The sequence below is a fragment of the Mustela putorius genome, unplaced genomic scaffold (assembly GCF_011764305.1).
Source record: "Mustela putorius furo isolate JIRA1106 unplaced genomic scaffold, ASM1176430v1.1 tig00000224_pilon_pilon_pilon, whole genome shotgun sequence".
Classification (NCBI taxonomy): domain Eukaryota; kingdom Metazoa; phylum Chordata; class Mammalia; order Carnivora; family Mustelidae; genus Mustela; species Mustela putorius.
This window is the reverse complement of record NW_025421321.1, coordinates 33659092-33803270: the sequence shown is the minus strand read 5'-3', so window position 1 is coordinate 33803270 and position 144179 is coordinate 33659092. Positions and strand designations below refer to the sequence as shown.

The window sequence follows — 144179 nt, the reverse complement described above, 5'->3', positions numbered from 1 at the left end:
TATTTTTATGAGAGTTCCCTTGTATGTAACAAGTTGTTTTCCTCTTGCTGCTTTAAAGATGTCTTGTCTTTAATTTTTGACATTTTAATTATAATGTTTCTCTACAGACCCATCTATGGCTGCCTGTAAGAGAATCACTTCAGATGTAAGGACACAAAGATGGAAAGTGAAAGGATGGAAAAATACATTCTATGCTAAGGAAACCAGAGGAGGGCTGTATAACTATACTTACGTCAGACAAAACAGACTTGAAATAGACTACAATAAGAGACAAAGAAGCACAAGTAGGCAGAGAGGCAGGCAGAGAGAGAGGGGGAAACAGGTTCCCTGCTGAGTAGAGAGCCTGATGCGGGGCTCGATCCCTGCAGATCCCTTGATCCCTGAGATCATGACCTGAGGCTCTCTCTGTCAAATAGGCTTAACCCACTGAGCTACACAGGCACCCCTAGTGTGAGGCTTTAATAGCCCACTTTCATCAGTGGATAATTCACCCAGGCGGAAAATCAATATGGAAACAGTAGCCTTAAATGACACATTATGCCAAATGCACCTAACAGATACATATATAGAACATTCCATCCAAAACAACAGAATACACATTATTCTCAAGTGCACAGAACATATCTCTAGGATAATCATGTTAGGATAATCATTAAGCCCAAAATAGGGCTTAATAAATTTCAGAACAGTGAAATTTAGCACAATCATATTTTCTAATCAGTGGCATGAAACTGGAAATCAATGACAAGAAAACTGGAAAATTCACAAAGATGTGGAGATTTAAAAACGTGCTATGAAACAACCAGAGTCAAAGAAAAAAAAAAAGAAATTAAAAAATACCTTGAGAGAAATGAAAATGGAAACACAACATGCCAAAGCTACTAAGACTGAATCAGGAAGAAAGAGAAAACATGAATAGATTGATTACTAGCAAAGAGACTGAATCAGTAATCACAAACCCACCAACAAACAAAAGTCCAGGACCAGAGACAGCCTCACTGGTGACTTCTACCAAAATTTAAAGAATACATACCAATCCTTCTCAAACTCTTCCAAAGAACAGAAGAGAAGGGAACACCTCCGAACTCATTTTATGAGCTTGATACAAAAATCCAACAAGGACAGCACAAGAAAAGAAAATTATAGGACAGTATCCTTGGTGAATACAGATGCAAAAATTTTCAACAAAATATAACAAACTAAATTCAGCAAAACATTAGCTCATTAACCGTGATAAAAAGTAGAATTTATTCCAGGTATGTAAGGGTGGTTCAGTATCCAGAAATCAATCAACAGGACATACCACATTAGCAACATGAAGGATAAAAATCATATGATCATCTCAATAGATGCAGAAAGAGCATTTGACAAAATTCAACATCCATTTACAAAATGAAAAGCAATCTACTGAATGGGAGAAAATACGAATCATATCTGATAAAAATCATATCTGACCCTGATAACGGGTCCTTTTAGTTCCTTCTTTAGCAAGTTCCATTGAGGCCAAATCCTTTTCTTTAAGAGAAGGAAGAAAGAGATTGGGGCAGGGGAAGGAGGTAGAGAGAAGGACTCTTAAGCAGGTTCCATGCCCAACATGGAGCCTGACTCGGGGCTCAGTCCCATGACCCCAAGATCCTGACCTGAGCTGAAATCAAGAGTTGGGTGCTAACTTGAGCCAGCCAGGCGCCCCAAGGCCATATCTTCTTGCATCTTCCCAAAGACACAGGGTAGCAGTTGTCTAAGATTAGCATCTGTTTCTTATAGAACATAATGTTCAGAGAGAGGCGCTGCCCTGAGTCTTGAGGGCGGGTCTCCTCTCCTTCAGATTCTCTTCTCTTTCCATTGCCTTGTTGGTATTCACATGGAGAGCCCTCTCTCTGGGCTCAGCCCTGGCCATCAGACACGGTAAATGCAGCATCCTTAGCCTTCCCCTTAGGTGCTGGCAGCTCCCTCTGTGAATCACAGTCTGCTTAGCTCAGGTGTCCGTGTCTGCTAAGCATTCCCTGGGATATTTCTGAACCAGCCGACGTTGTTTCTTCCGCTCTGCTCTTGGGCTCTCTGATGAGGCTGGGAAATCCAGGGTAGCTTGCAGACCTCTGAGCCGCCCCTCCCAGCCCCCTTCCCTTCTCTCCCCACCGAGGACACTTCTTCTAGCAAGTCAACATCGGAAGATGAAGATGCATGCCTTTAGCCATTCTTCTTTCACCATGTTGCATGCTGGAATTTACAGTCATTGTTGCTTTGGAGAAAGGCAGAGGAGGGGGAGGAAACTAGGCTGTGTCTTCCTGCCTGCCCAGGTGGAAGATCATCACTGACAAAGGGACTGAGTGAAACAAAACTATTTCTTCCCCTTCCGGGGCCTGGCTGCCCCATTCTGGTTCAGAGTGGCCAACACAAACGGTGTGAAATCCAAGACTGTTCTTCTGAACGCATCCCAGTGGACAGTGTGGTTAGTGAGAATTCTGCCTGGATTTTGGCTCACGGCCCCAGTGTGGTCAGAAGGCTGTTGCCCGATTTCACGTTTGTGTGGCATTTCTGGGAGTCCTGGGGGATGCTGCAAGAGGGTATCAGGTGTGTCTGGTCTGCTTCTGCACTCACCTGGGGGCCTTTGGCATTCACATCTGTGGCCTGATGCAAAAACCATCCCACGTTTCTCCTTTTTTTGTCAAGCCTGGGTAATAACTACCTCTGTCTCATGCTTGCCATGCTCCATTAGTAACTATGGTTGCCTTTTGAGTGTCTTCCAAAAAAGCCTTCCCCAGCCAAGGGAGAGAAAATGGATCATGTCTGCCCAGCTCTGAAAGCTGACATTGTAGGCCATCACAAAACCATCCTGTGCCGTGAGCAGCGAAGGAGAAAGGGCAAGAAAAAGAAACACACGGGACCCCAGGCTGCGGTCCTGTTCTGAGTCTACCTTCTGGGGCCAGGAAGTTGTGGTAGGGCTCCTGCGTGCTGCTTTTGAATGAATGTCTTTGCCTCCTTGCTGGCTCGATGTGACAAGCAGAAGTTACTTTGAAGATGCCTCGCCCCGACAGAGCCCAGATATTTACATAGTGGCCTTTCATTCTGTGAACAGAGTGTGTGCCTCTGCAAATATTTTCAGCCTCCCTGCATGCCTGTGGGCCCCTAAGTGCCATTCACCAGCTTTTCAGCTTGTCTTGCAGGCAGCAAGCCTGGGAGGGAGGCCTGACTCAGAGCGCCAGGGGCCCGGCTGTCGGCCGCCGCCACCTCCTACTGCTGCAGACCCGGACGGGAAGGAAGCAGTGGGTTTTACAGCTGGTGTTTTAGGTTTAGAAAAAAAAGAGAGAGAGAGGAGAATTTTTTTTAAAACTACCTCGCACATGTAAAAGGACACTAAACGTCAGTACATATGCGGTATTTGGGCATGAGAGAAATTGCAGGTTTTGTATGATTCATCGTTCCTCTTGCTGACAGTGAAGGAGGTTTGTGCTCAGCCTCTGGTATTCGGGGAGCTTGTTCCGAATGCTCTGGTAAGAGCAGGAAGGCTCAGGTACGTTGCCCCTTCCTCAGAAGGATGGTCGTGTCTGGGTTATGTGAAGGCAAAATGCTTCCATCTCCTCTCCTAGGACTTTGCACAAAGATTCTCATTTTCCCATCAAAAACGGGGTCGGTGGCTTCATGGATGCAGGGGACCAGGGCATGGAGAGAGGAGGAAGCCATACTTCCTGAGTCTGACATGAGCCTAGAAATATGCAGTGACCAATCGAGATGGGAGGGTCCCACTCAGGGCTGCGTCCCAGCAGGTGCCTTGGGCTCCCTGGAGGTGGCGTGAGCCAGCAGTCCAGAACACGCAGTCTTTCTAGGATTAGGCTTTTGCAAGTTCCCAAAACATGGAGCGCTGCTTCTAGGCTGACACATACCTTGGCAGGGGTAATGGGGCTTCTGCCCGGAGCCGGGAGTCCCCGGGGTCAGGCTGACCTCCAGGCTGCAGCTGGGCCTGGAGGAGAGGCCGCACGTAGGTGGGGCTGCCTCTCGTGCCAGATGCATTCCCCGGGCAGCACCGGGGCCACAAGAAGCAGGCTGACCCAGGGACCAAGTGCACAGTTAGGGCAGACAGGGAGAGTTTGGTGGCCATCACCCAGACTGGCCTGCCCCAGGCTCCCCACGCCCCATCCACACGTTCCTTGTGGGGCGGGCATATTGCAAGTTCCACAGTCTCCGCATGAAAGAGCAGCACTGGACCTCTGAAACACAAAGCTTCGTTTTTCCAAAGCTGCATCAGACTCAAGTTTGGCAACACAGAGCACGGAGTCCAAAAATTATGACAATTCTATCAAGTTCTGTTTTGTGACTTGGGAGGAAGGTTCAAGAGTATTTCCCTTATAATAAATTTACTAAGGTTAAGCTCTACATTTGTTGTGTGGAGTTTTCTGCACATGTAATTGATTTTTCTTAATCATCTGATTGTCAAGTAAAAGTCCTCTGCAGATAAATGAGCAATCGAGTGACACCTAAAATCTAATATCAGTCCCCAAATCTGCTGTTCTTAACAATAGCCCCCATAGGCCTGTGGTCATTGCCCTGCTGAATGCAGCCCATGTTCCCCTGACCCCAGCAGTCCCAGAACTTGGCAGAGATGTGTACTTCCCAGGACTGTCCGTGTGACCTCCCCTCCGCCACCACTCACACTGCCCTTGCAGTTAGGTCTGGGCTCCTGCCTCGTTCCGGCTAGTGGGTTAGGAGTACAAGTGACGGACAGGGACATTCAAGAGTCAGCGTGTTCTTCGCCTATGTTCTACTTCTCTTCCTCTCCCCAGCACCGTACCCCACCCCCTGGGCTGTCATGGAGGCCACCCACTGTGGTGGTAAGCCACAAGAGGAAAGCACACTGGGACACTGAGTCATTCCAGGGAGAACAGCTGACACCAGGAGTGGCCCAAGTCAGGGAGTAAATGAGTAAGGACAAAATAAATCTTGGTATTAAGCCAGTATAATTTGAGGTTTATTTGTTACCACCAAAGGCGTCCTGACTGATACTGAGATAGCAGCAGCTTATATACAAAACATCAACCTCATGAGACAAAAAGTCAGCTTCACTCTAGTAAACGGAAGGCAAAAGGGTGACAAAAAGGCAGCCAGCACCCTCTCCCCCAGGCCCAGAAGTGGCTTCAGGAGCTCCTCAAGCCTTCACTGGAACTAGAGAAGAGGCAGAGCTCTGTTAATCAGAGTGTGTTGAGCCACTAGGGAGCGACGGAGGGAGTGGTGCAGACCACACAGAAGAGCGCGCTCCGGCCCCCTCCCACCATATTTACCGTGTTTCCTCGAGCAAGCCACTCCAGCTTGGGATTTCAGCCCGTGACTCCTTAAGTGAGCCAGGCCTGAAGGGGCTCCACCTGCCTGGGGTGGCAGGCCCAACCCATGAGCCTTACATTTCTTGGCTGCCCCAAGTGGAGTGTGATGAGATGGTGGCTGGAGAGAGGAACCTCTGCTCTCCACAGTCTTCTTTTCATTCAGAAACCTCCCTGGGGCCCTGGGGCGCTGCTGATGTCTGTCACTATCAAACCTAAGGTTTATATAGGGGATGACCCAAAGTCCAGAGCCTGATGGCTTCCTGGTTGCCATCCCCAGTACCCTGGAGATGACAGAAGTGTTGTCTCTGAGTCAGTGACCTGTTGAGTGACCCCAACTGTCCTTGCCTGTCATCTCGCTCTTGTGATCAAAAGCACAATGCTGGGGGCGCCTGGGTGGGTCAGTGGGTTAAAGCCTCTGCCTTCAACTCAGGTCATGATCCCAGGGTCCTGGGATGGAGCCCCGCATTGGGCTCTCTGCTCAGCGGGGAGCCTGCTTCCTCCTCTCTCAGCCTGCTTCTCTGCCTACTTGTGATCTCTCTGTCAAATAAATAAATAAAATCTTAAAAAAAAAAAAAAAAGCACAACATTGCTCACACACATTTGCAGAGCCATTTGCCTGAAGATGCTTGTTGCAACATTGTTACTGATGGCAAAAATTCAAGAAAGTCCAAAAAAACAAAACCAAAAAAACTCTAGAAAGTCCTAAATGTCCCTAAGGAGTGGACTGGTTAAGTTCCTATATATCTATACTGTGAACTACTCTGCAGCAATTTAAAAGCCAGGCAGTCCTTTATGTACGGACGTTAAAGCCAAGACACGTTAAATGAAGAAAACAGGTGCAGATAGTGTGGATAGCTCACAACCCTTTGTATATACATATGTAGACACACAAACAGGTACACATCTGTGTGTGTATTGTATGTAGCTGGAAGGCAGTACAAGAAGCCAGTAATGACTATACCTGGGGTGGGGTCTGATGGGACAGAATTAAATCACCATAAATTCTCCACTACCACCTGTTATCGTATTTTCCTTTGAGTTTTTTAATCAAAGAAGAAAAATAAAACACTGCTGTTAGAACGCCAATCCTAGATTTCAAGTCAAACTTTGCTATCTCACCGCTATGTGATTTCGGGCAAGCCTCAGTTTCTTTATCCACAAAATGGGTTAGCACTGGGGCCTCCCTCTTTGGACTATTAAGAGGATTAAATGAGATAATACATAAGAGTTTAGCACAGGGCCTGGCACCCATTAAGCATTCTTGGCATCCATTCATGGCACCCATTAAACTATTTTTGATAAAGCCCAAAGCTCACTGTCCATTTGACCACAGAGCTCAGATATTTGACACAATCATTAAGACCATTCCTTGAAGAGTGAGTGTCGGTATCAGTTTTAATATTTTATCACCTGGCAGCATCTTGTGGAACACACTCCAGAGCCTCTTCCTGTGCCCTGCCCAGCCTGCTATTAACAGTCCCCAAAGCCTTCTTAAAAAGTGTGCCTCTCCATATGGTTTCCCAAAACTCCTACTCAGTAGACAGGCCTGATATATAGCTGGTGAACATCCTTTTCTCCTTGAGCTTTTATGGAGGATGTGAGGGCAAAGGCTCCTCTTACCAAATGAGAGAGAAAAGACTCTTGAAGCCATTATGTGTCTGACACCAATTCAATTACCCGATCTGTGCCCTTTGCAGCTAAGCACTTCCTAAACTTCATTAGTGCCGCAGGACGGCTGCCGGCTGACGTCCAAGCCTTGACTGAGAGTCATACAGAGGAGAGGACAAACGCCATTGTGGAGGCTAGCTGCAGCACCCCTGCTTCCTGAGCTAGGGAGACCTGGAGCCTCAGGGGCTGAGTGGAGGGTGCAAGTGAGGTTGTGCGGCCCAGTGCTGACCTACCCCAGCCTGACTCCCATCACCCAGAGTTTCAAGTGATCTTCAAAACAAAACCTGGAGGGGCGCCTGGCTGGCTCAGTCAGGGGAGCGTGAGACTCTGGATCCCAGGGTTGGGACTCTGAGCCCCATGCTGGGTGTAGAGATTACTTAAAAAACCAAAACCAAAATACAAAACAAAACCAAGGGGAGCCTGGGTGGCTCAGTGGGTTAAAGCCTCTGCCTTCAGCTCAGGTCATGATCCCAGGGTCCTGGGTTCGAGCCCAGCATTGGGCTCTCTGCTCAGCAGGGAGCCTGCTTCCCCTTCTCTCTGCCTGCCTTTCTGCCTACTTGTGATCTCTCTCTCTGTTAAATAAATAAAATCTTTTTTTTTTAAAGATTTTATTTATTAATCAGAGAGAGAGAGAGAGAGAGCGAGCACAGGCAGACAGAATGGCAGGCAGAGGCAGAGGGAGAAGCAGGCTCCCTGACGAGCAAGGAGCCCGATGTGGGACTTGATCCCAGGACGCTGGGATCATGACCTGAGCCTAAGGCAGCTGCTTAACCAACTGAGCCACCCAGGCGTCCCAAATAAATAAAATCTTTAAAAAATATAATATCCCTTGTAATAAACTGGTAAATGAATAGAAAAGGAGAATGAAGGAAAAAAGGAGGGGCAAAGAAGGATGCAAACTGAAGGAGAGCTGAAAGAGAAACTTTGTTTCCATCCCCAGTTACTCAAAGAAAGTCAGGAGGTGCAAAAACAGACAAATGACCTTCTGTTCAACCAGTTATTGCTTCTAGAAAGGACCGGCTATGATAGAGGATACATATTCTCTGAAGTATAAAACAGACAAGGAAACTAACACTAAGACCAAGAGAGGTCAAGGAGACAATGTTAAGGACAAGAGGTTAAAGACAAAATCAGTTTTCATTTTTTTAGTTCATTTTTTAGTGTTTTTTTTTAAAGTATAATCTACCCCCAACATGGGGCTCAAACTTATGATGCCATGATAGTCACGTGTTCCACCAAGTGAGCCACCAGGTACCCCAAAACCACTTTTTTCATCTCAACTAAGTGATCCTTACCAGTCCTGCTAGCTCCCAGAAAAAATATATATACCTGTGTCTGTTCTACAGTCATAATAAATTCAGCATCTTTCACAATGAACAGAAGGAGTCTGCTGCAGACCTTTTTCATTGCACAAAACTGAAAATGAATGAATATTTTTTGTGTTAATCATATAACACACAAAACAATAAAGATTCTTTTGATTATTTGTCAGAGAGAGCACATGAGCACAAGCAGGGGGAGCAGCAGGCCGAGGGAGAAGCAGGCTCCTCGCTCAGCGAGGAGCCCGATGCCAAACTCCATCCCAGGACCCTGGGAACACGACCCGAGCCCAAGGCAGACCCTCAACCCACTAAGCCACCCAGGTTTCCCACACACACACACAACTACAGAACATGGGTTGTGTCGTCTACACTGGCTCACTCCTTCTAAGGCAAATAACTCTAGAGTCTATCCCACTGTACCCACCCAGCTCAGCCTCGCCTACCATAAATATTGGTTCCCTTGTCTATCTAACCAAAGGTTATAAGAGACTTAAGCAAAGGTTACACCATGACTTATGCATCCATGAGGCAACAATCAGTGATTTGTTCACCAAGAGTAGTAAGGAGACCGCAGAGAGAGTGATTTCTTCAAAGTTGTGATCCTGGAACAAGCGAAGGGTCTTGGAAGCCTTGGTTGGTACAAAGGGAGGGAGCTTTTTGCCTTTGAGAAAACCACTGGGCTTCAGTCAAGAGCAACTTGGCATTATCCCTGACAGAAAGGAGACCAAAGGCCCTTCCCCTCTCTGGCACCTATGAATTACTAGGTACATCTAGAGCCATAAAGGAAAGGGAGGACTTCCACCTCTTGAAATATGACTGAGAGGGAACTCCATGCCACCATGGGGAATAGGAGCTTGAAATCCTATTTAATTAGGGGGACAAAGTAATTGTGATTTCTTTTTTTTTGTATCACAAGTTGGGAACTAAAAGTCTATCAACTCCATCAGGCACCTGGCTGACTCAGTTAGTAGAGCATGCAAGTCTTGATCTGGGGTTTTAAGTTTAAGCCCCATGTTGGGTGTAGAGATTACCTAAACATAATATTTATATATATATATATATATATATATATATATATATATTCTCACCAACTACGTTTGTATCTCTGGTACCTAGCACAGAGCTTAGCGTATAGTAGATGCTCAATAAATATAGAATGAATGAATGACCAATCCAGAGGCCTTGTAAGATCTTCCTTCAGTCATCAAATGAAAACTCAATTTTCATTAAGTTCTATTATTTTCAAAGGCAGAGAGTGGGCTCTTACCATTTAGAAAATTGTTCATGCCCATTAGAAAGCAGAAGATCTCCCTTATACCACGTGTCACTCCCCTGCTCAATTCCTCTAGTGGCTTTCTAGCTCACTCTAAATAAAATCCAAAGTTCTTCCTCTGACCATCACACAGTCCTAAAATAACTGGTCCGCACTATCTCTGTGACCTCATCTTCTCCTACCCTCCCCCTCTTTTTACTCCCTTTAAGATACACTGGCTTCCTTGTTGTTCCTCAAACGTGTTCCTGTCTCAGGACTTTCATACTTGCTGTTCTCTTCACCTGAAATAGTCTGGCCTGAGATCTCTTCAGGGTTTCATCTTTGCTTACCTCAGGTCTCTGTTCAAATGTCGTCTCTTTAGAAAAGCCTTACTAGTTTACCTTATTTAAAATTTCATCCCTTCTTATTTATAATAGCCAAATTATAGAAACCACCCAAGGGTTCATTGATAGATGAATAGATAAAGAAGATATGGTATATGTATATACCGTGGAATATTACACAGCCCTAAAAAGATGAGAGATCTTGACAGTTGCAACAACGTGGATGGATCTAGAAGGTATAATGCTAAATGAACTAAGTCAGAGAAAGACAAATACCATACAATTTCACTCATACATGGAATTTAAGAAACAAAGCAAATGAACAAAGAGAAAAAAGAGACAAACCAAAAAACAGACTCTTAACTCTAGAGAACAAACTTACCAAAGGGGTGGTGGGAGGGGGAAGGGTGAGATAGGTGAGGGGGATTAAGAGGACACTTATCGTGATGAGCACTGAGTAATATATGGAGCTGTTGAATCACTATATTGTACACTGGAAACTAATACAACACTGTATGCTAACTATACTGGAATTAAGAAAAAAACAAAAACCAGAATACCACCAGACCTGATCAGAAAGAGTTAAGTAGTACTCAAATGAAATTTGTTAGACCATGTTTCTATTAATCAACAAGAAACCCTGTTAAGGGAAAATTACAAAAATAATAATAAATAAAATAGTGTCTCCTCGAGGCATCTGGGTGGCTCAGTCTTTGAGCATCTGCCTTCAGCTCAGGTCATTATTCCAGGGTCCTAGGATTAAGCTCCACGTCGGGCTCCCTGCTCAGGTGTAGTCTGCTTCTCCCTCTGCCTCTGCCCCTCTCCCTTGCTCCTGCTCTCTCTGTCTCTCTCTCAAATAATAACTAAATAAAAATCTTAAAAAAAAAAAATAGCATCTCCTCTCAGTCTGCCCATTCTACACTCTGTGCTTACACTACTTTATTTCTCTTCATAGCCCTTACATGACATATAGGAGGACAGTTTGTCCTTTATGTCCTATACTTGCTCATAGTCTGTTGCCCCATTAAAACAATAAGAAAAGATCATATTCATTCCTCAATTACCAATCAGTCCCCAATACCTTGAACAGTACCTGGCACACAGTAGGAACTCAAGAACTATTTGTTGAATAAATGGGAGATTCTAACCAACAGATTTCACTGCCTAGGCCATCATACCCGCTAGGCATTCTCTGGAAGATGTGATTGGCATGAATGTCACAGACAGAACTGTTGGAGCTGGTGGAATTCTTGAGAGCATGGACTTAGGGCTGGATGTGGGCTCCTGACACTGCACGGCCTGGGACTTTCCACTGCCATAAGGAAGCTGCCCTAAGGAGGGAGACCCCCAGCCCAGGGCTCTGGTGTCTTCTCCAATATCACTGGGCCCAGGGCAAGAGGGAAATCCCATAGACAGTAAGCTATTCTGAGAAAACACATTTGGGAAACCCTGGATTGAGATCTCCTTTCTTCTCGGGGCCACAGGTAAGCTTCTGTGCACTGTGATTCTCCAAGTTAGGGTGATCAGAGATCACATTTCTCGAACTTTTTTTCAATCCCTTTTCCAGAGAACACTTTTGTGGGCTGTGTGTTCCCAGGGGTTCATCTTAGAAAACACTGGCTTCGTGCTTTCTTCCCGGCTCAAGTGCCTTCTGCAGAGGTGTGTGGGAAGCTGCCAGAAAGCTGGTTGCTTTGGTTACCTAAAGAACCCAGAGAAGGGCCTTTCTTCTCCACGAAGCCACACGCTCACCAGCTCCTTCCATCTCCTGCAGGAGGGCGGAAGCGCAGCCCTGTCTACATCCTTCTACCTGAACCCACTACCTCCAGCATCTTCCTCCAGGGGTCCCGTCCACCCACCTCCCTCCTCACTCCCTGCGGGGAGGGCTTCCTCCCTCCTGGAGCCCCAGGTCACTTGCAGGGGTGGGGGATTGGGGGGTTTGGGGGGAGGAATAACCCTTCTCAGGGCCCAGGGGCAGCCCCCTGCAGAGAGTCATTTAAATGGTCAGTGCCTATTGTAAAGGAGGTGGGGGGGGGGGTTGTTCCAGATAAATACTGGATTTACTTTATTGGATTGTTCCAACAAAATAATGGATTGGATTATGGATTGTTCCAATAAAATAATGGTACATGCTGTGGACATGTTCACATACATCTGCAGAGAGAAAGAGAAAGCTGTGGAGTGATGGTGGTTTTCTCTGGATAGTGGGATTGGGGGTGGTTGTTTTGTTTTTTTGGTTTTTTCTTGCTTGCTTAGCTGAATTTCTTTTCTTTTCTTTCTTTCTTTCTTTTTTTTTTCCTTTTTTATAATAGGCTCCATGCCCAGCGTGGAGCCCAATGCCAGGCTCAAACTCAAGACCCTGTGATCAAGACCTGAGCTGAAATCAAGAGTCCCACACCTAACCAAGTGAGCCACCAGGGTGCCCCTGCTTAGCTGTATTAATAAATTTTCTTCTTCTACAGGCTTTTAAAAAGAAGAGCTCATGTAGGTGTCACAGAATCTGCAGCCGTCATTCGGTTCCTCGCTAGCTGTGTGACCTCAGAGCACTTGACCTCTCGGTTTCCTCGTCTCTCAGTTGCCCACCTCGTTCCTCCTCAGAGATTGTCCGGGAACCACTCGGGCTCCACAATTAGATTGCAAGCAGCTGGAGAGCAAGCGCGGGTCTCCTGGCGGCCGCACCTCCTCTGCCTCTTCCCGGCAGCCCTTGCGCAGGGCCTTGCACCCGGCAGCGGGCAGCAGCGTTAGTTAGCTCATATTACCGCAGGTGCTAGATGAATTGTCTCAGGGACTGAGCCTGGAGCCAAACACATTCATCCTTGTCCTCGCTCCAATTCCCAGCGGCTGGGATGGAGCCCAAGGCGCCGGAGACCAGTAAATCTGCTCTTTGGGCCCCACCCATTTCTCCACCAAGCAGATATGGGAGTGGGGAGCCAAGACAGGCTGGAAGGTGATGGGGTGGAGGGAGGATCCCCCTCCCGTTTTCCACCCACCTCGACCCCGAGCTGGTCTGTCTGCAGGAGTGAGCGCAGCGCCCCAAGAGCTGAGTCCTGGAGAAGGGCTGGCTGACTTCCCAAAGCCTCCCGGCCCAAAAGGTGTGCGAGTGGGCTTTAGGCAGTGATTTCTGCAGAAGGAAGGGATGAGGTCCTGACCAGGGGCACAGGCAGCAGGTAAGAGCCATGGCTGTGGAGTGATGGTGGTTTTCTCTGAGCCTGGATAAATCACTTCGCTGCTCTGAGCCTCGCTTTCCTTGTCACTAAAAAGAGCAATAGCACCTATATTTTAGATGATCATGACAGTCATTTGAGATTAAGCATGTACGATCTAACAATATAGCAAGCACACCTATGGACCTCGGGGTACCTTTAGATAGTTCGAAGGTCTAATTAAGTAGCCCCCAAGTGGCTCAAAGTATAGGGCTGACTTAATGCCTGCGCCCCTTCCCTAACGCATTTAGGGAATTTATCACGGATGTAACTCACTTAGAGCTCACTCCAGTTCTGATGTGGGTGGGCGCCATCTTTTCCCTCCTCCTATGCAGCCTTGAGTGGATTTATTAAGCCAAAGCAGCTCATGGTGCATCTTTTGTGGGCCAGGCGTCTGCTAGGTGCTTCCTATCCCTTTTACAGAGAGGACCTCTGCTCTGGGAGAGCCCAAGAAACTCCTCCAAAGTCTGCTCCTGTCCCCCGTTTTGTTTCGCAGACTCTGGAATTTTCCATCTCATTCCTTTTGATGCCATTTGTAGCGAAGGCTTCCTCATGCATCTTGGGAAGGAATGTGCTAAATGGTACTATATACAAACCCGCTTCTCCCACATATTAGCCACACTAAGTGCCACGCCTTTCCATAATTCTGAGACATTCTTCTCAAGATATTTGTGGCCCAGGGAGGGAGCCGGGGCGGCCTTCTTGCAGCTGTGCTCCTCTAGGTTGGAAACTGACAGAGACTCACTGGAGCTGGGTGCTGACTGAGAGGGAAGTGTTTCTATCCAACCTTGCGGAGGACTTAGACCCTCCCAAGGGTTCAAAAAATGCAGCATCAAAATGGGAGGGGAGAAGACTGGATTCACCAGGTGCGGAACCAATATTTTCAGAAACGAGATGGTTTGGTGACAGACGTTCAAGAAATACAGCTGGAAGGAGAAACTCAGCAGTTGGGATGCCCTGGAGTTTCACATTTGACCTTTGGCTTCCACCTGAGATTAAAGGACAGAAAACTTTTTCAAAGTCATTTTCTATTTGGGGCACCTGGGTGGCCAAGTCGGTGAAGCGTCTACCTTCGGCTCAGGTCATGATCCCAGGGTCCAGGGATCAAGCCCCACATATCTCTCTCCTCTCTCAAATAAATACATAAATAATCTTTTTTTAAAAAGTCATTTTCTACTTATGTATCTAGGTCAAGTTCTTTGGTAGAAGTCTACCGACTATGTCCTCTTATTGTGATTTATGCCAGTGGTTTAGAACATTTTTGTATGACAAACATTTTATAAACTCTCAACAGCCCAAATAAAATTCAAGGATGACATAAACTATCTACACACAAGGTAATGTAATTAACGTAATACCCTAACTCTAACACAGGTTTTTTGTTTTTTTTTTAACCTGCTGACACTGTCCTATATGCTACAGGGCAGGTCACCTCTGCCAAGTGAGAGGCCAAGTGGTGCAGATGACCTCCAGAAAAGGAATCAGAATAATGCTCTCAAAAAAGAACAGACCTAGAGAATAAATTTTAGAGTGTAATTCTTACAACCTAGATTTCTTATCATTGTGCTATTTAAAAAATAGAATATGTATATAGATGGCAATATTATAACAATATTTTTAAATTTTGTAAAACAATGAAATTCAATGAGACCCCTGTATTTCATGAGTCTGTTATTTCAATCTGGCTCAAGTCTGTTGGAAGAAATCTCAAATCCTTGTTGCAGATTTTCAGTTAGTTTCATTGCACAGTAACTGGCCAACACTGAAACCCTTTTTAGGAGAATCTGTAGTTAGAAATGCTTAATGCCTTGAGCTGGCTCACACCTGCAGAGTGTGAGTAAATAACACAGTAATTTCCAGAGATGATCTTTCTTCCTTTTAAGCTTGATTCTCTCTGTGGAATGGTCTTCTAAATTACTGGTCTCTTCAAGTAACTTCTTAGACCTTTTTTTCAGGATTATGATGTTCTAAGTATGGCTTACATTTACATTTGTAATAAGTTTCGTCTGGAAGAACATTCAACAGCCATGTGGGACAGGAGATATGTTTTCGTTGTATGGGACTAATCCAAATTTTGCAGGGCACCTAGCTTCTATTCCCTTCCCAATGTCAATGGGAGGTGTCAACCAAAAAGTACACCAACTAATTTCCAATATGTCCCCTCTGGGGTATCACAGCTCCTGTTGATTACCCCAAGCTTCCATGACCACATCCCAGATGTGGGTCACTACCACCCAAGACTACACTGACAAGAACCCACTTTGGATGCACAGACTCATATGTTCCTGCCACCAATTGGTGTTTGGGGCACAAGATAGGGTTATCTCTACCACCACTAACACTTCTATGCAATGTTCACTAATCCTAACTCAACGAAACCTTCAAATGGTATTAACAAGGTAACAACTGTTGAGAGTTCATTGTGTGTCAGACCCTAGGCTTTAGGTTTACTGTTTCAACCAAACTTCATGATAACCCTATGAGGTAGACACTATTAGTAGTCACATTTTACAGAGGAGAGTTTGGGTAACTTGGCCAAAGTGACCAACATGTGAATGGCAGGATCAGAATATGAACTCTAGCTCTGACTCTATTTGCTGTACTATTTCTCTAGAACTTGCTTCTCTGAATTCAAGTAAAAGAAGGAAATGGAAGAAACCATGCTTTTATAAAAAGTTGTATACGTTTATACCCAGTTTTTCCAGAGTCAGTATACATTCATCATAGCCCCCTATACCACTTGTTTTATAGTCTTGTGCCTTTGGAGTTGGAGAAGAGGAATGGCTGTTTGGAATCTTGCCTTTGGCCCTGAAAGATATCCCATCAGGAAAGAAAGACTGAGCTAAGTTTCCCATAGTCAGAATGGCAAATAGGTTTCATCTCAAGTGTCAGTTGATTGGTCATGGCTGCCTAGGGTTGAGAAGAATTTTTAAGGTAAGTTGGCGATGTTATTGTCAGTTAATAATAGCTGTCCAGGCTAGGGAGGCAGCATGTGGTAGCCTCCATATTAGGAACATATTATCCTTATTTCCCTAGGTAGGAACCTGTACACTTCAGAACAGTTTTCAAAAGTGGGAATAAAACTGAAAAGGAAGTTTTGATGGAATTCTAAATAACCAGAAAACCCCAGTTCCTCAGAATGCCTTTTCATGTAGCCATAGAAACTAGGAAGTAGAAAGGAACTTCAAGGTTATTTGGACTTGTCCTTCAATAGATGAATGAATAAAGAAGAGGTGGTGTATATACACAGTGGAATATTCCTCGGTAGTAAAAAAGGAATGAAATCTTGCCATTTGCAACAATGTAGATAGAGCTAGAAAGTATAATGCTAAGTGAAATAAGTCAGTCAGAGAAAGACAAATACCATATGTTTCATTTATATGTGGAATTTAAGAAACAAAACAGATGAACAAAGTGGGGAAAAAGACAAACCAAGAAACAGACTCTGCACTATGAAGAACTGATGGTGACCAGAGGGGAGATGGGTGGGGAATTCGATGGGAATCGAGATGTGGGAAACAGATGATGGGGAATTCGAGTTCACTTCTACAGAGTAATGTCTGAAAGTGTTGGATCACTACATTATACACCTAAAACCAAAACTAATGTAACACTATGCTAACTACACTAGGCTTTTTAAAACTAGAACATTTAGGGGCGCCTGGATGGCTCAGTGGGTTAAATCTCTGTCTTCTGCTTGGACCATGGTCTCAGGGCCCTGGGATCGGGTGGGGCCTTGCATCGGTCTCTCTGCTCAAAGGGGAGCTTGCTTCCCCCTCTCTCTGCCTGCCTCTCTGCCTGCTTGTGATCTCTCTGTTAAATAAACAAAATCTTTAAAAAAAAAAAATTCAAAAAGAGATTATCTGGATTTATTTGCTTCAGAAACATTTATCAAAAATAGGAATGGGGGGGCACCTGGGTGGCTCAGTGGGTTAAAGCCTCTGCCTTCGGCTCAGGTCATGATCCCAGGGTCCTGGGATCGAGCCCCACATTGGGCTATCTGCTCAGCGGGGATCCTGCTTCTCCCTCTCTCTCTGCCTGCCTCTCTGCCTACTTGTGATCTCTCTCTGTCAAATAAATAAATAAAATCTTAAAAAGAAATAGGAATAGAAACAAGAAGGAATTTCTGGTGGTGAATTCTAAGTTCACCAGAAAACTCAGTTCCTCAGAATATTCCATTCATGGACTTGTAGAACCTAAGGTGAGGAAGGACATTTAAGATAATTTAGGCCTGTGGTTCTCAAATTTGGCTTACAGTAGAATCACCCGGGGAACTTTTGAAAAATTTTTGTCTAGGTTCTGATTTAATTGGTCTGGGGATAGGCTCAGGAATTGACATATTCTTAAAATTCCCCTCCTTGTTCTAATGCTCAGCCTGGACTGAAAACTACAGATTTGGTCAAAACCCCTCATTTTACAGATGAGGAAATGGAGGCTTCAAGAAGCCTCGTGGTTTTCCTGGGGACACACAGCTGGGAGAGAGCAGATTCTGCTCTGCGACCTCGGCCTCTGGCCTGGGCATGGGGTGGAACCCCTGGGTCCTTGATGCTGCAGAGCCCATGTCAGTCTCACAATCTGTGTCCTGTTGGCCATTTTCCCTACAGCTGATGCTCAAGCAGAGCATGACCACACACCTTAAGACAGCCACAGTGTTGCGGCCTCTAACCCCTGCTCCTGGCATTCCCAAAACAAACTCCAGGCTCCTCCTGTGGGGGGCTCTACTGCATACCTGAGTTGTTGTTGTTTTAGGATTTTATCTATTTATTGGAAAGAGAGAGAACAAATGGGGAGCGGGAAGGGCTAGGCTCCCCTCCAAGAAGGGAGCCCAACCCTAGGGCTTGATCCCACAACCCTGAGATCATGACCAGAGCCAAAGGCAGACGCCTAACAGACTGAGCCACCCCACTGTTCCACATAGATGGTTTTTCATGCCACTTGCTCTATGCCACATTGTATTACTTGCTTGCCTGTAGTGTCCCTTCATGGCACTAAAAGCAATACTAAGAAAGCAACAAATCACTATCCCCAAAGTAACTTTAAAAATGTAGAGGAAGAGAATGAGGAGTGGGTTAAATTTATGGAATGTCTCCTATGTGCAGAGTACCTTACTTATTTATTTATCCTCTCAACAACAGGAAGGGAAATGTTATTATCCCATTTTACAGATCAGGAATGGAGGATCTGAGAGGTTAGGTCACTTGCCCAAGGTCACACAGCTCATGGATGGGAGCCAGGATTCAAGCCAGTTCTCACTACTGCCCTCTGTAGCCTCCTCCAGTAGCATGGTGTGTTCTTGTCCCTTTGAAGGGTATACGGCCCCACAGATGGCTTATTAGTTGCCAGGAGAAAATGGTAAGGATGCAGTGGAGAAACCTGACCACGCAGTGACCGGCTGATCAAGATGAACATTAGCAGATGGACATCAGCCAACATCACTTCTATTGTCTTCTGTCTGGGGCGGCATCACTTGAACCTACTTGTGAGGAACCCAAATTGACAAACAGTCTATAAAATAATTAGCCTCTGTTCTTCAAACATTTCAGTGTCATAACAGGGAGAGGACGGCCAAGGAATGGTTCCAGAGTAAAGAAAACAAAAGGGACACGACCTCTTAAAGCTGTCTGTGGTGCTGGATTTGATTCTTCCCCAGAGTGGGGGAAATGCTCAGAGGACCTACCCCGCCAACTGACAAATTTGGAATGTAGGATGTACAACAGAAAGAAATATTGTAACAGTATCAAATTTCTTGAATCCCAAAAGTATTGTGGCTGTGTAAGAGAATATCCTGTTTATCGGATATACAGGTATTAAGAGATAAAGGGGCATGGTGTCTTGGCTACTCTCAAATGGCTCAGAAAAAAATAAATATTGCTGTGGTATTCTTTCCAGCAGCCGGCAGAGCACTAAGCCTGTGGCAGATAGTGAATTAAAAATCTTTGTTTTTATGTGATTAAATGATCTCCCAGTTTCCTGACATCAAGGAAAATACTTTTCAAAGAGGCTTTCTTGGCTTCTAACACTTCTGCTTGATTTCAGAGACGGCACAGATAAAACTGTGATCCTCACCCCACCCCCCCACTCCCCACTGGGCCCTCAGCAACTCTAAGGGGAAAAGCCTACTCTGAATCTGTCTTGCTGGGTTCTCCTTTGTATATACCTCCATATTTCCAGAAAATGTATTTAGGATATTCTTACTTTTAACCATATTCATGGGGTGAAAAAGACGAACTCAGGAGACTATGGCTGAGTCCACTCTGCTCTTCTGACTGGCCGCCATTGTGAGAATCCTCAGTCAGATTCCTGCTCTACAAGATGGCGAGGACTGAGTGTTTCTCTTGAAGAAGAAACCTGTCTTTCGTTTGGCAAATACTGAGCTGGCCTCTGCTGGGTGTGGTATACCGAGGACTTATCCTGGACATTTGAGGGAATAAACACAGTATGGGCTCCTGAACAAAATGTATGGAAACTCCATCCAGGGTCCTGCGAGGTACTAGTTTCATGAAGATGGAATGGCGTCCCAGTCATTCGGCAGGATGTGCCTGTATTAGTCAGGGTCCCCGCGGCAAACAGCACAAACTGCCCTGGATGGTTTAAGTGGAAAAGAAGACTCATGACCAAGAGATCCTCAGGAGCTCACAGAAGCCCTAGGAAAGCCAGAGTCCGGTTACAGACCATCCAGGAGGGAGCGGGGCCTTCATCAGTGCCTCTGCCACCTCCCCTTCTGGCAGAGCCCCTGTTGCCCACATCGGACAACGGGCACAAGATTCCTGCCTGCCGGCGCCCCAAAGGCCCAGGCCTGTGCTGCCCCGTGGCCAGATAGGACTTCTCCAGAGCTCCTGCTCTCCAAGCCAGAGCAAGCGTCGATGGGCAGATCTGTGCTGGAAGAAAGGCTGGGGTGGTGACAGCGACTTCTGTCTTGAGGAGGCAGCACTGACAATGTAGGAAAGTCCCTCAATGTGGGAAGAGTTCAAAAGATGCTTGGTGGCCTCGGGCCTCACGGCCAGCGTGGAGCAGCAAACCCTGGGGAAGCTCCCAGTTGCTAGATTCTGTCTGCTGTCCTTGTGCTTTCCGTCACCATCTTCCTCATCCTCTTCTCCGCTGCTCTCCATCATTCTAAGGCTTATTCAGATATGAAGACAAAAAAAAAAAAAGGTGAAAGCCTCAAATCTTAGTTCTAAAGTGAACCTTAAGGAAGAGATTGGAATCGTAACTATTTCATGCCCCTTGAAACCTACGGTCTCAGATGAGGAGAAGGGACCACAGCTACCCTGTCTATGCTATTGGTGGGGTCCAGGATCCTCTGGGATGGGCTCTGCATGGTGTGAATGTGGGATGGCTAGAGAGAAAAGGAGGGGAGGATGGAGAGAGAGACTTTGCCCTGAATAAAGCTCACTCTGGCCTTCCTGCAGGACTTCTCCAAGACTTTCATACGCCACAAGGAAGATTTCTTTCCCTAACTCCTTGGACTACAGAGAACACGTGGGTTGCAAGGCATCTTGCTGGGACTTGGGTTTCACAGAATACCCTTGGGAAAATGCTCCATTACCCCACGTTGCCTTAGAACCTCACAGAACGTTTCTTCAGATTCAAAACTCTTGGAGCATTCCATGCAAATACAAGTGATCTTAAATGTCAATGGTTTCGGACCAATTTTAGGGCTACTTTAAAAAGGGAAGGGGAGGTTGCACCTGGGTAGCTCAGTGCATTAAGTGTCTGCCTTTGGCTCAGGTCATGATCCTGGGGTCCTGTGTGGTGTTCTCTGCTCAGCTGGGAGTCTGCTTCTCCTTCTGCCCCACCCCTGGTTTGTGCTCTCACACTCACTCTCTCAAATAAATAAATAAAATCTTTACCAAACGTTGGCGGCTGGGGGGTGAAGGGTAGGGGAGAAGCACTCTACAGAGCTGAATCTCTTTCAAATTCTCGGCTGTCTCTGCCACCATTGCATTTAGGAAACACAGCTTGTGATCTTTAAACAAGGGGACCCCTGACCCTACACTCAAGCTGATGGCTAAATAACTATAATTCACACAGAGTATAATAATGTTATCCAGTGTGGGGGGGGTGGGGGGAGGTATTTCCTGCAAAATCAATGTAATTTCAAATGTGCTTATTTTGCACCAGCTGAAACTAACATTGTCATGAGTTGATTTTGTTATTTTTTTGTTTCATTTTCTGGTTCACTGTCAAGTTCAACTTCAAGTTAATTTCATACATGTACACGTGCAGAATTTGCAAAAACTTTGGTTCCCAAGTAGGCTGGCCCACAAGCCCTTCTCCAGAACAGCTGCACAAGGCTGACAACTTTCCACTGCATTTGGCTTAGAAATCCTCAGCATACTTTACAAGGAGAGAATGTAGCAGCCTCTAAAAATGCCCACCGATCCTACTTTTTAAAGTCATTAAGATATTGAAAAACCCCATCTATGAGGTGTGACACACAGTACTGGTCCCAAGGAATCTAGTCCTTGATACACTAAAGGCACTGAATTGTAAAGGTTGCCAGGTACCCTCCTCTTTACCCTAAAATAGTATCTGATGGAGATGCCTTCACTTGGAATGGGTTGGTTTTTTTTTTTTTTTTTTAATAGTTTATTTATTTGACAGACAGAGATCACAAGTAGGCAGAGAGGCAGGCAGAGAGAGCAGGGTAGAAGGTTGGGGGGAAGCAGGCTCCAGCTGAACAGAGAGGCTGACTCTGGGGCTTGATCCCAGGACCTTGAGATCATGAACTGAGCCGAAGGCAGAGGCTTAACCCACAGAGCCACCAGGTGCCCCGGAATGGGTTTTGATTAACATTCAAGAGATCATATCACACTGTTATCAGTATATTCACCTCTTTTAAACCAGTTTTTTTTTTTTTTTGAAGTGATGATTTTCAACGAGTTCGTAAAACCTATTTAATCCTATTATGAAAACCTATAGTAAATGGACAATGTGAACAGCCTTAGGTTAAACTTGCTAGAGACAGTTACAAAGAATTTATAGGCCTTGATAGTTCTAAACATCCGGAAATGTAAGAGGAATCTGTTTCCAGGGCCTCTTCAGCCCCAGCCAGACACTCCCTACTCTTGGTATTCTGGTTCGTATGAAAGCATTTAATCCAGGTCCTAACCCTCAACCATCCCCTGAGTATGTGAATTACAGATTCTTGCACATCTGAAGTACTTTCTTGCGGCTTTTTTTGGTCTTGCTTTGTTTTGTTTATCCTACACAACTTCCTTCCTTCCTGCCCTTTGCTCCCCGGGGGGTTTGAGAGAGAGGCTAACCACTAATCCTGTGCTCCCGCAGTGATGACGGGAGACCCAGATCCAGGCCCCTCCCTCTGCTCCTAGCCAAAGGGGGACAGAAGCAAACAATGGCCACTTCCAGCAACACTGCTCTTCTCAGTACAGAAGGAGATCCGGGGAACATCCTTGAATTCACTGCTGCTAAGTGGCCCCCAGCCGCTCGGCTTGGGCGCAGAGCTACCACCCCTGGCGCATTCTAGCCTCTCTAGCCGGCCTTCCCGTGGGCCGGGCCCCTTGACAACGCTTGGTGGGAAGAGCTTGCTCGTGTTCTCGCCACTCTCCACGCATTCCACACAGGCAAGTTCTTACCAGACTGAGCCATTCAAAGGTTTCCGCTCCCCAAGTGTTCTTTTCAAGGGCCATTGGGAATCCAGGGGCCACTGCAAACCTTAATAACTGACATTCTTTCCATTTCTCCCCTTCCTGTCGTGAGCAGAGGGTTTGAGACCTCTCCTGATGAATTTGTCAAGTTCTGATAGAAATTCAGAGCCCTGGACCAGGATGTACACCCTCTGGGCAAAATTTCTGCCTACTGAGAAAAAATGTTTTTTTTAAACCCCAAACTTGATAAATCCTCAGAGGGTGACAAGCTCCTCTGGACGTCAGTGCCTGTGCCCAGCGGACTGCTCGCTCGTTCACTCCCAGGGTTACCACTTGATTCTCTTCCTGGAGTTGGTTTGCTAGAAACAGAAGAGCAAAGCTCTTACAGCGCACTTCATATCAAAGCACTTCTCTAATGGCCCTTGGGATGTCAACCGCTCCAGGATGAGGGCACTCTACTCATCTGCCTGAGTTAAATTAAGGCACACAAAAGACAAGTGCTTTTCCCAAGGCCTCTGAGTGAGGGGGTCGGGAGGGGAGGCGAGAAGAGTCATGATGGGGTCGGAAGCTGATCAAGGCCTTGAAAGGGAGGCAGACAGACACAGATGGCCACGCAGAGCCATGGTGGGGTGCTGAAGCCAGAGATGCTCGAGTTAGACTCTGCCTCTACGACTTCCTAGCTTCACGTCCTTGTCCTGGTTAGTTTTCTTCCGCGGTCTGTTTTCTCATCTAGGAAGTGCGGGTAACAACTCCGGACCTGAATGATATTGAGCACCAGCCCTCGGTGCCCAGCACAGCCTTCTGTTGTGTCCTCACTGGTACTGTTTCTAGGGGCCTCCTGCCATTACTGGGGGGCCTGAGGACCCCTATTGGCTTGGCTCACGGAAAATCAAGGCAAAGTGAGAGCTGGATACACACCGGTTCAAGATGCATTCTTCTCTAAAAGGCATTACACCAAGGCCGGAAAACGCTCTCCTTTTCCAAAAGGGGTTTGAAACAAAAGCCCTCTCAAACGGATGAGACTGGCAACACTTTGGAGAGTAATAAAGGAAGCCGGCCGATTTTCTCCAGGCACAAGGGAAGGAGAGAGGGAAGGGAAGAGAGAAAAACAGAGGGAGAAACCAGGAGTCCACGGGCCCCTAGTAGTTGAGTTCTAGGTAGAAAGCATTGGGCTTCATTCTCTAAGAAAACGATTAAGAGGAACCTTTGGGAAAACATGCGCAGATTTCTATGGTTTCTGGTTTCTGATTTAGGTTTTTCCAAATGCAAAGGAGCTCTTCTTAGCGTGTCACCTCAGTGTCCGAAAGTGGGGCCGGGTATCTTTATCCCCCCGCCCCCACTCCCGTTGAGAGCCGCTGGCCTGAGTGCTGCCCCAAACACATGGAGGGTCCAAGGCGGCGGGGCCGGGGGGCGGGGGTGGCAGGGGGTGGTAAAGCACCTCGGAGACTCGGAATTCTCTTGGTCGAAATGAAAATAGTTTACACCGATATTGTCACAAATCCAAGATATCTGGGGCAAATGGTTTCCTCATTTCTCCTCAATAAATCAGTGTGGAGATTCTTGGCAAGCTCTGCTCCTCACAAGGGTGGGCAGCTCTGAGTCCAGCCAGGGCCTTAGCTCCTCCTCCTCCTCTCCAAACCTCGACCTGCCTTTTGCAGACGGAGTTCTCCCCTCCCTGCATCTGCCTCACAGCTGATTATTTTAGCAGACAAGCTCGGAGCCTGAAGAAAACAGGACCTCTTCTTTCAAGTAGTAACTGTACTGAAACTTTGTGGGAAAAGTCCCTCCTTGGGTCCCAGCCTCTGAATGCCATCAGCTAGTGGAGGGAGCAGCCATTTGGTTTCATTTGCTCAAAGGTTTTCCGGTCTCAGTGTTTCGACGGCGGGGCTGGGGGCTCCATAAATCAAAACCTCTTCAGACTCTTAAACATGGGCATTTCATCCTACAAATCCTTTCCCTCACAGATTTGTTCAAAGGACCCACAAATGCAACAAAACAAACTTCCATTTAGAACGCTCTAGGAAGTCTTTTTTGTTATTCTGAAAACACCTGGAGAGAGTTTTTTTTTTTGTTTGTTTGTTTTTTTGGCTACTACCACAAATCTTGGCTTCTTTTGAATGGTAGAAGCAGAAAAAGGGGTTCAAAGTATAAAAGAGCGCTACATATTTGGGATGGGAAAGAGAAACATAATTTTCAGCCAACTCTTTTCTGAGATTGGTAGAATTAACCAAAACCAAACATGACATTGTCACATGATTTTTAAAAGAAAAGTCGCTTATAGTCAGAAACAGTGTTCCTAATATCACTCCCACCTGTTTGAGAAAAGGCAAATGGTAAACACTGACACCTCCCCCACTTCCAAATCCACATTATGAAACAGCATTCTGCTTTAGGGGACCTTGTGATTTTCAGTCAGTTTTTGTGTGGTTAAGAAATGTATTTATAGCAGTCATTAAAATAACAATTGGTCATTATGAACAGTTAAACACCTCCACTTTGGGACAAATTTCAGATCAACATTTGGAACAGATGAGGCTCCCAAATATTCGATATGCATCTTAGCTAACCGTGCTGTCACAGGTGGTACTTGAAAAGGCTGCAGGATATTTGTTGTGCGCTCTGGAGTGAAACGGACAATTTAAGAGAAGCCTTCGTGGCGAACTCGGTAGGAATAAGATACACGCAAACAGCAAGAAAACGCACCCAGCATTAGCTACAGCCTCTCCAGCTAGAGCACTCTAGAGCCTACTGGTATGGGCTGTTGAAGACGTAGGTTCAGAAGAGAAAAGTAACTTCCTACTCACCCAGAGGCTCCACACAACTCCTTAGAGAGGGTTCCCACTCTGAAAATCAGCCACCTCCTTACCTGCAGCGGGTTATTGTCCCCCCCACCCCCTGCGTGCACTCACCTGCAGCATTTTCATATAAATGGCCCGCCCCCTCCCTCCTCTCCTCCTCACTCGAATCTCTGACTAAATTCATCCTTGCCTGAAAAAGCAAATGTAAGCTTCTGCGTCTCTCTAGCATCTAGAAACTACAATAATAAAATGCCACAAACTTCCAAATTTTGGAACTGGGTTTATACTCTCAAAAAATCAAAACTTATATATCCGCGGGCACGGGCTCCAAGTTGCATCAGGAGGTTCGCTTGTAAGTTAGTTGCATGGAACCTGAAACAGATTATTTCCTCTCCCTACATCTGGTAGCTGGGTGACTACAGACCATTTTACAATCCGTCAAAGGGCTGAATTGTAGCACTAGCTGTACTAGCTTGAGTTCAGGGAGCTGGGAAGCATGCAAGTCAGATTGAGGAGAAAATATCTCAGGACAATTCTGAAATAAGCAGTTTGCTCTGGTTATTTCGCTGTTTCCAAGCACCCAGTTCCCATGTATAGGGCCTCTAAAAAGTAATACACTAATAACTCCACATTCCTTGGAGTCTGTTTTCTTCAAGGCAAGTTGGGCCAAACTTACAGACTTTCCCTTGCCTTAAATCACAAAGAGCTGGTAAGCTTCACTGGGTGTCAGTTTGAGTCCCCGCGCTTCCTTTTAATTCACACATATGTGTAAATGGCTAATGGGGCTGTAACCTTCCCACAAGAATTTGCATTTTGAGTAAAGGCTCTTATCGGCCAGCAGGATTGGGGATCGCGGACAGAGGATCTGTTTGGGGGAGGGGATGGAGGCCGGCACAACCGGCCACCCAGCTCTGCTCAGAGGTGGCGTTCAGGGCCTCTTCCCGTCTCACTTCAGAACCTATTCGCTAAAAGCTCCAAGAGGCGTCAGGAGAGTGGGGCAAGGGCAGGCCAGTGTGTGCCCTGGGGAGTGGCTCATTCCTTGGGCTGCTTATTCTGTTAAGATCCTACAGCAGCAGAGTGAGAGCTTTGAGGGGAATGTAGGACCACTGGCTGAGCCGGAAAACAGGCCAATTCTCAGCCCCAAACCTGGTGGGCCCAGAGGGCAGGAACCTGCATTTGTTTTAAACACTCCCTGTGATTCTAACCTACCTATCAAAAGAGACATGAAGGGGCAAGTAATTTGACTATTTTTGAAATTTAGGTAATTTTGCTCCATCTACATAATTTCTTGTAGGATACTTTATATATTAAATTCCACATAAAGCTCTAAAAAACAAACAAGCAAAATGGCCTTTTAAATTGATCATCAAGGTCTTTTGAATTATACCCAGTCATCATATTGTTAGCTTCCAAACCTACATTTCTTTCGACAGTTTTTTTTTTTTTTTTAAGATTTATTTATTTGACAGAGATCACAAGTAGGCAGAGAGTCAGGCAAAGAGGAAGGGAAGCAGGCTCCCTGCTGAGCCCGATGCGATGTGTGGATGCGGGGCTCAATCTCACGATCCCCCGGATCATGACCTGAGCGGAAGGCAGAGACTTTAACCCACTGAGCCACCCAGGCACCCCTCTTTCAACAGTTCTTAAAATTTAATGCCAGAAGCTTTAGATCTAAGAAAGAAAACACATATGTGGAGATAGACTGAAGATTTTGAATCAAGGGGTCAAATGTATGTTATCAACTTACTTTTGACATTTGAACCTTACTTAAATTCCAAATTTTTACTTTTCAAATATCAAGTTGGTAGGAGATATGAAAATGTTTTAAGAGCAGTTGACAGAAGTAATCCTCACTCAGGAAATCCTTAGATTTGGTTACCTAAGATAAGACAGGCCTTGCAATTTTCTTGTGCCATATGCCTAGAGAAAACATCCCAACCCCTGCATACAACATCAAGGCTCAACAAAAAGATCAACTTAATATTGCGGCAGGTCTTAACTTTGGTTTCCTGAACTAATTGCTTAAAATGTCAACCTTTATTTGATATTAATATCTTTGCATTCAAATATTTACAATTACTTTTTTAGTCCCTAGGAACTCTTAATACCTGAGAGTTGGGGCCCTCTTTTCCAAACCCATAATCAAGGAAGAGCAAAGCAGCTCAGTAAAGTCTCCTTTTTACTGACCTTTAAGAAAAAGCATTCATCAGGCAAAAGCTCAACCTAATGCTAAATGGCAAAGGCCGTGTTGTAGGGAGTCTACCTTGGGCTTAAGAACCATAGTTTATTACTCTTTTAACTGCTTTCTGCACTTCTTAAACCCAAACCTTTCAATTGGTGCACGCAAGCATAGTTAAAATACTAAGTCTTCTCTTTCAAGGAAAAATATTTGCAGCGTCCTTTCCAGTCTTTTTCCTCTTCTGGGTGGGGAGGAACTGAAGGTAGAGAGGAAGCAGAACAGGAACTGTTCTGCCAAAGAGAGTAATCATTTCAATTCCCCCTGCCCAGTTAGGTATCTTGCATCTGCACACAACACAAAATGAGACACTTAGAACAGGTACAAAGCATTGTTTGTTTTTGTCACTGCCATAGTGCAGATGACTTAAACAAAAGTAACTATAGTGTAATAGCTTCCTTCTCCCTAACTTCAGATGTTCAACAATACAGGGCAAGATGCTTTAGGAGGGTTTTAAAGTATTAAGTCTAATGCAAAAAATCAATGTGAATTTATACAACAGCTGCTTTACTGACAATCCCAACACAACTTTTTCTGTTCTATAGCTAAGGTTACTTGCAATAGAGTGGTTAAAGTCAGAAATTTGGTCTTTACAAAGTATTCAAGCTTTTAATAGGTCAAGGAATTTGAGCTGGTGGAAAAAAGGGACCCTACAAATATCCCAGGTACTATGGATACTGGCCAATTAGTCCAAGATTAGATTACATGTTAAATATTGAGCTAAAATGAATCCTTGAGAAAATGGTTCACTTTCGTTCGGTACTCTCTTGGGTGGTTCTAAAATTAGCACAGTTCCACACTCAACTGTACAGTGGTCAAAGTTTATGGATGAAGAAAACCAATGGAGACCATTGAAACCTTCATCCCATCAACAAGGAGCAGTGCCCAGTATCTTCCGTCTTGTAACACATGGAGATAGTTGTCCCATTATACTGGCAACTAAGAAGAGGTTGGAGAAGACACCAGAGGCAAACTTCACGACATCCTGGTGTAACATGGCCATGAAGGGAGTAATGAGATTCAAGCAAGCAAGTTCATGAAGAAGGATACACAAGAATCCTATCTACTCCTCAGCCCCATCCTCAAAGGTTAGTATGAAAACAAGGAAAAGTCAGTTTAATACACAGGCCCCTTACATATAGATCTGTCTAGCATTCCTAATCCTGCAAAAGCCATCTTAAATCTTCCAGGAAACAAAACAATCCACTTGAGGGGAAAGAACCCTCTAATACAGCTGTGTAATTTACTCTGTTTTCTAGTTTTTGTTTTACTTATGTATTTAAAATCATACCAGAATAAAGAGGTTTTTTGGTCAAATAATAGAACAATACTGAGCTGAAGCTCGCCTAACATTTTGTGTTGTATGCAGATGAAGTTGTCAATCCCTCTTGCATTAGCGAAAGTGAAAATATGAACAAAAATAAGAAAATGAAACTAGAGAGAAAAACAATAGGTAAAACCAAGACAAAATTCAAATTTACTTTCAAAAATCTGATTTTATTTTCTGAATCAAAAAGAAGTGTATTCACGTTAGATGTAGAATGTTTAACTTTCCATTGATCTCTCTCAAAACACCTTCCTGATATTGTTAACAGTGCTTAGAACTATAAAAAGTCAACATCCAATACCATGCTTTAAAGAAAAAAGTTTAAATGTAGGATTTATTTCTAAGGAACCCTTCTCAAGGTCAAGGCATTGGCAATTCTAATTTAAAAGGAATTTTAATCATTATTGGAAATTTGAGTGACAATTGTTTTCAAGAGCTAAAACTCAGATCGCTTTTAAAACAGAAAAAATTTTAATATCTGAGGGACTCCTACCTGGCAACTCCAATTAAACATTATTTTCTACTACCCCCCAATAACTAAATGAATCATTTTACCTTAGAATAGGAAAATTAGAAAATGGAATTTTAAAATTATTATATATATATATATATATATACCATTTGAATGGTCGTGTCTGCTAGCAGAATCATGAAATTAAAACCAAATTCTATATTCAAGGGACAAAAGATAACTGCTCTTTCCTTGTTCTAAGAGTCTATCCTATTCCTTGTTGTTTTCTACCCCCATAGATTAAAATCATGACCAAAGGCCAAGAGTTAATCCATTTACTGGAAATGAACAGCTGGTAGGTACTGGCCCTACATTTGTGTCCTTTATCTAGTCCAGGACTCAAAGTCTAGGGGGATTTATATGAACATGATTTTAGGAACACTTGAGAATTCTAAAATGACTGACATCCATGTCCCTCAAATCTAGTACATGTTATTCATAGGCTATTCAAGTGTACTGAAGCATGTCCAGCATGCAGGCAAACTTCTTTTACTTGTTTCAAATTGAGGTAAAACAGACAAAAAAATACTTAATATTAACAGAAGCTACATAATTAAAACTAACCTTTTGTTGCTTATTTCATAAAAATTGATTTTTAAGTTTTCTCACAGAAAAGAGACTCTATAAAGCCAATAATTTCTCCAATTTCAGTCACCTAAAAATTAAGCTTCTTCGTTCAAAGCCATTATTACTAAAGAATATTTTGAAATGAAGGAAAACATTTCTCCCCAGAATCTGCATTTTGTACTTAGCGTGATACAATTTATTACTTTATTTTTCAAATTTAGAAAGAAGTCTGAGTACTAGTTGATATTTTTCAGACACAAAGCAATACCGACGGGATTTATAAATATGATTTTCTGACAGATGGGAAAGTTTGCTAACATTTACAAAATATCAACAACTCTTCTTTCAAGCATAAGATGACTGAGACTTATTGTTATGATTACTTTTTCAGTACAAATATGAATTTAAATCTTGATTTTTTTTTTGGCCAACATTTTAAGTAGTCAAATTTTATTCTACTTCCAGGTTTCAAATTAAAATAATAATAAAAAAGCAATGAAAATTACCCAACTGGCAACAAGTCCCATATTTCAATGTTATTTTTAACCCAACAATTATAACCTACTGCCAGTAATTATTCCTATGTATCTACCTATTCTTACTAAAGAAGCACTGGTCAGATATATCAAAGCGTAACTGCAAGAATGGTACTTGGCACTGGATTACCTTAATGCTTCTGGTATAAAAAGAAGCACTCTTAAGCACTTTTTTCATCTGTAATCTGAATTTCCAAAAGCATTTTTAAACTGTTAATTTTGTACTGATAGATTCTAGGGAGTTTATTCCCAACTAACATGGTTGATTTAAAAACAAAACAAAACAAATAAATCCCTAAGCCACATGGTAATGGAGTATTACACTTGCTTTTTATATCATGGAAACAGTTCTAGGCAGAGCAAAAGTAGATAAAAACCTGCCAAATCAAAGTACTGTAAATAAATTTCATCTTACACACCTCAGAGCAGAAAAGCTCAAAAAATCAAAATTGTAAAATCAAAAGACCACTCCCTGCCCCCACGCAAAAACCCACCAAAAACACTTGAATTCTGAGTCTAACGTTCCCCTAAAATGTTAATTCCAGAAGCTTTAAGTTACTTTAACTGTGCAGTGACTGTTGAAAGCACCACACCAGGGAGGAAGTGCTGTAAAAGGGGTCAGCAGCCGCTCACCCGCCCCTCACCACCCCCACCCCAATAATATGTAAAAGCCCCTGTAAAGTTTTTTCTTATGCTAATAAAGGCATACCACCTAGCGTGCTAAAGACTAAAACTAGCAGCATTAGAGCAGTAAAGTGAAAATAGGAAGCCGACAGGAATGATCTAAATGCCTACTTAGAAGAAACAAAGCAGCAGACAGGACCCTTTGCCCTCTCATCGTGTTTGTAGGGAAGTGGCTGAATTAAACAGATTTACCCACATTAACAAAAAATTAACAAAGCTTCCCCAAGACACCAGAATAAAACCTGACCTTTCCAGTCAAAGGGCACAGAGAGGACTCTTCCATGTCCTGGAGTTGAATGAGTTCAAAGACTGGCAATAAAGGCAAAAAGAAAGCATTAGGGGTGTGATGTGAACAAGCTCTGGAGTTAGTTTATCGAACAGTCACACCAAGTTTCTCCAGCACACGAACACCCTTTTCTTGGTATTCTTGTCGGGTCATCCAGAAGTTGTCTTTGTCCTTCATGATATCTGCTAGAACAGCACCACCCAGGAACACCATATGCTTTCTGCGCGGTGGGTCTTCGATGCGGATCTTAAATTTCTTAAAGGAGAAAAAGACAAGATCGTAAAATGTCACAAGTGCATCATGCTTTCTGCTTCATGAAGATGACTGTCTCATATATTCTGCTGCTGAATTCCCACAAGTCCTGTGATGTAAGCAGGATGGCTTGACTTTTTATCTGAAGTAGACATTTTTGGTAATTTGCCCAAAGCTCACACCAAGGAGATCACACAGACCATCCCAGTGTGCTGATTTACACCTGTTCTCCCATCTCTATTAACAACACCCCTTGTCACTCTCAAAATGGTCTTGATATGAACAATAAATCGCACAATCAGCCTACTGAGAGCCCAAGTACCAGAGTCCTGATTGTGGCAGGTTTCTTCACCTCCTGGGGATGACCACATGAGAAAATCACTTAGATGTTAAGTCAAGATTTTGGATAAGAGGACTTCTATGGTTTCCTCAAGGTCTAATGCCTCTATGATTGCTGTCCCATGTAAGAGTAAGATTGGAATTCTTTTCTTATAAGCAAAGTTCAGTTTTTATTGTCTCAAATTCAAATGAAATGTTCTCAAAATAAACAAGGCCAAATATGGTCAAATAAACCGTTGGAGATGCTGGGGAAAAAATGAACACAGTAACCAAAATTAGATAAGTGGAATAAGTTTTACACTCTGCAGCCACTATTGATTGTCTAATAGAAGACACACCTCCATGTGTGATCATTCCATGCCTGAAAGAAAAACCTTAAAATGTCATAGATCAATTTACTGTGTCACAAATCCTGCAAAAGGACTCAAAGTCACTATGTCACTTTAGATTGCCCCCACGTCACATAACTGAATTGTAGGATCAGGTATAAACACCAGTTTACTTACTTAAAAAAAAAAATAGTCCTGGCTTTGTTGCAATAAAACTTTATTTATACAAACAGGCAGTATGATACAGGCCGGAAGGTCAGCCGCCCTGGCTCTAAGGGAAAGCTGGTTAGTCCCTGAAGGCGCTGCCGTCCCTGCAGCTCTGTCCCTGCAGCTCTGAGGGGGCGCTGTAGTTCTCTCACACCACCTGGTCTGGTCACACCAATTCTGGTTCTTCACTGCTGCTTCTCTCTCTCTCCTCCTTGCAACTCCCAAGTTGAAACTCATTCTTTTTTTTTTTCCTTAAGATATTTATTTATTTATTTGTCAGAGAGAGAGAGAGAGAGAGAGAGAGAGAGAGCGCGTGTGAGCCAGAACATAAGCAGGGGAGCAGCAGCCAGGAAGAGAAGCAGGCTTCCCGCGGAGCAGGGAGCTGGATGCCGGACTCGATCCCAAGACCCTGGGATCATGACCTGAGTCAAAGGCAGTCGCTTAGCCAACTGAGCCACGTCCCTTGAAACTGATTCTGTCAGACCATTCCAGCCACCACTCCTCTTTGCCAAGTCACCTATAGGAGTCCCGATTTATTTCCCCTCATGCCCGCTCTTCCTGTGCGTGTGTGTGCTCTCCCCACCACTTCCTGGTCTCCTCTGTGACTTCATCCTTCTCTCCCTCTCACTTCATGAGGCACAGCACGGACTCGGGGGACCACCTCTCTACTCTGTAGCTGCCCCCAAGCAACTGAACATGACAGGTGAGAAACTGCCTGTCTTGGCTGAACTGCATCACTTCCTTCGTTTGAGCTCCTTAGCACAGCCTGGCAAGCCCACAGCACGTGTCTTCTCTCTTCTACTCTTCAAGAACACAATTTCATACCTCCTCCATCTCATGAACTTCCACCACCACCTCCCTCCCTCCCAGCCCGCCACCTTGTCCTTCTACAGCCTTCTTTCTTCCTCCCTTCCCCACACCAGATGTAGTGATCCCTTAAAAACAAGTCAGATCCTACCACTTCTCTGCTCAAAACCCTCCCAAGGCTTTCAGTTTCACTAGGAGTAAAGCTAAACCCTTCACCATGGCTGATGAGACCTGCATCCAACCACCTTTCTGACCTCACCAAGCAGGCCTCCCCTTTACTCACTCTGCCCCAGCCATACCTGCACATTCCTGACAACCCAGGGCTTTTATTTTGTGTGGGGGGGAGGTGGGAAGGAGTAAAATTTTATTTATTTTTTTGACAGGTAGAGAGAAAGCAAACAAGCACATAAGCAGAGGGAGAAGCAGGCAGAAGGAGAGGGAAAAGCAGACTCCCCACTGAGTGAGGAGCCTAAAACAGGCCTCAATCCCAAGACCCGGGGATCATGACCTGAACCGAAAGCAGACATTTAACCAATAGAGCCACCCAGACGCCTCAACCCAGGGCTTTTGTACTTGCCATTCCTGCCTCGAAGATTCTTCCCACAGATGGTTACATGGCTCACAGGCTCACTCTATCCAGGTCTCTGCTCAGAAGATCTCTGAGGAGATCAGAGTCTTTCCGGGACCACACTACATGAAGGAGCGTGCCACCTTCCCAGTCACTACCACTTTCTAGCCCCTCACCTTACCTTCCTTTTCTTCATAGTGCTTATTACTACTGACACATTCACAGAATAAAAGTGGGGACCTGGTTTTTATTTACTACTGTTTTGTTTGTTCCAGCAGCTAGACAAGTGTTTGGCATCCAGAAGGAGGTCAAGAAATATTTGCTGAGTAAGGAAATAATCACCTGAGATTAATTTTAAATTATATGTATGACAAAAAAAAAAATCAAATAAGCAAAGTACTTAGACAATATGGTTCCTTTTGAGTCTTTTAATTTATTTAATATATGTGAGTCCACACTCCATTTTCACAATTTAGTGACAGATGAAAATGTGACATTAGTATCTCTGATATATATAGTCCTCTGTAATATGTAATCTCATTATCTACAACAGCTGATCAAGGTTGTTGGGACAAAGCTCAGAGATTAACCTGGAATTAAATGACCCTGGCTGAGTGCATAGTATATATAGTGTACTTTGCACACTCCAGTGTTGGTAGAAAAAAAAAACAATGCCGAATTACCATCACCTATTACCTTCTAGTTTGTAAATTACTTTCTATTCTATACATTGACAACTACCAATTAAAGTCTGTTTCAAGAGCAAGGACAGCTGATGGGGATGCAAAATATTTGCTACATTATGTTTTACAATCTTTTTAGGGAAGTAAGACGTATACAAGAAATAGCCAGAAAAATAATCCAGAATCAGAAATTTGAGACAGTCCAAGAGTAGCAATGAAGGCTGGTTACATATCCGAAAAGTTAGCTAAAAAGAACCCCCAAACCCCAAGAGGCATTTCTCTCTCCATAACACAGCAGTCGCCCCTTATCTGTGGTTTCAGTTACCCATGGTCTGGCAGCAGAAGATGGCCCAGCCAACATAGCACTGCATGACGAGGCCTGCGTGACTCCTGTCACCTTATCTCGTCACAAAGGCATTTTATCCTCACATCACCACAAGAGTGAGTATAGTACAATAGGATATTTTAACAGAGACCACACTCATATAACTTTTTTCCAGTGTATTGTTGTAACTGTCCTATTTTACTGTTGCTGTTGTTGTTGTTAATCTCTTCTGGGGCCTAATCTATGAATTAAACTTCATCATAAGTGCTCTTGTATGGGGGGAATCAGTATTATCTGCGGTTTAGGCATCTACTGGGAGCCTTTGAACATATCCCCACAGAAAAGGGCTGGGGGAAGGAATACTATATGGCAGGTTCTTCCTGTGCCCTTAGAAGCACCTAGGCTCCAGGTTGTCTGTTACAGAGGAACCAGAACATGTGGCCTGGGACCTCACTGCCTCCAGCCACTGACCACAGAGGTGACCAGGCAGTACAACCATTCTGAAACAGAGCTTACCTTGAACCATTTACTTCTATCTCTTCAAGGCTGCATGTGACTTCATTAAAAATTTGTTTAGGAAGACTTCTTGCTCCCTCTGGTGGTTGTCAAGATTCACAAGCTACTTTATAGGGTTTTAAAAAGTATGTTAACAGCTGGATTATTGACTGATACTTACAGAAAGTTTTTCCACATCTCCCTTTAAAACTCGTTCTAAGTAAAGCTGTTTAAGTTCTCGTTCCAACCGTGATGGCAGCCCAGGGTACATAGTAGACCCTCCAGAAAGCACAATGTGCTTATAGAATTCAGATCTAGAAAGACACAAAAGGTATCATTTGGGGTTTCAGATGAGAAAAACAGTCTTTCAGCATTCCTTTTATATCTGTCAGTTTCAAGCGATTGCTGGGAGAATTAAATAAAATTCAACATGGATCGCAAGGTTTGTTATTAATGCTGTTATTAGATAACAAACGTTTGTTATTAATGCTGTTATTAGATAACAAACCCTCTCTACATGTAAAATACTTATTTTATTATAATTTTAATGAGAATGCTTCTAAAGCACATGACACATTGTCCTGCAAATATAATTGAGACTTAAAAAAAAAAAAGATTTTTATTTTTCTATTGAGAGAGAGAGAGCAAGCTGGGCATGGGGGAAGAAGGAGAGGGACAAGCAGACTCTGCACTGACCTCAGGGCCTGATGTGGGGCTCGATCTCATGACCCTGAAATCATAACCTGAGCTGAAATCAGAAGAATCAGATGCCCAACTGACTGAACCACTCAGGCACCCCTGCAACTGGGCATTTAACAAGGACCAGAGTTAACATCACAAACTTCCATGATTTGGACTATGTATGTCATCACAGTGCTTCTCGAAGTTTACCATAACTAACCATTTTCTACTATGATTTCAGTTGTTTCCCAATTTTTCCATTTGCCTTTTGTTCTTTTTCCCTTTTGTTCCTTTGCCTTGGAACTAGGTGCTGTTATGTTAGGTGAGACTGGCGAGTTTCCTTGTTAGAGCAGCCTTCTCTTTCTTTAAATATGCTACCGGTTATGATACCAGATAGTCAAATCTAAAATAACTGCATCCAGGGCACCTGGGTGGCTCAGTGGGTTGAGCCGCTGCCTTCAGCTCAGGTCATGATCTCAGGGTCCTGGGATCGAGTCCCACATCGGGCTCTCTGCTCACCAGGGAGCCTGCTTCCCTCTCTCTCTGCCTGCCTCTCCGTCTACTTGTGATTTCTGTCAAATAAATAAATAAAATCTTTAAAAATAAATAAATAAATAAAATAGCTGCCTCTATAATAAGAGTAACATAACTAAGTGAGGGTCTGAGGAACTCTTCTAGTGAAGTTCAGGAGCTGAGCCACAGCTATTTTGGCCTCATCCATCCTGGCTTCCAACGGCTCAGCCTATCATGACCCCGGGGAGCTTACAGAAGCGTGTGGCTTTTACACCCACTTGCAGAGCTCCGCACACAAGTGTAGCACATGCAGTTGAGCTATGGCTCCACATGGTCCGCTCCCACGAGCATTTACAGGTACACCTTCAACATGCAGAACACACGGAGCTGAGCTGTGCTACTTCCCAATGCTAGCTCTGTTGTAAGGTCCTGAACTGGACTCCAGTTTCTTTGGGAATGCCAACACTTCAATCACCACCAATAGGTATATGTTTTGAGTCCAATTTTACTATTAATGATCATTAAGTCGAGGGACAAAAGCATCTACCTAATCCCCACTAAGAGAGGTTTAGATTTTTGATCATCTCACATTAAGTTTATAGCTTGTTATAAGCAGTTGGCTTGCTATTTTTATTACTTTTCATTATTACCCTGCTCCTCCGCCATCCCACAAAAATTAGTTTGATGGTTATTTAACTCAGGGTTAAACACACAAGTAAGCAAACATTTGCTTTTTACAAAATGCTTCTGAGTGAATTCCTCCATAACCTGGATGTACAGGAGGGCTGTTCAACTATGACTCAAACTCTAGATGCAATGAAAGGTTATCAACTTATTTAATAAGTAAATAAAAATTTTTGGATAGCCAAAAAACACAAGAGACAAATGGAAAATCAGAAAAAGTACCTGCAATAAATATCACGGAGCTATAATATAAAAAGAGCTTTTAACAAACTGAGGGGGAAAATTACAAAAATTCTACAGAAGCAAAAGCCATGAACAGATAATTCACCAGAAAAAGACAGAAACAGCCCTAAACATAGAAAAATATGTTTAACTTCTCTCTTAAGTAAAATACAAATTGAAACTACACTGAAATATCATCTCACTCATCAGACTGGCATAAAAGTTAAAAAGTTGCCAGGGCGCCTGGGTGGCTCAGTGGGTTAAGCCGCTGCCTTCGGCTCAGGTCATGATCCCAGAGTCTTGGGATCGAGCCCCGCATTGGGCTCTCTGCTCAGCAGGAAGCCTGCTTCTCCCTCTCTCTCTGCCTGCTTCTCTACCTACTTGTGATCTGTCTATCAAGTTAATTAAAAAAAAAAAAAAAAAGTTGCCAAACTATGACCAAGCTGTGGGGACACACAGGTGCCCTCATCTATTACTGGTGGGAAGAAGAAGGGTCCTAACATCCAGACAGGGGAACTGAGCAGTAACAAAACTATATGCATTTACTTACCCTCAGACCCAACAATTCCCTTTAGAAATGTTTTCAAATTATATATGCCCAACAGTACAAAAATATACTGTACAAAAGGTTATTAACTGCAGCATTATTTGTCTACAAAAATACTGGCATCTACCTACATAACCCAGATTCACCAAATGTTATGTATACACTGAGGAAAAAAGGACAATCTCTAGGAATGGTCGGGATTGTTTAGGATATATTAAGTGAAGGAAGTGAAGTGCAAAAAAGCATTTATACTAAGCTACGTTTTGTATAAGAACAAATAAGAAACACAGAAAGGATAAAGCCAAGCTAATGAGATCATTTACCTGTAAGAGGGAGGAAGACTAGGGTAGAGATCAAGGGGCTGGGAGAGTAATACTTCAAAATATGCTTTTTTTTTTTTTTTAAAGATTTTATTTATTCATTTGACACAGAGAGATCACAAGTAGGCAGAGAGGCAGGCAGAGAGAGAGAGAGGAGGAAGCAGGCTCCCCGCGGAGCAGAGAACCCAATGCGGGACTTGATCCCAGGACCCTGAGATCATGACCCGAGCCGAAGGCAGCGGCTCAACCCACTGAGCCACCCAGGCGCCCCCAAAATATGCTTTTTATATAGTTCTGACTAGATGGTAATGTTTTACCTAAAAAATTAAAGCTAAGGCAGGACTATCCTGTGCTACAAAACAGAATGTGCTCAAAGAGATAAGAGCATGTCAAAGGATACACAGGTGTGTTTGAAGGGGCTCTCCCTGGCCAAATCAGGAACAATTTGAGCATCAAAATAAATAAAGACAGTAACAGATTAGAATCACTGGACAGGGCGCCTGGGTGGCTCAATGGGTTAATAAATAAAAAATCTTTAAAAAAAAAAAAAAAAGAATCACTGGACAAAATCATGAGTTCACACTGATAACAAGCAAAACGAGGCAATGCGCTTCCTTATGCTGGAATGCCAATTAATAAATATAGAAAGAATGACAGAATTAGAAAATTACCTTTTTGAGAGCACAATAAAAATGGATTTAGGCAAGAATCATCAACAATACTAAAAGGGGTGAGGGGGCAGGGTTTATTTATTTATTTGACAGAGAGAGTGAGCACAGGCAGATAGAGAGGCAGGCAGAGGTAGAGAGAGAAGCAGGCTCCCTGCTGAGCAAGGAGCCCGATGTGGGACTTGATCCCAGGACCCTGAGATCATGACCTGAGCCGAAGGCAGCTGCTTAACCAACTGAGCCACCCAGGTGTCCCAGGGGGCAGGGTTTAATGAGGAATAGGAGATCGATACAGTCCCAAGGTACTTTCCCACAAATTACTTACAAACTAAGAAAGGAAAAATACAAAAACTGAACAGGAAACTTCACCAAGAGCTTAATCCTAACATCACCAACAAGGAACAAACAACTCATCTCTGGATGGGACACCCTGAGAAGGACACATCACTTCAGTAGTATTCCAGCCCCAAATGCATAAGCTGGATCTAATCATGAAAAAACACTCAAACTCAAGTTGAGAAAAATTCTCTAAAATAATTGGCTTGTATTCTAAAAAGATGTTGCTGTCATGAAAGCCTGAAGAATTTTAACAGATAAAAGCTAAGACATGACAACTACATACACTGTGTGAGCTTAGACTTGATAATCTCCTGGGGAAAGGAAAAACTGTATAAAGGACATCACTGGGACAGTAGGCGAAACTGAAAAATGGGTGGCAGATAATAGCAGATCAGTAATCACTCTCCTGAGCTCAGAAACAGCACTGCAGCTAGTTAGAGAATAACTCTGTTCTCAGGAAATACAAAGCAAATATCAAGGAGTAAAGAGGACTTTCATGTTCAACATACTCTCAAAAGGCTCAAGAAAAAAGAGAGGGAGAATGATAGAATAAACATGCTGAATGTTAAAATTAGTAGAATGAGAAACTGAGTAGAGTATACATGACTTCTCTGTATTATTCTTGGGAAATTTTCCTTAAGTTCTGAATTATTTAAAAAAAAGTTTAAGGTGGTTTCTGAGACACAGTGATATATATCCAACATCAAATGTCACCCTCAAAAAATTTTTTTCCCTTAACTGTTCAAAACCATGAGTGAAGTAATAGGCAACTTAGTCACTTTAACTATACATACTCTATCTATTGATAAATAACTTTGAAACCAGCACTTATGATGTACCTGGTATCAATGTCAGCTGCCTGGATTGTGTTAAAAAGCAATTCGGCAACACCTACTCCCTCAACATTGATCAGGTGAGGCTGAAATAAAGCTTCTGGTGCTTCAAATCTCTCTCCCCCAACTTTGATAATGCGGCCATCTGGGAGCTAGAAACCAAGAATAACCAGGTATTAGTCAGCAAAACATATTTATTTAAAAATTTCCCAGTGTTCTTTAGAACACTAGTACTTTAAACACATCTGTTCAATAACCAAAATCATTATCAGCAATATGTTTCTCCTAAAATGAATTTTTGAAAAAGAAAAAAACAAACGAAATAAAATACATTTAGACAGTTTTTATTATCATGCTGTTTTGTTTTTTAAATGCAGAACATGCCATAACATCAGGAATTTCTTGAAAAAAGTGATGAATGCATGAGTGTGTCATGTTCCACTGCTGTGTGCAGCTAAGCATAAAAAAGAAGCATTAAGGGGTGCCTGGGTGGCTCAGTCATTAAGTGTCCGCCTTCTGCTCAAGTCATGATCCCAGGGTCCTGGGACAGAGCCCTGCACTGGGCTCCCTGCTCAGCAGGGAGCCTGCTTCTCTCCCTCTCCCATTGCCCCTGCTTGTGTTCCCTCTCCTGCTGTCTCTTTCTGTCAAATAAATATACAAAATCTTAGGGGGGGAAAAAAAAAAGAGAAGAATTAATAAACCACTGCATTTGGATTACTGGCTGGTGTCAATGCTGTTTCTCTGTTTTAACACATTTGTGGTTTATTTTATGGATATTTTTACTATGTAGCATAGACACATTCAGTTAAAAATTTTAAATAATTTCTTTTACCAAATAATTGCACTGTGCAACTTTACTGTTTTGCCATCAAAACAGTTTATATCATGTGTAAAACTTCTGTCAAATCATGTAATCCAAAAAATGTTTTATGATTAGAAAAGTTTAAGAAACACTGATAGATTACTGTAATATATATTTTTAAAGGTTTTATTTATTTATTTGACACAGAGAGAGACTCCAAGAGCAGGAACACAAGCCGGGGGCCCAATGTGGGGCTTGATCCCAGGAGATGATGACCGGAACCAAAGGGAGATACTTATTGAATGAGCTACTCAGGTGCCTCAAGATTACTTTTTATTAAGCAGTTCTACTGTATCCTACTTACTAGACCCTATTAAATTTTTTTTTTTTAAGATTTTAAGTAATCTCTACACCCAAAGTGGGGCTTGAACTCATAAGACCAAGTCACATGCTCTACCAACTGAGCCAGCTAGGCTCCCCTCTAGATCCTATTAAATTTTAAATAATGGATAAATATAATTTCAACTTAAGCAAATAAGATTTCTTACTTAAAGGATTTTATTTATTTATTCCACAGAGAGAGACACAGCGAGAGAGGGAACACAAGAAGGGGGAATGGGAGAGGGAGAAGCAGGCTTCCTGCTGAGCGGAGAGCCCAATGTGGGGCTTGATCCCAGGACCCTGGGATCACGACCTGAGCCAAAGGCAGATGCTTAATGACTGAGCCACCCAGGTGCCCCAGGATTTTTTTTAAGAGAGAAAGCCCATGCATACAGGGGGAGTGGAACAGGGAAAGGGAGAGAATCTTGACCAGGCTCTATGCCCAGTGTGCAGCCCAACATAAGGCTTGGTCTGCTGCTCAATCTCACGGCCATGAGAGCACGACCTGAGCTGAAATCAAGATTCGGATGCTTAGCCTACTGAGCTACTCAGGCGCCCACAGAGCAAATTAAGATTTAAACAACTGGTCAGATATCATTACAACATGACCCTGTGTATGCAGACAGTCACACGTCATGTTTATATTTAATTAAATGAGAAATGATAAGTAAAAACTCCCATTTATTCATTAATATATTTTATTATTTATTTATTTTTATTAATTTATTTTTTAATGTGGGGTCTGAACTCATGACCCCAAGATTAAGAGTTGGATGCTCGACTGACTAAGCCAAGTAGGCAAACACCAAAAAACTCCCATTTTTTTTAAAGAGAGAAAGAGAGAGAAAGTGTGCACATGAGCTGGTGGGGGGGTGGGCGCAGGGGTAGACGGAGAAACAGACTGCCCTCTGAGCCGGGAGATGGGCTAGGGATTGATCTAGGACCCCGAGATCACGACCTGAGCTGAAGGCAGATGTTTAGCCAACTGAGCCCCCCAGGTGCCCCTCCCTCTCTTAAAACCACCTCACAACTCATTGGATTGACCTAAATTATAAGCATGCTGGTGTATGCTGGCATCTGACCCACTTCCATAGGAGACACCAGAATTAGTCTTACAGTGACATGTCTCACAGTATATTTATAATAATATGACTACCGTAATTGTATTTGGACTCTAAAAATGACTTTGCAGTATGACAAAGTACCACAAAGCCAAGGTTTTTTTTTTTCCTTAAAAAATTTACTCCATGTTTACAGATACAAGCAAAAGTAATCATATTTTTCAAAACCTCCACAAACTCTTTTAATAAATTGTATCAAATTAAAAAAAAAACACTCAAAAAACAAACAAATAACCCCCAAGGATACTGATTCAAACAAATACTCTTAAAAAAACAAAAAACCCATCAGGTGAGTTTAGAAACCACATGAAATCACCCAAAATATCTGGAAAAATTTTATATACAGTACACGGTTATTGGCAAAACCTCTGTAGCTCATACTTCAGCTTCTCCGAGGGTGTGGTTTCTTTCCATACTCTGGCTGCTGGTCAGCATGGGGCCACCTGGCCTAGGAGCTACCAACCTCTAGACCCTACCCCTACCTATTATGACTGTAGGATTCTCATTTTTTTGCACCAAATCTTATCCTATCCTTTACTTGTCTCTCCTTATCCCTCTTCACTTGCTCATCAGTTTCATTAGTCTACTGTTTTTTATTTATTGTGCAGCTGACCCTGTAACAATATGGGTTTAAACTGCACAGGTCCAAGGACATTTTTTCCAACAAATACAGTAAAGTACTGTAAATGTATCTTCTTGTCCTTATTATTTTCTTAGTAACATTTTCTTTTCTTCCCATCTTACTTTATTGTAAGAACATGGTATATAATACATTTAACATACAAAATACCTGTTAGACTGTTTATGTTATTGGCAAGGCAATGACAGTAGGTTATTAGTAGTTAATTTTTGAGGGAGTCAAAAGTTATACATTGCATAGGGAGAGAGCGCCCCAAAAGTCACCTGTGTATATTTTTGTAACCCACCTCAAATTCTTTGAGAAAGGAGGGGAAAAATTAAATAAAACATGTTTTACATTTCTATTTCTCTCATCTTTTTGTCTCACGCCATTTTCTTACAAGTCAGGTATATGAAAAATTATAAATCTAAAGGAACTATCAAAAAAGCTTCAGAAAAGAATCTCCAGGGCAGATCTGGAGATTAATAAGTTGCTTATAAATTATTTGGATCAGTATTGCTTAAAAAATAAAACAATATAATTTATAAAAATTAACAATAATTTTTAAAATGTCTATTTCATACATATTTGTGATATGCAGAGCTTGCATGAATCAAACGGTTTAAGAATACTTGTTTTTATTGCCCATTACTTGATTTCATTTTAGTAATAACTAGATCAAAGATGAGATATGGAAGTATTTTCTACCCAGATGAATATAATAGACTTAACAATACATTAAAAAATCAGGTAGAATCTACTCTCCTGGTGTAACCTATAACTGGGTTCTCAATCTTACTTTCAAGTTAACATTTGTTTTCAACAGTTCATTAAGAAAATACGAAGTCAGGAAAAGACTGCCACCTACTGAATTATTATAGGAAAGCTATAGGATGAGCACTTCTCAAAGTACTCTTCCTAGAACAGGAGTCTTATGAAATGCTAGAATCCTGTAGTCTAATAAGGTTGAGAAACAGGCAGTTTACCACATTCTCACAGACATACACATACTAAGCACATCAAAGGTTCTGAGAAGCTCTTCAGTAAAGTGAAACTGAATCCCAAACTTATTGGACAATGTAAACTCCACTTTAATTTTTGTGAAATTACTTAATAACATCTCAGGGAAATAACACTCTGCAAAACACATGTTGAAAAGTGCTATTTTAGATCTCAGAATCTCAAAATAACATCTCTTATCTAATTACATCCTAAGGTAGAAAAGCTATTTATGATTTGCCTTATTTCACATTATATGGTGCCCTAAAATAATCAAATCAAAGAATCTTACTGTAGAAAGACATTAAAAGTCACACACATACATACTCTAACAACTCAAAATAAAAATACTGATTCTAAGAAAACCTACTTAAGCACATTATCAATAATCATGGTGCTCCATTTTAAAACCACATACGTATTAAATATCGAAAATACTTACTGTGTAAGATTCAACTAATACTGTGGTTTCTAAGGCCAGCTTCTGCTCTTGCTCAATATTATACCCCACATAACACAATTTTTCCTTAATCATGCGAACTGTTTCAAAGTCAGCAGAATGGTTGAAGGCATATCCTCGCAAAAGCAGCAGCTGGTACAAAAAAACAGTAGCAAATTCACAATTAATCTGAATGAGTTAAATCCTGGCAAGCTTTCATTGCTCACTAAATAGTTCAAGTCAGTAATAAATGCAATGGACAGTGGATCCTTAGGTCTTACTGAATATTTCAGAAATGGGAATAGTATTTTCCATGAAAGGACTTATATTTCACCTTCGCAGAGAGTGAAAGATTTAACAGTTTATGAGTAATAAATGGGTAAAGTAAGCTTAAAAAACCAAGCTAGTTTTAAAAAATGACTGTTTTGAGTGCTAATGTTTAGATAGTTTTGATAAATAATCAAAATAAATATTTCGATGAATATTATTTTAGTACTGGACTCCTATAATCTGCCATTTGCTCAATCAATGCCATATTCATGAAATATCCCTAGGTCTTAAAAAGTTTTATCCCTACTTCTAGCATTATGTCTGACATATAGTAGACGGGCAAGAGTATTTGTCAATGAAATAAATGATTAGAATTCAAATTAACAGAAAAAATTTCAAATAAAGATAATTCAAGTTAACAGAAAAAAAACACCCCAAATTGGACTTTTCATACAAAAACTTTAAAACCCTCAGATATTCCTCAGACAGAATTTTGGCCTGGAACAAGAGTATTATAGTTCTCATTAGTTTAATCTCATTATTACTCTAAATGAGACAAATGGAACCCCATGTGAAGATAAAGACTTATACAACCTATTTTACTGCACAAACATCACCCTAGAATAGTTTCTCAACAGTAGCACCAATGATATTGTGGACCTTAATAATTCTTTGTTGTGGGGACTGCCCCCACTAAACATCTGTAGGATGTTTAGTAGCATTCCTGCACAGCTGGAACAATGAAAAATGTCTCCAGGTGTTGCAAAATGTCCCGGGGGTGGGGTGGGGGCAGCATTACCCCTGGTTGAGAGCCACTGACCTGGAGAGAATAAACTCACTAGTCTAAACTTTGTTTTTCAATATTAAAAATATACATATACCTCTAAATAACAGCCTTATATACTTTCTCCAGCAATGTTTTAACAAAAATTGTAACTAATTATAGTTAGAAGTAAACATTAATATATAGTGAACACTAAACACTGGATATATTCCATGAAAACTACTAAATATTGAAGTCTGGTACAACTGGGCCCATTAAGTTTTTTTATTTATTTGAAAGAGAGAGAGAGCATGAGTAAGGGATTGGAGGGGAGGGAGAAGCAGATTTCCTGCTTAAGGGACTTGATCCCAGGACCCTCAGATCATGACCTAAGCCCAAGGCAGACATGTAATTGACTGAGCCACCCAGGCTCCCCTCAAAAAAAGGTTTCATGGCAGAAAAGGCTGCCTCTATTGTTCAAAAAGTTTTATGGTCTCTTCTATTTCACTACCAAGTCTTCAGGATTAGCAAACATAATTATGTAATGATGTATTCTATTCTCATTACCACACCAGACAGCATGTGTGTAAATTCTACATGGATTTTTACATGAATAATGAATGGGGTAAATGGGTCATTCCCCCAGTGGTGCAGAAGATCTGCTATGATCCTGAGAGGATTATTTCAAATATGTTAAGTTAGTAAATATAAACTACAAAAGCTAATTTCTATGATGTCTTCTTTTGCTTACCTTGATAAGATATCTGGTAATATCCCTTCCAGCAATATCCAGTCTCCTGGTAAGGTGAGGGAGAGAAAAGCCTTCATACACTGGACAAATGTGAGTTACACCATCTCCAGAGTCCACCACTACTCCAGTCAATAAACCTGTGTGAGAACCATGAGGTTTTAAATAAAAAGCCAAATCAGAAAAATCAGAACCAGCAAATTTCAAAAATTAGTACAGAAGCCAAACTAGAAACTTCACCAACCAGAATGGTCTAGAAGACAGCATTTCTTTATTATTTATTTTGCAGTTTACTTCTAACATCTAGACACTAAAGTGAGTATTCTCACACATGCCTCTTGTGAGACCTTTTAATCTGTGTGCTATTCCAAGAGATAGGAAGAAACAGACTCTGAGACCCAGAACTGAAAAACACAACATGTTCTTAAAGCTCAGTACAATTCTTTATTTTTCTTTCCAATTTAATCTTGATCCCTGAATTTCCCTGAAGTGGAATTTTCTAAAGCATCATTGTAACTTTTAGGAAAACCATTTTGAGAGATAAATACAAGTTGATAGTGAACCTGCTGAAATAATGTGCTTATTATTTTTGTCAAATAATATATTCAAAACTGTGTCCTGGAAAAATTCCTATTGATACTAGATAGCTGGAAATTTGAGAACAATTAACCTTGGCAAGCCAAAGGATCACTTTAATTATTCACCAGAAACCAGAAAGACAATGTCAGCTAAACCTTTTAATAAAAGAACAGCAAAGAAGCTGCCTTGTTTCCCATACATACTATTTAAACTACAAAGGAATGCAAAAGTTACCTTCTGCACTAGGGTTAATTTAGGGGAAAAAGAAAAGATGAAACTTTTTCTAACTCAAATTTTCTAATAGTTACTAGTCTAACAATTTTTTTTAAAAGATTTTATTTATTTGACAGACAGAAATTACAAGTAGGCAGAGAGGCAGACAGAGAGAGGAGGAAGCAGGCTCTCTGCTGAGAGGAGGAAGCAGGCTCTCTGCTGAGCTTGATCCCAGGACCCTGGGAATCATGACCTGAGCTGAAGACAGAGGCTTTAATCCACTGAGCCACCCAAACGCCCCACATCTACTGCCTTTTAATGCTGCATTCCTTTCAACAAGAAAAACATTTCATTGCAAAAAAAAGAGGAATCCACATCATTAATTCAAAAACACTCCCAGTAATATCAACTAAAGTAGGATTTACATTTTATTTTCCAAACAGACCTTCCCATCCAACTGCAGCCTATTTTCTCCCACTCCCACCAGGTTACAGAATAGCCTTTCGAAGTACACATCTGACCCATTTTCAGTGCCACACCATTTTGTCACTTGAGTATACGCTCTTCCACTTCAATTCCTATGGATTCTCTGAGGTTCAACTGAGTTCATACCTCTTCATTTACACCTTTCCTGACAACTCTTACCTCCAGATTCCCTAATTCCAATCAATTCCCTTCAATAGCTTTCTAAACCACCATGTCACTTCTCTTACTCACAAGCCTTCCATGGCTCCAAATGCTTCTTCCTACCTTGGGATAACTGGTAGCACTAGCCACCTTGTTTAGAAGGAGAATTTTACTGCGGGTCAGAGTTCTTTTGATCATTACTGGACTATCATTTCTCACAATTAAGGCTTCAATAGTTATACAAAAAATGACTAAATACCAGGAATTAAAAGACAGTATCTTCTCATTGGATGGAAATAAATGCATGAATACTGCTAGAAAAATCTGTTATGGTCAGTTTTATTCAAATACAATTTAAACAAAAATTCACTTTATTAACACTGTCCATCCTCACCACCCAAATGACACTATTATCACCAGTTTCAAAGCTTAGATTCCCCCAATTTTTAGTTATCTATTTTTTTCCCAAAGTATTTTCTTTTTCTTTTTTTATTTATTTATTTGACAGACAGAGATCATAAGTAGGCAGAGAGGCAGGCAGGGAGAGAGGAGGAAGCAGGCTCCCTGCTGAGCAGAGAGCCCGATGTGGGGCTCGATCCCAGGACCCTGGGACCATGACCTGAGCCGAAGGCAGAGGCTTTAACCCACTGAGCCACCCAGGCGCCCCTCCAAAGTATTTTCTAAAATAATTTCTGGAATTCATTTTTCTAAAAATGAAGTAAAATTACCACAGTGCAGGTAAACACTCCTTATAAAGTAACAAGTGATTTTAAATTCCTTCTTCAAAGGAAAATTATTCATAGCTGGAATATAATCACGTTAAGGTCAAGAAGACCTTACTCACTGCCATGTCCTTTGCACTAAACACAGCACAAGGTACATTCCACTTGATGAATGAACAAAACTTTTTTGAAAATTTAATTCCCCCAAGTATTTTCTAAGTATCTATATGTTGTACTGAAGACAGTTTAATGAGCCAACAAGTATTTCTACAAGGTGTTTTTTACTAATCCATGCTTAGAATTAAATGGGTCACCACAGTGAGTCTTCTAAGTACACAGCTAATGACTAAGGCTGAAGATTTAGCTCAGGTGTCACCTCCTTTAGAAACCTTTGTCATGCTGAGTCAAAATTATCTGTTTCTGTATCTTTTTCCCTATTAGACTCTAAATTCTTTGAGGGTATCTTCACATTTCAAGTGCCTAATGGGCTGTGTGGCACCTATTTGACAGCCCCATAAATTCTCTTAATAAGACTATCAGAATATAAAGAGCTCTCCCCACATGACCAATTTTTATTCGCAACAGAAAGGGATGCAGTTACTAATGGCAGCACCAAGAAAACATAAAAGTTAGGAAGACATTTCCAAATGTCGACCTTCTCCTCTACTATGTATATAACAAGTGTGATTTTATACTAACCTTTTTTGGATCTCTGTATTTTTTTTAAACTCTGACAATTCTTTTTTTTTTTTTTTTAAGGTTTTATTTATTTGAGAGAGAGAGAGAGTGAGCAGGAGAGACAGCACAAGTAGGGGGAGTGGCAGAGGGAGAGGGAGAACCAGGCTTCCTACTGAGCAGGTAGCCCAATGCCGAACTCAATCCCATGACCCTGGGATCACAACATTAGTCAAAGACAGATGCTTAACTGACAGAGCCACCCAGGCACCCCAACTCTGACAATTCTAAGGACGAATTCCAGCTCATTCTTCACTGCATAAAAAATTTTTACTTTGGGGCACCTGGGTGGCTCAGTGGGTTAAAGCCTCTGCCTTCAGCTCAGGTCATAATTCCAAGGTCCTGGGATCAAGCCTCGCATCGGGCTCTCTGCTCAGCAGGGAACTTGCTTCCTCGGTTCTCTTACAAAAAAAAATTTTTTTTTTTTTTTTTTTACTTTAAAAAAGTTTAGGATGCCTGGGTGGCTCAGGTCATGATCTCAGGGTCCTGGGATTGAGTCCCACATCGGGCTCCTTGCTCAGTGGGGAGCCTGCTTCTCCCTCTGCCTGCTGCTCCCCCTGCTCATTCTCCCGCTCTCTCTCTGACAGATAAATAAATGACATCTTTTAAAAAAAGAATTAAAAAAAAAAAAGTTCTAAAAGAGGGAACCTCCTACTTTTACAGACAATTATCATATGATCTCCCTGATATTGGAAGTTGAGAGGCAATGTAGAGGGTTAGGAAAGAAATAAATGAGACAAGGTGGGATTGGGAGGGAGACAAATCATTAGAGACTCTTAATCTCACAAAACAAACTGAGGGTTGGGGGGGCGGCGGGTGTGGGTAGGGAGAGGGTGGTTGGGTTACAGACACTGGGGAAGGTATGTGCTATGGTGAGTGCTGTGAAGTGTGTAAACCTGGCGATTCACAGACCTGAAACCCTGGGGCTAATAATACACTATATGTTAATAAAAAAAATAAAAAAATTTTTGAAAATTTGAGTTCTCTTTGCCGTAAGTCCTTCATTGCTTAATGAAGAAAATAAAAATATATGTGGTATTTTATTTGACTAATTTTAGAAATTATGAAAATATTTGAGTAAATATTTGAAAAAATTTAAATAAATATATAAATATTGTGCTTTTCTGGGATTTACAACTTACTGACAAACCAAATTCCTCTGATATAAAATGCCCTGAGTTGATTATTCTAAAAGTTAAGTTTCACCTACCTTGAGCATACAAAGTCAGAACTGCCTGGATAGCTACATACACACCAGAAAACTGGTAAGTTTCAAACATTACCTGAAAATGCAAAAGGAGAGAAAGAAATGCTGGTATTTAGAAGTTATATAATACGTATATATTTTATGCTTTCTTGATGGTTACAGAGTAGATTAGTTGCCAAAACAGAATCAAAAGGGACCTAAAAGAGTCCTCCATTCTCCTCAGCTGTCACAGAGCTCCAATGTGGCGAACAGATTTTTGGATGTACACGGAGTCCTCAAGTATTTCCTAAGTGCTACAAAGCCAAGATTTTTGAATATTTTGGTTAATAGCTAATTAGAGTGGAAGAAAGATTTTCGCATCTGAACAAGCCTTTCTTAATGATGTCCCTTAATGAAAATATCTTTTAATTCAAGGACAAACTACAGAAACTGCTCAACTGCTGACCTTCCCATCCCTTTGTCCTAACCTGGGCCAAGAGTAGAGTTCTACCCCCAACTGGTTAAAAAAAAAAAGAAAAAAAAGTAGTAAAATGGCAGGGCAGGAAGCCAAAAATATATGCAGTAATTCCTGAATGCTGGCAGATACAGAAACTGCCTAGCTGTTCCACCCACCCTCCCGGCTTGAGCCCTGGCTGTGGCGCCGCTCTCAGCTGAGCTACACTAAAGGGAGGAGTCTCCTTGTGCCCTCTCTGGTCACAACGATGCTCATTCTCTATAATCCAGGTGGGCTGGAACATCCTTTTTCTCTCATCTACAGGGAGCACTGCTTGCCTGGCAGGGCTGACTACCACTGGGTAGATCTAGTGACCTAGAAATTTTATAAATGATCACAATGAGAATTACATAGGATTTAAATGTTATTACTCTGAAATACATATTCATCAATTAAGCAACTAGATATTCTAACCAGATATTCTAATCTAGCCAGTACTCAATTAAGAAACCAGATATTCCAACCTGTATTTTATACCATATCCCCTCTCCAGCCAGGAGAAAATGGAAGAGTTAAGCTGTATTTGTGTTTGTCATCATCAAAGTCCACTAGAACTTGTTTTTATTTGTAAGATAATTAGAAAATATTTGTAGTACTAAATGAACTTACTGGATAAGATTAAAGTAGGGCATTACCAGTCACAGCCAAATTTGTACTCACAAGTAAAAAAGAATATTAAAAGAAAATGAGACTTTATAGCACAGTGAGACCAATTCTTGTCAGTCTCGCAGATAAAAAAACAAACAAAAACCACAAACATGTCCTAGTCAAATAGCTAGCTAGTGGAAGATGCATCCAAGTATAATGTCATCTTTCTAACTTTTCATCCGAAAGGAAACTTGATTTTCATTCTGATGTTGTGTTGCTTTCCTAAGGTGGTTAACATGTGCAGGAGGAACCTTTTGATTTAATGCAAAAGTACCTCTAAGCTGATTTTACAATGTCCTACTAAAAATAAATACCAATTACAAATGACTACTTATCCATCACAAAAAGTATTAGTAGTTATAAATCACTTAGAAATAATAAGTTGCAACTAAAATATGAACTAATATAATAACGGCCATCTTTCACAGTTCTGGGGTGGTCAGGAGGGGAAAAAGTAGTAGTAAGATATAAGCCATAAGGAATGACATGGATTTTGTAACTAAAACCAGGATCTTAAATTTTTAAAACATTTAATATAAAACTTAAGCTTTAATCCAGAATTTAAAAATACTGTCCAGCAATAATCTCTTGTATAATCCTTCTAAAATTTCCACCAACAGCTAAATAGATGTAGAGCAGTGTCTGCAAAGCTACTAAGACAGAAACCATTATTATAAGCTTTTACCTCAAATAGAACAAGACAAAGTCATACAGTTCCTACCTCATATAAAACAAAATATAATGAAAGACAACCTTGAAAAGTTACTTCTCTAAACTCGGAAGAATGCAGACTTCTTGCTCTCTATACTTGCTTCCCCCAGGGCCCTTCAATCTCCTCTCGCTAACTCCCTCCTCTCTGGTCCTTAGCCTTCCCACTACTGTCTGTTCCCACTTCCCTGGTGAACGACTCCCAAGTTTCTTTCTCTAGCCTCAGACTTTTCTTCTGAACTTGATCTTTTACAGGTTTCCCCACTACCTGAAGGTAGAATATTCCTATGAAACCTTAAGTAAAGCTGAAATGTAAATCAAAGAAGCAATTACCATTAGTTTATATGGAAAATTGAGAGCTCCCAAACCCCGAAAATAACCTATCTTGGGCTTTTCTGATAACCTAGGACACATCTTGCTAATGGATGCACAAAATGAAACAAGATAAAGCACAGGTGCTCATACACACAGTTCAAAGCTATGGCACCTTGATGCCGCGATGCTGAGTGTTGTTCCAGGGTCAGAGTTTGGTGCCGCCACTCTCTCTGCTCTGGGTGTGTGCTGCCTCTAACAGCTCACTGTAGAAAAACTGCTGAATGCAATTTTTCCTTTTCCCCTTTCTCATTAAGTGAAAATCCTCTTCGGAGTTCTTTCAGTTAGTGAAAACAGGTACTAATGTAGGTCTCTGGTCAAAGTAAAGTGGCATAACATGAACTTTCGAAAAGTGGGGGATACCTCTCTCTGACATTTTTGACTGGATGTCTAATGAGGACCTACCATGTCCAAATTTAACTCCTGATCCATTGCCCTCAAATCCTACTTATCTGAGTCTTTTCCCATCTCAGTTGATGGTAATGTTATCCTCTGGGTGCCCATCCCAAAACCTTTTGAGTCATCCCTGGTTCTCCCCTCCTCTATTACCCATATTTAATGCACCAGAAAATGCTGTGGCACTTTAAAAATAGATTCACAGTCTGGCCACTTCTCTTTACTTTTGCTGCTATTACCCTGAATCCTAACCATCATTATCTTCTGCCTAGGTAACTGCAAGTTTTCAAACGTGTTTCTCTTCCACCCTTGCCTCCTTATGGTCTACTCACAACACAGCAGCCACAGACACCTAAACTGGAGCATGTCCCTTCTGCGTGACAGCACCTCATCTCACTCAGAGTAAAAGAATAATTCTCTTTAAGGACCTGTGAAGCCCTAGATGATCTGGCCCTATTATTTCCCTAACCTCATCTCCTACTGCTCCCCCATACTAGCCTCTTTGTTGACTCTCTAATATACCAGGCTTGTTCCCATTTTAAGACCTTCACACCGGCTAGCTACTTCCCTTGTCTGGAATGCTCTCCCCCAACATATTCTGGCTGATTCTCTTACTTTCTGTTTAAACATCACCTTCTCTCGATGCCTACTCTCACACCCTGTGAAAAATGTTACCCCCCTCCCCACTCCTCTTAACCTGCTCTTTCCCTCTCTTTAGCATCTATTATCTTCTAAGGAACCATTCAGTTAATTTACTTTGTGGGCAGTGGAGGTGGGGTGGGTGTCACCTGCCAGAACAAGTTCCATGGCAACAGGACTTGATTTTGTTTACTAATATATCCCACTTAGAAATAATGACTAGTTAGGTTCTTAATAAATAGGATCTGGGGGGGAAACAATTATTTTCATTTCCTTTATTCTTAATAGCAATGGTAAAAGAACATCTGCTGTAACGTCACATCACAGAAAGACATATATACACATCCCACTTGAAAACTTACCTCTACAATCTTCTCTCTGTTTTTGGTGGGGTTCATGGGAGGTTCTGTGAGTAAGATTTTACAATTTCTGGTATCTATGTTAAGTTTCTCTGGTCCAAATGTATAATCCCACAGGTGTTTCATATCATCCCAATTTCGTACTATGCCATTTTCCATAGGGTAGTTAACTTCTAACATTGAGCGTAATTCACTTGCCTCATCACCGACCATAAGATCCTAGAAAATTATAATATCAAGGCTTTAGGCCAAATTTTTGCATAAAATATCTTCAGAAAATTACATTCCCATGATATTTTGGAAAACTTGGGAATAATTTAATTTTAATTTTTCTGGCACTTTCAGATAAAGTTCTTCATTCCACAAGTTTAAAAAATCTTTTCTTTCAAGAACAATGCCTTGGAGAGTTTAATCATGAATAATAAATTTTTATGTACAATGTGGTTTAAATCAATAAATGGACCTTACCTTCAATACATATGCTTCCAAAAGAAGAGCATTAGCACAAATAAACCCCACATTTTCATATTTTGGAGGGTTTTGTATGAGGTTTCATCTGTTTCTTTTGCTCAAATGTTCAAAAAATAAGGCCTGTGATATGTGAAATAGCACATCAGGGAAAAAAAACTTGTAGAAAAATGCTCAATGCATGCAGCACAGTTCTTTGTACTAAATATTGAAATGGTAAGTGTAAATGATACGTTTTAATGTACAACAAAGCATAATGAAAAAAGTTAAAAATTAAATGACTCTTTATTATATTGTAATAATGCAGATATGCACCACATTACTTGCAAATTTCACAAACTTCCACCTGCACATGCCTCAGTTAGAACTGAAATTAAGTTTCTATATATGTCTCACCAAGATGAATGGAAATTTGTAGACATACCAAAAATTAAGACATAGGGAAACAATGTTTAAAAATTAGCTTATGAGCAACATTTCCAACCTTAAGTATAATACTGGAAAACTATGCTAGCACACAAGAAGCAGAGTACTCACAAGTCTTGTCTCCAAGGAGAGCATACTTAAGATGACCCACATTTGAAAAGTCAAATTTTCTATGTATAATAAGGCTAATGATGTCATAGAATTTAAGCGTATTTTAAAAATCAGCTATTCAAGCTACTCAATAATCCTGATTTCTACATATACTGATTAATTCAACTTAAAAAAGCTATCAGAAATAGCTACTGTTGCTACAACACCGTAAGTTTAAAACATGGGGAAATGAAATGTTAAAATTAACATAAAATGTCTTAAAATAAGGTTTAAATATATGTGAGTTTAAAACTTTTAAAAGTAACAATTTAAAAAAAGATCAGAGGTAAACCAGGGTGAGGGCTCAAAAAAAGAATTCTGGAAAAATCCACTGAAAGCAACAACAAAAAGGAAAAACAAAGTTAAAGCAGATGCTAGAAACGTTACAAAAACGTCTCTGTCGCAACTAATTTCTTATAAAGTTAATTTACCATAACATAAATACTTGAATTTCTTAAATATTAACTGTTTAAAATAATCTGATAGGAAAATGGAAAATTAAAAATCTGCATCTGTGAATTCTAATCAATGACATGCATATTTTGAATTACTTTAGGAGAAGTACATTGATACTTTGAAATACATCAAAAAATGAGATAGACTAATGGAGGGATGAATAAATAAATAAGTGGTATGTCAGGGGAGTAAATATTAGTGTTAGAATCTAGGTGATGGGTATATGGGTTTCACTGTAGAATTCATTCAACTTTGCTATACATTCTAAACATTTAATCAAATGTTGGGGGGAATCTACACCTACAAGAACATATATTACTTTTAACCATTAACAAATGGTCACTTACATTACTTTTTAACTTTTTAACAATTAACAAATATAATACACAATTTTGTTACTTTCCTCTAGAATGTATCATTCTATGTGTTGTACAAAGTTAATAAATTAATTAGATGGCTTATATAATCAATACACATTCATAACTATAGCTCATCAAATTTAGAATAAGTCTGATCTGATTTCATCAGAATATTTACTTCTATTTCCATGCAAGAATACGGTTTTACATATGTCTGACCCAGTACCAATTCAAAATAAAAGTCTCATCCATCTACTTCTAAAGCATACATATATAAAGGATTAATTTAAAGAAACATCTAGCATTGAATATTTTATAATCCCTCTGAACAAAAAGGAAGAACAGTTAAAATGGAAAACAGGTATTAACCTATGAAATTAGTACAAATATTCTCAAGTAGCTCAGCACCTAATCCAAAAATTTATCTGTATCTAAAATATTAATTAAAAGAACCATAGAATATATATTCTTCCCTAGAATGTTTCAACTTCCAAAAACTACAAATGCCAAGAGCTTTATGTGACTTGCCTTATACCTCAGAACCTTAGATTTTTTTTTACCACACACCCCACCCCTGGATTTAAAGCCTCAACTACCACCTGTTACTTGAAAGAATGAGAAATCACAGTAACTATATGAGATGCTCTTTCAAAGGCATTTATCTTTTATGAAAAGCAGGCAGTGTAGCTTTATTTGCCAAGAATTATTCTGAACCATGTCACCTCAAATTGGAAAACTGAGTGAACACATTTTAAAACCAAAATTAAATCCCTAAGAAGGAAATTCCATAAAAAAGTTTGTTAATAAAGCCTACACTGTTCTCTACAAGTATACACTTAATTCCCTTGAGATTTTAAGAATAATCATGATTTTTATTTAGTATAAATATAGGAATTTCCACATTTAAATGTTTTCATTTATCCAAAAGAACACTCCACAAAGATACTGTTACTAGTTAAAATACAAATCACTAAAAAAATGCTTGATCTTTGTCAAAACTGCTTACAAATAATATAAAAAACACACAAACCTGAAAACACCTACTATTGAAGCACTTAAGGACTGTCACAGAAAAATATAAAGAGAGCAAATTGTCTGGGATGTGCCCAGCTTCTAGTTCAAATTCTGGTTCACACAATGGTATTTATTTAGGGGGAAGGTGTGTTGTTTATGGAAAAGTCTTGTAAGACTTTCACATTTTTCTTACTTATCCTCAGATAATGTTGTAAAAATCTGCTCATCAATGGAAATGGTATAAGAAACAAATCAATCTCTTTTCCTCCCTTTTTACTATCTATAGTCATTGGCATATCAAAGTTTTACTCAGCTTATTACACATTTACTACCCAATTGGATGCAAATACATATAGACTATGATAGGCAATGTTTAATTTAACATTGATCAATAAAATAGATTTATCCAAATGTAACAACTTCACCACAATTCTCTGGATCACACGTATTCTAAATAAAGCTACTTGGTTTCTAATATTATGCACACCACATTCCATTTTAATTATAACATTCGTCTACAAGAAACACAAAATAATTCAAAACTATGTTAGTAATTAGTTCTGGTATGGTCCATTGTATGCAATCAGGAAAGTACAGGACTTAATTAGTTGCTACCAAATTGAAGCAATGAAAAAGGTTAAAAATCAAAGTACTTAAAATTAAAATATGGAATTACCCCCCTCCCCAATACTACAGGGACACAAAACAACAACTACTGTCCCATCAAGCAAAAGTGGAAAACAAACAGAGAGCATGTGTGTAACCTCACTTACCATCTTTTTGTTATTCTACTTCAACAGGTCAAGAAAGGTGAAGAGAGAGAAGGTAGAAGTAAGAGTCAGAAAAGGCCTAAATAAAATCCTCACTGAAATTTTTAAACATACAAGCAATAGAGACAAATTAGGTAGAGGTCAGATGCAGTACTATATTTTACGGAGTTAATAATTAGGGCCAAATTAACATGGACAGTTATTACTCCTGAAAGAAAATTAACTCATTAAACAATTTAAATTTCCAGTTTTTAGTCTATCACCACATTTCAGCTAACAAAACACAAAAGTATAAGTCAATCCACTAGGCACAAGAATCCCAAAAAGTCAAATTTCTTTACTTCATTATTGAATTTAAGAACCTTAATTAAGGAAAATAAATAACAGAAAAGGTATAGTTGAGTAGGTAGAGGGTGAGTTTAGAGTGTTTTTTTTCTAAGCTCTAGTAGTCAAGTTAAATTTGACACAGATTTCTTTTACTATTTTCTACTGGAAGAACAAATTAACTTGAGAGACTTAAAAGACTGAGCAGATTGAACAGAAATGAGCCAACAGAACACAGAATGACAAACCATACAAGCAAATGCTACTAGGGAATTCCTTAGCAAAAATGTCTTAGAATATAGGCTAGTTTCATTTCTATCACTTGGCCTTAAAAAGCAAGAAAGTGGGAGTGAAAAGATATGTAATCATTTGTGCCATGTTAGAGACTAAAATGGTTAATATGTGATGTATCTGTATACCTCAAAAATGTTATTCTCCATAAAGTAGATAAAAAAGACATTCTTTAAAAGCCTAATATTGAATAAAAACTGTGATTTCCAACTTCATTTAAAAAGCTTGTCCTTATCACTGGTATTGGCTAAATTTTAGGTCATTCATTTAAGATTAAATTCAATCAGAATGTAAGGCATTGACAAAAACAGAAGGTATCCCCCCCCCAAATTTCCCAAAAGACCCTGAAAAAAAAAATATCATTTTGAACGTCCCATTTGATTGTAAACAGAGGCCAGAATCATTCACTACTTTAAATCTTTAAAAATGTAACCCGGAACCTCATTTTCGGTTGGCATCTATACTCATTATGTAACTCAATTCTCTAGTACCAAGAGCAGAGAGCTACCAAGTAGCAAGTCTCTCTCTAGCTATTACTACCTTCCTAGGTATCTCAAACAAATGTCCCAAAGAGGTACACTTAACTGGTATTTCAAATGACTCATAATCTAACTGAAGTTCTATGAAAGACTGTCCAGATAGGATCAACGATGCTAGCTTGTTCACAAATAATTCAGTAAAATGGCCCTTAAATTTGACTGCATTTTTTATAATCTCATCCCGAGGCCACCTAAAGAATTTAAGTCAATTGGTGACCACTGTCCTTTTGATTGTTATGTTTTCTTTTCTTTTAAAATACTGTAATTCCCACTTCATTTCCAGTCTTTTTAACACAGAGAAAAATCTCTCATCCTTAATGTCCAATCTCTCACGTTAAATACATGACAACCTTCCTCTGCTCTCCTTACAGTAAGAGAAATAATGCAATAATGCAAGGCCAACTCAAGATGTGAGCACCTTCTTCCTGTAGCTTATGGAAATCAGTTACTCTATTAGTGAAAAAAAGAACCAATAAAATGTATACCCTGTGTTTTCCTGACTAGCTATATTAAAAAGTAGGAGAATCAGACCATGAGAAGGAAGGAAAAGTCATAGGTCCCAACGAGACACTAACATATAATGAAAAATATGTGGAACTGAAAGACATAAAAATATCAGGCTGATTTCTTTTAAACATTATATGTAATAAGGGCTTTAAGTCCCTAATACAATGTTCACATCAACATAAAAATCTTATTGAGTTTTACTCCATTCAGAGAGTAATGGCCTATCAGTTTTTGTGTCTTTCTTCAAGTGTTGATATAAATTAAAAATACAAGAAATTCTGCCTCTTTGCTTATCATGGTATCGTATCTTATAACTACTTAATTCAAAGAACACCCCACAAGTTTTAATCCTCATTTATCAATAAATAAAATATTACCTTGATTTCAATGTTTCCCACTTTGGTGGTTGATCTGATAATAGGTCTTCCAACCAAAGCTGGGAAGATGTGTTCTGGAAAGTTAGAGCCCGCATATCCACACTTCACAAACTGAAAGAGAACAGTAAAAATGGATTAGTGTCAAGGTATTTACCATGTCCATTTAAAGAGAGCATCTGGAAAATACCACTTCACATTTATACAATATTTTAAACTTCTGGTGCTTTCAAATTATCCGAAGTCGTCACCCAATCTATTCTATCTTCCTTTTATTTCCTTTATGGCATGGACTACTTCAGAGTTTATGTTTATTTACCAGTTAACTACTTATTCAGTGCGCAGGTCTCCCTACTACAGGGAAAGTCTCAGAAAGTCAGGGAGCTTAAGCTGGGCAGTTCATGGTGGAGCCCAACGCCTCAAAGAGATCTCAGCACACAGTGGTCATACAAGTGAGAAACAGATTCACTCAACAAATGCTAAGAATTTTTAAAAAGAGAAATGTCAGAGACTGAACAGAACTAATGTTTCAATTATCTTTGGCAATTCACTTAAGCAACATTTACCAAAATGGGGGAGAAAATGGCATCGGGACTAGCATCATATTAAAAAAATATATTTGGGGCATTTTTTTACTGTTTACACTTTTATATTTAGATAAATGTATTTAGTGATGCCAAGTAACCAGAATTTCATATTCAGATAGTGTAGTTCTCCAGTAAGGGGATTAACACTGACCCTGAAAATACTTTTAAGAAACTGATACACTTCAGGGAAATACAAATCAAAATCACAATAAGATACCACCACCTCACACCAGTCAGAATGGCTAAAATTAGTAAGTCAGGAAACGATGGATGCTGGTGAGAATGTGGAGAAAGGGGAACCCTCTACACTGTTGGTGGGAATGCAAGCTGGTGCAACCACTCTGGAAGACAGCTTGGATGTTCCTCAAAATGTTGAAAATAGAGCTACCCTACGACCCAGCAATTGCACTACTGGGTATTTACCCTAAAGATACAAACGTAGTGATCCAAAGGGGTATGTGCACCCAAATGTTTACAGCAGCAATGTCCACAACAGCCAAACTATGGAAAGAACCTAGATGTCCATCAACAGATGAATGGATCAAGAAGATATATATATATATAATAGAATACTATGCAGCCTTCAAAAGAAATGAAACCTTGCCATTTGTGATGAAGTGGATGGAACTAGAGAGTATTATGCTTAGTGAAATAAGTCAATCGGAGAAAGACAACTATCATATGATCTCCCTGATATGAGGAAATGGAGATGCAACATGAGGGGAGTTTGGGGGGTAAGAAAAGAATAAATGCAACAAGATGGGATTGGGAGGGAGACAAACCGTAAGAGACTCTTAATCTCCTAAAACAAACTGAGGGTTGCTGGGGGGAGGTGGGTAGGGAGAGGGTGGTGGGGTTATAGACATTGGGGAGGGTATGTGCTATGGTGAGTGCTGTGAAGTATGTAAACCTGGCAATTCACAGACCTGTACCCCCGGGGCTAATAATACATTATATGTTTATAAAAAAAATTTAAAAATTATAAAAAAAAAGGAAACTGATACACTAAGAGACTTAACAACTACAGTAAAACTGAAAATAGAATCAAGGGTTTTTAATTTTTGTACCAATAATACAGCCTGTTCAGTCTTATTTTTAAGAGCAGACATTGCAAGGAAAATGCAATTAAAAACTTGAGGGCAGAAGGAGGAAGCTACAGACCAGGAAATGTAATCATAATCTCTACCTTCTTCCTTAACAAGTCTTTATTCATGTAAGTTATATTGTACAAGGATTTTTGTGTCTACTGATAAATCCCAAGTGCCTAGAACAGTGTCTGGAATGTAGGAAGTGCATACTATATAACTGACCACTAAAAATTTAAAATTTTGCTGTTGATTTGGAAGTATGATACCATGATTATTTTATTTTATTTTTTTAATTTTTTATTCTTTCAAGATTTTATTTATTTATTTGACAGAGAGAGATCACCAGTAGGCAGAGAGGCAGGCAGAGAGAGAGAGAGAGAGAGAGAGGAGGAAGCAGGCTCCCTGACAAGCAGAGCCCGATGCGGGACTTGATCCCGGGACCCTGAGATCATGACCTGAGCCGAAGGCAGAGGCTTAACCCACTGAGCTACCCAGGCACCCACCATGATTATTTTAATACAAAGAATTTGTTTCATCTTAAGAAAAAGTACATTGTTTCATGGCTCCAGGCCCCATACATTCTCTGAAAAGAATTAAGGAGAAAAACAGTATCTGAGTGTGACACATGACAATAATAAGAATGTTGACAGAAACTATTAACCTACCCCTTGACAGAAAGCTACTGTGTACACAGAACTGTTTTATTTGATGGTGGTAAAACTTAGGAATGATCTTAAACTTACTGACTTCTGACTAACCCCACCAAAATATCGAATTTTCATATTTTGAAGATCTCTATACCAACCTTGTTGGAAATGCTGATGAACCACATTTAACTATAAATAGCCTAGAACATTCTGCCACCCAGAATTTGAAGTGAATTTCAAGTCTTTTATAAATAGAATTTTAAAAAATGTATTAAAGTCATGACTTATGCTGATTAAAGCTATGAAAAATCTGTCTGAAATACCACCTGACTTCCTACCCTCCCAGTTCACATTTACATTCTATGATCTCCATAAAACATACTGTCCATATACACGTTCTTCCAAACCCACAAAACCTAGTCCTGGTCGGTTAACCTCTAAGTCATCAAGGCTAGGGTATTTTTCAGTAGCTACCTGTTTCTAAAACTATGATTCAATTCTTATTGGATTATCTTCCAAGGCAATAGTAGGATATGATGGCATAAGGAATAATCTTTTTTTTTTTTTAAGTTTTATTTATTATTTGGCAGAGAGAGAGAATACAAGCAGGGGGAGCTGCAGGCAGAAGGAGAGGGAGAAGCAGGGAGCCAGATGTGGGGATGGATCCCAGGATCCCTGGGATAATGACCTGAGCCACCCAGGTGCCCCCAACCATACCCAAATTTCTATATGAATAACATTCGTCATGATCATCAGCCTAATACCAGCATTAGTCAGAATTTACCTTCTATTCCAAATATAGAAACAAATACTATGCAGATATTAAATTCTTATGTTTACCTCAAAGTAATGAACAGATAAGGACACTGGGTGGGTCAAAAGTGTCCATTCCAGGCTGAAAATGCTCCCTTATATAGTTATAAATGTTTTTAAAGAAAATTATAGAATGACTGAAAAAAGAATCGACAAGTTTCCAAGGGCCATCTTCAGCATATTAAATATAAACAAATGATTTAAGAGAGAAATACTATCTAAAATTGAAGGTGGGTAGACGAGCCTGGCATGGGAAATAAATCAAATCCTGGTGCATGGAGGAGGCTGTGAAGGTTGACATGCTTTCCCTCTCATTCTGAGCTACACAGACTCAGAAACACACAACATGGCAATACATAAATAATCACAATTGTCAATGTTTACTGATTATAAATGCTCAGATGGGTGGTTTATAGCTCAAAATTCTCATTTGAGCATATTTTTGTTTGAGCATATTTTAAGGGATGAAATATTTGCCATATGATTAAGGTAAAAAGACATCCCTGAAATAGGAGATTCCCTGAAACTATAAAAACAATTGTAAACCCATTTATTCCTGTGCTTTACAAAATAAGGAAAGTTGGCATTTAATTCAAATTAAACATACCAATCACTTATTAATGAAATTACTTATGCAGTTTAAGCAGTAGCTTACTGGAAGCAAATGCGGCTTTAATAATCCAGTGCCCAGGAGGACCTGGGTGGCTCAGTAGGTTAAGCCTCTGACTTCAGCTCAGGTCATGATCTCAGAATCCTGGGATTGAGCTCCACATCGGGCTCTCTGCTCAGCAGGGAGCCTGCTTCCCCCACCCCCTCTGTCTGCCTGCTGCTCTGCCTACTTGTGCTCTCTCTCTCTGTCAAATAAATAAATACAATCTTTTAAAAAAATAATAATCCAGTGCCAGCACTCCTACATGGTATTAGATACTCAGTCAAAATGACAATAGCTGCACTATTTCTTATTATTTCCAATGTGAGAGCATTAATAGCTATAATAACAAGACTTTAATTACAATAATCTATTTTTAATAACAAAATGAAGACAATTTGACATTTCCTTTCTTGCAAAAAGTCAGTGCCTTAAAAAAAAATCTAATTCATGTGATAAAATGCAAAGAAAACAGTCTTTTCCAAGCTACTCATTTGGTATCATTTTAATCCTTGCAATACCTCCCCCAGTCTAATCATTTTAAGGCTTGGACTTAGTTCTCTCATTGTGTGCAAGAAGGTTGAGTTTAAAAAAATAGATATTACCATATATAGTTTCCTCTTCATAGCACTGTGGTTTGAACTAACTCCCTTACTTGCCACTGAGTCATCAAATGGTAAGAACATGAACAGTATAATGTTCTTTCAAGCAAAAATAAAGAAAAAAATCCAACTACATTTGCTCTAAAAGTATCTTTCTCCCCTCAAAATATAAACTGGGATTTATACAGCCCCATTTGAGCTTATTTAATTTGTATTTTTCCTTTATTAATTTAATCTGATGGTATGGATATATTCATTAATTTAATTGCCTAGTGATTATTCTCATCTTAAGCCACAAAAATACTTTTTCTATTTCAAAGCATTTTGCAGAGTGAAGCCAAATTTGTTTTTGGTTTGTTCCTACTTCAAGCACTCCTAAATTCAAAACATAAACATAAAACATAAATCTGATAAAGCACACCATAAGCAACAACAAATGTGAAAATTATAAATGAAAGCATAATTATCCTAGCACAAGAAGTTTACTTTGTATTATTAGACCCTAAAAATTCTACCAGCCATACAGTAAGCACACGAGTCTTTCCTGTCAGTGAACTAGCTTAATGCTGATGAAATCACCCAAGTTTGGTAACAATACACTCCAGGGACCTGGGCCCAACTCTTGAAAGACACCTAAACCTAAACAGATCTCCAGATTTTCACCTGTGTGGCCATTTTCAGTGGTTCTATTTAGATGGAAGGTCTCTTTTAGGTTTGAATGGTTATGAAGATGAAATGCATAAATTATTGGAATTAGGTTAAGTTTCCTTCCTCTAGGCCACCCTAATGAGAGAGACCCCGTCTAGTTGGGAGCTTGTGAGGAAGAGAAGCAGGACCAACATTTGACATGTAATCACAAGACTCACCCACTCTTAGAGCTTTCCAATTAGGGCCTGCCAGCGGGGATTAAAAAAAAAATCATCAATTTCTCAAATAGCCTATAAGCCTAAAACCTAAAATATGTTAAGAGACCAGTTGCTTTAGGGTAACAACTATTTATGCAAGTTCTTAGAAATTAAAATTGAACATCTTCTGTAATATTTAGTTGTAGATAACTCAGTATAGGTTCAGGTACTGAAACAAAATCAAGAGGACTATGAAATATAAGCAGTAAGAAATAGAGAATTTCTGTGTTTAGAATCCTATATAAATTTTCGGATATCACAGCATTCCTAGCTACATATTACATCAGAACTGTCTCTTCATTTGAAGCCAATCATGTCTATATAAAATCTGGATAAAATTTTAAAGAACTAGAAATTTAACACCAAATACATAAATTTTGTTCAAATTAACTACATTTTTCCTTTACTGATCTCTTAAGGTACAAGATTCTTAAACTAAGGATTAGCCATAAGCCTAATTATTAACAGACAATCAGCTTTCTAACTCAGGTAACCTAATGAAATAGTAACAAAAATGAACTCATGGCTAACATTCCTATTCTAACTGAATATCAACAAACTCATACACTACAAATACAGAGCTTGTTACCCTTCGAAGAGGAGGAATCACTGAAATATAACTGGCTCTGATTTCTAAAGATTATCAGACATATTTAAAAAATATTTTAAATTCAATTTTTAAAGCTTTAAATTTTTTAGAGGTCAATTTCAGACTACAGGGGGAAGCAGGCTACTTTTTTTTTAAGCATCTTTAACTGGGTTTTAGCTGTAAAAGCAATAAATGTTTATAGTTAATTTGGTTTAAAGATAGTCTCACATGTTTTGTTAAAAAAACAAAACAGAGCACTTCCCAATAATTCAGAAGAGTCATGAAGTCTTTCCTATCTTCCCTCATTCTTAACCCCCAGGCTCACAGGTAACCACTACAAACATATCACTCCCTCTAAAACTTCCATGTACAAGTTCGTGGACACATAAACATATTTAATAAAATAAAGAACATTCACATAAATGGGATCATTCTAAAACTTCTTTTTTTTTTTTAAGATTTTATTTACTTGACAGACAGAAATCACAAGTAGGCAGAGAGGCAGGCAAAGGGGGGGGGGGGCAGGCTCCCTGCTGAGCAGAAAGCCTGCTGCTGGGCTCGACACCAGAACCCTGGGATCATGACCTGAGCCGAAGGCAGAGGCTTTAACCCACTGAGCCACCCAGGCGCCCCTAAAACTTCTTCTTCTTTTTCTTTTTTTTTTTTAAGATTTTATTTATTTGACAGAGATCACAAGCAGGTAGAGAGGCAGGCAGAGAGAGAGAGAGGAGGAAGCAAGCTCCCTGCCGAGCAGAGAGCCCGATGTGGGACTCGATCCCAGGACCCTGAGATCATGACCTGAGCCGAAGGCAGAGGCCCAACCCTCTGAGCCACCCAGGCGCCCTAAAACTTCTTTTTTAAGTTAACAATAAACCTTAGATATTTCCACAGTGGTGAATCTGCCTTTTTTTAAAGTATACCATTCTGTATGGATGTTTCCACTGTGGTGAATCTGCCTTTTTTTAAAGTATACCATTCTGTATGGATGCCCCATTATATGATAACCCTTATTACTCTCATATTTTTAACTTAGTTCATATAAAACTAGTGTGATCATTGCTTGTAAAAAAGTCTGTAGCACAATAAGGGCAATATTATGCCAGTAAATATCAGCTCCTTTTTTCCCCTCAACAATCCACTTTCCAAAATGTTTTAATGTTCAAGTAAAATCTAGACGCCTGGGTGGCTCAGTGGGTTAAGCCTCTGCCTTGGCTCACTCATCCCAGGGTCTCAGGATCCATCCCATATTGGGTGCGGGGAGCCTGCTTCCCACACCCCTCTCCCTGCCAGGCATTCTGCCTACTTGTGATCTCTGTCTGTCAAATGAATAAATAAAATCTTTAAAGAAAAAAAAGTTCAAGTAAAATCTTTTTTTTTTTTTCAGATGTACAACAGAGTGACATATAGGACAACTATATGTTATGCTATGCTCACGGTGGGTGTAGCTACCATATAATAATGCTACTCAGTACCTCTGACTATATTCCCTAAGCTGTACCTGTCATCCGTGATTTACTCACTCCATAACTGGAAGCCTATTTTAATTCATATGTCACATTTATGGAAAAAGAGAAAAGTCACAAAATATTGCAACTCCAAAATGGTTAGAAATCATTGTAATGCAGGGGGAAATGATCACTATAGAACTCATCCCAATTAAGTAACATTTGTCTTCCAATGTTCCACTGTAAGTTTTTTTTAAATGGGGGCGGGGAGTTGAAAGCAACAACTTTCCACTGATTTCTAAATCACTGTTTCAGCCAGATTTTTACCATCATTTGCCTTTTTGAATCTTAAAGACTAACATGATCTGTGTTCTGCATCTAAGGAAAAAAATGGGGGGAGGGAGGTAACAAACTTGGTTAACTTCTCCCAAGGTCCACAATTTAACACATGGGGCTTAAAGTGGTCTTCGATCTCCCAAAATCAGTAGAACATACTGTCTCTGCGGGGCTGCACCGAGGCCAAATTCCCAGCATGCAGAACAAAAAGTAAATGATGCTTTGCTCAACTGCACCCCCCACCCCAAACTGCGAAAGGGCTGCGGCTCGTTGCATGACAGCACTTCCCTTTTTCTTCAAACCCATTTCCTGCCTCCCGTTCGGTATCGTCAATGATACAGGAAGAGGAAGAAGGCCTCTGGGTCTTTCTCCTTTCTGCAGAACCGGAGACCCGGGGGAATGGAACCCTCATCGAACAAACCTACCCAGTCTTTTACCCCTCCAGCCCTTTAGCCAAAGTGTCCCCATTCGGGCGCGGCGCCGGCCGCCGCCGGGCAGCAAGCTGGATCCCCCTCCAGTGTCGGCCTTCCCCACCGCCTCACCCCGAGTCGCGGAGGTGGCAGGCTCGGGGAGACCAGAATGGGATCGGTCCCCTCACTCCCCACGCCCGTGAAGGCCGGAAGCGCTGCCCCGCGGCCCCTGGTCCGGGCTGCCCGAGGGCCCAGGGGTGCAACCCGGACCACCGAGGGCCCACGCGCCACTAGCACATCTCCGCCCCGGCTTGAGGCCACGACTTCCCCGCCGGCGCTTACCCCGGTGCCGTTGTCGCACACCACCACCTTCCTGCCCTGGCTGTCCATCGTCGGTCCGGAAGAGAGCCGCCGCCGCGGAACGACCTAAGTCCCTACTGCCCGGCCCTTTCCTCTTCCTCCTTCTTCTTCGCGGCCCCTCCTTCGGGCCAACTTTCTTCCCCCAACCGGAAGTCAACGCCCGGCCCCACCCGCCATTTAAGATACAGCCTGCACGGAAGGGGTGGGGGTGGGAGGGAGGAGGCCGAGACGGGCAGTAGTGAGACCCAATAAGAGACGTTTAAGTTCGAAGCCCCGCCCACAACTCCTGTTTCAGCTTGGGCTCCCTCTCTGCGGTCGCGGTCACCGCCCACCCGGCTTCTTTTTTATGGCTTCTAGTTCCTGGAGCTTTGTGGGGGCATTAATGGCGGCTGATCTAGGGGACGTTGAGGCCCAAGGCGCTGCAGGAGGTGAGGGCCTCCCTTATCCGTCTGCCAAAAAGAGGCAGGCAGGTGAAGGACGCTGGATCTGTGCGAGATGGCAGTGGAATGTAGAGAGGAGACAGCCTGGAGGGTGGAAGGCAGGGGAAACAAATGGACATCTCTGTTGAACCTACTGTTGAACATGGTTTGGTGTGTCATGACTTCTAGGGCTCTTCAGGGAACAGAGCTGGGATGGATACACGCATATGAAGTCATGCATTTATACTGATACCTCCAATTCCAGCCCAACTGTTTTTTGCCCAATTTGCCCTTAGTCAAGAGAGCAGGAGTGGACACTTATCTTTTCAGGCCCCTTGCTCACCAGTTCTCTTCCAGCAGCACCATGTTCCTTCACACCTCTTCACTGTATGTACCTGTTTGAATCCAGAGTCTTAACTTTGAAATCAGACAGTCTCAGTTTCAGATATGGCTCTGCCACTCAAGGATTCGGTGATTTGTATTTATCTTTGCCTATACATACGAATACTAACCTCTACTTCCACGGGTGGTTGTGAGGGTAAAATTCTATGCATGGAGTATCTATTCAGTGGTAGTTATAGATTATTATTTACATACTTTTAAATGTATAGTTCTTTCTACCTATAATGCTTCTCCTTTTTTTTTTTTTTTAACCAATCAGGAGACTTCTCATGCTCTAAGATCCAGTTGTCACATCTGTGAAGACTTTGCTGATAACCCTCAAGAGGCTCCTTACTCTTTCTTCACTAATTAGTTTACCATGGATATAGGAATAATATTCTTGTGCTTTTGACATTCAACAAATATTGGATGAGTGATATTAAAATTTATCTTGAGAAAATGCCAGCATTTTTGAGAGGTGAGAACTAGAATTGTGCCTTTCACACAGCTGTACATGTGCACTGACTAGATTAAAGCTTGGATCATAAACCATTCAGTCCAGTATTCTAATACTAGGCTGCCTCTCAGTTTTCACTTTGTTCTTTTATTAGACCAGTCGTTTTCAAACCTTTATAAGGGCTTAGGCAGCTTTATTCAAATTTAATCTTTCTAAAAAAAAAAAAAAGATTTATTTATTTATTTATTTTAGAGAGAGTGCAGGATCATGGGGGGTGCAGAGGAAGAGAGAGACTCCTCAAGAAGACTCCCCGCTGTGTGTGGAGCCTGATGCAGGGTGGGCTCAATCCTAGGACCCTAAGATCATGACCTCAGTTGAAATCAAGAGTCCACCACTTAACTGACTGAGCTGCCCAGGTGTGCCCCCTCAAATTTAATCTTACATGGAACCTCAACATATAAAATAAATTAAAGCTGCCATAATAGTGGAAAGTTTGAGAAATTAGAATGGATAGAAGTCTTCAGGGAAAGATGTCTTCTCTGCACCTATTTCAGTGGTTGTTGAAGTACCTTAGCCTACTGAACAGTGCATTAGTTCACAAATTACACATCTTCCTTTTGTGGCCCCAGTGCCTGGCGCTGTAAAATTTTCCTGGAAGTATATTTATTTGGTCTCAGCAAATTGAACTCAAGCATTGCTGTGTCCTTTTATTCTTCCTCTCTGTGCTTTTTTTTTTTTTTTTTTTTACTGTTTAAGAGATTATATTTTTGTTTTTTTCTGATTATAAAAATAGTATATGCAGATGACAGAAAATATCAAAAAATATCCATTTGCTTACTAATGGAAATGCAGCAAACCCTTGATCATGCAAATTCAGATGCAGCACTATTGGTGACTGGTTCCCACCTTCTATACCAGGTGAAACCTGGTCATTTCACTTTCCTCAAAATAATGTGATTACATATTTTAGGTGATTATTTTAGGGGAGTAGGAGAGGGAGTCTTCATATCTATCCTCTGTCATGGTTTTATGTATATTATTCCACACAAAAATCTTGCTAGACAGATATCCCCATTTTACACATGAGAAATGAGGGCTTGGGGTGCCTAGGTGGCTCAGTGGGTTAAGCCTCTGCCTTCAGTTCAGGTCATGATCTCAGGGTCCTGGGATCGAGCCCCACTTTGGGCTCTCTGCTCAGCGGGAAGCTGGCTTCCCCCTCTCTCTCTGCTTGCCTCTCTGCCTACTTGCAATCTCTCTCTCTATGTCAAATAAACAAATCTTAAAAAAAAAAAAAAAAGAAATGAGGGCTTTAAAATATTAAGTCCTGTAAGGTCATAGGATATGAAGTATACATAACAGATACCAGTATGTTGTTATTTGTCATCAGTGAATATTCTGAAGTTGAAAGAATGTTAGAAAAACCCAAATAAATTTAATACAAGGCTGATACACTGAAAACTACAAACCTTGTTTAGAAAAATTAAAGAAGATCTGGATAAGTAAACATACCATGTTCATGGATTGAACACTCATTGGTTTGATTTGGTTTTTAAAGATTTTATTTATTTATTTAACAGAGAGATAGAGAGCATAAGTAGGCAGAGCCGCAGGCAGAGGGAGAGGAAGAAGCAGGCTCTCCACTGAGCAGGGAACCCAATGCAGGGCTTGATCCCAGGACCCCAGGATCATGACCTGAGCCAAAGGCAGCTGCTTAACTGACTGAGGCCTGCAGGTGCCCTGAACACTCATTATTAAGATGACAGTTCTCTTCAAATTGATCTGTAAATTCAAATGTAATCTCTATCAAAACCCCAGCAGCCTTTTTTCTTTTTAGAAACAAGTTTGATCCTGAAAGTTATATGGAAATGCAGAGGAGCCAGAATAGCCAAAACAATTTTGAAAAAGAAAAGCAAAAGTGGCAGACTTCCACTGATTTCAAAACTTATTATAAGGTACGGTAATGAAGACGTAGGATATTGTCACAAGGATGGACATATAAATCAATGGTACAGAATAGACAGCCCAGAAATAACCTTACATTTATGGCCAATTGATTTTCAACAAATCTGCTAAAACAATTCAGTGGGGAAAGAGCAATTTTTTAAAAAAATAAATAGTACTTGGACAACTAGATATTCTTATATGTGGAGAAAAAGAAGAACTTTGATCCTTCACACTATACACAAAAATTAATTCAAATGGATCATAGATTTAAATTTAGAAGAGCAGGTGAGCCTGGCTGGCTCAGTTGGAGGAGCATACAACTCTTGGTCTTGAGGTTATGAGTTTGAGCCCCACATGGAGTGTAGAGATTATTTAAAAAAATCTTTTAAAAATTAAAGATAAAAATAAATAAATTTAGGATAGCTAAAACTATAAGTTCTGGAAAAAAAAGGTGAGAAAAATATTTTGTTGTTAGGCAAAAATTGCTTAGACATAACACCAAAATCATGATTCATAAAAGAAAAAAATGATAAATTGGACTTAACAGAAATTTAAAAGTTTAACTCATGTATTAAGACAAAAGACAAAAGACAAGCCACAGACTAAAAGATTTTTTCAAATTATATATTCAACAAAAAAATTGTATCCAGAATAAATTAAGAACATATAACAATAATAATAAGATAAATTATCTAATATTAAAAGTGGGTGAAAGATTTGAGTAGACATTTCACCCAAGAAGTTTTATGAATGACTAATAAGCACATGGAAAGATACTCAACGTCATTATTCATTAGGGAAATATAAATTAAAACCATAATGAAAGTGGTGGCCTGCAGGCAGTAAGGCCATAGGTGGACTGGGTCTTGTGCTCCTCCACCAGACTGGTAATGCAGGGCCCCTCAGGCACTCCAGCTGGGACCACTGGGCAGGCTGCCCTCAAGGTTAGTGAGAGCTGCCAGGCAAGAGTCTTGCACTCCTGCACAGTTTTGGCATTTTCTTGCAGGGGCTGCTATGTGCAGTGGCCTTCAGCATGTTGATTCTCAAACCTAAGAACCAAAGCATGAAAGAAGTCTCTAGAGGATATGGTTTTTAGACACTTCCAAACAAGTCATAGGAATGTTATTCATCCACTTTGCAAATGTGTACCTAGCAGATCTCATCGAATAGGACCCTTGTTCACTCCAGCTTTCTCTTGAGACACAACTGTTAGCAAGTTGCTCATCTCTCTGGACATGCAAGCCATGAGCATCTTAGTTGAGTAGCAGTAATGGGAGCTCCTGCATTTGGACAAATGTGGAGACCCACTGCAGTGTGGAGCCCAGGTCCAGCAGTGTGCTTTTACATCTTGATCATGATTTTTGAGAAGTCTGTCACCTTCATCGTCCTCATACTTCAGTGGAAAAAGGTGGCCCATTGAGTCCCACTGAAAACCCGAATCTGAAATTGGCCATCATCATGCTGATTACCCTTTTTTTTTTTTTTGATAATGCCTTAATGTTTTGGGTAGTGGATTACACTCTTAAATTCTTCAGCATGTCCTCTGGAAGAAAGAATACAATATTTTACAAAACCATAGTGTCATTTTATCTAGGAAAAGTTAGCAATAACTCCATTTTATCTAACATTCAGTCCATATTTGTATTTCCCTAGTTGTCCCAACCATGTTTATAGCTGTTTTTCTTCCTAAACCAAGATCCAATCAGGGTTCAGATATTATGTTTGTTGTTATGTCTCTCTCTTTAAAAAAAAAAAAAAAAAAAAAAAAAAAAGATTTATTTATTTAGTTGAGAGAGAAAGAGAGCACAAGTGGGAGGGGCAAACTGAAAGAGAGAGAAGATCTCAAGCAGACTCTACCCTGAGAATGATTGGAGCCCTAGGCAGGCTCCCATGAGATCATGACCTAAGCAGAAACTAAGAGTTGATGCTCAACTGACTGAGCCACACTGGAACCCTTTGTTAATCTCTTTAATCTCTTAATGTAGAATAGTCATCCTACTTTTTTTTTTCTCATGGCATTATCTTTTTGAAGAGTTCAGATCATTTGGCTATAGAAATGTTCCATGATCTGGATTTGCTTTCTTGTGGTTGGTTAAATTTTTAAGTGATGTTTATGCATAATGTTGTTATGGCATTTGATGATCCTGTAGACAGGATGTGTTACGTGGATATTCTTTGCTTTTGGCAATATAAAATTAACATCGTATTGGTATCAGAACCAAGCAAAAATCTTGCAATACTATCAATAATGCTATTGTCTTGATTTAGATCTAGCCTAGAAAAAGTGCAATTTTTATACATACATATGCACACACAGAAAAGCAGGAATCTGTGATTTGTGATTCCATAACTCTGTTGGGGAGGGGAATAAATACTATGAAAGTTAATAAACTAAATGATTTACTATCCAAGTTCCTGACTTTATTTATTTATTCACTCACTCATTCATTTATTTATTTAAATTAGGCTCCTGCCCAATGTGGGGCTTGAATTCATGACCCTGAGATGAAGAGTTACATGTTTTACAGACTGAGCCAGGCAAGTGCCCTTTTTCTCAATGTCATTTAGCCTCTTACTTGTTTTTGGATTGTCTGTATAACATAAATACATCTCAGGGTTAGAGGAAAATAATTCTGAGGAGTTTATGCATTTTATGATACAATAGCTTTAAGGGTTTTTAAAAAAAGATTTTATTTATTTGTTTTAGAGAGAGCATGCGGTGGTGGGGGCGGGGAGAGGGGTAGCGGGAGAGGGAAAGAGAGAATCTTAAGCCAACTCTGTTTTGGGTGTGGAGCCCAACATGGGGTTAGATCTCATAACCCTGACATCACAACCTGAGCTGAAATTAAGAGTTGGATGCTTAACTGACTGAGCCACCCAGGCGCCCCTAAGTTATCTTTTAATAATTGACCTGATTACTATTTTTGGCTTTTATTGTGGAAAATTTCAAACACATATAAAAGTATAATAAAATGAACCCTATGGGCCCATCAGCTAAATTCTGCAGTGATGGGCTTTCTGCTGTTCTTGTTTCATCAATTTTTCTTCACACACAGTTTTGTTGTTCTTGTTTGGTGGGAGTATTTTAAAGCAAATATCAGGGATTATACCTTACCTCTTTTAAATACTTCAGTATGTGTTTCTAACACATCATGACTTTAAAAATATAATCATAATAGCATTACTATGCCCAACAAAATTAACAAATTCTTATTATCTCAATCCATATTTAGCTTTCCCTAGTTGTCCCCAGAATGTTTAATACATTTGAGTAATTTAATACTCAGTCCATATTTAGCTTTCCCTAGTTGTCCCCAAAATGTCCTCTTTCTCTTTTTCATTTGGTTATTTCTTTTTCTTTTTTTAAAAGATTTTATTTATTTGACAGAGAGACAGCGAAAGAGGGAACACAAGCAGGGGGAGTGGGAGAGGGAGAAACAGGCCTCCTACCAAGCAGGGAGCCCAATGTGGGGCTCAGTCCCAGGGCCCTGGAATCATGACCTGAGCTGACGGCAGGAGCTTAACAACTGAGCCACCCACGTGACCTTCATTTTTTTTTTTTCAATCAATATCTAAATAAGGCCTGCACATTGCATTCAGTTGATTTGTCTCTGAAGCCTATTTTAGTCTATGACACGTCCCTCTCTCTTCCCTTACACCATACTTTGGGTGAAGAAACAGGATCTTTTGTCCTCTGGAATTTCCTCATTCTGGATTTGGCTGATTGTATCCATGCAATGTTGTTTGTCTTGTTCCATTAGCCTCCATATTTTTCTAGAAATTGGTGGTTAGATCTAGAAGTTTGATTAGCTGTAGGTTCAACTATTTTGATAAAAGGGTTTCATAGACAGTGATGTACTTTTATTGTAGTGAAGTACAGAGATGTACTTTTATTGCATCACATTTGAAGAAACACAATGCGAGGATGTCCCACAGTTAGTGATGTTAAGATTATTCAGTGGATTTTGGTTTTATTGAATGATATATAAGAGAGTTCCCCATGAGTTTGCCACTTAATAGGTAAAGCAGTCATCAATGATTGTTGCCTGATTCAATCAAGTAGTTTGCCGGACCCATAATTTCTCATTTGCAAAGATAATAGGTTTTGACCTAATTAGCCGCTGTAGTTGCTTTCCAATAAAATTATAGCTTTAAAACTAGGTTAATTAAACTATTTTTAAAAATCAAAAAACAAAGCTCACAGGCACTTAGTGTGTATAAGCTATAGCTTTAGTTGGCATTTTAGTTGTGATAGTCCTCATTCAAAAGGTTCATATTTCTCCCCTCATCTCACTATATAAAAAAATTAACTCAAAACAGATCAAAGATTAAATTTAGGAGGTAAAACTATGAAACTCTTTTAAAAACTTACAGGGTAAGGATGCTTGGGTGGTTGGTTAACTGTCCAACTCTCGGTTTTGGCTTAGGTTGTAATCCCATAGTTGTGAGATCAAGCCCTACATTGGCTCATGCTCAGTGTGAGCACTGAGATCTTGAGATCTCCCCCTCTGCCCCTCCTACTTCTGTTCTTTCTCTCAAATAAATAAATAACTCTTAAAAAAAAAAAAAAACCCACAGGGGGCGCCTGGGTGGCTCAGTTGGTTAAGCCACTGCCTTTGGCTCAGGTCATGATTCTGGAGTCCTGGGATTGAGTCCCGCATTGGGTTCCTAGCTCTGCAGGGAGTCTGCTTCTCCCTCTGACCTTCCCCCCTCTCATGCTCTTTCTCTCTCTCTAAAATAAATAAATAAAATCTTTAAAAAAAAAAAAAGATAAAAAAAAATAGAAAAAACCACAGGGGGTAAATCTTTATAACCTTGAATTAGGCAATGGTTTCTTTCTTTCTTTTTAAAGATATTTATTTATTTATTTGACAGACAGAGACCACGAGTAGGCAGAGAGGCAGGCAGAGAGAGAGGAGGAAGCAGGCTCCCTGCTGAGCAGAGAACCCGATGCGGGGCTCGATCCCAGGACGCTGAGACCATGACCTGAGCCGAAGGCAGAGGCTTTAACCCACTGAGCCACCCAGGCACCCTAGGCAATGGTTTCTTAGATATGATACAAAAGCACAAGCAATAAAAGAAGAAATAGATAAATTGAACTTAATCAAAATTAAAAATATTTGTGCTACAAATGTTACCATCAAATGAGTGAAAAGGCAACTTACAGGATGGGAGAAAATACTGGCAAATTGTAAACCTGATAAGGGACTTGTATCTAGCATATATAAAGAAATTTTAAAATTCAATAATAAAAAAGAACTAAACCAATTTGAAAATGGGAAAAGGATTTGAATAGACATTTACCCATAGAAGATATACAAAATGGCCAATAAAGTTATGAAAAGAAACAGAATGATTAATATCACAGAAACATTAGGTAAATGCAAATCAAAACCACAGTGAGGTTTCACTTCACATTCACTAGGATGGTTGTAATCAAAATGACAGATAATAACAAGTCTTGACAAGGATGTGGAGAAATTAGAATCCTTATCTATTGCTGGTGGGATTGTAAAAGGGTGCTGGTGAGAATGTAAAATGGTACTGCTGCTTTACAAAGCAGGATGAAAATTACTCAAAAGAATAAACACATTTAACATATGATCTAGCCATTCTACTCCTAGATATACAACAGAGAAATGAAAACATATGTGCATACAAAAACTTGTACATAAATGTTCATAGCAATATTGTTCATAATAGCCAAAAAGTGGATACAACCCAAATGTCCATCAACCAATGAATGGATGAACAAAAGGTAGTGTGTTTATATACACAAAATCGAATATTATTCAGCTGCAAAGAGGAGTGTAGTATTAATACTGCTACATGTTATTACATGGGATGAAACTTGAAAACATTATGCTAAGTGAAGAAAGCCAATTACAGTTCCATCTATAATTTATGATTCCATTTCTATGAGATATCTTTGTAGGGAATGGGCTAATTTGTAGGAACAGATGGTAGATTATGGTTGACTATAACTAGGTTATAATCTAGGTTGACTAGGTTGGTGAATGTGGGGAAGGAACAGAGAAATGAGGACTGACTGCTAATGAGTATATGGTTTCTTTTTGGTTCTAAATTTGCTTGTGGTGATGGTTACAGTATTTACTTTTTTGTTTTCTTTTGTTTTATTAGGATGAAATTAACATGTAGTGTTTATATATTTTAAATAAGTGAATTTTTATGGTATGTGTATTAGATCTCAATAAAGCTTTTTTTTTTTTTTCCCCCAAACCTTTCAGGATAAAGGCTAAAGCAGTTCATTTTACAGGTGAAGAGAATTGCAAGTACAAAGACTCCCTGGGCCTAAAACAAGGAATGAACAAATGAACAAAAGAAAGAAAGAAAGAAATGAGTTGCTAGGTTAATTGACAAATATTTGTAAACTTGAAAGCAGATAGAGGAATGGTAGTCATTAAACCTTGGAAAGCTTAAAAATTAATGCCTGAGGTTAGAATGGGGGAAAAGCAAGCTGCTTCTTGAGGCAGAAATCTGAAAAGGAATTGATTAAAAATGGTTTAAAAATTAGACTCCTGGAGGGCCTGGGTGGCTCAGTGGGTTAAGCCTCTGCCTTCGGCTCAGGTCATGGACTCAGGGTCTTGGGATCAAGCCCTGCATCTTTGCTCAGCAGGGAGCCTGCTTCCCCCCTCTCTTTCTGCCTGCCTCTCTGGCTACTTGTGATCTCTCTCTCAAATAAATAAATAAAATCTTTAAAAAAAATTAGACTCCTAAATATCCCCCTTCAGCCCTTGCAGCCAGATGACACCTGCCCTGCTCCTCATGCCATCCCTTCTGTCAGGGAATGGAGTGGCTTTTCTCTAGAGTGAGCTAAAGCCAAAGGGACTCTGTTCTCAAGGACAGGCATAGTTGGGGACTACAGGGAGGTTAATGGGACATCTATATCCAAACCAGTGGGACACCCAGCCTCCTTCCTACTGAACTGCTAATAAACTGATAATCAGTTTTCCTATAGATACTGACAGCTGGGAATCTCCCTAACAAAAGTAGTCAAAGCTCTGCTAGGTCATACTATAGTAAAACCCACTAGTCAACAGGACTCAGTGTTTAACACACAGCTTCCAGTCAGTTTTTTAGTCTTTCTCTTCTAAATATCACTGAACAGTCTGAGATTGTCAAACACTTGAGGAGAATCTCTAATACCTAAGATAAAAACCAAAACAGTGACAATGTAGGAAAAAGAAGAGAACTTTAAAAAAATCATTATAATTAATATCTTTGTGTCCTCAGAGAGATAAGAAAATTTTAATATGATAGAAAAAGTTCAACAGAAAGGTTGGGACAAAAAGGTTAAGACACTTTCCAGAAAGTAGAGTGAAAAGACAATAAAAGTGGGAAAAAGTAGGGAAAAAATTAAACTAGGGGATCTGGCCAGGACATTTTTTTTTAAAGATGTTATTTATTTACTTGAGAGAGAGAGTGAGCATGAATAGGGGTGAGAGGAGCGGAGGGAGAGGGACAAGCAGACTTCCCGCTGAGCGGGGAGCCGGAAGTGGGGCTCCATCCCAGGACCATGAGATCATGACCCGAGCTGAAGTCAGATGCTTAACCAACTAAGCCACCCAGGTGCCTCAGGCCAGGACACTTAATATCAGAAAAATAGAACTTACGGAAAGAAAGAACAGAAAACAGGAGGAAAGAAAGAATTTGAGAAATAATACAAGATTATTTCCAAGAACTGAGAAATAATTTTCTAGACAATGCTCCATTTCTCAGAAAGTTATTGAAGTATGTACTCCTGGAAAATGAGGCAGTTATTCAAGAAATATTTAATCACGAGAAATAGAAGACGAGGGATTCACCAAGATAGAATAGAAAATAAGAATTACATGAATGATGGTAGAACAAAAATCCCAAGAAATCTGCTGTGCATCACTCTAGAGTCTGAATCAGGACAGTGTACTTCAGGAGGGAAATGAAGCTTTCCCTCTCTCCCCACATACGCATAAACATTAGATTACCTGATTTATTTTAAGGCTTTGAGGGGTGTCTATGTGGCTCAGTCATTAAGTGTCTGCCTTTGGCTCAGGTCATGATCCTGAGGACCTAAAATTGAGTCTGGCATCAGGCTCCCTTCTCAGCGGAGAGTCTGCTTCTCCGTCCCCCTCCACCTTTTCCCCTCCCCTGGCTTGTGCTCTCTCTCTCTCTCAAATAAGTAAATAAAAATTAAAATGAAAGACTTTGGGAGCTGTACATATGTACTTCTAGTGGAGAGTTTTATGATAAACTAGTGATTCCTTCTTAAACAGAGGAAAAATAAGACATTGATTAAATCCAGGGGAAATTTTTAAATTGTAATACAAAAGAAATATTATTGTATATACTACATGGCTCAGTATGAGTGGAAATACCAAATAATGGTCTAATCAAATATTATAATAATTGGATGCTAGGAGGATGAGGGGAAGGGAAGGGTATGTGTGCTGGGGAGGAGTTTTAATGGAATTAAATGATCTTTCATAGTAGATGGTTAACGGATGGTGTTTAAACTGAAAAAGATCAGGCACCTGGGTGGCTTAGTCAGTTAAGAGTCTGCCTTCAGCTGAGGTCATGATCCCAGGGTCCTAGGATTAAGTCCCACATTGGGCTCCTGCTCCTCAGGAAGTCTGCTCCTCCCTCTGCCCCTCCTCTCACTCAATCTCTCTTGCTCTTGTGCCCTCTCTCTCTCTCTCTTTCTCTCTCCCAGATAAATAAATAAAATCTTAAAAAAATAATAAACTGAAAAAGATCAAGAAATAGCTGAAGAAGAAGCATGTTCAAATATAAAGACTTAAGTATCAGAAGAAACAACTAAGAGTTGAAGGTAGTTGTTTTGGGGAAGCAGTTCAGAGTAGAAAGGGTAAGGCCAGCACTGGCTGTTCAACATTATAAGCTTTGTAAAACCGTTTGACATATTTTTTTAGATTTATTTATTTATTTATTTATTTATTTATTTATTTCAAAGAGAGCATGCACATGAGCTAGGGAAGGCACAGAGAAAGAGGGAAAGAATCTCAAGCAGACTGTCCTCTGAGCACGGAGCCCATCAAGGGGCTCCATCTATCGACCCTAAGATCATGACCTGGGCCAGAACCAAAAATCAATCACTTAACCAACTGAGCCCCCCACAGACTCCTGGATTACCCTCCCAAACTTTCCCAGGCTATTTAATCAAGTTACTTACAATATACACATTCCTGACAATACCCCATTGTAGCAACATTGTTATTTTCCAAAATTTTCTGCACTCAACTTAAAAGGTGTTCCTTCCCAAGAAACTGAACTTTTCTGTCAATTGCGCTTGATCAAACAGGAGAATTGGGTTCATAATGTGGATTCATTGCAAACTTTATGTATAAATCACAGTCATCAATAAAGAAGTGCTTTATTCCATCTTCTTGCCTTCTGTCAGGAAGCACGTGACCTGCAGGAACAAATGCTGAAACAAACCAGTTCTTGAATTGGTCCACAGCGTACCCGTCTGTATGGTTGGGCAGCCGCATGTTCTCAGCTATGGGGCTGAAGGCAGTGTGAGTGATGAGCCAGTTCAGATGATGATGATCAACGTTGGATTCTGCTTTCCCAGGTGGCAAAAACTCCATTTCAAAAACTGGATTATCAAGGTGGCCAGCAATTATAAAGCAGAAGCTTTCACACATTGTCTTTGAGCAACGCTCCTGCAGGGGAACAGTCAGTCAGTTTCCACCGCAGACCTGGGCTGGGCAACCTCTGCTGGAGCTCCCTGAAAACCATTTGACTTTTGTAACCTGTGTGTGAGTGTGTGTGTCTATGTCTGTGTGTTGAGTGTTGGTGGAATACCCAGTACTCAATAAAATGGCTGAATTATTGCTTTTTGGCCTTCTTTTTATCAAGGCATCCCTACCCTGCAACATAAATTGTAAGATCATAGTGTATCTTGCTTAAATTAAATTTTAGCTCTTGGGTTGGGAGCTTCCTTAGGCTTCTATGTATAACAGGGACAACACCCTAGCATAATCTCATTAGTGGCACTTCTCCAAACGTTTACAACTTGATTATATATGTTGCTACCTTAACTCCACTACTTACAGTTGATTCTTACAGGCTTCTATTTCCAAGTTTAATTTTGTATCCTTGAGGCTTGCTGGCTGACTGGTACACAAGGACTCTTTTATTGCATAAATTTTATTATAAGTTGTATAAAAGATCTATATTATAATAAGAGGTATATTGCATAAGTAACGTATATAAAACTAAACATATATCCACTATAATGTGTATGATAAAACTGTGTCTATGGGGTATATTACAAAATGATGTTTAGTTTTAGTGAAGATTATTAGAGGTTTTTTAGTGAAAGATAATGTGGATACCCTCCATTACTGAAAGAAACAATGCACAGTCTATTAACCCAGTTAGTTTTAAAAAGAACACGGATTTTAGGGGTGCCTGGATGGCTCAGTGGGTTGGGTCTCTGCCTTCGGCTCAGGTCATGATCTCAGGGTCTTGGGATTGAGCCCCGCATTGGGCTCTCTGCTCATCAGGGAGCCTGCTTCCCTCTCTCTCTTCCTGCCTCTCTGCCTACTTGTGAACTCTCTCTATCAAGTAAATTTAAAAAAAACAACAACACAGATTTTAAAATACACACATGATGGTATATATTTTCTATGCCCTTACTTAGGCATGTAAATATATGTTAAAAGGATAAACTGATGTCCTCTTGGGAGAGTACAAAATTTGAAAGGGATCAAAAAGGACTTACCTTAACTAAAATATTCCAGTTTTTCTTTAAAACAGGGAGGATGTTTTCATATACTTCCCATGTAATTAAAAATTAATGTTTATAAGATAGATGTAATTTAAAATAAATTTTATTAAGGTAAAATATACATGCAAAAAAGTGCACATGGAGTGACTGGGTGGCTCAGTGGGTTAAGCCTCTGCCTTCAGTTCAAGTCATGACCTCAGGGTCCTGGGATCAAGCCCAGCATCAGGCTCTCTGCTCAGCAGGGAGCCTGCTTCCCCTCACTCTCTGCCTGCCTGTCTGCCTACTTGTGATCTCTCTCTGTCAAATAAATAAATAAAATATTTTTTTAAAAAGTACACAAATGGCACTTTTATACTCAAGACATTTTTACTAAGTGAACACAGCCTACATAATCACACTGAGGTCAAGAAGTACGATATTACAAGTACCCCAGAAGATGCTCACTCTTCTCTAATCACTGTCCCACCTCTCCATCCGAAAGGCAAACAAAGACTAATGTTGCCCATTTTTTATTTTATATAAATGGAATCATTACTATATATATATATATATATATATATATATATATATATATATATCTCATTTGCTCAACATAGTGTTGTAAGATTCATTCATTCTTGTATCCTGAGGCTGTCATTGCACTCAGAATTTGACGATAAACAGATGACTTTTTAATAAGGGTTTAGTGCCCCTAAACAGTTTTTTAAAAACAACTAAGTAGGCTTGAGTTTCACTTTTCAAATGAGTTTGGGGAAAATCATGCCTGACAACACCACCAACCATCAATGTGTAAGCTCCTGACCTCCAAGGGATCTGTCATCACCAAAAGAAAAGGAAATGATCAGAACAGCAGAAGTTTTAATTTGAGTCATTTGAGTTATCTAGATGAAATACATAAAATTTGATTAAATTCAGAATTTATGTATGTTTAACCTAAATAAGATATTCAGTTACTTTGACATTGTGATTAAAATCTGATGGAATAACTTGCTACCGAAAAGAAACATGAAGCGTGCGGGGGCAGTGATCAATTTAAATCTCTAATGAAGGATTAAAAAGGGATATGTTCCATGGCCAAATCCCCCAACAGCAGTGTGAAGAACAGCATGGAGCTTTTGTCACAAGCTGTTTCAGGCCTTGAAGCTTAACAAACAAGCCTAAAGTAAAAATATGTGAGTTTATAGGCATGAAAAGAGAACCTAGTTAAGACTAAGTCTTGGGCGCTGCCTCTTGCATTGGCCTGGAGGCTCAAGACCTGTTTCTTCTGCTTCTCAGGTTTACTTCTTATCTGTGTTATGGTCTTCATGAGTCTAGCTGAGATCTTCACCAACAACTCCCAGAGGAAGCCGTCAACCCTCTTCAAACTCCGATTCATCAGCCAACCTGACTTTCAAATAAGGTGTAGACAGCAAGAGGACTGAGCAGGCAGTTAACTCTTTTTCCTCAACAGCTAATGCAGCATAGCAACAGAGTTTGGTGGTTTCCAACCTTTCCAGCAAGAAATCCCACTGAATACACTTTGCTGCTCACCTTTGGCTGCTGCTCTGAACAGTTGTCAGGCACAGTACTTATTCTCTGTGTCCAGCATGCGCAGGTCGGCTGCGTGTCCCAGTAACTGTTGTGGCACACCCTGAAATCATCAGTATTATTGTTTTGAAATAACTATGTCACTGTTCTCTTGCAGGATATAAAAAATAGTCTTCAGATACGTGAGACTACCTTCCAATTTGTTACCACCCCCTCTTAGTGTAAAAATGAGTAGCCTGGGGTGCACAGGTGACCCATGAATTAGAAGGCCCACATTCTAGTCTCCACTTTAAAAACACCTAGCTTCGTGATCCTGGTTAGACTTTCTAAACTTCTCTTACTTTATACATTTCTGTTTGTTTCTTACCCCAAATAAATGCATTGCTCTTTCAATTTACAAAAAGTAGTACCATTTTACAACACACAGTTATAACATTGAAATTTATGTTTCCTTATATTTTTCCATTGGTGATAATCTTTTTTTTTTTTAAAGATTATTTTTATTTGACAGAGAGAGACAGCAAGAGAGGGAACACAAGCAGGAGAGGGAGAAGCAGGCTCCCTGCTCAGTAGGGAGCGCGATGGGAACATGTCCTGGGATCATGACCTGAGCGGAAAGCAGACACTTAACCAACTGAGCCATGCAGGCGTCCCTCAGTGGTGATATTCTAAGTAGGGTGAGCACTATATGTTCCTCGTATGCTTGTTCCTCATACACTTGTTCCTTCCTCATTCTCCTTCCCTTGCTGCCTTTTTCTCCTCAATTAGCAGAATAAGATTCTCCATATTCCCCCGTATGACCTGTATTAACATTTCTAGACGTGTGATCACTTCCTCATATTTGTTCAGGTAAATGTAATAATTGGCACATTACATTTCAATTGAATTCCCTATAAATTATAAATGTAATGTGCTGGTGCCTGAAAAAATGTCATCAATGACAGACTGGGTCAGCCGCAGTGGCAAAGAAGCCTAACTAGGCTGAAGTAGACTAACTCATATTGTAGATCTATCATATAATTTTGGTAACATGGCACCTTCACTTACCACCTAGTACAGAAAACTTGAGTTTCTTTTTGAATATCTAGATTCGATTTTTATCTTGGAATGTGAAGTTGCTCAAGAAACTGACCTGTTCAAACCTGTTTGGGCGTTCTTAAGGATGAACAATTACTCTATACTCTGGTTAAGATTTTAGACTTTCCGTTGTTGATTTAGTCTGACAATCAAAAAAATGGAGAAAAAGGCTCTGTTAAACATTATAGATGGTTTTGTAAAATTTTGAGGACCTCAAGAAAAAGAGTTTACTAGGGATTTGCTAGTATCAACTTTGTACAACTTACAGGTACAATCTATTACTCATTTAGGAAGCATGGCATGAGATCACTAAGCATGTTATAGCATAGCACTATTTCTGAAAATGAACACTAGTCCATTTATGGAAGGTTAAGAGGAATCTAAATAAATTAAGCTCTAAAGAAAATAATAATGTCTCCATCTTTGTAGGAACAATGGCTGGCTATTTACTGGGCAACTTGTTTCTGTCACACACTATCTAAGCCCTCTTAATATATTATCTAACTTAACTGAATTCTACAACAGTCTGATGAGGTAAGTACTAGTACCACTATTTTACAGGTAAGAGAAGTGAGACTGAGAGAGGTTGATAGCTACTAAAGCCTCACACCTGGTAAGGACACCAGAATTCAAAGCCAAGTTTGTCTGATTTGAAGTCCGAGTTCTTTCCATGGTAAAATACTGCTGCTGTTTTTCATTCTGTGCTTTTGTTTTAGCTAATAGTTAATCATATAAATACTACATGAACTCATTCTTCTTTTAACATATGGTGCAATATAGATGCCCTTGAAGTCCCTCATTATACTCATCATTAATCTTAGTTTCCTCTAAGCTTCCTCAGAAGTAACACTGCTTTAAGTTTTGGAAGATCCTAAGAGATCATTCTTAGAATATCCATTAGATACACAGGAAAAGATTTTCAACATCATTAGTCATATTGGGCACACAAAATAAAATCACAATTAAGTACTGCTACACACTTATTAGACTATTCAGTGACTAAAAAAAAAATAGTGATAACATCAAATGCTGGTAAAAATACAGAAACTGGATCTTTCAGACATTGCAGATCAGAACATAAAGTGAAATACTCAGTCTAGAAAATATGTCTGTCAATGAAACTAAGCATCACTTACCCACAACCCAGCAATTGTCTTTTGTTGTTGTTTTTATTGTTTAAAGATTTTATTTATTTATTTGACAGAGAGAGAGGGAGAGATCACAAGTAGACAGAGAGGCAGGCAGAGAGAGAGGGCAAAACAAGCTCTCAAATCATTCTGAACACTTGCAAACTCAACTGGAGATCAAAAAAAGAATTGCTGCAACTCCATAAATAGAAAAACGACCACTTTCTGCAAGGTAGGATGTGTGGAGAAGTGAATCCAAGGGAATATATGGGAAGATAAATCACTGGGGGAGGACTTTCCATAAGCCGACTACTGGAAAGTGATGTAGCAGTGGAGTGCAAAATTGGAACTTCTATTTTTTTTTAAAAGATTCTATTTATTCATGAGAGACAGAGAGAGAGGGAGGCAGAAGCAGTGGGAGAAGCAGACTCCTTGCAGAGCAGGGAACCTGACACAGGACTTAATCCCAGGACTCTGGGATCAGGACCTGAGGCAAAGGTGGATGCTTAACTGACTAAACCAGCCAGGCACCCCCATACTGGAACTTTTAGAAGTCTGTTCCAGATAAAGGATTTCCCTGCCTCAGGTGGCTAAGTGGGGCAGAATCCTAGGTGGGACAGTGTGGTCTCAGGATCCGCTGGATCACAGAAAGAACGGGGTTGCCTGAGTGCGGCAGAGTTCCCAGGCATCAGAGCAGGGAAGCCTGTTGCAATCGGCAAGCCCAGAAGAGGGCTCCCAGATTGGTGTTGCCATAAACCATGAACCTTGGCAGATTTGGGCAAGTGCTCTCTGAGCAGGGATCCAGCAAGCAGCAGAACTGCCTCCACACCACTTTCCCTCCCCCCAGGAGGAAGAGTTTGCAGGATTTGGAGACTCCAAATGGGGTCGTATGCCTGAGATAGAAATACTCAGTCACAGCCTGGGTGAGCACACAGTGTTCCTGGAGACCAGGATGATAGGAGTGATGGACAGCTTATTCTCTGAGGGCGCAGCACTGAGAAGTGGTGGTAGGGTGGGGTGCGAGTTTCCAGCTCTGGGGCTAGAGATTGGGAGGCTGCCATTTTTATTCTCATCCTCTAAAGCAGCTCAGAAAGCCTTCAGGGAACAAAAAGCCAAATAGAGAAATCCAAAGACTTACTAATTCTGGCCCCCTGGTGAGAATAGTGCAGTTCCACCTGGGGCAAAGACACCTGAGAATCCTCCCCCAGAAGATCTGCAAGAACATCCAGTTAAGATCAAGCTTACCGATTACACAGAACTATAAAACTCTAGTGCTAGGGGAAAATAATGCATAGAATTCACGTTTTTTTCCCCCATGAGTTTTTAGTTTTTCAATTTTAACTTTTTTCTTTCTTTTTTCAGCCAATTTCTTTTTTAATCAACTCTTTTTAGAAATCTATTTTAATTGTCATTTTTACATTTACATTCTATCCTTTCATCATATTTAATTATATATATATATATATATATATATATATATAATTTTTTTTTAAAAGATGCAGTATCTTCTAACAAACAGACCAAAATACTCCCCAAATCTAGTATGTTGCTGTGTTCTCTTCACATATCTGGTTATATTCTCTCTCTTTTCCCCTCCTCCTCCTCCTTCAACTCCTTCTTATTACACTCCTTTTTAATTTTCATCCTCACAGTTACATTCTATCCTTTCAAAGCATTTAATTTTATTTTTGTGTATATCTATAAGTTTTTCTTTCTTTACATTTTGGGATCTAGTTTTCCAACAAATAGACCAAAATACACACAAGATCTCTGTTCTGTTCACCTATCTGATCATGTTCTTTTTTTAAAATTTTATTTTATTTTTCAGTTTTGGGACTCTTCTGATTTATTTAATATATATTTCTTGGGAGTTGTTATTGCCACTTTAACATTTTGTTCTCTTGTTCATCTGTTCATCTCTGAATGACAAGACAGAAAAGCTTACCTCAAAAAAGAAAACAAGAGGCAGTACTGATTGCCAGGGACCTAATTAGTATGGATATAACTAAGATGTCAGAACTAGAATTTCAGAATAATGATCATGAGGATACTATGGGGGCTTGAGAAAAACGTAAAAGACACTAGAGAATCCTTTTCTGGAGAAATAGAAAAACTAAAATCTAATCAAGTCAAATAAAAAAGACCATGAATGAGATGCAATAAAAAAAAATGGAAGTTCTTAAAAAAAAAAAAAAGGAAGCTCTAACTGCTAGGGTAGATGAAGGTGAAGAGCGAATTAGTGATATAGAAGACAAATGATGGAGAATAAAGAAGCAAAGAAAAAGAGAGATAAACGACTACTGGATCATGAGGGTATAATTTGAGAGATAAGTGATAGCATAAAGTGAAACAATATTTGAATTAATGGTCTCCCAGAAGAAAAGGAAAGAGAGAAGGGGGAAGAAGGTATATTGGAGCAAATTACAGCAGAGAACTTCCCTAATCTGGGAAGGAAACACACATTCAAGTCCAGGAGGCACAGAGAACCCTCCTCAAAATCAATAAAATTGGTCAACATGTTGACATATAATAGAGACAAAGAGAAAATCCTGAAAATAGCTCAGGACAAGAGGTCTGTAACCTACAAGGGTAGAAACATTAGACCAGCAGAAGACCTATTTAAAGAGACGTGGCAGGCCAAAAAAGACTGGCATGATATATTCAAAGTGCTAAATGAGAAAAATATCCAGCCAAGAATACTTTATCTAGCAAGGACATCATTCAAAATAGGAGGAGAGATAAAGAACTTTCAGGACAAATAGAAACTAAAAGAATGTGTGATCACTAAACCAGCCCTATAAAAATATAAAAGGAGATCCTTTGAGCGAAGAGAAAACCCAAAAGTAACATAGACCAGAAAGGAATAAAGACAATACACAGAAATAATGACTTTACAGGTAATACAATGGCACTAAATTCATATCTATCAATAGTTACTCTGAATGGAAATGGGCTAAATGCAGCAATCAAAAGACACAGGGTATCAGATTGGGTAAAAAAGCAAGACCCATTGATATGCTCTTGTAAGAGACTCATTTAGACCCAAAGACACCTCCAGATTGAAAGTGAGGGTGTGAAGATACCCTTCAACAGATAAATGGATAAAAAAAAGATACATATATACAATGGAATATTACACAGTCATCAGAAAGGATGAATACCCAACTTTTGTATCAACATGGACAGGACTGGAGGAGATTATGCTGAGTGAAGTAAATCAAGCAGAGAAAGTCAATTATCATATAATTTCACTGTAGAGCATAAGGAATAACATGGAGGACATTAGGAGAAGGAAAGGAAAACTGAATTGGGGTAAATCAGAGGAGGAGATAAACCATGAGAGACTGTGGACTCCAAGGAAAAAACTGAGGGTTTTGGAGGGGAGATGGGTGGGGGGATGGGTGAGCCTGGTGGTGGGTACATATTGCATGGAGCACTGGGTGTAGTGCATAAACAATAAATCTTGGAACACTGAAAAAATAAAATTAAATAAAAAAAAAAGAAAGTGAGGTTGTGGAAAACCATTTATCATGCTAGTGGACATCAACAGAAAGCTGGCATAGCAATGTTTATACTAGAAAAATTAGATTTTAAACTAGAGATTGTAATAAAAGATGAAGGAGGGCACTATATCATAATTAAAGAGTCTAGCCAATAAGAAGATCTAACAATTCTAAATATTTATGCCCTATGGAAGCAGCCAGTTATATAAACCAATTAATAACAAAATTAAAGAAACACATTGATAATAATACAATAACAGTAGAGAACTTTAACACCCCACTCTCTATAGTGGATAGATCATCCAAGCAGAAGATTAGCAAAGAAACAAAGGCTCTGAATGACACAGTGGACTAGATGGACTTCAGAGATATATTCAGAGAATTCCATCCTAAAGCAACAGAATACACATTCTTCTCAAGTGCCCATGAACATTCTCCAGGATAGATCACATATTGGATCACAAACAGATCACATACTGCATCCCAAACCAAAGGACTGGGGTCATTCCCTGCATATTTTCAGACCACAAGGCTTTGAAACTTGAAACTTTGAAACTCAATTACAAGAGGAAATTTGGAAAGAACTTAAATACATGGAGGCTAAAGAATATCCTACTAAAGAATAAATGGGTCAACCCAGAAATTAAAGAAGAATAGAAAAAAAATTCATGGAAACTAGTGAAAATGAAAAGTGGCTTGGTCAGTTAAGTGTCTGCCTTCGACTCAGGCCGTGATCTCAGGGTCCTTGGATGGAGTGCTACATTGAACTCCCTGCTCAGCAGAGAGTCTGCTTCTCCTTCTCTCTCTGACCCTCCTTCCCACTTGCGTGCATGTACTATCTCTCTCTGTCTCAAAAAACAAAACAAAACAAAAACAAGACAAAACAAAACAAACAACAAAAAACTGTTGAAAACCCTCCCAAATGCAGTCTTGAAAGAGAAGTACATAACAATATAAGCCTTTCTCAAGAAACAAGAAAGGTCACAAATACACAACCTAACCTTATACCTCAAGGAGCTGGAGAAAGAACAGTAAATAAAGCTTAAACCTAGCAGAAGAGAATTAATATTGATTAGAGCAGAAATCAATGAAATAGAAACCAAAAGAACAGTAGAATAGAGCAATGAAACTGGGACCTCGTTCTTTGAAAGAATTAATAAGATTGCTAAACACCTGGATAGACTTATCAAAAAGAACAGAGGAAGGACCCAAATAAAATCATGAAAGAAAGAATTGACATCACAACCAACACTGAAGAAATACAAACAATTATCAGAACATATTTATGAGCAACTATATGGCAACAGATTACACAATCTGGAAGAAATGGATGCATTCCTAGAAACATAAACTACCAAAACTGAAACAGGAAGAAATAGAAAACCTGAACACACCCATAACCAGCAAGGAAATTGAAGTAGTAATCAAAAATCTCCCAAAAACAAGAGTCCAGGGCTGGATGGCTTCCTAAGGGAATTCTACCAAACATTTAAAGAAGAATTATTACCTATTCTTCTGAAGCCATTTCAAAAAATAGAAATGGAAGAAAAACTTCCAAGTTAGTTCTGTGAGAGCAGCATCACCTTGATCTCAAAACCAAAGACTCCTTCAAAAAGGAAAATTACAGACCAATATCCCTGATGAACATGGATGCAATAATTCTTACCCAAATACTAGACAACAGTATTAAAAGAATTATTCACCATGAGCAAGTGGGAGTTATTCCCACACTGAAAGGGTAGTTCAAAATCTGCAAATCAATCAATGTGATACACTACATTAATAAAAGAAAGGACAAGAACCATATGATCCTCTCAATAGATGCAGAAAAAAACATTTGACAGAGTACAGCATCCTTTCCTGATTAAAAACTCTCTGCCTTGTAGAAATAGAGGGAACATACCTCAACATCACAAAAGCAATGTACAAAAAGCCCACAGTGAATATTATTCTTAATGGGGAAAAAATCTGAGAGTTTTCCCCTAAGGTAAGGAACACAGCAGGGATGTCCTCTTTCACCACTGTTACTCAACATAGTACTAGAAGTCCTAGTCTCAGCAATCAGACAACAAAAGGAAATAAAAGGTATACAAATTGGCAAAGAAGAAGTCAAACTCTCACTCTTTGCAGATGACGTGATACTCTATGTGAAAAACCCAAAAAACTCCACCCCAGAATTGCTAGAACTCATATAGGAATTCATCAAAGTGGCAGGATATAAAATCAGTGTACAGAAATCAGTTGCATTTCTATACAGTAACAATGAAACAGAAGAAAGAGAAATTAAAGAATCGATCCCATTTACAATTGCAAAAAAACCCATCAAATACCTAGGAATAAACCTAACCGAAGAGGCAAAGAATCTGTACTCAGAAAAACTACAGAACACTCATGAAAGAAATTGAGGAAGACACAAAGAAATAGAAAAGTGTTCCATGCTCATGGATTGGAAGAATAAATACTGTTAAAATGTCTATGCTGCCTAGAGCAATCTACACATTTAATGCAATTCCTATCCAAATACCATTGACATTGTTCATGGAGCTAGAACAATCTTAAAATTTGTATGGAACCAGAAAAGACCCCAAATAACCAGAGGAATGTTGAAAAAGAAAACCAAAGCTGGTGGCATCACAATTCCAGACTTCAACCTCTATTACAAAGTTGTAATCATCAAGACAGTATGTACGAGCACAAAAACATATGCATAGATCAATGGAACAGAATAGAGAGCCCAAAAATGGACTCTCAACTTTATGTTCAGCTAATCTTTGACAAAGCAGGGAAGACTATCCAATGGATGAAAAACAGTCTCTTCGGGTCACCTGGGTGGCTCAGTGGGTTGAGCCGCTGCCTTCGGCTCAGGTCATGATCCCGGGGTCATGGGATCGAGTCCCACATCAGGCTCCTTGCTCAGCAGGGAACCTGCTTCTCTCGCTGCCTCTGCCTGCTTCTCTGCCTACTTGTGTATACTCGCTTGCTCTCTCTCTGGCAAATAAATAAAATCTTTAAAAAAACCAACAGTCTCTTCAACAAATGGTGTTGGGAAAATTGGACATCCACATGCAGAGGAATGAAACTGAACCATTTCCTTACACCATACACAAAAAGAAACTCAAAAAAGATGAAAGACCTAAATGTGAGACAGGAATCCATCAAAATCCTTGAGGAGTACATGGGCAGCAACCTCTGTGACCTCAGCCACAGCAGCTTCTTGCTAGACATGTATCCAAAGGCAAGGGAAACAAAGGCAAAAATGAACTATGGGGACTTGATTAAGATAAAAAGCTTCTGTACAGCAAAGGAAACATTCAACAAAACCAAAAGACAACTGACAGAATGGGAGAAGATAGTTGCCAACTTCTTATCAGATAAAGGTCTAGGTTCCAAAATCTGTAAAGAACTGATGAAACTCAACACCCAAAGAACAAATAATCCAATCAAGAAATTGGCAGAAGACATGAACAGACGTTTCTCCAAAGAAGACATCCAGATGGCCAACAGACACATGAAAAAAGCTCAACATTGCTAGGCATCAGGGAAATACAAATCAAATCCACAATGAGACACCACCTCACACCAGTCAGAATGTCAAAAATTCACCACTCAGGGAATGACAGATGTTGGTGAGGATGTGGAGAAAGGGGAACCCTCTTACACTGTTGATGGGAATGCAAGCTGGTGCAGCCACTCTGGAAAACAATATGGAGGTTCCTCAAAAAGTTGAAAATAGAGCTACCCTATGACCCAGCAATTTAGGGAGTTACCCCAAAGATACAAATGTAGTGATCCAAAGGGGTACATGCACCCAAATGTTTATAGCAGCAATGTCTACAATAGCCAAACTATGGTAAGAGCCCAGATGTCCATCAACAGATGAATGGAGTATTTATATACATATATAAATACTCCATTCATATATATATATATATATATATATATATATATGTATATATACACACACAATGGACTATTACTCAGCCATCAAAAATGAAATCTTGGGGCGCCTGGGTGGCTCAGTGGGTTAAGCCGCTGCCTTTGGTTCAGGTCATGATCTCAGGGTCCTGGGATCGAGCCCCACATCGGGCTTTCTGCTCAGCAGGTAGCCTGCTTCCCTTCCTCTCTCTCTGCCTGCCTCTCTGCCTACTTGTGATCTCTCACTGTCAAATAAATAAATAAAATATTAAAAAAAAAAAGAAATCTTACCATTTGCAGTGATGTGGATGGAACTAGAGGGTATTATGCTAAGTGAACTAAGTCAATCAGAGAAAGATTATTATCATGATCTCATGCATATGTAAAATTTAAGAAATAAAACAGATAGAAAACAAACTAAGGGTTGCTGATAGGGGGATGGGGTAACTGGATGATGGACATTGAGGAGGATAAATTATGTAATGAGCACTGGGTATTCTATAAGACTGATGAATAACTGACCTTTGCCTCTGAAAGTAATAATATGTTATATATTAATTAACTGAAATTTTTTAAAAGATTATTTATTTATTTATTTGAGAGAAAGACAATGAGAGAGAGCATGAGTGAGGAGAAGGTCAGAGGGAGAAGCAGACTCCCCCTGGAGCTGGGAGCCCAATGTGGGACTCGATCCAAGAACTCCGGGATCATGACCTGAGCTGAAGGCAGTAGTTCAACCAACTGAGCCTTCCAGGCGTCCCTAACTGAATTTTAAAAAAAGAGAGTGTCGATACACAAAATAAGAACTTGAATTGAATAGATCTCAAGGGAATTATGTTGCATGGAAAAAAATAGTTATATATTATTTAATGTCATTTATTTAACATTCTAGAAATGACAGAATTATAGAGATAGAAAATAGGTGAGTGGTTGCCAGGTGTTTGGGATGGGGTGTGGGAAGCATATTGGGTACAACTTGCAGAGTAGCATGAGAGATCTTTGGGTGATGGAGCAGGTCTCTATCTGGATTATGGTGGTGGTCGCATGAATCTACATATGTGATAAAATTGCATAGGAGTGTACATGAACACACACACAAATGTGTATGTGGTGATATCTGAATAAAGTTGTGGATTGTATCTGTCACTTTCCTGTTTTGATGCAATGTATTATCATTGGCAGAAACTGGAGCTCAGGTGCATGGGATCTTTCTAGATTAATTTTTTGCAACTCCCTGTTGATCTGTAATTATTTAAAACTTAAAAAGCCAAATTCAAAATATATACATTGCATATATATATGTCCCTATATACAATTTCTAGTACTGACTTTTGCATATATGTGATTTTTCCATACTATCATCCTGAAGTGTCATTCTGCAAACTTGATTTCTCAACATTCTGGTTGGTTTTTTTTTTTTTTAAAGATTTTATCTATCTATCTACTTATCTATCTATCTGTTTGGAGTACATGCATGAGAGAGAGTTGGGGGGTGGGAGGGCAGAAGGAGAGGGAGAACGAATGTCAAGCAGACTCCATGCTAGAGTGAGATACAGGGCTCCATGTCACCACCCTGAGATCATGACCTAAGCCAAAACCAAGAATCAGAGGCTTAATCGACTGATCCACTCAGGCGCCCCTCAACATTCTGTTTTGAGGTCCATCCAAAACTAATAGAGACCTAGGTCTTGTAACTACTGGATAGGATTCTAATATATGGATATGTCATGCTTATTTATCCCTCCCCAATTTATGAACATTTAGTTTTTTTAATTTTTCCCTGTTACAAAGCTTGGTGTAATGAATATTTTTGTATGTGACCTTTCATGCACACGGACAAGTTTTTCTAGTATGATATTTCCTGTACTTAGAGACAATAACAATACTAGCTGTCAATATTTACTGAGGACTGGCTATAATATTGTTATAATTGATCAGGGAATGGGGAAGTTAATTCACTTACTGAAAGTCACACACCCACTAAGTGGCAGAGCCAGGATTCAAACCCATCCTGTCCAATTCCCAAGCCCATATTCTTTTTTTTTTTTTTTTAAACAAGTGAAACAGACCTATGGGAGATGAAGATAATGAACTTTTTTATTTTATTTTATTTATTTGACAGAGAGAGAGCGAGATAACAAGTAGGAGAGAGTGGGGCGGGTGGGAGCAGGCTCTTTGAGCATCATGACCTGAGCCGAAGGCAGAGGCTTAATCCACTGAGCCACCCAGGTGCCCCCAAGCCCATATTTTTTTTTTAATTTATTTATTTGACAGAGAGAGATCACAAGTAGGCAGAGAGGCAAGCAGAGAGAGAGAGAGGAGGAAGCAGGCTCCCCGCCGAGCAGAGAGCCCGATGCGGGACTCAATCCCAGGACCCTGAGATCACGACCCGAGCCAAAGGCTGCGGCTTAACCCACTGAGCCACCCAGGCGCTCCCCCCACCAAGCCCATATTCTTAACCACTGTGGTGTGCTGCTGCCTGCAGCAGTGTTCAGTAAAAATCTTCTGGATGTCTTCCTTGAATGAAAGTTGATCCAGGTGTCCTCAATCTGTACTTTACAGTTTAATCTTTCAACCTATTTATTCTGATTAATTAAATCATCTTGATTTGAGACCATAATATTTCAGCATGTTGAGATAAATATGTACTTCAAACACAAGTGTTTTTAGAGCATTTCCTGTAAAGTGTTCCTGCCAAATATGTTGAACTTGAATCCAGTCAGGATTCTAGTGTTATCTTCCATTTATTTTTAAAAAAATTTTAAAGATTTTATTTATTTATTTTACTGAGAAAGAGGCAGTGAGAGAGGGAATACGAGCAGGGGGAGTGGGAGAGGGAGAAGCAGGTTTCCCACTGAGTGGGGAGCCCAATGCAGGGCTTGATCCCAGGACAGTTGGATCATGACCTGAGCCAAAGGCAGACACTTAACTGACTGAGCCACCAAGGCACCCATATGATGACATTGCATGAATCTTTGGCCAGGATCTCCATAACACCATCTCTTTCCATCTAGTCTCTCCCATAGCCTTGGCTTCTTAAAGGATCTTACCAGGAAGTTCTTGGATGCCTATTTAGATAAATAGACAAACAAAACAAACAAACATTGGACTTCAAATCCTGCTAATTTTCTTTTCCTCTTAGGGAGAAATTCAACTTGTGAATTTAAAGAATGTGGTCTCTACTATATACACTCCAAACCTGACTCCTGGTTACTTATGTAATTTCCCATCTTTGAATGTTTTTCACTTGGCCTGGTCTCTGTCTTTTTGTAAAGAAGTCAGATTCTTTCTTTCTTTCTTTCTTTCTTTCTTTCTTTCTTTCTTTCTTTCTTATAAATTCTTTAAAAAAAAAAAACCTTTCTGTGTTTATTGCTTGTATATAGAAAAGCAATTGAATTATTTTTAAATTTTAATTTTTATTAACATGTAATGTATTATTTGCACCAGGGATACAGGTCTGTGAATCATCTTACACGTTTCACGGCACTCACCATAGCACATACCCTCCCCAATGTCCATAACCCACCCACCCTATTCCTAACCCCAAGCCCCCAGCAACCCTCAGTTTGTTTTGTGAGATTAAGAGTCTCCTATGGTTTGTCTTCCTCCCGCTCCCATCTTGTTTCATTTTTCCTTCCCTTCCCCCCACAATCCCCTGCCCTGCCTCTCGAATTCCTCATATCAGAGAGATCATATGAGAATTGTCTTTCTCTGATTGATTTATTTTGCTCAGCATAATACCTTCTAGTTCTATCCACATCGTTGCAAATGGCAAGAGTTCAAGGGTAAATGAAAGATTCATTTACCCTTATCTTTAGGGTAAATACCCAATAGTACAATTGCTGGGTCATAGGGTAGCTCTATTTTAAACTTTTTGAGGAACCTCCATGCTGTTTTCCAAAGTGGCTGCACCAACTTGCATTCTCACCAACAGTGTAGGGGGGTTCCCCTTTCTGCATCCTCGCCAACATCTGTCATTTCCTGACTTGGTAATTTTAGCTATTTGACTGGTGTGAGGTAGTATCCCATTGTGGTTTTGATTTTTATTTCCCTGATGCTGAGTGATGTTGAGCACTTTTTCATATGTCTGTTGGCCATCTGGATGTCTTCTTTGCACAAAAGTCTATTCATGTCCTCTGCTTATTTCTTGATCGGATTCTTTGTTCTTTGGGTGTTGAGTTTGATCAGCTCTTTATAGACTTTGGATACTAGCCCTTAGCCAACTGATCCACCCATGTGCCCCTTGATACATGCCTTAAAAGCATTGCGATTATGTAAGAAGATGTTCAATTTAAAGAAGAGATTCTTACCAAAGTATCTTCAAATGGAATTATTTGATGTTTGGAATTTGCTTTGAAATACTCTGTGGAAGGGACGCCTGGGTGGCTCAGTTGGTTAAGCATCCAACTCTTGATCCCAGCTCAGGTCTTGATCTCAGGGTTATGAGTTCAAGCCCTGCATTGGGCTCCACACTGGGCATGGATCCTACTTAAAAAAAGAATCTCAATATAATTTTGTGACCCATTTCTCTCCTTTACAAACATTTTTTAATATTGGCATGAATTCTCTTAAGCATCATATTTAGTAATGTCATAATAGTTCACTGAATAGTTATACCCAGGCTGCATTTGATAGCTCTCCTCTGTGCTTACATATCATTCTATTAATATTTCTATTAAAATATTTATTCTGAATCACATTTTTTGTGTGGGAGAAGGCATAGTCTCTTCCTATATACTAAACCAAACACAGTGCTTGATACAGAGTAAATACTTAACAAAAGCTTATATAATTAAATGAAAAATTGATACTTTTTTGGATTATTCAATCAGCTGTGTATAATGGCCCATGTTACTTTATTTTATCAATCAAAATGTCATGAAAGTCCACGCTGGATTCATTATTTGAATGACATTTTACTGCATATCCTTGGTCTTTCAGTCTATTAACCCAATTAAAAATTAAAATGGCTTTTGTTAATGAACTTTTCCTTTTTCTTATTGTTCATCACCTGATCCTTAGACAAACTGATGAAGCATTCACACAGTAATCTACAAAAATTATACTGGGTAGCAACCAAAATGGCAGCAACTAGTTTTCCATGAATCTTTCATATGAATGCTGCAAAATTTTAACTAATGTAAAAAATTAATATTTTCCATAACTGAGTATATACAAGATCATGGTGATGTCTGTCATGACCTGGAGCAAGATAGGTTATGTGAAATAGGACAAGGCAGCATATAATTTGCTTTGAGGTACAATGAGTTAGTTTAAGATTGGATAGTTTGGTTAATTTCAGTAGGCTCTGGGCTATTGGGATGATCTCTAGTTGTCTGGTACCTGGCCTTAGGGGTGAATTAACTAGTCCCAGGAGGGGACGTCTCTCCAGGATCAAAGCCCCAAATGCCAGACTGTCAAAAATAAAGAAAATAAGAAAGTATGTCAACACAGCTCTTATAAGTGAAAAGTCCAGGAAAATTAATTTTCTGGCTAGCTGGATATGACACATATAATATTATCTAAGCTTCATGCTCAGGCTCCCTCTGGTGGTTCCTGGCAATTCCAGACTCCACTATTCCCTTTCCACCCGTACTCCACGATGCCTAAATGACTACAGTTGCTCTTCTCTGCATCCTTTTTGCTTCAAATCCAGAAGGAAAGAAATAGCTTCTTTTTGCAAATAGCCAAACAAAGATCCTGGTCCTCATTCTTCTTGGCCAGACTTGGACCAATCAATGCAGCTAATGGGATGGGAATTGCCTATAGGAAGCCCCACTGGCCCTGCAACCACATGGATTGAGAATAGAGTAGAGGTGGCTCTTTGGGTGTTCTGGTATGCTGTTTTACAGGAAGAATGGAAAATGGATGCTAGGGAACCAAACCAAACCAAGCAAAACAAACAAACAAAAACAACAAGAATGGCTGTCTCCTACACAAAAGATGTCAGACATATTTATCCTGGGGTAGCTCTTACTTTGTAATCATTGCTAACTTGTTTTGTATAACTTTGACTCTCCCAATTCAGTCACAAGTACCATGAAAAATGGTAGTATTTTGACATCCAGAGAAGATGGAGGAGTAGGAGGCCCCTAAATTCACCTTGTCTCATGATAACAACTAGGTTACACCCACATCAGTATAAATAAGCCAGAAAACAGCCCAAAGAGTGATAGAATAGATTCTCCATAGATAAGTGGAGACAAAAGACCACTTTAAACAGGGTAGGAAGGACAGAGATGCAGTTGGGTGCCAAAGGACCCACAGGACTTTTTGCAAGGGGGAAGAGATGCTGTGGGAATGTAGAGGTGAGAGAAACAGACCCTCATACCAGGTGCCCCAGACACAGGGAACCTGAATGGGAAGATGAATCCCTGTAACATTTGGCTTAGAAAACCAGGGGGACCCGAATTTAGTAAGTTCTTATAATCAGCAGGGCTTAACACTTGAAACTTAAAAAATCAGCAGGCTTGGCTTTGGCTCCCTCCTATCAGGAGGTTGATAAGAAACTGGGCACCCACTATTAAAGAGACATGCAGAAATACAGCATAGAAACAACAGTTTGAAAATTTCCTGGGGTATATGGGAGGGAAATTTGTTCACTAATCTCAGAGCATGTGCTGGGAACAAAGGAGTGGGCTGGTGCCATTGCCATCCCCTCCCCCACCGCCCAAGCATGGATACATGGACAGCTGCAGGAATTAGCACAGTGCTAATACTTACTACCTAACTTGCTAAAACATACACCCTGCCCCATGTTTTCCCATAGACATGCACCCTCCAGCGAAGCCTTGGCTCTAGGTCCCATCCCACAGCAGACCTGAGCAAACCTTGCTAAAACTGAGCATCCTGCCCCAGCATATTTTTGTACAAGATACTCATTAGACTTAAGAAAAGAGTTGAGGACCTCAGTGAGACCCTTAACAAAGAGATAGAAAACAATCAGAGATGAAGAACCAATCAGAGATGAAGAACTCAATAACTGAAATTAAAAATACACTAGAGGGAATAAATAATAGATTAGAGGAAGCCGAAGAACAGATTAGCAACATGGAGGACAGAGTAATGGAAAGCAATCAAGCTGAATGATAGAGAGAAAAAAATAATTATAAAAAAACTAGGTTTAAGCAAATAACTGACACCATCAAGCATAATAACATTTGCATTACAGAGATCCCAGAAGGAAAGAGAGAAAGGGGAGCAGAAAATTATTTTGAAGAAGTAATAGCTTAAAAATCCCCAAATCTGGGGAAGGAAACAGATGTCAAGATCCAGGAGGCACAGATAGCCTCCAGCAAAATCAACCCAAGGAGATCCACACCAAGACATATAGTAATTAAAATGGCAAAAATTTGTGATAGAGAATTTTAAAAGCAGCAAAAGAAAATAGTTACATAAAAGGGAAGCCCCATAAAGCTATCAGTTAATTTTTAGTAGAAACTTTGCTGGTCAGAGCGGAGTGGATAATATATTTAAAGTGCTGAAATAAGAAGAAGGAAAAAAAAAAAAACCCAGAGGGAAGAATATTCTACCTAGCAAGGCTATAATTTAGAATAGAAAGAGAGATAAAGAGTTTCTCAAACAAAAGTTAAAGGAATTCATGACCACTAAACCAACTCTACAAAAAATATTAAAGGGGACTATTTGAGTGGAAAGGAAAGACCATAAGCAGGAGTAAGAAAATTAAGAAGCACAAAAGCAGTAAAATTAAGTGTAAGAATCAGTCAAGGTGTTCACAAAGTAAAAGGATGTAAAGTATGATACTATACTTAGAATGTGGGGTGGAGAAAGAGTAAAGAATGGCTTCAAACTTAAGGGACCATTCATTAGCTTCATATAGAGTGCTATACACATAAGATATTAGATACAAATCTAATTGTAACCACAATCCAAAAACTGATAATAGATATGCCAAAAATAAAGAGGAAAGAATCCAAGTATATGACTAAAGAAAGCCAGCAAACTGTGAGACAAGAGAGCAAAATAAAGGAACAAACAACCTAAAACAAGTAATAAAACAGCAATAAGTGCATACCTATCAATAATTGCTTGAATGTAAAGGGACCAAATGCTTCAATCTACACATGGGGTGATGGAATGAATAAAAAAGCAATACACATTTATACACTGCCTAAAAGAGATTCATTTGAGAACTAAAGACACAATATTGAAAGCAAGAGGATGGAAAAGCATTTATCATGCAAATGGAAGTGAAAAGAAAGCTGGGGTAGCAAAATAGACTTTAAAACAAAATAGACTTAAAAAAAAATAGGCAGAGAGCCAGGCAGAGAGAGAGGAGGAAGCAGGCTCCCCGCAAAGCAGAGAGCCCAATGTGGGACTCGATCCCAGGACCCTGAGATCATGACCTGAGCCGAAGGCAGCGGCTTAACCCACTGAGCCACCTAGACTTTAAAACAAAGACTGCGGGGCGCTTGGGTGGCTCAGTGGGTTAAAGCCTCTGCCTTCAGCTCAGGTCATAGTCCCAGAGTCCTGGGATGGAGCCCCGCATTGGGCTGTCTGCTCAGCAGGGAGCCTGCTTCCTCCTCTCTCTCTGCCTGGCTCTCTGCCTACTTGTGATCTGTCTGTCAAATAATTAAATAAAATCTTAAAAAAAAAAAAAAGACTGCAACAAGAGACAAAGAAGGATACTACATAATCATAAAGGGAATAATTCAACAAGAAGATATAACAATTGTAAATATTTATTCAGCCAAGGTGGGAGCACTCAAGTATGTAAAGAAGCTACTATCAAACATAGAGGAAGTAATGGATACTAATACAATAATAATAGGAGTCTTTAACACCCCACTTAGATCAATGACTAGATCATCCAAACAAAATCAACAAGGAAATAGTGGCTTAAATGACACATTGGACCAGACAGATTTAACAAATATATTCAGAGCATTCCATTCTAAAACAGCAGAATACACATTCTTCTCAAGTACACATGAAACATTCTCCAGAATAGATTCCATATTAAGCCATAAAATAAATCTCAACAAATTCAAAAAGACCAAAGTCATACCATGCATCTTTTCCAACCAGAATGCTATAAAACTAGAAGTCAACCACAAGGAAAAATCTGGAAAGAACACAAATACATGGAGGTTAAATAATATGCTACTAAACAATGAATGGGTCAACCAAGAAATCAAAGAGGACATTTAAAAAATACCTGAAAGCAAATGAAAATGAAAACACAATGGCCCCAAATCTTTGAGATTCAGGAAAAGTTGCTCTAAGAGGCTGACATCAAGAAGCAAGAAAAATCTCAAATAAACAACCTACCATCATACCTAAAGGAGCAAGAAAAAGAAGAAAAAACAAAATCCAAAACCAGTAGAGGGAAGAAAATGATAAAGAATAGAGTAGAAATAAGTACAATAAAAACTAAAAATACAATAGAACAGCTCAATGAAAACAAGAGCTCGTTCTTTGAAAAGATCAACAAAATTGATAAACATTTAGCCAGACTCATAACAGCAATAACAAAAAAGACAGAGGACTCAAACAAAATCATAAATGAAAGAGGAGAAATAATACCTAATGCCACAGAAATACAAAGGATAATAAGATTACAAAAAATTACATGCCAACAAATTGGACAACCTAGAAGAAATGGATAAATTTCTAGAAACATATAACCTCCCAAAACTGAATCAGGAAGAAACAGAAAATTTGAACAGACTGATTACCAGCAATGAAATTGAATCAGTAATCAAAAAACCCCCAAGAAATAAAAGTACAGGACCAGAAGTCTTCACAGGTGAATTCTACCAGACATTTAAAGAAGAAGTAATACCTATTCCACTCAAACTATTTTAAAAAAACAGAAGAGGAAGGAAAGCTTCCAAATTCATTCTATGGGACCAGCATTGCCCCAATACTGACACTAGACAAGGACACTACAAAAAAAAAAAAAAAAAAAAAAAAAAAAAAAAAAAAAAAAGAACTACACAATAGCCCTGATGAAAAAAGAGATAAAAATCCTCCACAAAATATTGGCAAAATGAATTCAATGATCATTAAAAAAAATAATTCACCACCACATGGGATTTATTCCCAGAATGCAAGGGTGGTTCAATATTCACAAATCAATCAACAGGATATATCACACAATGAGAGAAATGATAAAAATCACATGATCATTTCTATAGATTCAGAAAAGGTATTTGACAAAGCATAACATCCATTCACAATAAAAACCTTCAACAAAGTAGATTTAGAGGGAACATACTTCAACATAATAAAGGTCATATATGAAAACCCCAAAGCTAATATCATACTTAATGGTGAAAAACTGGGGGTTTTTCCCCTAAGATCAGGAACAAGACAAGGATGTCCACTTTATTCAACTTTTATACCAACTTTATTCAACATATACTGGAAGTCCTAGCCACAGCCATCAGACAAGAAAAAGATATAAAAGTCATCTTAATTGGTAAGGAAGAAGAAAATTTTCACTATTTGCATATCACATGATACTATCTATAGAAAACCCTAGAGAATCCACCAAGAAACTACTGGAACTGATAAATGAATTCAGGAAAGTTGCAGGATAGAAAACAGTATACAGAAATCTGTAGCATTTCTATACACTATTAATGAAGTAGTAGAAAGAGAAATTAAGAAAACAATCCTATTTATAATTACACCAAAAATAATAAAACAAAACACCTAAGAGGTGAAAGACCTGTACTCTGAAAACTATAAAACACTGATGAAGGGGCACCTGGGTGGCTCAGGGGGTTAAGCCTCTGCCTTCCGTTCAGGTTGGGATCTTGGGGTCCTGGGATCAAGGCCCGCATCTGGCTCTCTGCTCAGCGGGGAGCCTGCTTCCCCCTCTCTCTCTGCCCACCTCTCTGCCTGTGATCCTTCTCTCTCTGTCAAATAAACAAATAAAATCTTAAAAAAAAAAAAAAAACCTAACTGATGAAAGAAATGGAAGAAATACAAACAGATGAAAAATTATTACATGCTCATGGAATTCGGAAAACAAATATTGTTGAAATGTCCACACTATTTAAAGCAATCTATAGATTTAATGCAATCCCTATCCAAATATCAATAGCATTTTTCACATAACTCAAATAAATAATCCTAAAATTTGGAACCACAATATTTGGAACCACAAAAGACCCTGAATAGCCAAAGCAATCTTGAAAAAGAAGAATAAAACTGGAGGTATCACAATCTCAGATTTCAAGATATAGTACAAAGCTGTAGTGTATCACAACACTATGGTACTGGCACTAAAATAGACACATAGATCAGTAGAACAGATTAGATATCCCCCAAATAAACTCATAATTACATGGTCAATTAATCTTTGACAAAGGAGACAAGAATATGCATGGAATAAGACAGTCTCTTCAACAAATGGTGTTAGGAAAACTGGTCAGCTACATGCAAAACAATGGAACTGGACCACTTTCTTACATCATACACAAAAATAAATTAAAAATGGATTAAGGGCCTAATTGTGAGAATTGAAACTCTCAAATCCTAGAAGAGAGCACAGGCAGTAATTTCTCTGACATTGGCTCTAAGCAACATTTTTCTAGATATATCTCCTGAGGCAAGGGAAACAAAAGCAAAATTAAACTCTTGAGACTACATCAAAATAAAAAGCTTCTACATGGCAAAGGAAACAATAAAACTGGAAGGCAACTTATTGACTAGGAGAAGATATCTGCAAATGACATATTGAATAAAGGGTTGGTACCCCAAACATATAAAGAACTTGCATAGCTCAACACATGAAAAACAAATAATCCAATTAAAAAATGGACAGAAGACATGAATAAACATTTCTCCAGAGAAGACATCCAGATGGCCAACAGAAACGTGAAAAGATGCTCAACATCACTCAACATCAAGGAAATGCAAAGCAAAACCACAGTGAGATATCACCTCGTATCTGTCAGAATGACTGAAATCAACACACGTAACAGCAAGTTTTGATGAGGATGTGAAGAAAAGAACACTTGTGCACTACTGGTGGGAATAAAACTGGTGCAGTCATTATGGAAAACAGTATGGCAATTCCTCAAAAAATTAAAAATAGAATTATTATATGATCCAGTAATTCCACTACTGGGTATTTACCCAAAGACTATGAAAACACTAATTAGAAAAGATATATGCACTCCTATGTCTATTGCAGCATTACTTATAAAAGCCAGATTATCAAAGGAACAGAAGTGTCCATCAGTAGTTGAATGGGTAAAAGAGGTGTGGTATATATATAGAATGGATTACTCAGCCATAAAAAAGAAAGAAATCTTGCCATTTACAATAACATGGGTGGATCTAGAAAATCTAATATTAAGTGAAATAAGTCAAAGAAAGTGAAATACCATATAATTTCACTCACATGTGGAATTTAAGAAACAAAACAAATGAACAAAGATAAAAAGAGGGGTGCTTGGCTGGCTTAGTCAGTAGAGCATGTGACTGTTGACCTTGGGGTCATGAGTTCAAGCCACACATTGCGAACGGAGCCACGAACGGAGCCTATTTAAAAATAAATAAAATCAGATAAAATTAGACTTACTAAAAAGAAAAAAAAAAGAAGAGACACACCCAAAAAACAGACTCTTAACTACAGAGAACAAACTGATGGCTACCAGAGGGGAGGTGGGTAGGAGGATGGGGGAAATAGGTAAAGGGAATTAAGAGTACCCTTATTGTGATGAGCACTGAGTAATGCACAGGATTGCTGAATCACTATATTGTACACCCATGCAAATTACACTGGAATTAAAATTTAAAAAAATAATTAAAAAGAAAATCTGATACAGTATAATCTTATTACAAACCATTTATAAGCACGTTATAAACTGACAGCTAGGGATAAGGATAGAATTACTTGAACCACACTATTATTAAACCCACAAAATAAAAAGATATTTCATATGAAAAAATAGAACTGTAGAATTTAAAAATGTCTCACAAATACCAAAAAAGTAAGAACTGTCGTATAGTTAAGGTTGATATATTAGTTGACAGAGTTGAGTTTCTCAGCATCCGTCCCCCACACCTTATAATGCTATTGACACATGTCCGGTCTTTTAATATTTCATCTGTTCAAGATATCGCAAATCACAGTTAGCAGTGCTGTGATCATCTGCAAAGTCTTTTATTCCATTTCAGTGCAATTTCCCTTGACATTTGAGTTCTGCTATCATAGGCTTCAATTTCAACTTTAACATAGTCATTCAACCAAGATCCATCCACCCCTTGCAAATAATGTACCAGCTGTAAGACTCAAAGGGATTATGAATGGATTGCCACCCCCAGCTCACAGAGAGGGCTCTGAGGGGTTTAATTCAATCAGGTTAATTCTACCTCCCTTGTAGCAGTTATTGCTTTAGGTAATCTAAAGAGAAGCCAGTTACATGAGATTAGCTGAACACTGGAATTGGATCTGGTTTGGCCCAATGAGGGAAAAATTTTTGATTGTAGATATAAAAATTCCATTGCTTTTTAATTTTTAAAAAGATTTTATTTATTTGTTTGACAGAGATCACAAGTAGGCAGAGAGGCAGGCAGAGAGAGAGGGGGAAGCAGGCTCTCTGCTGAGCAGAGAACCTGATATGGGGCTCGATCCCGGGACCCTGGGATCATGACCTGAACAGAAGGCAGAGGTTTTAACCCACTGTGCCACCCAGGTGCCCCTCTATTGCTTTTTTAATCTGCATTGTGTTAGGTCTTAACTTTCATTGAATTTACGGTATAGTTTAGAGATGAGATATAAATATGAAAATGTAAGTAATTTCCCCTAATATCCCCCTCTGAAGGCTTCTTGCTCTCCTCTGATCAAGCTGCCTGCCGTATTTCCATGTAAATTTAAATGGGGTCATGGAGGAAGCCTCCAATATCTATAGGACATTGTCATTTTTCCTCAGTTCCAATACTAATATATATGAGCAATACATTGATGTTTCCATCTTCAGAAGTTTATACAGCACTGTGTATGTGTGTATCTATAGAGACACATCTTTGTTAGTCATTTTAGTATTGTGGATCTAAGAAAGTTCATAATTTATTTTCATTAACAAAGCTAGAGATTTTTACTCTGTAGATAGAACTTTTGGAAATAATGAAGAATATGTGCAAAGATTTAGCTGCTAAAGATGCTCTTTCAAGTGCTTTCAGAAACATTTTATAAAAGGGCTGTGTGGGTGGCTCAGTTGGTTACGGGTCTGACTCTTGGTTTCGGCTCAGGTCATGATCTCAGGGTCATGGGATCAAGCCTCTCGCAGGTTCCAGGAGTGTGGGCTCTGCTCCAGATTCTCTCTCTCTCCCTCCTCCCCTTCTGCCCCTTCTCTTGCTTGCTCTCTCTCTCTCTCTTTCTCTCACACACACACACACATAGACAAAAATAAATAAATATATAAAATCTTTAGAAACATTTTGTGAATGTCTTATAACAAGATGCCATAAGCATCTTTGGTATTTAATCTTTGTATTCATAATTATTTCATTAGGATGTAAATTGCCAGAATCAGAATTACTTCACAGATTCATCTTTCAGGTCTTTGCTCCGGACAACACACACCTTAGTTTTATAACTCATTTTCCTGCCTATGGTTTCTCTCTCCCTCCATTCTGTATTTTGTTGGTGAATTCATCTTCCTAAAACACAGTGCTCAGCATTTACTTTCCGGCTCAAAGCCCTTCCTTTCCCCTTGCTGGGGCCCAGTTCCTCACTCTTGATATCTGAGGACTTTTACAACCTGACTCTGCCCCCCGATTTCCAGTCTTTTCTGCCACAACTCCCCTGTATGAGTCCTTCATTTAACTAAATTCATCTACTCCCTGGGCGCCTAGGTGGCTCAGTCGGTTAAGTGTCTGCCTTTGGCTCAGGTCATGATCTCAGGGTCCTGGGATTGAGCCCTGCATTGGGCTCTCTGCTCAGTGGGGAGCCTGCTTCTCCCATTCCCCCTGTTTGTGCTCACCCGCTCTATCTCTCTTAAATAAATAAATAAAATAATTTAAAAAAATAAATTCATCTACTCTCCATCTCCCACTATTCTTTATAATTCCCTGTCTTTACGCTTTTGTTCATGCTGTTCTACTGCCATAACAAAGACGAACATTGAATAATAAAGGAAATGTTAGAATGAGGAATGAGTATTTCAGTTTGCCACAGCCTTCTGTAAACTTTTTCTCCACCTGTTTTTCTCCACATCACTCAAACTGCTGAATTGTCCTGCCTTCAGTGCTAAAAGTATCCACATGTACATGCTGCTCCTCTTTCCCTTCCCATTCACCACCCCCTCACCTTCTCCAAACCCCGGGGGCTATTCCACGTGCGGCATGGGTTCTAGTCCCTTTTCTCTCTCCCATCAGTGGCCAGGCTCAACCTCCTCCTCAGAGCTGCCCTCTCTTGTTGACTGCTGTGCCTACTAGATTCATTGCTCCTGTGTTCTCCATCTGTGGCCTCCTGGGTTCTACTCTTTGTTGGCCACTTCTGATCTTCTCTATGTCTGCTGTCTACCCTTCTATCCTTTTCTGCTCTCCTTTCCTCCTTTTATTATGATTCCTATCTCTTAGTTCCCAAAAGAAGAGACAAACCTTCATAGTGCTGAGAGCATGACTTTCTGTCATTTTCAATAACTGTCTTCTCTAATCCCATCAAGCAGAACATGCTTTTCCAACCTTCTAGACTCTTTCCAACATGCTTTCCTTCTTCTCCAACGCTCCCTTACCGATCTTCACAGCCATCGCCGATGCTCAGATGCTCTGGCCTCAAATAACAAGAGAAATAAACCTCAGGGGAAAAGTCCTCATCCAGGGGAATAGGGAAGACAAAATAGAAAAACTACAAAAGTTTTAAAGAGAGAAAAAAGTGTTATTTGCCTCATAAGTTTTCTTCAGCCTCAGTTTTGGTTTCTAGAGCACAATATAAAAGAAAGGCTGCATAAATTCTCAAGTGTTATTAGACCCAGAGGGAATGATCTAAATAAGCTTAAAATAAAAAGACTTCCACGAAGCACAGCCAAATTGTTAACAACTCTGGAATTGTGACAATTGCTAATGATAAAGGGTGAGTTTAGAAAGAAAAAGCCATAATTTGGTTAGAGAATTTAGATCTAATCTTTGGGGGCAAATACATAACTCTCAGACAGCACAAATAGGTTTTTAAAAATTTGGGGGCACCTGGCTGGCTCAGTCATTTAAGCATCCAACTCTTGATTCTGGCTGAGGTCGTGATCTCAATGTCGTGAGATCAAGCCCTATGGGCTCTGCACTCAACAAGGGGTCTGTGGGAGAGTCTCTCTTTCCATGTCTCTCCTCCCTCCCCTGCCTCTCAAAAATAAATAAATAAAAATAAATCTTAAAAAAAAAATTCCTTAACTTCATTTGGATGGGGTTCTTATTCCCATTAAGAAACCAATCTAAAGATAAAACAAGTGAGAAAAATTAGACTTTTTTTCTACAAAAATAGATTTTAGAAGGTAGAGTCAAATGATAGAGACCTATTATATTCCTGTTACTTGGAATCATTTTTCATATTATATCAATGAGTAATAATTTAAACTTATAAATGTAGAATAAAATAATTCTTTTCAGAGGTTTCTGCGTCCTCTGTTCACAGAACACTTCATTTGAAGTGAAATAGACTTTGAAATCAATGTAGTATAAGACAAAGAAATAACAACGTGATTTGGTGAGTGAAAGATAAAGGGAGGAGAGAAGATGATCAAGTGGAAAAATATCATAGTCAATATTTTTTTCATAGTCAATATTTTTAAAATCCTCATTGTTCAAACATCTTACAGGATCAAATAACAATTTTTCAAATCCTCTTATAGTCTTTTAAGTCAGGTTATCTGAAAGCATTATTTTCTTTATTATTTTGAATTATAATTTCATCAACATCTTTTTGGAAATTTGTAACTCATTTCCTTTTTAAAAATAGCTTTATTGCATAGTATACAATTCATCCATTTAAGGTGTACAATTCAGGGGTACCTGGGTGGCTCAGTTGGTTAAGCATCAGGCTCCTGATTTTGGCTCAGGTCATGATCTGAGTCATGGGATCGGGCCCTGCATCGGGCTCCACACTCAGCAGGGAGTCTACCTGAGACTCTTTCCCTCTCCTTCTGACCCTACCCCTGCTTATGCATTTTCCAAAATAATAAATAAGTCTTAAAAATAAAGTGTACAATTTAATGGCTTTTAGTATATTCACAGAGTTGTGTAACCATCATCACAGATTTAGAATATTTTATTACTCTCTAAAGAAACCCTGCACCCCTTAGCTGTCATCCCCAATTTCCCCATTTACCCCCAGACCCAGGAAACCTCTAATATACATTATATCTCAATGGATTTACCTCTCTGGGGCATTTTATATAAGTGGAATCATATATTATATGACCCTTTGTGACTGGCTTCCTTTTCTTAGCATAATATTCTCAAGGTTCATTCATGTTATAGTATGCATCAGTCCTTCATTTCTTTTATTGCTGAATAATATTCTATTGTAGGGATAAACCACATTTTATTTACCTATTCTTCAGTTGATGGACATTTGGGTCATCCTAACTTTTTTCCTATCAGGAACAATGTTTCTATGAACATTCATCTACAAGTTATGCAAACCTGTGTTTTTATTTATCATTTCTCTCAGGCAAATATTTAGGAGTAGAATTGCTAGATCACATAGTAACTCTACATCTAACCCACTGAGGAACTGCCAGACTGTTTTTCAAAGTAGTTGTATCCTTTTACATCTCCACCAGCAACTTATGAGGGCTCCAATTTCCCCACTTCCTTTTCAACAGTTATTATATCTGTCATTTTGATTACAGGCATCCTAGTGAGTGTGAGGTGGTCTCTCGCTGTGTTTTCCATTTGCATTTACCTGTTAACTAATGATGTTGAACATCTTTTCGTGTGTTGATTGGCCATTTGTGTATTTTCTTTGGAGAACTGTCTATTCGGGTCTTTTGCTCATTCTTAATTGGGCTGTCTTTTGGTTATTAAGTTGTAATCATTCTTAATGTGTACTATTGGGTCTGAGTTCAAAGTTAACAAATCAACAATATATATTAAATCAGGTGTCTTTAAATAGAAACACATATAAAAACAAGGGTATGCATTGATCAGTTGGTGAAATGTAACCAGAAATTTGTAGGAACCTAACCTTGTACCCTCCCTAGGAGAAATGGTTCAGTATATGTTAATTCAGTGTTCATGGTGACTTTGTAGAATATAGTAAGAATTGACTATATTTTATTTTTTGATGCTATTGCAGATGGAATTGTTTCTTAATTTCATTTTTGGTTTGCTCATTGTTAAAGTACAGAAATATAACTGATTTTGTATATTCATTTTGTATCATGCAACCTTGCTGGACTTGTTTATTGCTTCTAAAAGTTTTTTAGTGGATTCACTAGGATTTTCTTTTCTTTTTTTTTTTTTAAGATTTATTTGTTTATTTTTGACAGAGAGATTGAGAGAGAGAGAGAGAGAGAGCAAGTGCACATGGTAGGGAGAGGAGAAAAACCCAAGAAGACTCTGGGGGCCCACTGTGGGACTAAATCTCATGACTCTAAGATGAGACCTGAGCTGAAACCAAGAGTTGGATCCTTGGGGCGCCTGGGTGGCTCAGTGGGTTAAACCTCTGCCTTCGGCTCAGGTCATGATCTCAGGGTCCTGGGATCAAGTCCCCATTGAGCTCTCTGCTCGGCAGAGAGCCTGCTTCACCACCACCCCACCCCTGCCTCTCTCTGCCTGCCTCTCTGCCTACTTGTGATCACTGTCAAATAAATAAATAATAAGATATTTTTTTAAAAAAGAGTTGGATCCTTAGCCAACTGCATCACCCCTAAATATTCCTAAATATTTTCTAGTTTCCTTTGTGATTTCTTCTTTGACCAATTGGTTATTTAGAAATGTGCTGCTTAATTTTTGCATATTTGTGTGTTTCCCAAATGTTTTTCTATTGTTGATTTCTAATTTCATTCCCCCATGGTCAGAAAATGTACTTCATATTATTTTTGTTAAAGATGTATTTATTTTAGGGATAAAGAGAGAGAGCACAGTGGGAGAGTCAGAGGGAGAGAGAGAGAGAATCTCAAGCAGACTCCACACTGAGCATGGAGTCCAATGCAGGGCTTGAACCCAGGACCCTGAGCCAAAACCAAGGCACTTAACCGACTGCAAGACCCAGGTGACCCTGTGTTATTTTTATCCTTTTAAATGCATTGAGATTTGTTTTATGGCCTAGCATATTGTCTATACTAGAGACTTTTCTATGTGAACTTGAGAAGAATTATATTCTGCTGTTTTGGGATGGAGTGTTCATAGACAACTCTTAGATCTACTTGGCTTATTAAAAACAAAATCTCTATTTCCTTGTTGATCTTCTGCCTCATTGCTCTTTCCATTATTGAAAATGAGGTTTTGAAGTGTCTAACCATTATTGTTGAATTAACTATTTCTTCTTTCACTTTTGTCAGTTTTGCTTCATGCTTTCTGAGTTCTATTAGGTGTAAATGTTTATAATTATATTTTTCCTGATGGATTGATGCTTTCATTATTATAAATGTTCCTACTTACCTCACTTTTTATAACTTTTTTGTTTTAAAGTCTATTCTGGTATTAGTATAACCACTCCAGCTTCTTATTCTTATCTTTGAATCTAAAAGTTGGATAGCATTAGATCCAATTGGAGAGTTATTGATACATTTAAAATTTAAATTTTTTTTTAAAGATTTTATTTATTTATTTGACAGAGATCACAAGTAGGCAGGGAGGCAGGTAGAGAGAGAGAGAGGAGGAAGCAGGTTTTCCACAGAGCAGAGAGCCCAATGCGGGGCTCGATCCCAGGACCCTGGGATGATGACTTGAGCCAAAGGTGGAGGCTTTAGTCCACTGAGGCACCCAGGCGCCTCTAAAATTTAAACTATTGAAACAGTTAAATATACACCTACTATCTTGCTTTTTGTTTCTATATGTCTCGTGTCTTTTCATTCCCCTACTATTTCTGTATTGCTTTCTTTTGCATTAAGTGGATATTTTCTAGTGTAATATTTAAATTCCTTTAATTATTTATTTAATATATTTTTGAGTTATCTTCTAAATGATAGCCCTAGGACTTACTATATATATCTTATAAAAATTGACTTCAGACTTAAATCAACTCAATTTCAGTGAGATATAGAAACATTACTCTAGTATATATCTCTATCTTCTCTTCCTCCTTTCTGTACTATTATTGTCATATGTATTATGTCTATGATGATACAAACTCAAAATTCATTATTATAGCTATTTATATAATTTTATGTCTACTAAGAAAGCTAAAAGAAGGAAGAAAGCAAGTATATACTTATGGAGATTGTTATATTAACCTTCTTGTTAACCATTTCCAATCTCTTTATTTATTCCTGTGGATCAGAATTACCATGTGGTGTACTTTCCTTACTCCATAAAGTTTTCCTCCCAACATCTTTATGCTACTAATTGCCAAATATAATACATTTCACATATTACAGGATGAACCATACAATTATATACATTGCTTTATACAATTGCTTTAAAATAATTTGAGAAGGGGATAATATGCATTTATTGTTTTTTATATTATGTAATTGGATAATTACCTTCACCAGTGTAATTTTTTATGTTGATTTTGATTACTGGCTGAAGTCACTTGCTTTTAGACTAATGAACTTCTTTTAATATTTTTTTGCAAGGCAGGTCTGCTGACAATGAATTTGCTCAGTTTTTGTATAACTGGGAATGTTTTTATTTTGCCTTCATTTTCAAGATGTGGTTTTTCCAGATATAAAATGCTTGGTTGACACATACAACACTTTGAATATGTCATTCCAATAACTTGTGGCCTCCATTGTTTCAAATAAGAAGCCAGCTATTTATCTAATTTGGCTTTCTTTGTTCATGACTAATTGATTTTCTTTTGCTTTCAAATTTTCTCTTTGTCCTTGCACTTCAGCATTTTTATTTTGATATACCTATACATGGATCTCTTTGTGTTTATCCTCCTTGGAGTTTATTAAGTTTCCTGGATGTATAGATTAATTTATGTATTATTTTTCATCAAACTTGGGTTGTTTTCAGCCACTATTTCTTTGAATATATTTTCTGGTTCTTTCTCTCCTCTTTTTTGGCTACTCTCATTACACATATGTCGGTGTGTTTACTGGTATCACATTTTTTACAGCTTTGTTAATTTTTCTTCATCATTTCTTTTCTTTATTCTTCAGATTATATAATCTCAATTGATATAACTTCAAATTTTTTGGCTCTTTCTTATGCCAGTTGAGAAAAAGTCAGTTCTTTTGGAAAGAGCTTTGAACTCTCTCCTCTAATAGGCACTGTCTCTGAGCCACTCCTCTGGAACTGACAGTAGAAGTGACCTGTAAGTGTTTTACAAACCAGATGCTAGATAGTGATGGTAGCCTCTGGCATTCTTGTCTTGCCTCTCCTTGTGTGGAACCTCTACCCTCCTAGTGAGCTGTGACAAGGCGGTCGGGACCCCAGTATTCTCCTTTGCAGTGCCTGGGGAGAGCCTCCATCATATGAATAAAAGCTGCATAGAGGAGAGGAGTCTGAATTTCTTGGCTATGCTCATCGGGAATATAGCTTCTGCAAGTCAGAGATGGAGAACACAAGACATGTTAGTGGCATCATCTCATGAGATGCCTTATCCCTTGACTGGAAACTCAAGAAAAAGAAAACCCTGCTTTCTTGGTCAGATCTGCCTGAAGTGGCACTCTGCCAAAGCTGAGTTGGAGAAGGGGGCGAGAAGGAGCTGTGGCTCAAGCATTACAGACTTTTCTGTTTGTACTGAAATTTAGTAGAGTTCCTTGAATAAATATTTCTTCATTTTCTGTATGACCTTAGGACAATTTTCAGAGACTTCAAATGGGTATTTTTTATAATTTTCTTCATTTCTTTATTTTGCTGGGGGACAGATTCATGTAGTACTTCAAGCTGCTATTCTGGAAGTAGAATCCCTTGAATTTTAGTTTTCATAAGGAATCTTAGAATATTTAAAGTAACATGTTATTTGGGGAAAGCCTTATTTTTAAATGAACAACTCTGTTCCATATTCATTTCTTCTGCAATTTCTTTTAATATTTCTTATAAGGCAGGTCTGCTAACAATGAATTTGCTCTTATTGGTGAGATTAACAAGTATTATCACGAAAACAGTATGTTCCTTTTAAAGCCATAGTTCTGGGGCCCCTGAGTGGCTCAGTCATTTAAGCGTTGGCTTTCCGCTTCGGGTCATGATCCTGGGGTCCTGGGATGGAGTCCCACATCGGGCTCCCTACTCAGGGGGGAGCCTACTTCTCCCTCTCTCACTCCCCTTGCTTGTGCTCTGTCTCTGTCCCTGTGTCAAATTAAAAAAATAAATAAAAGCCATAGCTCTCTGTGTTTATATTTATAAATTCCATAGGCAAACACATATTTCTCCTTTAGTAGGTGATTTCAACAGATACCTAAACATTAGGGTAGGGCTGCCACAGCTTGGGCAGCAGGTGGAGTGGAGACGTGGAAATGGCCAGCAGCCCAGCTTTGCAAAGGCTCCTGGTGGCCACAGACATACATCGCACACCTGCCTCACCACCATGGTAGCCAAGAGGAAGGTTAGCTCCGCCCAACGGGCAGCAAAGGAGGAACCCAAGGCAAGGTCAGAGAAGTTGTCAGCCAAATATGCTCCTGTAAAGGTGGAAACGAAACCAAACAAGGCGACAGGAAAGGATAAATCTTCAGACAAAAAAGTACTAACCAGAGGGGAGTGAAGGGAAACCAGGCTGAAGTAGCTAACCAGAAAACAAAATAAGACTCACCTGCAGAAATCAGAGAAAATGAAAATGAGGAGAGTCTAGCTTCTGATGAAGCAGGAGAGAAAGAAACCAAGTCTGATTAATACCATATACCAGTTCTTATCAGAGTCACTGTCCACTTGTTTGTACAATCCAGAGAAATATTTTTATCAACTATTTTGTAAATGCAAATATTTAGTAGCTCTAGAAAATTTTTGAAGAGAGAATCCCACCTCATTCCATTTTTCAAGTGTAATTTTTTTTAAGAGGTAAAATCATTTGTTGGTTATTTATTTTTTGGTATAATCAGAAAACAGTGGGATATTGAATATGGGATCTTGATATCCTCAATTGTGTGATCTTGTGTGTCAGTTTAACGTTCCTTGGGTGGGGTAGTTCTTTTCATATCCTGTAATACCAACAGTTTGGAGTCGGTCATGCATTTAATATGTCTTGAATATTTTAAGTTCTATTCCCCATGTTGTTTTGGTAGAATTATTTCCTAAAGAAAACCACTCCTTGATCTTGGTTCCTCCTATCAGAATTTTGTATACTCTATAACATCTTGGTCATGGTAGTCCAGTTTTCCTAATATCTTTTTTAATGTTCTATGCAAGACTGAAAATCTGAGTATGCAGTGTATATGATATTAAATTTTGAATTAATGGGATTTAACAGTGTAATAGTATATCAGCATTTGAAGATACATGTACTTGATATACTGTTAGAAATATTTGCCTTGAAATTTTAAAAAAAGATTTTATTTATTCATTTGAGAGAGAGAGAGACAGTAATAGCAACAGAGCACAAGCGGGGAGGAGAAGGAGAAGCAGGTTCCTCACTGAGCAGGGAGCTGGATGCAGGGCTCGATCCCAGGACCCTGGGATCATGACCTGAGCTGAAGGCAGATGCTTAACTGCCTGAGCCACCCATGCACCCCTTGCCTCCAAATTTTAAGCTGGAAGATCACTGGACTAACTTTTAGAGAAGAATCACAACTCCATGATTTTTTTTATTTTTTATTTTTTATTTTTTTTAGATTTTTAGTATGTACATTAAGAATTGTATACAAATTGGGGCGCCTGGGTGGCTCAGTCAGTTAGATGTCCAACTCCTCATCTTGACCTCAGGGTTGTGAGTTCAAGCCCTGCATGGAGCGTATTTTTAAAGAAAAGGAATTGTGTACAAACTGAACACCTCAGAACAAGCAATAAAAACTCAATCATGAAAGAAAAAAATAAACATAAAGGCAGCAATGATTCTAAAACACAATGAAACTCTAAGTTAAGGCTTTGTATTTTTAAAACCCATATTCATATGTAATTATGCCCAAATCAAATTTCCATCTTCTAGGTTGAGTTCATCTCCACAGGATCTATGTCATTTATCCTGAGCCAACAATTCCTTTGTATTAGACTGTATGAGATAGGAATTAGTAGCAATGATGATCATTTCACTTTAATGAATTATTAGTTCCTTTCTTAGGTTTTGGTCTCTGTTTAGATGATTTAGCCTTTAGTAGCTTAAGCATATGCAAAAGAAGAGATAGAGCATTTTTTTTTTTGCAAAACATGGCAAACCTACATACAAACTGTATTAATTCTTATCTTCTTGAAAGCTGGCCAACAATTGATAATTCAGGACATCCTAAATACAGAAAACACAACATAGTTGACCACTCCTCAGCCTCCTTTTAAAATGTAGAACATGTCAAGGTAGGGATGGCAGGATCTGTTGATGGACAGATGACATACAGACTGTGAGAAGACACAAGGATGAATTGATGGCTTTGGGCTGAAGCAACAGGAGGGAGGGAATTGCCATTAAATGAAGCAGGCAGTTCTGCAAGGAGAGCAAGCTTTGTGGTATAGGGGTTTATCATGGATATTTTAGTAAATAAAATGTTTAGGCTAGTGTCCGAATCACAGCTTCACACTTTTACCTAATTTGAACCTTCTCTCAGCTCTGGCTTGCTTTAGGCTGGAAAGGCAACAGTGGGTTCTCCTGCTCTCTCCTGGCCTTCAGCCAGCTCTTCCTTCAGGTTAGGAAGGGACAGAAAGATCTCACTGACAGGCACCTCACAAACATGACCACTGGGGAAGGCAGACCCCGGCCTCTCATGGGGCCCTTCCTTGAGTCCATCAGAGATTCTTGTGCTGGGCTCTTTGATGACAACTCCCTGGACACTGGTAATGCCCCTTCTCTGACTGCCTTTCTAGACTCCTCCTTTTCGTCTTTCAGGCCACCTCTTTGTTGGAAACTGCTGCCCTCTATCCAGGAGGGATCTTAGACCTGCATTTGGTCCATAAGAACCACCTAGGCCTTGCCTGCCCTCAGAGGGAGCGTCCTCCACATTTTATGCAGCTGTCTCTACTCTGCTACCACTTGCTGCTTTAGCCTGGAGAATTTTTTCCAGAACTAGGTTTGGCACTTGCCTCTGTGTCACAGAAACTCCAAGAGAAACAAGTCAAACTCTCCAAGGGGGTTCTCTTGAAATCCCCTCTAACAGTTGGCTAACACGAGAGTATGTACCTACTAGAATACAAAACAAAACCCCAAACAATACCAAGTGTTAGCAAAAAAATGTGGAACAACTGGCATTATTGTATACTGGCGGCAGGAATGCTTCTTTGGAAAACCTTTGACAGCATCTATCTAAAGTGACCTGGCAATTCTAAAACTAGTTAGATATCTACTGTATGCATACATACATACATACATACATACATATGTATGATCAACAGAAGACATCGTAAGAGTAATAATGGTCATAAACTGGAAACAACCCAAATGCGCATCAGCAAGAGAATTAATAAGTAATGGTGGTATATTTTCTAAATGGATTTTTCAAAAAAAGGGAATGAGCTACTGCTATCTGTAATATGGGTAAATTTCACAGATATTTATTAAGTCAAAGAAACAAAGTATAAGAACACATACTGTTTGATTCCATTTACATGATGTCAAAGAACAGACAAAACTAATCTAGTTGTTCAAAGTCAGGATAGTATAATAAGTAGTGACTGGGGTGGGCAAGAGAGAAATTTCTGGGTTACCTGAATATTCTGTATTTAATATGAGTGATGGTTAGATTTGTAATGCGATGGGTTTACACATTTCTAAAATTTAATCTAGCTATTTACAATTTGTGTATTTTATAAAATTTATGTTACGCTTCACTAAGAAAGAAAGTAAAAACAAAATTTATGGAGAAATTCATGTTCTTCCAACTACTCATGCATCGCATTTTATTATTTGATAACATGAGCCTGGAATTATCTAGAAGGGGTTTTTTAGCTGTGAGGACATTCTGAGCCCTAGAAGAGACATTTTGAAAAGTGAAAATGTTATGTCCAAGTGAGAATAGCCCTCTTGCTTTGCTGCCTGTGGCTGCTGGTTTCAATAAACTTCTCGGAGTTCCACTCAGCCCACATTTACGAGCATTTACCAGCAGGGGTCAGACCTGAGCAAAACCCACACAAGAGCCCTCTGTGAGCTAGAACTTTCTTCCCAGTTCAGGTAACATATCCTGGCTTTTTAGTTTTCTGAATTCGTATCTCTAGCTACACTTGACTCTCACCACCACTCGCTCTCATGATCACAACATGGACCAGAAACTTTACCACTGTCTTCTTCACTCATTCAAGGACCCTGTTCTCTCCTTCCACTAATGCCATCAAACCCCTCAGCACCAGCGACCTGACACTCCCTCTCCATCCTGCAGTCCCCTTCTCTCTTCACTGACCCCTTACCCAACTTTGACATCGTGGCTCATCAGTGCAATTACTGTGGCAAACACCTTCAACTCTTTGACCATGCCAGACCCCCACTCTTAACCCATTAATGATTTCTCATTGCACTTAGGTCAAAATACAAAACCACTACAGCACCCACAAGGCTCCTGCCTTGCCCTGTGCTGATGGGGGCCTCTTGCACCATGACTCAGACACCACAGGTCTCACCCCATGAGTTCAGTTTTTCCCTGCCCCAGTGTAAAAGTCATTTCTCCCAAGTCCTTTCTTTTGGTCTCTTTCCTAATGGTGAGGTGTTCATTTCCTTCAAGACACAATTTAAAATTATACCCATATTTGTGTACTTGAGTGCTTAACATTTGTCCTTCATTTGAGACTGTGCACTCAGCAAAGGCTGTAGCCATATCTGGTTTGCTCATCTTCTACACAAGTAGTGCCAAGCACTTGTTGGGTGCATAGTAGATCTTCAAAAAGGATTTGTTGAATGACAATATCAATCTGGATCTTGACCCCACAAATGTGGGACCCTCTATTGCTTTAAAAAACAGCACTTTGTATACTATATGTCCTTTCAGAGCACTTTCACATCCATTATCATAATAATTTCATAATTAGCTAGATAAGCATTGGAAGGCCCATTTGACAGATGAAGACAGTGAGCCACAAAGAGAGTTGACTAAAATGTCAGAGTAAGGACTAAAGCCAAAAATCTCTAACTTACCCATCTGTGAATCTTAAGTATATGTAAATGTTCTGTCTCTTGATCAAACTTGCAGTGGGGAGGAGATCTTAATAATTAAATGCTTAGGCTCTAGGGATAGACTGCTAGGGTTCCTAACCAGATCTAACACTCAACTTGCTGTGTGACTTTGGGCAAGTTACTTAACTTCTCTGAGCTCCAGTTTCTCCATCTCTAAAGTAGAAATAACAATATATATCTGGGGAGGTTATAGTGAAGCTTTGAAGATTTTATATATGTATATAGTGATACACACATGACACACACACACACACAGTGCTGAGCATGGTCCATGAGAAGCACTCAAAGTTGGTCACTATTTGTGGAAGTCTTTTGAGAGAATGATTATATTTCCTCCTCTCTGGTAACTCTAACACAGAGCCTTTCACAGCGACATTCAACACAAATGCTTAACACAACTTTCTGGCAACATTGGGATTTTTGTTTTCTTGAACTAGTTCTTATCTGGGAATACTGTTGCCTTTGAAGAATGAAAAAAAAGTGTAATATGTACCCTGGGTGTGACCACTCCCATGCGTATATGCTTTAAGACCTGATAATTAGGAGCAGACTTCTAGACGCCTGTTTTCTCCTAGTTCACTCATTTTAGAGTCCATTTCGCTCTTTGGAAGAGTGTAATTAATATAACGTGTATTCTCAAACTCCCTTTATTCTGGGACAGCTATATATATTATAGCCATGGTAGTTCCTATGAATTGACCTAATAAGCTATTGAATTAATGCAGTAATCTCTACCCCCATAGGATAGGATAGAAAATTATAGAGTAGCATGCAAAGGAGGAAGGTTAGTTCTCTTTATGATGGAATTCTAAAGAAGTTTATTAGAATGGAAAAATCACATGCCCTTTGAAAAACTGCTTTATGCAGGATAAAGTGATAATTTAAAATAAGCCTACAAAAGAGAAGTAAAGGTCATGACATTTTATCTAATTTGGTTGGTCCTTTTAAAAATATGTCATGCTGTAATTTTTTTGTCTCCTGCAGCTATGAATATAAACATATAGGAATAATGGCCCCTCGTGAAACTTGTGAAACATAGGAGTACAAATTTAAATGAAGGTTTCCTTGGAAAGCTAGCACAAATGACTAATGGATTGCAGTCTATTAGAACAGACAAAAATGCTTTAACTATGTATGGTGATGCCTCTTCCCTTTTTGTGATCATTTATTAACATTTTTACAAAGCTACTGAATTTTGAATCTGTGAGTAAGAACTTATTAAACACACAGCAAAAGCATTTTTACCTATTCCGTTTCTTTTACAGAATTCAGTAAGCCATTAAATGCATGGAACAGAGTAGTATCCATCTTAATGTTCAGTGATCCTTTCAGTTTTTGTAAAAATATTACAAATTAATCAGTTAAATAGATTCTCTTTTACCTCCTGTACATTTTTAGAAATGATGAATTGGTTCTCTAGCATTCTTTAAAAATGGCCAATGAGATTTTTTTAATGAATAATTCGAATTTACTATTTATCCATATTTAATGTGTTTTAATTCATTACAGCTATTGTTCTTACTGATGCTCAAATTGTTCCATGCTGGGTCAGTAGGAATGTCTTCAAGTTTGCTTCTAAGTCATTTTGACAGGATCCTATTAATTTCTGATAACTTCTTTGCTTTCTGGTAGGATAACATGGTCCAAGTCTCAATGTATACATATTCTACTTCAGACGTGGAGTTAGCCCTTTCCGTAAGAAGTATGGTTCCTTTTCGTAGGAAACTGTATTTAGAAACTACAATCTAATTGCTCAAGGTGTTTATTAGTGAGTTAGTCATTATTTGTAGGCTTCTCCAGAAAGCTACTTTGAACAAAAATTCTGATTGATTCATTTGTTGTATGTAATATCTCATTCTATCACCTCACTTCATATATTTTTAAAGATCTTATTTACTTATTTTTATGTGAAAGAGAGAGAGCACAAGCAGTCAGAGTGGGAGAGGGAGAAGCAGGCTCCTCAGTGAGCAGAGAGCCCGATGCTGGACTCAATCTGGAGATGCTGGGGTTATAACCTGAGCCAAAATCAGATGCTTAACTGACTGAGCCATCCAGGCGCCTGTATCACCTCACTTTAAAATGTCTTTTTTTCCCCTGGGTTTCTTTGTGACTCTTCTTATGGTCTTAAACACTCATTTTTTTACCTTTTTTTTTTTTAAGAAAGTATCCTTTGCCTGCTCTGAATAAATTTTTTAAAAAATATCTTATTTATTTGACTGATAGGAAGAGGGAGTACAAGCAGGTGAAGCAGGAGGGAGAGGGAGAAACAGGCTCCTGCTGAGCAGGGAGCCCAACATGGGGCTGGATCCCAGGACTCTGGGATCATGACTTGAGCCCAAGGCAGACGCTCAACTGACTGAGCCACCCAGGTGCCCCTAAAATGTTTTGATTGTGGGAAATCAATAGATTTTTGAGCATATGTGATTTCTTCAAGGAGTTTGTATGGTGTAATTCTAAAGGAGCAGGCATTGGTATCAGATTACCTGATTTAAATTCATAATGTGGGAAATTAATCTGATGCAATGGTGGTTTCCAAGCCTCCTATTAGGCAAGCTATCGTAGACTAAGTCATGGCACAGAAAAGCTTACAGATCAAAAAGAAGTTACAGTGTGTTGAATCATCTTAAAACACAAAGCTAGAAGCAAAGGGGCAAGGACAGACTGAGATATTTATGAATGGGACCAGGCCACATGGAGGACCACACTACCTGAATCCCATGTTTTACAATGTCCAGATGGATGATCTTTCTCTCTTTCTCTCTGCCACTTCCGTCTTCCCTGCTGATGATGTGATTACAAAGACCAAAGTCAAGATTGAACGAGGTGCTTAGCAAGAAGGTTACTGAAGCAGACTCACTCTTACTTTTTCGGGAGCAGCTTGGTCAAGTACTTCAGGCCAAAAGCTGTAGCTTGCCAATTAGCCTGCTTAGCGGCTATGAATTTTATCTGTATCTCTTGGATGGAGCACATGTGGAGACAGAGTGGGACCATAAGGAGTGTTACTAATGGATACTTGATTTTGAAGATAATATTAAGATATGAGAAAGATATTGTGGTTATGTTTAGAAATTTTTTTTTTAAAGATTTATTTATTTTAGAGAGAGAAAGAGAAAGTGAGGGTAAGGGCAGAGGGAGAGGGAGAGAATCTCGGGCAGACTCCCCACTGAGCATGGAGCCAAGGCAGGGCTCAATTTCATGACCCTGAAATCATGACCTGAGCCAAAATCAAGAGTCAGGCGCCCAACCTACTGAGCCACAAAGGCAGATAAAGAGATACAGGTTTGAAACAAAGCAGAAGAACTTGATAATATTATTTTAGCTCATTGGGTTGGTAGATCCATTGCCTTATATTTCTGTTTCTTGGTTCTAAACCCACACAGAACAATTCAGAAGGTGGTGTACAGAGGGTGCTCTTCAGAACTAGGCTCCTTGGGATTTTTCTAGTAGTCTATGGACTGAGGGATGCTGGGGGAAGATAGAGAGTGAGAAGTAGGTGTACAGGGTTGTGGGAGAAACAACACATTCACCACTACAGTGATTTGATGGTTTTATGGGAAAATATGCTTTAAAAAGTAGGAGTCGAGCCAACTTAAACTTGATTTCTAATTTCATGACAAGTTTATGGTACTCAGGATAAGCTTATTAAAGCTGTAACTATGATTATCAATAAGTTGTATCTACTTTACAATGCATTGTTTCTAATAAGCATTGATTCTTTTGAAAATTCAAATGTAGTTGGGGTACTTGGGTGACTCAATCGGTTAAGTGTCTACCTTTAGCTCAGGTCATGATCCCAGGGTCCTGGGCTCAAGCCCTACATGGGGCTCCCAGCTCAGTGGGAAGTCTGCTTCTCCCTCTCCCTCTGCTTCTGCCTGCACCCCCCAACTTGTATGTGCTCTCTCTCTCAAATAAATGAATAAACATCTAAAAAAAAAAAAAAAAAGAAAGAAAGAAAGATGTAGGGGTACCTGGGTGGCTCAGTAGATTAAGCATCTGCCTTTGGCTCAGGTCATGATCTCAGAGTCCTGAGATCAAGCCCCACACCATGCCCCCTGTTCAGTGGGGAGTCTGCTTCTCCCTCTCTCCCTTGATCCTGCTCTCTCTCTATCTCTCTCTCGTTCTCTCTCAAATAAAATAAATAAAATCTTTTTTTTAAAGGAACATCAAAATATATAAAGCAAATATTAATGAAACTAAAAAAGAGAAATCTACAATAATACAGTAATGGTAGGGGGATTAAACACACTATTTGTATCAATGAATAGATTAATAAAGAAAGATCAATCTTAAATAAAACCAAATGGATTTAATAGACATTTTTGGAACATTCCATCCAAAAGCAGCAGCTTATTTTTCTCAACTCAAAATGGATTATTATCCAGGATTGGTCATATATCTGGTGACAAAACAAGTCTCAATGAATTGAAGATGACTGAAATTATATCAAGCTTTTTCTCCAAACACAATGGTATGAAACTAGAAATCAAGTACAAGAAAACTGGAAAAACTGCAAAAATGTGGAGCTTAAACAACAGTGGCAACTGAACAGCCAATGGATCACTGAAGAAATCAAAGAACAAATAAAAAAATTTGAGAGAGACAAATAAAAACAGGAAAATGATCTACCAAGAATCTATGGGATACAGCTAAAGCAGTTCTTAGAGGAAAGTTCATAGCAACACAGACCTACCATAAGAAAAAAGGAAGATCTCAAACAATTTAACTTTATACCTACAGGAACTAGAAAAAGAAAAATAAAGCCCAAGCTTAAGTAGAAGGAAGGAAATAAAGAGCAAAAAATAAATGAAATGGATACTAAAAAAAATGATCAATGAAATAGAAGCTGGTTCTTAGAAAAGATGAACAAAATTGACAAACCTTTAGCTAGACCAAGAAAAAAAGAGGAATCAAAGTCAGAAATAATAGAGGAAAAGTTACAACTAATACCACAGAAATACAAAGAATTTATTATAATTATATGCCAACAAACTGGACAACCAAGAAGAGATGGATAAATTCCTAGAAACACACAGAATTCCAAGACTAAATCATGACAAAATAGAAAATCTGAATAGGTTGATTACTAGTAAGGAGAGTGACTTAATAAAAACTTCCCCCAAACCAGAAGTCTAGGACTAGACAACTTCACTGGTGACTTCTACCAAACCTTTAAAGATTTAATACATGTTGTTATCAAAACCTTGCCAAGAAGGGACGCCTGGGTGCCTCAGTGGGTTAAAACCTCTGCCTTGGCTCAGGTCATGATCCCAGAGTCCTGGGATTGAGCCCTGCATCGGGCTCTCTGCTTAGCAGGGAGCTTGCTTCCTCCTCACCCTCTGCCTGCCTCTCTGCTTCCTTGTGATTTCTGTCTGTCAAAATAAATAAATAAATCTTTAAAAAAAAGAAAAAGAAAAAGAAAAACCTTGCCAAGTCTGCTGAAACCAACGCAGTCTGATCTGGAAATATGGCCTTGATATGTGTTGTCAGTGTTTCCGTCAGTACTCAAAAAAACCAGATTTCATTAAGTTGGATTAAATGAACTTCTTAACTGCAGATATCCAAAATACCTACCTTACTGCCAACTCCTTGTACATAAAATAAAAATACTCCAATTTTTATTGGAGTGAGTGCTTTAATGTGGGGGCAAAAAAAAAAAAAAGGACCATAGGCAAATTGTAGACATTTGGGAAAAATGTACAAAGAATGTACATTCCATCACTTGCAGAAATTATTTCCTGCTATCATCTTTGTAGACCCAAAATACACACACAAACAGGGACCATACTGTACATATTTGCCTTCTGAAATAAACATTTCATTTTCTGAAACACATTAAGCACATTTTTTTCCATGTCATTAAATAACTTTCAAAAGAGTGAAAAAAAAAAGCGGTCAGAGCTGAGATCTGATCTAACTTACAGATTATCCACATGTTGTCTTGTCTCTTTGAGTCACTTTTCTCGTCTTTATTTTCAGGGTTATCAGAAAAATCAGAGTGCTATCAAAAAGGGAAGGTCTTGGGCACCTGGGTGGCTCAGTGGGTTAAAGCTCTGCTTTCGGCTCAGGTCATGATCCCAGGGTCCTGGGATCAAGGCTCGCATGGGGCTCTCTGCTCAGCAGGGAACCTGCTTCCCCCTCTCTGCCTGCCTCTCTGCCTACTTGTGATCTCTGTCTGTCAAATAAATAAAATCTTAAAAAAAAAAAAAAAAAGGAAGGTCTTTATTGCTACTTGCAGCAATGTGACCGTAATAAATGCATGTGTTCTAGATAGTCTAGTGACAACATTGAGCTCTGTCATCAGCCTCCGAAAGCTGACGCTTTTGAAAAATACAGTAAGATGAAGCGTTGCTGTGGCATATGGCTTTTACCCCACTTAGATAAATCATTAACTCAGGCACTCCGTGGTACAGGATATTTGACTAACCTTATAAACCACGCCAGGGAGCAAAATTAGAGTCTGTGGCAGCCTTCCCCTCTGAAGCAACAAGGGAAGCAAAATAATTTAGTGAAGAGTTCCAAGCACCACGTGCCCCAGTCCAGCTGTTGGTTCTCTCCCTAAACATGTCTTCCCTCTGATCTGTGAGGGGAAAAAAAACATCGTTAGGAAAGGATTTCAAATGAATAAAGAAAAGCCCAACTCGAAGATCCCTTTTCCCTCTTCAGTTAACTAGGGGGAAACTTTCAGGAGGAGCTTGAGCGGACTGTTGATTGATCTACTACACAATGTCAAAAAACGATCTAAGGAAAGTTGAAATGTTTTATCTTTCTCCAAAATGAGCTTTCCCTTTTCGTGGCCGGGCAGCGGTTTCTGGGTCAATGTGTGCCTTCTGGGGCAGCCGCAATGAGTAAGACGGATGGTTTGGTGATGTGAGCTTCCTCAGCCAGAAGGGGGCGAGCAGGACCAGATGCCGAGGATTTCCATGAAGTCAGGTGTCTGGTATTCACATCCACCGGAGGCGGCCAGATTCACCTACCTGAAATGAGCCCGGGTGAAACTGCCTCAAAAACTTAGAGCAGCTCTCCACAGCTCAACAAATTAAGTACAGACTCTGTGTTCTTCAAGGCTGGCTCCGGAGAAGTTCTTCAGTTTAAAGCAGCTGGTGTGTTTTGGTCCCTGTTGAGGAAGTGCAAAGGCAGACCCTGGAGATTGCAAAAGTCTGAGTAGTGAGGGCAGCGACAGTTTTGTTAAGCAACCACGCTTCCTCCGACCAGCTTTGCTGTGAAAAGTCTATGGCTCTTGAGGGAGGACCCCGTGAGAAGAAAGCAGAGAGAGCCAACACTGGTAAGGAAAGATAAAAGACCCAAAATGGCTTTCTCTGGATTCAAACTTGGGCAATCCTTTTCAGCTAGCCTCAACACTCATCCCTGGATCTTGTTATTACCTGGAAAGAAAACTAGAATACTTTCAGGACTTCCCCATTTCTCAGCTACCACCAGATGCAAGTCATGGATTAAAAATCCTCATCTGGTGCTCGCTTCGGCAGCACATATACTAAAGATCCTCATCTGATTTCACTTCACCAAATGGGGGAATATTTTTCTACTTCCTGTTAACAAAATATCAAATGCTAGGCTAGCTGCTGACTAACGATTCTTAGTGATATCTACATTTCTTTTTCATCAGCTATATAGGAAATGTTTGAAGACAAAAGTGGCTTCAATTTAACTTTCTGACCTGCGTAGGAAACTCCTAGCCCAATCCAGGGTATTTGCCCATGTCTCATGCAGTGTCTGGAATATAGTGCTTTCCAAATAAATCTAAATATGAAAAATAAAGTGGGGCACCTGGATGGTTCAGTGGGTTAAGCGTCTGCCTTTGGTTAAGGTCATTATCCCAGGATCCTGGGATCGAGTCTCAAACTGGGCTCCCTAGTCAGTGGGGTGTCTGCTTCTCCCTCTGCTATTACCCGCTGCTTATGATCTCCCTCCCTCTCTCTTCCCCCCTCTCAAATAAATAAATAACATCTTCAAAAAAAAGTCGTAAAACATTAGAAGAAAATATGAGAGAATATTTGTATGACCTTGAGGGCGTGGTCATCTTAAGGAAAATGACAAACCCAGAAAATTTAAAGGACAAACATGGCCATGTTGGACTATATAAAAATTATTATTATTTTTTTTGCAAGGCAAAAATGCCATAATCAGAGTAAAAAGAAAATATGAGGGAAAATGTTTGCAATAAAAATGATGGAAAATGGCAGATGTCTTACTAAACTAAGGCTTCGACAAATTAATAAATAAGAGATAATAAAAAATGGGCCAGGGTTATGAAAAGACAATTCATAAAAGAGGAAGTAAGAGAAGGTGCTCAGTCTTACTGGGAGTCAGGGAAATGTAGGAACAAAAATATATGAATGAAAAGGTGTAAAAATACCCAGTCTTTGAGGGGTTGCCTCAGGGTCCATGGACCTAGGGGAGGGTAATAAGCCTGGGATTGGAAGTCAAAAGGGCTTTCAACTTTAACTACAATGCTTTATTTCTTCTATTAAAATATATTAAGATTTAAGGGGAATGTAATAAAAAGGTAACTTATCAAAATTGAGTTTTATCTTTTGGTTAACATCCATGTGCATTTCTGTTGGATATGTGACTAGGAGTAGAATTACAAGGTCATAGATATCTGTAGGTCTAAAAACATTCTAAATCTGGGTATTGGTCATAGGGGTGTGCTCAGTTTGTGAAAATTCACTGAGATATATGATAGGTGCATTTCAGTAAAAAATTAAATAATAATAAAATTAAAAAGTATAGGGCAACACTACTTCACAGCCACCAGTATGACTAAACTAAAACAGCAGAAAATACCAAGTGTTGGTAAGGATATACAGCAAGTGAGTTACTCAGGTATTACTAGTGGAAATATACTTCTATACAGTCCCTTTGGAAAACTGAAATTATTTATGAAAAATGAAAATATATGTGCTCCATGATCTGATGATTCCACTCATAGGTAGACACACCCAGCAGAAATTTGTCTATATGGTTACCAAAAGACATGCATACGATTTATGAGAAGCCATTTTTTTCAATATGTTTTTTTGAACTTTATTTGAAAGATCTTGGCATATATATATTTAAGGTGTGCAACTTGGTGTTTTGATATATTATGATACCATTCTTAAACCATCAGACTGAGAGGAAAAGAAATTATGGCACATCTGAGATAGGAACTTTATGCAAATTTATATATATGGAGTTGGTGGGATATCCCTAAGAAGTTAAATGAAGAAAACAAGAAAATATCCCTAAGAAGTTAAATATAAAGTGTCCTCATTTTTTCAAGGATAAAAATCGAAGACAAACCCCTTTTATGTGCATGTAGGTATATAAGATCAAGAAGGAAAGACTCCAAGTAAGTTAATCAAACTTTTAATATCGGAGGGTAAGGTTAAATGGGGAATGAGGAGAGAGGCAATTAGCTTTTTCTTTAGTTAGCTCTGTATTGTTTGACTTGCTAAAACTAGAATTATTGATGAGATAATTATTTTTTAGGTAATGCATATACAATAAAATTCACCACTTTAAAGTATGTAATTCAGTAATTTTAAGTATGTTCACCAAGTTGCACAAGAATTGCCACTAAGAACATTTTCACAACTCCCCTCTCTACCCGCCCCCAAAACACATACTCATTAGTAACCACTTCCTGTTCTTCCTGCCTCCTAGCCTCTGGCAACCACTAGTCTACTTTATGCCTCTCTAGATTGTGTATCATGCACATTTCATATAAATAGAATCATGTAATATGTATGTGACTTTTTTTGTCTGGCTTCTTTCCCTTGGCATGTTTCTGAGCTTTAAACATGTTATAGAAAGTGTCAATGGTTCATTCCTTTTTGTGGCTTAATAATATTTCATTGAATGGATATAGGATGTTTTATTTATCCATTCAACACCTGCTGAATTCAACACCTGATACGACTTGGATACTCCAGAGTGACCTTATTTTAAGGTCATCTGAATAGCAACTTAATTCCCCTTTGCTTTCTAAAGCTAATATAGTCACAGGTTCTGGGGATTAGGATATGGACAACTTTTCTCTGGGTGGAGAGCATTATGCCGTATACCAAGTTCCATAACACAAACTTTGGATCTGGAGAACCCTCTCATACAGTTGGTGGGGATGCAAACTGGTACAACCACTCTGGAAAAGAGCATGGAGTTTCCTCAAAAAGTAAAAAACAGGGGCGCCTGGGTGGCTCAGTGGGTTAAAGCCTCTGCCTTCGGCTCAGGTCATGATCCCAGGGTCCTGGGATTGAGCCCCACATCGGACTCTCTGCTCTGCAGAGAGCCTGCTTCCTCCTCTCTCTCTCTCTCTCTCTGCCTGCCTCTCTGCCTACTTGTGATCTCTGTCTGTCAAATGAATAAATAAAATCTTTAAAAAAAAAAAAAGTAAAAAATAGAGCTACCCTATGACCTACCAATTGCATTACTGGGTATTCATCCAAAGGGTACAACCATAGTGATTTGAACAGGCACCTGCACCCCAGTGTTCATAGCAGCAATGTCCCTAATAGCCAAACTGTGGAAGGAGCCAAGATGTCCTTCAGCAGATGAATGGATAAAGAAGTAGTGTGTGTGTGTGTACACATACACAATAGAATATTACTCAGCCATCAAAAGAATGAAATCTCACCATTTGCAATGACATGGATGGAACTAGAAGGTATTGACTAAGCAAAATAAGTCAGTCAGAGAAAGACAATTATCATATGATTTTACTCATATGTGGAATTTAAGAAACAGAACAGATGAACTTAGGGGAAGGGAGGGAAAAATAAAATAAGATGAAATCAGAAAGGGAGACAAGCCATAGAGACTCTTAACTATAGAAAACAAACAGGGTTGCTGGAGGGGAGGCAGGTGGGGACATGAGGTAACTGGGTGATGGACATTAAGGAGGGCACTTGTTGTGATGAGCACTGAGTGTTCAATGGAATTGATGAATCACTAAATTCTACTCCTGAAACCAATACTGCACTATGCGTTACCTGACTTGAATTTAAATAAAAACTCAGAAGGAAAAAAAAAAAAAGAATTAAAAAACCCCAAAACCTTGGATCTGAATGCAAATATTTTTAAATAGTTTGCATTGATGTTGGTTAAATGAGATTTAAGATCATATAGCAAGTAAGTGATAGGACTAGGCAGAGGACACAGGTGTTTAAATTCCCTGTGTGGTGATCCACTTACCTCATTTTGCATTCAGGAAGTACCTACTGAAGGGCACCCAGGTGGCTCAGTCGGTTAAGCATCTGACTTGATTTTGGCTCAGGTCAACCTCAGTGTCCTGGGATCTAACTCAGGGTTGGGCTCCACACTCAGCAGGGAGTCTGCTTGAGGATTTCTCTCCTTCTTCCTCTGCCCTTCCCCCTGCTTGCTCTCTCTCTCTCAAATAAATAAATCTTAAAATAAAGAAGCATTTGGACATTGAGCATTTGGATGATGTGGCTTATAACATTATGTATGCTCTTTTAATAATGGCATTTCAGAATTAACCAGCTTATTGGGCTTGGCGTTCAAGATCTCCAAAATTTCAAACTTTTAAATAATTTTCAAAGAAAATGTGAAGACAGCTGATGACTTATAAGGAACTGACAGTGCAAAGCTTACTAATCACGTGAAGTCAAAAGTCAGTCAATGACCCAGACTGTGAGGCCAAGGCAGGAAGTGCTGGTTGGAGTATGGGCTGGTAGGAAAGGAGCAAGGGAGGTGGAGCACAGTCAGTGTCAGATCGCCACCCCTCCCTGCAGGCACTCACACCAAATGGGGGGGGGGGGCTTGTATCATTTCTTAATGGATGTTTCTAGATTCTAGATTAAATGTCAAAACAGAAGGAAATGTACCCATGCAATAGCAACCAGAGAAGCTCAGTCCGTTGCTGAAACAAGGGAAAAACCAACAACAGGCAGAAGAGCGTGTATTTCAGAGTTAGTGCTTTCGTGTATTCAGCCCTTGAACCAGCATAGACTCCAGACATTGTGCTAGGGGTCAGGAACGTGGCTCTGAAGGAGGTGTGGCATCCCTTACTGCAAGCTACCTCCCAGCCAGGTCCTGCCCTGCTTGAGTGCTACCACGCAGGGAAAGGGTGGGGCTGAGAAGTCCGTCCTGCTCCCTCCCCCTCCAGCCACAGCCCCACTCACTGTCTGCCACTGCCCTGCCCCCCGGGGCCCTACCGTACCCTGTCCTCTTCAGTTCTCAGTGTCTCCCCTTCCCCCACCTTCCTCCCACAGAGCTTGGCTTCTCCCCTCCTGACGTCTCCCCTCCCCCAGCTACCAAGATAATCCTCAAACTGTAATAAGCCCAAACAGCCCACTTCCTGGGTTGGATTTTTCAAGGAATGCTATCAGGGAGAGGCAGGAGTGGTATGCAGGCCTGGAAGAAGGCCGGAGAAGGGGTGTACAGGGCACAGTGGAAAGGAGGAGCAAGAACTCTCCAGTCTCTGTCATCTTCATAGGACAGGGTAGTGAAGTGCTTAGAATCCTGTCGTCTGAAGGTCGGGGTTGCCTGGGTTCAAGCGCAGTTTTTCCTCTTGCCACCAGAACTGCCTTAGACACTGTCCCTTAACCTCTTTGACCCCATTTCCCCCACCTGTAACACTGGAAGAATAGTGATTTGAAAGGTTTTATTTCATAAGGTTGTATTCGTCACATGGCTAGAGCACACAGAGCAGCATCTCCAACATGACAGATGGTCTCTGTGTTAGCTAAAAGCATGATGTGGGGAACCCTGTGTCACCACACCAGAGCGGGCCTGCCCGGTTCTCTCAGTTCTCCTCTGCAGCTCTAGTCCTGGTGGCCTGCGGGTAGCCCTTAGGCAAAACTCAACATTTAAAATGTCACGAGATGAACCGCGAGTCCTAGGGACAGCAGCCTAAATTCATTTTCAGTGGAAAGAGGTTTGTGTCAAAGGGATAAATCTGCAAAGGTTTCCACAGCCCACTTGTAAATGACCTCCAAGGTCCTTGTGCAGAGTGATTTCTTTCCTCTTCCCTCAATAGCCTGCTTCTAGACGTCCCCCCCCTCCCCCCCCCCCGGGGGCCTCCCTCTGCCTAACAAAGCCCATTTCAGTGCCTTTCCAACAAGAAACATCCCTTGGCAACTCTCCTAGAATGTGCAAACAGCTCATTTTAAAATAGAATCCTTTTTTCTTCGGTCCTTCCACATTTAGTATACAGCGTACTAAGTGGAAAACTGTCATCACAGTCCTTCCCATTTTCTGCGGTTCTCTCTGTTCACTCTACTCTTTTGGGTCTCTTTCCTTCCCCTTTTATTGTCTTGGTTCTCTGTTTCCTCGAATTCCTCTTTAGGGCTCTGGACTGAGCTGCTGATGGTATTGTTCTGAACCAGATAGCCGACAAGTCTAGGAAATAGTTTCTTTTGTGAACTTGGTGCTGGACTGGGAAGGGAGAGTGGAGAATTTCTTAGGTGAAGACCCAAAGGTGGAGAAAGAAGCAACCGGGTCCAAGGCAGGGACATCCCCAAGCAGACCCGTTTGTTTCCGGAGCTGTCTCTCTCCAGCTTCCCTGGAGTGGCCAGACTTTCTCTCTGACTCAATAAAATGCATGATGTTGAACCCAGGTATACCCTGTTCTCCAGTGTCTTTTATCTCTGGGTTCCAGACTGTAGATGACATCAACTATTTTTATTTATTATAAAGTGTCTTTTTAATCTTGAATCCGCATCTGATTAATTTTGTGGCTTGTTATTTCCTGAGACATGAAGGGAGAGGTTCCAGTGTTCAGGAAACATAAGAATGGACAAGATTAGTTTGATGGCTTAGCAACCTCTCTCTAAAAATGAAAGTTTTCAGAGTTCTGCCCAAAGACCAGGTACAGGGAGGGAGTTTGCTCTTAGCCTACAGATACCCTATTTATCTCAGCTGCTGTTCGAGTCTGTACAATATTTCAAGAGAAAGAAAATATTGTAGTATTTGGCCACAGTTTATTTTGTGTAGCTGGATGTGAATAGCATTTTTTAAAGGGGGGGGGGCACCAGGGTGGTTCAGTGGGTTAAAGCCTCTGACTTTGGCTCAGGTCATCATCCCGGGGTCCTGGGATCGAGGCCCACATTGGGCTCTCTGCTCAGCAGGGAGCCTGCTTCCTCCTCTCTCTCTGCCTGCCTCTCTGCCTACTTGTGATCTCTGTCTGTCAAATAAATAAATAAAATATTTTTTAAAAAATTTTAAAAAGGGTTTAACTGTGGATTAGAACAAAAAAATCAAATTGTTATTCAACTTTTTTTTTTCTAAATTAGTTTCTGAATTCGATTGATTGGTTTGTTTTAGTTTTGAAAATGGATTGATTTATTATTATTATCATCATCATCATCATCATCATTATTTACCAATTCAGATAGCAATGCTGAGAACTGTCTTCTCCATCACATAGAGAAGAAAAAATAGTTTTTCTTTTCCTATTCTGAATTCGTGGGTAAGACTTCTATAATAAAAGACAGATTAATGTAATGAGAGAAAAACAAACAGAACTTGATTAACATCTATACCTCATTTATACCTGGGAGACACCCAGGGATGTGGCTTAGAGGTGGCTTAGAATTCAGGATTACCCATCATCTTAATAAGGAAAGGGGAGAAAGAATGTAGGTCTCTTAAGAGAGAGTAAACAATTTTTAGGAAAGATGAGTGGGTCCTCAAAAGAACAGATGGGAGGGATGAGAGCATGTGACGTTTGTCTAGGGGTGCTGTGGACTTCTAGTTTCTTCACCTGTGATAAAATTAAATCCTCCCAGGTTGATGAAAATCCCAGGGAGAGGATTTTTGACAACTGAGTTCCTTTTGGAGGATCTGTGTTTGGGCAGTTGAGGTGAGTTTGGAGAAAGCCTCTCCCTGCATTATTATTATTGTTTTTTAATCAGTTTTTCAAGCACCTTCAGCTCAAAATAATCAAGATATTAAAGTAGCATCTTCTAGAGTGGCATATTCTTCTACCTTTCCATCCTTTGTGGAGTCAATGACCCAGGGTTTATTAGGTTACTTAAAAACAATCTGATTCCATGGGGTGCCTGGGTGGCTCAGTGGGTTAAAGCCTCTGCTTTCGGCTCAGGTCATGATCCTAGGGTCCTGGGATCGAGCCCCGCATCGGGCTCTCTGCTCAATGGGGAGCCTGCTTCCTCCTATCTCTCTGCCTGCCTCTCTGCCTACTTGTGATCTCAGTCTGTCAAATAAATAAAACCTTTAAAAAAAAAAATCTGATTCCATACAAATTTCTGGATTATTTGCTCCAGCTCTTTGAAGAATACTGGTGGAATTTTTATCGGAATGGCATTAAAAGCATAGATTGCTCTAGGCAGTATAGACATTTTAACAATGTTTATTCTTCTGATCCAAGAGCATGGAATGGTCTTCCATCTTTTTGTGTCTTCTTCAATTTCCTTCATGAGTGTTCTGTAGTTCCTCAAGTACAGATCCTTTACCTCTTTGGTTAGGTTTATTCCCAGGAATCTTATGGTTCTTGGTGCTATAGTAAATGGAATCGATTCTCTAATTTCCCTTTCTGTATTTTCATTGTTAATGTATAAGAAAGCCACTGATTTCTGCACATTGACTTTGTATCCTGCCACGTTACTGAATTGCTGTATGAGTTCTAGTAGTTTGGGGGTGGAGTCTTTTGGGTTTTCCATATAAAGAATCATGTCATCTGCGAAGAGAGAGAGTTTGACTTCTTCATTGCCAATTTGGATACCTTTTATTTCTCTTCGTTGTCTGATTGCTGTTGCTAGGACTTCTAATACTATGTTGAACAAGAGTGGTGAAAGTGGGCATCCTTGTCTTGTTCCTGATCTCAACGGGAAGGCTGCAAGCTTTTTCCCATTGAGGATGATATTTGCTGTGGGTCTTTCATAGGTAGATTTGATGAAGTTCAGGAATGTTCCCTCTATCCCTATACTTTGAAGCTTTTAATCAGGAACGGATGCTGGATTTTGTCAAATGCTTTTTCTGCATCAATTGAGAGGACCATGTGGTTCTTCTCTCTTCTCATATTAATTTGTTCTATCACATTGGTTGATTTGCGAATGTTGAACCATCCTTATAACCCAGGTATGAATCCCACCTGGTTATGGTGGATAATCTTTTTAATGTGCTGTTGGATCCTGTTTGCTAGGATCTTGTTGAGAATCTTAGCATCCATATTCATCAGTGATATTGGTCTGAAATTCTCCTTTTTGGTAGGGTCTTTGCCTGGTTTGGGGATCAGGGTAATGCTGGCTTCATAGAAAGAGTCTGGAAGTTTTCCTTCTGCTTCAATTTTTTGAAACAGCTTCAGGAGAATAGGCATTATTTCTTCTTTGAAAGTTTGGTAGAATTCCCCAGGGAATCCATCAGGTCCTGGGTTCTTGTTTTTTGGGAGGTTTTGGATCACTGCTTCAATCTCGTTACTAGATATCAGTCTATTCAGGTTGTCAATTTCTTCCTGGTTCAATTTTGGGAGTTTATAGTTTTCCAGGAATGCATCAAAGAGCTGGAGCAAATAATCTCAGAAGAGACCCCGAATTGCTAAGGAAATATTGAAAAACAAAAATAAAACTGGGGGCATCACGTTACCTGATTTCAAGCTTTATTACAAAGCTGTGGTCACCAAGACAGCATGGTACTGGCATAAAAACAGACACATAGACCAGTGGAACAGAGTAGAGAGCCCAGATATGGACCCTCAACTCTATGGTCAATTAATCTTCGACAAAACAGGAAAAAATATACAGTGGAAAAAAGACAGTCTCTTCAATAAATGGTGCTGGGAAAACTGGACAGCTATATGTAGAAGAATGAAATTTGACCATTCTCTTACACCGTACACAAAGATAAACTCAAAATAGATAAAAGACCTCAACGTGAGACAGGAATCCATCAGAATCCTAGAGGAGAACATAGGCAGTAATCTCTTTGATATCAGCCACAGCAACTTCTTTCAAGATATGTCTCCAAAGGCAAAGGAAACAAAAGCAAAAATAAACTTTTGGGACTTCACCAAAATCTAAAGCTTCTGCACAGCAAAGGAAACAGTCAACAAAACAAAGAGGCAACCCATGGAATGGGAGAAGATATTTGCAAATGACAGTACAGACAAAAGGTTGATATCCAGGATCTATAATGAACTCCTCAAACTCAACACACACAAAACAGGCAATCATATAACAAAATGGGCAGAAGATATGAACAGACACTTCTCCAATGAAGACATACAAATGGCTATCAGACACATGAAAAAATGTTCATCATCACTAGCCCTCAGGGAGATTCAAATTAAAACCACATTGAGATATCACCTTACACCAGTTAGAATGGCCAAAATTAACAAGACAGGAAACAACATGTGTTGGAGGGGATGTGGAGAAAGGGGAACCCTCTTACACTGTTGGTGGGAATGCAGGTTGGTGCAGCCTCTTTGGAGAACAGTGTGGAAATTCCTCAAGAAATTAAAAATAGAACTTCCCTATGACCCTGCAATCGCACCCCTGGGTATTTACCCCAAAGATACAGATGTAGTGAAAAGAAGGGCCATCTGTACCCCAATGTTTATAGCAGCAATGGCCATGGTCGCCAAACTGTGGAAAGAACCAAGATGCCCTTCAACGGACGAATGGATAAGGAAAATGTGGTCCATATACACTATGGAGTATTATGCCTCCATCAGAAAGGATGAATGCCCAACTTTTGTAGCAACATGGACGGGACTGGAAGAGATTATGCTGAGTGAAATAAGTCAAGCAGAGAGAGTCAATTATCATATGGTTTCACTTATTTGTGGAGCATAACAAATAGCATGGAGGACATGGGGAGTTAGAGAGGAGAAGGGAGTTGGGGGAAATTGGAAGGGGAGGTGAATCATGAGAGACTATGGACTCTGAAAAACAATCTGAGGGGTTTGAAGTGGCGGGGGGGTGGGACGTTGGGGTACCAGGTGGTGGGTATTATAGAGGGCATGGATTGCATGGAGCACTGGGTGTGGTGAAAAAATAATGAATACTGTTATGCTGAAAATAAATAAATTTAATTAAAAAAAAACAATCTGGAAGAGTTATTGGATTCCTTTCACAATTACTTCCAACTTAAGTAGAACAAGGAAAAAATAAATTGTCAGTTCCGTAAGTGTGAAGGAGAAACTCCAAAGTTAGAAGGACAAATCCCTTGAACGGCTTTTGTATCTGCCTCTTTACATTCTGGTAAAGGTAAGCAATTGGAAGAGAATGTCCATTCTGTCTCCTTCAGTGGTTGCTCCTTCAAGGTTCTTCCTCTTCTCCCAGAACCCTTACCCTTGGTATGCCCCAGGGCCCCTTCCTTGGCTCCATCACTATCTCCATTCATTCCCCTGTTATCTCATTCAGTCTCACGACTCTATATTCCTGTCAGGAATGCGGGAGTATTCTGGGGTGAAGCAACAAGATGCCTCCAACTTTCAAATGGCTTGTTTAAGCAAACAAAAAAAGAACTTTTTAGAGAAATAGAGAGTTAACATGGCAAAATGCTGATAATGATTGAAGGGAGGTAAAGGTATACATACTAAATGTATGTATATTCTAAATATATGTATATTTCTACACATGTACATGTACATGTAAAAGAATAGAAATACGTAAATTATCCTCTATGTCCTAACTCCCAGATTATGTCTCCTGCCCAGACTGCTCTACTGAACTCCAGACTCACATACCCAATTGCCCCCTGGTTTCCCCATTTGTTTGTCAAAGTAATATACCCAAACTGAACTCCCGATCTGCCCTCCTTCCCAAAAGCCTGCTCCATCTGCAGCTTCCACACCTCAGTTGATGACAACTCCATTTTTCGTAGTTGTTCAAGGTAAAAAACTTAGGAGATACATTGATTTTTGTCTTTCTCTCTCAGCCCCCATCCCATCCTTCAGGAAATCCTGTTAGCTCTGCCTGCAGAGCTGCCCAGATCGTGATCACTTTCCCCACTAGCACTCTCCCCCCTGGTCTAAACCACTCCCAGCCCTTCCTTGGACCATTGCGGTAGTCTCCCAATTGATCTCCGCTTCTGCCTTATCCTCCTCAGTCTCTTCTCAACTAAGAAGCCATAGAGACTCTTTTGAAAGGAATTCACATTGTGTTCCTTCTCTCCTCCAGAGCAGCATCTCACCCAGAGTAGATAAGGAGAGAGTGGAAGCTGAAATCCTTCTACAACCTTGGGCCCTAGTGGTCTCCTTCCACTTCCCTCCTAGCCCACCATTTTCTGTTCCCTCTGTCCTCCTTGCTGTTTCTGGAACAAGTCAAGATGCTCCTGTCCTAGCTGTTACCTCTTCCTGGAAGTCTCCTCCCCCCAATTTTTGCACCTTTTCCGAGTCTTTGCTTATTGTTTACTTCTTAACAAAGCCTACTTTTACAAATACAACCTGCTCCTCCACTCAGGCTAGATCCATCTAACCTTGCTCTTATTTCCCTGTAGCTCTCCCCACTGTCTACTACATGACCTAATTTACTTACAAATATATTTCTCATCTGTCCCTCCCACCTGAACATCGGCTCAGTGAGGATAGGGGCATTTTGCTTGTTGTCAAATGCCCTGTGCCTGGAACACTGTCTGGTCCAATTTAGGGCCTGGCATGCACTGAAAATTTGCAGAATGAAAGAATTGAATGAATAGTCACACTTTGATTTTATTGCTTGAGCAAAGAACCTGGGATGTGAGCTTTATTGGGCCATAAATTAAACTTAAATCAAAACTCTTGTACATCAGAATCCTGAGCTACACTCTCACTCTAGCGTGGTCTTTATTTTCGTACTATGGTGGCACAAAGCCATCTGTGAATGGGCTCTTGTATGAATGATTTAATTGATCTTTTTATTCCGTATGTTGCAATTCTTGGAACGCCTGTCAATTCGGCTGTTTCATTGATTTCACTCAGTACTTCCTTAAAGTGAAAGGATACTACTTAATATGTGAAACTCAGTGTGAATTAAAGTCTGAGTGAGAACAATCCCCTGTTGAACTAGCAGAATTCCAACAAGGGTTCCATGGGATCTGAAGATGCCCCTTTGATATCCATTCTCCCTAAAACTCACCCACACACACTCTACATTCAGTAACAAGCTGTGTTCCTCCTAAACATTACTAGTCCCTTGGGCCAGCATAAAAAATTTCTTTTTGGTAACATAATGGATTTCTCCCAACCTTTCTTGGCTGATTCTTAGATAGCAGAAGCACAGTTATCATTACAGTCGCAGGAAGAGCTATTTATAGAATGCAACACCCTTCTTTTCTACAGTAATTCTGCTACTATAAATACTATATTCTAGAAGGTTGCCCCAATTTTTTCCTAGCTTGACCATATTCATAGACATGTTAAATGTCTTTCTTGGTTTCTCAAACTAAATCTTTTAGTTTTAAATAAAGGAAAACTCAGTGGTTAGGGAGTAGAATAAGTTTATCCTATTCTTTGTACTCTATCTCTTCCCTTTCTGTTAGAATATAAAATTTAGTGAATCAGAGGAAAATAGAACTAAAATAAACCACTGGAGGTGTCTGGATTACTCAGTTTTGAAGGGAGGTAGAAGGTATATGTACTAAATATATGCACATTTCTATACATGTAAAATGTATGTATAGTCTGCCTGGGGCTCTTAGTCATGACCTTGGGGTCCTGGGATGGAGTACCACATTCAGCTCCTTGCTCAGTGGGAGGTCTGCTTCTCCCTCTCCCTCTGCTCCTCCCACTACTTGTGCACTCGCTCTCTCTCTTTCAAATAAATAAATTAAATCTTTTTAAAAAACAAAGTAAAGCACTAAATGAAAACTAATTGTATAGAAGTAAGTTGAACAGGGCTTTGGAAAAAGGTCTGGTCCCTGAAAGAGGAAGGTAAAGCTAATGTGTCAACTGTGTTTTGGACACCTCTCTCATCTTCTGCCTGGGCACTTGCTAATAATGTACTGCTAGGGACAAGGCATACAGCAGGCAATTCATAACTACTCTTTTGGGCAGCCAAATATTATGTCTTCTGGTGTAATACAAGGAAGTACCAATATCACCTATGACAGTCTGGCCAAAAACGTTTAGTTGGAACATGTTAAGCTTTTGGATTCAATTTACAGTTCTTAGGAAGTATGAGGGATAGAGGATCAAGCTAATATACATAAGCAAGCAATCAGATGAGCCAGAAAGCGGAACAACTGGACGAGACTCTTCACCAAGTTGGTGTCATGCCTCAGCAGCTTGGGCTAGATTAAAAGAGATTTGAAGGACAGAATAACCAGATGCAATGGAAATGGACTGAATTTTCTTTTCTATTTTTAATATTTTATTTATTTATTTGAGAGAGAGAAAGAGCAAGAGCATACAGGGGTGAGGGGCAGAGGGAAAAGTGTGAGCCAGGCGTAGGGCTCAATCCTGGGACTCTGGGATGTGACCTGAGCCAAAGGCAGACACCCAACTGACTGAGCCACCCAGGCACCCCAGAAATGAGCTGAATTTTCTTGAAGAAACCAACTGATAAAGACAGTGTGGGATCTGGGAGTTAACGGAGATAAAATTTACTAAAATGGACAGATAGAGAATGCTGACCAGGAAAAAAACAAAACAGGTTACAAAACAGTATGTACAATATAATCTAATTATAGTTAATAATTACAGAGCTCAGGATTCAGAATACGCACTAATGTGATGAGCTCTGGTTTTTCTTTTTGCTTATCTGCATTTCAGTTTGTTTTTTTTTTTTACTGCATATATATTATATCTATAACAATAAGGGGTCATTTAAAAAATGTTGTAAAGTACTTTTTACTCCAATAGGCTAGACTTGGCTCTATTTCATCTTGCTATGATTTCTTATAGTTTATTCACTATATGAAAAAAATACTACCATTCAAAAAGACAGTGGTCAAGTGGTTTAATTGAGAGAGGAATTCAAGGCCATATAATACATTCCTAAGCTAGTTATTCATGGATACTAATGAATGTTGCACAAAATGATGTTAGTAGTGTGCCAATGCTTATACACAACAATTCTGTTTGTACTTCATTCTATATTCCTACGGCTTTACACATTGTTATAGATTTTGTATTCAATAAGCACTTGTTGTTGAGTATATGTAGGAAAAGTTAAATGAGAAGATTTGATCTTTTGTTTCCATAAGCACTACAGTTTGGAGACAAAGTTATGTGTTTCTGTCTTCATTTTCTTTTTTTAAAAGATTTTATTTATTTGTTTGTCAGAGAGAGAGAGAGTACAGGCAGAGGGAAAGGCAGGCTCCCTGCTGAGCAAGGAGCTCAATGTGGGACTCCATCCCAGGACGCTGGGATCATGACCAAGCTGAAGGCAGCCACTTAACCGACTGAGCCACCCAGGCGTCCCTGCTCTCATTTTCATTTTATTCTGGGTACAAGAGAATGACCTAGTTACTGTTTACCGATATTAAAGTAATTATATGCTGGCATGGTGCTCCTGTTTTCTACTTCTAATAGTTCTACAGAGCAGAAATGACAGTGGCCTTGGAGCTAGCAAACTTGAATTCCAGTCCCAGGTCAGCAACTAAGTAGGTTTGTTTTTCACATATTTAAGGTGAAAAAGCAAGGGTAGAAGAAATCAAGGGTTCCTCGGAGCTCTAAAATTCCATAATCTTAAAACATTGCTTTCTTATATTTTTTCCAGAATGAGATTCTTCATGTCAAAACAAAGAGGCAAACAACAAACCCTCATATATTTTGTGAGGCTTTAGCCAGTAGCCATTTGTATGAATGGCATCCCATAATTTGCATATGATGATTTCATAAAGGTATTCAAACAAGAAATTATTGTTATTTTTTATATTTTCAAAACTAATAGGTTGCCTCTAGTTCTAATGATGATCCAGTATATTCCAATATATATTCCAATATATCCAAAGGATAACAGATGCTCTATTATCCATCACAAGGAAATATAATATAAGTTTGTAATTCAGGTTAGGTAATGTTTGCAAATCTAAGATACCTTTTATTTCCATGGGCTGTGGGGTCAGACTAACTTGGGTTAAATGATAGTTTTGACATTTACTGTTTACTTTTTTTTTTTAAGATTTATTTATTTATTTGAGAAAGAGAGTGTTTGTGCATATGTGTGCAGGGGAGGGGGAAAGAGAATCCTTAAGCAGACTCCTCTCTGAGCACAGAGTCCAATGTGGGGCTCGATCCCAGGACCCTGAGATCATAACCTGAGTCAAAATTAAGAGTCAGAAGCTTAGCCAACTGAGACACCCAGGTGTGCCCCTCCAAACCTTCTACTGAGTTCCTCATTTTCACTTTTTTATTTTTAATTTATAGGACCATTCTCTGAATATTTTTCCCCCAGTATCATCCTGTTCTTGTTTCATGGTTATTGATTGCC

At 39.7% G+C, this 144179-nt stretch overlaps 2 protein-coding genes, 1 long non-coding RNA gene and 2 pseudogenes across 4 annotated transcripts; 3 read left to right on the top strand and 2 right to left on the bottom strand.

Annotated features, from left to right (window-relative positions):
• Positions 1-29216: 29216 nt before the first annotated feature.
• On the bottom strand, positions 29217-68575 carry ACTR2 (actin related protein 2). Its single transcript, XM_004742078.3, has 9 exons — positions 68395-68575; positions 59985-60095; positions 54307-54522; positions 50692-50764; positions 46609-46745; positions 44828-44977; positions 40470-40615; positions 35838-35970; positions 29217-31906 (listed from the first exon to the last, which is right to left on the bottom strand). Exons 1-9 carry the CDS (start codon positions 68440-68442, stop codon positions 31736-31738), a joined length of 1185 nt encoding a protein of 394 aa, XP_004742135.1. The 5' UTR covers positions 68443-68575; the 3' UTR covers positions 29217-31735.
• A 52-nt stretch (positions 68576-68627) lies between these two features.
• On the top strand, positions 68628-71634 carry LOC101683715. Of its 2 annotated transcripts, XR_198680.3 has the most exons (3): positions 68628-68840; positions 69493-69690; positions 71504-71634. It is a non-coding gene; the product is annotated as an uncharacterized LOC101683715 (long non-coding RNA). The 2 variants fall into 2 exon arrangements; XR_006606073.1 differs by lacking the exon at positions 71504-71634 and having other exon boundaries at positions 69493-69761.
• Positions 71635-71867: 233 nt separating this feature from the next.
• Positions 71868-73268, top strand: LOC101686893 (annotated as a pseudogene).
• A 7480-nt stretch (positions 73269-80748) lies between these two features.
• On the bottom strand, positions 80749-81290 carry LOC106004748 (trafficking protein particle complex subunit 2-like). The gene has a single exon (XM_013051053.2). It carries the CDS (start codon positions 81273-81275, stop codon positions 80922-80924), a length of 354 nt encoding a protein of 117 aa, XP_012906507.1. The 5' UTR covers positions 81276-81290; the 3' UTR covers positions 80749-80921.
• A 34843-nt stretch (positions 81291-116133) lies between these two features.
• Positions 116134-116435, top strand: LOC101686601 (annotated as a pseudogene).
• Positions 116436-144179: the final 27744 nt, after the last annotated feature.

Excerpts from the sequence above, each read along its gene's own strand:
- LOC106004748 (XM_013051053.2), bottom strand. The coding sequence starts at position 81,275 with ATGTGTGAAAGCTTCTGCTTTATAATTGCTGGCCACCTTGATAATCCA.
- ACTR2 (XM_004742078.3), bottom strand. The coding sequence starts at position 68,442 with ATGGACAGCCAGGGCAGGAAGGTGGTGGTGTGCGACAACGGCACCGGG. Across the intron at positions 35,971-40,469 it reads GCAGCTGACATTGATACCAG|ATCTGAATTCTATAAGCACA; the intron begins GTACATCATAAG and ends GTGTCTTTCTAG. Across the intron at positions 31,907-35,837 it reads GAGATGTGGAAAAACTTTCT|AAATTTAAGATCCGCATCGA; the intron begins GTAAGTATCAGT and ends TTCTCCTTTAAG.